The sequence below is a fragment of the Sceloporus occidentalis genome, unplaced genomic scaffold (assembly GCF_023333645.1).
Source record: "Sceloporus occidentalis isolate IW3139 unplaced genomic scaffold, rSceOcc1.0.p SCAF_1, whole genome shotgun sequence".
In the NCBI taxonomy this organism is placed as follows: Eukaryota; Metazoa; Chordata; class Lepidosauria; order Squamata; family Phrynosomatidae; genus Sceloporus; species Sceloporus occidentalis.
Genome location: NW_028316981.1, coordinates 3,286,633 through 3,428,945, shown reverse-complemented (window position 1 = coordinate 3,428,945; position 142,313 = coordinate 3,286,633). Strand labels below are relative to the sequence as shown.

Genomic DNA, 142,313 nt, shown 5'->3' with positions numbered 1-142,313 from the left:
AACTGAAAATAGAATGGATTAAATCACTTTTAGATGGGTTCCCAAGACAGAAAAGAAAGGTCAAAAAATGGATTGAATGCAATGGGTGATTGGAGCAAATACCTCAGACAAAAGGGATTATGCCTCTGGCTCTCAATCTCTTTGTCAGGCTATGTGTTTCTAGTCCTATACCTTAGCCATAATCCCTTCACCCTCTCCAGACATAATAAGTTATGTTGGAAACTTCTAATGATTTCACCAAGGTGGGTGCCCTTTCCCCCACCCCACCCTCACACTAGCTTTGCAAGTCTACTAGGAGTTTTGGCTTCCACAGTGGGGTCCTATCCTGGTCATCCACACCAACTTTATTAATTTTATATCCAATAAGGAGGGGTGAAGAGGGCTACATCTTGGGCTTACAGTTGTCCCACCCCATGCCACACAATCTTTACTTTAAACGATATCATAGAATCATAGAGTTGGAAGACACCACAAGGGCCATCCAGTCCAAACCCTCTGTATAAAACAGCCAAGTCATAATGTAAGCAAGAGCCAACATGGTGAAGTGGTTTGAGCATTGGACTATGACTCTGGAGACCAAGGTTCGAATCCTGGCTCAGTTATATATACCCACTGACTTGAGCAAGTCACACTTCCTCAGCCTCAGAGGATGGCAGTGGCAGGCCTAGACTGAAGAAACATGCCACAAAAATCCCATTATACATTCACCTTGGGATCGTCATAAGTTGGTAACAACTTGAGGGTACATGACAACAAACAACAATACTGTAATGCCGTGACCCTCATGTTGTGGTGCCCCCCAATCAATGGTCTTGGTTCCTAAGACCATCAGAAATAAATTTTCCAGTGGTGTTAGCCGACCCCTGTGAAAGGGACACCCAAAGGGGTCACGACCCACAGGTTGAGAACCGTTGATGTAAGTTGACTAAAACCAGGTGAAAACAAGGCAGTTATAAGGAGTTACAACAGCTGAGTACCATTTAAAAGCAGAAAGCATGTTCAGGATTACTGTGCATTGGAGGAGGTTGGACTAGATGGCACTTGTGGTTTTTTCCATGATTTTATGATTCGGTAAAATTAAGGAGGCCCCACAGGATAAATAACTATAGCAAGTATGAAGGTGTACCCAGAGTTACATTTTTGTGACTGCTTGGACTTCATGATCGACTTCATGATCGATCAGGAAGCATCTGACTGAGATTTCTACCCCCTCCCATGAGCAATTTCTGCTTTAGGGGAAAGCATTTCTGTCTGTTTCAATGCTGATTCCTCATGGGAGGGGATGCAAATGTCAGTCAGATGCTTCCCAGTTGACAGGGGAACATCCTGTTGCTCACAGTGAGTGCTGTCTGGTAAGTGTGGATTGGGGATAGGGGGATGGGCCAGGCATTGCTACTCAGCTTCATAACTAAGGTTGTTACATGACAAAATAAGGGATATACAATCATGAAAATCTGATGATTTTTTTACCCTGGCTCAGATTCCTTAGGATCCCTTCATATCCCTCTGTCAGGGTTTCAATTGCAGCCCCCCTCTTACAACAAGAGGCTGTACTTTGAAAAAGGAACAGCTTTATTGAAGAAAGAGATACATACAACAGAAGTGACTTCTTTGTCAGGAATGAAAGTAAGCATGAACGTATTGTTTTTATAACCCCATAAAACAATCCCACCCCATCAAGCAATAAATCAAAGTAATTGGATAACTCTTTCCTGCGCAATGATGAATCTCTTCTTTGGTGATGTCATGTCCTCCAGTCCGGGATCTTGGCAAAACTCTCAAAACAATTAGGCTCTCACCCAGTGTTATCTCTCTACTGCACCTGTGACCTTGAGGTATAAACCTTAAGCCACAACAGACTAAGTTATATTAAACCTTAACAGCCTATATATAATTAAGCAGAACTAAAAACCCCATCATCCCACAACCCAACATAATATAGCAGCATATTAAAATATTCTAGCAGCATATTAGACTATAATGAACATATCAACATAACATCATATAAGCAATAGGCACTCTATGTTTCCGTTCTCCCTCCCATCACAGAGACCAGTCTCTAGCCCTTTGAAGACAAAGCTCTGTTGGCTGGGAAACTCCCTCCACATTCTACCCTTAACAAGCAAGCATTCCAACCCTAATAAATAAGCACATATTTTAACAGCCAGTCTACCTCTTTCTAGTACATTCTATTAACCCATTATGAAATCTAACATTAAACCAACTACTAGCTTAATCCAATAATATTCTAACAAAACCCTAAACCTATAATCCTGATGACAGAAACCCCTGAATGAATAAATTAATGAAGGGGATTTCTGACACCCCCACCCTTTAAGGACCCTTCTGTTCTCCTGGCTTTTCACCCTAAACTGGGCAGTACCCCTGGGGGTGATGTGATCAAGCTTGGCCCAGTGATAAGATGGTGCTTAGGCTGGTGATTCTTTCTGGGGTGGGAGAAGTCCACCATTTTAAAGGAAAGTTGTAAAATAATTCCTCTGTGTAAATATTATTTCAGATCCATCTTCCTCTTTCCAATATGTCGGATCCTTTTGCAACGAATGTTCTCAGACCTACTGAATTTGCACGAATGTTGCTGATGATGGAGAACTCCCTCCTGCCTCTCAGAAAAGCTGTGTCACCTCTTCTGCCAGTGTTTTTTCCTAGGAGGGAATTTTCTTTAAGACCTGTTCCTGCGATGTCTCCAGGCCTCACTTCTGGGATGCTGCTCAGTTCTGACCAAGGAAGCCTTTTGCAACCTGATTATTTAGCAGGACTGGAAACTCCTCTGATGGGGATGATGCCAGTGGAGCCGGTCATGGCAACAGAAATTGATTTCTGAGCTTTTCTGGTGTGGGCATGAAGCACAAGCAAATCCGGAAAGGGAACATGGGAGTGGAAGAGAAAATGGTACCTGAAGAGAAGTCCATGATTCAGAGAAACAATTGTGGCTCTCCCGATTTGGGACGGTCCTTGGCTCCCCCTCTCTGTCCTTCATGCCCAGTGCTCCAGACTCCCTCCTCTTCTTGTAAATTACACTGCCACTTTTCTTTGCTGTATTCTAGACCCAGAAAGGGGCATGTGCCTGTTTGGAGATGGGATTATTTGGATTGGATTGTGATTTCCATTTCCTCCTGGATGATCTCTCTAATGAGTACTCACAGAGGACTGGCAGGTTGGTGGAAATTGGGGATCAGACCCCCAATAGGGTGAGAAATTGTGCCCCTGGGCAGTCAACCACCTCTCCTCCCTCCCTCCCCCCCCCCCCCCCCAAATGTGCTGCACTACTCCAGGGCTATTCATGTAATGAGTTTTTAGCATCAAAAGCAACATTTGAAAGAAAGCTGATGTGGGGGAGGAGCCGTGCTATTAAACCCACTGAGCATCTGTTTCCCATATGGGGGAACCATGCATATAACATATACCAATTTCTAGACAATGCCATAGTGAGTTATCTTCCTACTGGGACGAAAAGAGTCACAAAACTTCCCTCTCTCTCTTTCTAACTTTCTGTTAGTCTCAAAGGTGCTACAAAATCCCTGTGCATATTGAATTTTGTGTTCGCAGTTGGGGTTGATCTTAACAATGATTTACAATGCTTTCTGAATAAATTAGAATCTAATTGCTCAATTCAGATTTGTGTTTTATGCACTGAGTTAAAATATTAATTTTTTAAAGTTCAGTTTGTTCATCCACAGTATTGTATGTGGTTTACTTTGGGATTCAAAAATTAGAAATTACACTTCTTCATCTGCAAATGTGATATTACTTTTGTTGGGGATGCAGACATTAATCTAACATTTCCTAAGGGTGTGGTGCATAGACAAGGGAACCACTGCTCTAGAAAGTGTTTGCATGGGGCAGGAGCTTCCAAACTGGATGGGGGCACTTGTGAGTCCCAGCCCAGGGGTCCCCTGTGTTGGGATTTGGATGAAATCTCAAATGCAGAGCTGGCTACCTTGCAAGCAGAGAGTGGAGATGAGAGTCCTCAGCAGGGCGACTTCTTTAGGGCATGAATGTAGGGTTGCCATAATTCACTACCACCAAACTGGGACAAAACGTAGAAAAATGTAGGATCTAGACAAAATCTAGGACAAAATTTAGCCTGAAATGTAGGACATTCAAAAAATGGAGGACACAACGAACTAAAAGCAAAGAACATTAATATATTTTTTTAAAAACACATTAATATAAATCCTTATATCATAGAGATCTTGTAGCACCTCTGAGACTAAATGCATCTGAGGAAATAGACTCTTTCAGTTACTAATAATAATAGAATTAAGCGACATTAGGAGGCAGTAGAGAAGGACCAGGGTTCAATCTGTTGCTTGCACATAAAAAAAACCCAATGGGCTAAATCACACTCTCTCAGCCTCAGAGGATGCCAATGGCAACCCCTCTCTGAGGAAACCTTGCAAAACCCTGGGGAAAGTCAGCCTCTCAGCCTCTCAGGGGAAGGTAAAGGCCCCCCCCCCCGAAGAAACTATGCCAAGGGAACTCTCAAACCACAAATCCCAGAATTCTATAGCATTGAGCCATGGCAGTTAAAGTGGTGTCAAACTGCATTATTTCTGCCATGTGTTTTGGACCTTCAACTACCATGGCTCCATCCTACAGCAGCCTTCCTGGAATCTGTAGTTTTGGGAGGCACCAGCACTCTTGGGAAGAGGCCAATGACCTGTGAGAACTACATATCCCTCTACATGGTAGAAATAATAATTATCTTATTTACTTACATTTCACCTTTCTCCCAATATAGGGACACAAGGCAGGGGACAATGAGTTTAAAACAATAAAATTTTAAAACAGTACAATTGGTTGTTGTTGTTTTTAATTTTTTTATTTATACATTTTAGTGCTTTTGTTGTAGTTTTGTGAGGCACTAGCATTCTTGGGCAGAGGAGGCCAATGATATTGTAAAACTATATATCCCTCTACACTGGAAAAAGCATCATCATCATCATCATCATCATCATTTTGAACCAGAATGGCATAGTGGTTTGAGCTCTGGGTTATGACTTTGGAGATGAAGGTTCGAATCCTGACTCAGCCATAGAAACCCACAGGGTGACCTTGGGCAAGTTGCACTCTCTCAGCCTCAGGCGAAGGTAATGAGCCTCCTCTGAAATCTTGCCAAGAAAACACCATGATAAATTTGCCTTGGGTTTGCCATACCTTGGAAAGGAAGCCACATAACAATAAGTAGATGAATGCATCCCTAGACTTTGTATTCTCCCCTTACCTGTCCCAATTAATTTAATAAAAGGAAATTGTTAAATGAGTCTCAGCCTGTTCTCCAGAATGGTCATTAGTTAGAGATGATGGGATTTGTAGTCCAGTCACAGCTGGAAGACAACACTGACCTGGCCTTGTTTTACTTCCTTTGCTTTCAGGATATGTATCCGGGCAGGGTTGCCATAAGTCAGAAAGGAGTAACAACAAAGGAGGAAGACGGGAGGAGGAGAAAAAAGAAGGGGGAAGGAGAAAGAAGAAAAGGAGGAGAAAGAAGAAGAAGAGTAGAAAAAAGATAAAGAGAAGAGGAGGAGGAGAAAAAGAAGAAGAAGAGAAGAAAAGGAGGGGAAGAAAAAGAAGAGGAGGAGAAGGAGAGAAAGAGGAGGAGGGGAAGAAAAAAAGAGGAAGAGGAGAAAAAGAAGAAGAAATGAAAAGAGAGGGGAAGAAAAAGAAGAGGAGGAGGAGAAAGAAAAAGAGGGGAAGAAAAAGAAGAGGAAGAGAAATAAGGAGACCCCAGCTAGCTAGCAAAGCCCTGTCTAGCCCTCGGTCCACGCGGGGACTAAATAGAGAAGCTCCCCCTCTTGAGGCTGGCTGGCCAATGGGGAAGACTGGAGCTGGAACAGCCCCAGCAGCCCCTGCTAGCAGTCACAGGCTCCTGCAGCAGGAGACAGGCTGTCCAGCTATTGGCCAGTCAGCCCGAAGAGGAGGAGCTCCTGCTCAACCCTGCGCACGGCTGCGCAGGGCCAGCGCAAAAAGCGGAAGTGGTGGCGGGTGGCTGCAAAGGCCGCGCCGGCGGCGCCAGCTGTATGAGCAGCTGTGGCAACCGCAGCAGCAGTATCGGAAACAACCGCATTTCCCCCTCAGCAGCAATGGAAGCGGGGGGCGTACCGGAAGCAAGTGGGACAAAATTGCAGCACAGCATCATGGGAAATGTGGGACCTTGGAGGTTTGGGGGGGCTGTACCAGGACGGAAGCAAAGTTGCATTCCACAGCAGACCAATTCAGAGTTAAATCGAAGTGAACTTGAATGCAAATTCTGTGAATTCACTTTTTTCCGAATTCATCAAAATGAGGAGTCACTTTGGATTCACTATGGAAGCACCACAGAAGGAGCACCCATAGAAAGGAATCGCGTGTGATAATACATCACGTTATCACGTGAATTCGCATCGTCGGATCTGAGCTGCAAAAACCTAGAATAGAATCATAGAATCATAGAGTTGGAAGAGACCACAAGGGCCATCCAGTCCAACCCCATTCTGCCATGCAGGAAATCCAAATCAAAGCATCCCCGACAGATGGCCATCCAGCCTCCGTTTGAAGACCTCCAAGGAAGGAGACTCCACTACACTCTGAGGAAGGAGTGCATTCCACTGTCGAACAGCCCTTACTGTCAGGAAGTTCCTCCTAATGTTGAGGTAGAATCTCTTTTCCTGTGCTTGCATCCATTGCTCCGGGTCCTGTTCTCTGGAGCAGCAGAAAACAAGATGATGATGTATCCCACAACATTGTGCTTAAGACGCAAGTGTGACTACAGAAAACATCTCCACAAGCTCTTATCAGGAACCGGAAACAGGCAACATGAAATACAGCCAAAAGGCAAACAGACCTGACACAGGCTGGGGAAGCCTTGCTCTTCACTTGGAAGGCATCTTTTTAGAACAATTTTAGAACAATTGCCCTTGAGTTACAAGCTCTGAATAATTAGGAAAAGCAGAAAGACTAGTAAGATTGTGGCTAGGGTGCAATTGTGATGGTGAGAGGATGTTGCCATGGCAGTTAAAGTGGCACATAATGGGGTGGAGGGTGTTTTAGGCACAGCTGCCCCTCTTCTGGGTAATGTTGTATAAACAACACTTATTTGTCAAGATCCTGAAGAGGCAGGTGGGATTTTTTTAAAACCCTCTATCTCCTAATAGAATGAGATATTTCAAGTCCAGAAAGAAATTCTATGGCTTCCCATTACTTTCTGTTATTTCCCTTCTGCAAAAATTCTGTCCAAAAATCTATCTGCTGGTTACCTATGTCCTGCAAGATACAAAACTATGGCCTGTTACAGACAGGCCAAAATAAAGTTGCTTCGAGTCACTTTGGAGGTATGGTATTTCAATGATGCATGCGTCCTAAGAGTCTAAAAGCCGCACCAAAGCCACGCTCCAGCCCTAAGGACTGGAGTGCAGCTTTGGTGTAGCTTCCAGACTCTTAGGACTCATGGATCATTGAAATACCATATCTCCAAAGTGACTCGAAGCAGCTTTATTTTGGCCTGTCTGTAACAGGCCTAAGATTCCCATCATCCTGAACCACCAAACTGTCTGAGGATGAAGGGAGTTGTAGTTCAACACAATTAGAATTTCTTAGGCAAGGAATACTCAGAAGTGGTTTTGACTATTCCTTCCTCTGAAATAGAGACTCCAGCACCTAGGAATCTTAGACAGTTTCCCATCAAAGTATTAACCAGGGCTGACCCTTTCCAAGAAAGCTCTAGCGGAGGGTCATCATAAGCTGAGTTGAAGGTATTTTATTTAGAATTATATTAAAAAGGTGGGGATGAATCATGAGGTTCTACAGATGCTGATCGGTTGCAACTCATAGAAGCCACAGCCAGCATTGTCTATAGGCCAGGAATACCGGGTGCTGCAGTCCAAAATCTGGAGTGGTGCACTTTTCCCACCTCAAATTTATATATTTACATAGTGAGAATCTTTTGCCCTCTCTCTTTTCGTGACTGAGTCTCCAATAATCCTGTGTGCATGGGTCAGTCAGGAGCTACAGTTCAATATATCTGGAGGTTCACAATTTTTTTTCTGGGAGAAGAAATCCATCCAAAAAATTACTACAATTCCCATCAATGCAACTGATTTCAGATACTCTCTCCACCATTTGGTGGAAAGGGGGGGGGGTCACTGCTCTTCTCTGAGGCTGAGAGAGTGCCTCTGAAATCAACTATTTTGATGGAAATTGTATTCCCGTCTCTCACATCAATGTAATTGATTTCAAAGACACTCTTAAACAGGGAGAGGAAAGGAGGGATAAACTCATGGTTTTTATGGAAATTGCTTTCCTGTTGCTTGATGATGATGATGATGATGATGGGCTTGCTGAGGGGAAGACTGGTTTTGGGTTGTGTGTACAGATCACCTTTCTCTCCTAACAACCAAGCATTGTCCATAGGCCAGGAATGCTGGGAGCTGTTGTCCAAATCTGGAGTGGTGCACTTTGGTCACTGCAATCAAGTACATTGTAGTAGTTTTTTTGCATGGACTTTATCTCCCGGAATCCCCATCCAGCAGAGACAATGAGCCATGTATACAATGTGCTGGTGTCAGGGTGCCAGAGGTATTGGGGGAAACTGTTAAATCTGTCTTGTAACACCTTCCAGTTGGGTTGGACTACAAGTCCCAATATTCCTGAACCTTGAGGGAGTTGTAGTTTAACACAGTTGGAATTTCTTAGGCAAGGAATACTCAGAGTTGTTTTGACAGTTCCTTCCTCTGAAACAGAGCCTCTAGCACCTGGGATTCCTTGGCAGTTTCCCATCCAAGTACTGGGCTGACCTTGTTCCCATATGGGAGACAGATCTAACAGGTTCCACCAAAACCCAATAGCAGCCTGGCCCTGCATCTTAATGGCAGTGGGACGTGGGTGCATCTGCCTGAAACTGCAATGAGAATGACAGAATAGAAGGTGCACTTTGTATGGGCCTCCTTCCTATAAAATTGCATGTGTCTGGTGGGTGGTCTATTAGGAGAAAATAGGCACAAATTAGGAAAGTTAAGGAGGATTGAACCTTCTCCGCTGGTAAATAGGCACAAATTAGGAAAGTTACTTTACTTTCTTTCTACTTCCTTTTTTTGGATGGACTGCATCTTCCAGAATCCTCATCCAAGACAGTCACTGGGCCTTGTTTGGGTCCATTAAGTTCCTCTGGTTCTTCTGGCTGGACCTTTTCAGCTGGATTGTTCCCAGTGCTTCCGAGTTCTGTACAAAGAAGTTGGAGGAGTGAATGTAATTGCTGAACTATTCCGTAAGTGTGTGAATATTTACTTGCCTCAGAATAAGAATAAATAAATAAATAATATTTATTTCCCTCAGAATGTGCACAGATGAGGAATCCGCATCCGCAAAAATGGAGGGACGACTGGAGTTTTAATTAACCAACTGTTTGTTTTTTAAAACTCATTCTAATAATCACCTCTAAATAGCTATGTGAAGTCGAAGGCTTTCATGGCGGGCATCCATAGTTTTTTGGGGGTTTTCAGGGTATGTGGCCGTGTTCTCGAAGAGGTTTATTTCTGCTGGTGAAACATCAGGAATAAACTCTTCTAGAACATGGCCACATAGCCTGAAAAAGCTACAAAAACCCAAATACTGTAGCTATGTTTACAGAAGGGGGGGGGGTTCTATTGTAATGTTTAGTACAGACAGTGACTGAATGCCCCATGGATTTGCGAGGCTCTTTTTAAAGGATGAACAAAAATACAACCAAAAACTGGTGGGGGGAAAGTGGTGAAGGGGACACAGGGTGAAGGTGGTATTCCTCCTTACCTTCCACTCTTTTCTCTCTCTCTGCCTGGCATCTGATGGAGCTTCTTTCCTTTTAGGAAAAGGGCCTAAACCCTCAAAGGGCCTCTCTGGGTCTCCTTGTGAAGAGGAAGAAAACTACACCAAGCAGCCCCAGGAAGAAAAGGCAGCATTTGTGGGGGGAGGTGCCCCTTATCCTGCTAATTGACATGGAAACTGCACCTATTCCTCCTCCATGAGGAGTCCTGGGGCAGAGGGGGAAAGGGAGGGGAGCTTGGCAAACAAAATTAAATGGGGGGGGGGGTGCTCCATTGCCAGGCCCCTGATCTGGGGGGGGGGGGAAGAGGGGCATTTCTTTCTTCCTCTCCCAGGGTTTTGTTCATCTCCCCACAACCCCCCCCCCTTTCAAGTCTCTCTGGGGAGAGCAGGCCTTTTGTCCTTCCACCCTTCTGGGGAGGGGGGCTGACTGGGGGAGTTCTTTCCCTTCCTGAGAACCTTTTCCAGCTCTAGCCATTCCTCGATGAGGATTTGTCCCTTTTGATCCCCCCCCCCAAAAAAAAAACCTCACCGCCTGCTTCTCCCCACAGGCAGAACTCTCCCCCTCTCTTTTGGAGACTCTCTAGGAATCTGAGCCTCTGCTCTCTCTTCCCCTCGGAGGACTCTCTAGGAATCCGAGCCTCTGCTCTCTCTTCCCCTCGGAGGACTCTCTAGGAATCCGAGCCTCTGCTCTCTCTTCCCCTCGGAGGACTTCTAGGAATCTGAGCCTCTGCTCTCTCTCCCCCTCGAAGGACTCTCTAGGAATCTGAGCCTCTGCTCTCTCTTCCCCTCGAAGGACTCTCTAGGAATCTGAGCCTCTGCTCTCTCTTCCCCTCGGAGGACTCTCTAGGAATCCGAGCCTCTGCTCTCTCTTCCCCTCGGAGGACTCTCTAGGAATCCGAGCCTCTGCTCTCTCTTCCCCTCGGAGGACTTCTAGGAATCTGAGCCTCTGCTCTCTCTCCCCCTCGAAGGACTCTCTAGGAATCTGAGCCTCTGCTCTCTCTTCCCCTCGAAGGACTCTCTAGGAATCTGAGCCTCTGCTCTCTCTTCCCCTCGGAGGACTCTCTAGGAATCCGAGCCTCTGCTCTCTCTTCCCCTCGGAGGACTCTCTAGGAATCCGAGCCTCTGCTCTCTCTTCCCCTCGGAGGACTCTCTAGGAATCCGAGCCTCTGCTCTCTCTTCCCCTCGGAGGACTCTCTAGGAATCCGAGCCTCTGCTCTCTCTTCCCCTCGGAGGACTTCTAGGAATCTGAGCCTCTGCTCTCTCTCCCCCTCGAAGGACTCTCTAGGAATCTGAGCCTCTGCTCTCTCTCCCCCTCGAAGGACTCTCTAGGAATCTGAGCCTCTGCTCTCTCTCCCCCTCGAAGGACTCTCTAGGAATCTGAGCCTCTGCTCTCTCTCCCCCTCGAAGGACTCTCTAGGAATCTGAGCCTCTGCTCTCTCTCACCCTCGGAGGACTCTCTAGGAATCTGAGCCTCTGCTCTCTCTCACCCTCGGAGGACTCTCTAGGAATCTGAGCCTCTGCTCTCTCTCCCCCTCGAAGGACTCTCTAGGAATCTGAGCCTCTGCTCTCTCTCCCCCTCGAAGGACTCTCTAGGAATCTGAGCCTCTGCTCTCTCTCCCCCTCGGAGGACTCTCTAGGAATCTGACCCTCTGCTCCCTCGGACACTTGTTGGAGGGGAGGAGGAGGAGGTATTGGGGGGGGGGATCAGGTAGGAAACAAGAACAAACAAAGAGCCAATCACCAGGTTGGCATTCCCTCTTTATGGGAAGCCCCAAGCAAGAAATTTGGGGGCAGAGGAGGGAGGGAAGGCAGGGAGTCCCCTTTCCCTCTCCCACCCCAAAGGTTTTGTGTGAAAGAATATTCATGTACAAATAATATAAAGTTTATAAAGGTGAAAAAGAAGCCAAACTGGATCTGCTTCCTCTCCTTCCCCCTTTCCCCAGTTTTCGTTCTTTCTTTTAAGAATCCCCACAAGAATGATGGGAGGATAATACACACAAACACCCCCCCCCCAATACTCTCCAGCTGTCCTGATTTGGTCAGGACAGTCCTGATAGAATCATAGAGTTGGAAGAGACCGCAAGGGCCATCCAGTCCAACCCCTCTGTTGCCCCACTTTTTCACCTGCTTTAAAACATCCCAGTTTCTCTCCTCCTCCCACTTTCCTCCATTGTCTTCAACTTTCTCCATTTCAGTCAGCCCAAAATGCCAAAGTAGCTCCCACTCAGTTGACTCAGAGGAGAGGAGGGGGCAGAGTCTTTTCCCTCGAGGCTCAGGGGAAAGCAAATGGCTGCAGCTTCGCCTCACTTGTGTCTTCTTTCTCATTGATAACTTTTGCTATCTTGGCCACACCTTGGTGTTGGTTTGTCACATGTATCCTGGGTATGATCTGTGAAATTTTGGAGGCTTTGGCAAACACCAACCAATGCCAATACACTCTACTGCCCATCCTCCCAACAGCTGAAATGCAGAGGGACCCCCAATCTCTGATGCCAGCTAGGAGGCCAGAGAGAATCACCAGGATCGGTAGCCATGGGTAGCCCTGGACCCAACCTCCTTCCCAACTCACAGGCTTCACCAGGCATCTTGGAGAAATTGTCAGTACCAGCCAACTATGAACCTTGACAGACCAGTATCAGAGGCCAGCATCGGGGCAGAGTGAGGGCGTGACATCTGCATGATGCATGCCCCAACTCCGTCCCCATGCCCGCGTGACATCGTGTACCCCACCACACTTCAGGCAACGTCATGGCATTCCTCCAGAAAACGCAGCTCCAAAGGAGTACCAAAAAGCCATGGCGCTGGCAGCTATGGCACCCTTTCCATGGCACAAAAAGGAACCACATTTTATGGCTCCTTTTTGCACCGCGGAAAAGTCATATTGGGGCCTAGCATGTATTTGCCATGGCCCTGATCCAGTGAAGAAAGAGGTGGCTGCAGGTGTGTTCAGCCCCTATCCTCCCAGAATTCAGACAACAAGCTTTGGTGCAAGGAAACAACATACTTTTATTGCAGAACAGAGACGACAGTGACCAGCAAGCGTTTAGGTCAGTATTATCTGTTCCCGCCATCCTGTCATACTGCTCCCCTTCTCTCCTGAACTTTTGCCAAGTGAATATAACACACAGATTTTGATTTCTACCTGTTAACTTCAGTAAAACTCCTCACACGGAGTTAAATTTATACATTTCTCTAACTCAACCCATCATGACAGAACCAAACCCAATTACATTTTGACATCAATATAGGATTTGTTAAATGTAGAATTGAGAATATTTGTCTGTAATCATAGTCATTCATAACTGGGATTCCGGTGGAGAATGGCGGCGCACAGGTCGTAATCCCCAAGTGCTCCGGGAGGTGACCGCTTGCTACAGGATGAGATCCCATTTTCCTGAGATTAACCACAGTCTATCTGTAACCACAATAACTGATAATTGGGAGTCACAAACTAATTTTGTGAGTTCCTACCCATTTTTCTGAGATTAAATCCCAAAGAGCGGTTTTAGGGGCTGTACAGACCGCCCTTTTAGCGCCAGATTGGGGCTGTGGCAACCGCACGCCGTGGCCCCAATCTCACCTTTCCACAGCGCAAAAAGGAGTCGCAAAAAGCAGCTCCTTTCTGTGCCACAGAGGAGGCCTGACAGCCAGAGGGGAAGTCTCCAAGGAGGGCTTTTTTGGGGGAAGGACTTCCACCCAAGTAACTCTCACCCCAAGCTCGCTCCCTCCCTCCTGGAGCTCCTCTCAGCCATGATCCTAAAAGGTAGCATTGCCCTCCTCATCCTCATTGCCAAGGACAGGCAGAAGGAGCGTCCTCCCCCTAATTTCCATCAGAATATAAATGCCTCCTCCTCTTCCTCCCTTTTTAAATTGCCTTCCCTGGCCTTGGAGACCTCTCTGGCCTCCCACCTCCCCTTCCCCCAGGAAAGACCCCCCCAAAACTGGGCCCAGACCCAAAAGCCCCCCCCCAACCACCAGCCAAAATGTTCTTCTTACTCCCTTTCCACCCCCTACAAATACATCTGAGGCCTTCAAAGAAGAAGAGGAGGAGGAGGACTGGCAGCCTGAGAAAAGCCTCCAAGGAGGCCTTTGTAGGGAGGGGGAGGGAGAGAGAAGACAAGGGGGGCTTCCCTCAAAATAAACCCCCTCCCTTCCAGGAGCCCCCCCCCCCAGAAACCTAGGTCTTAAATGGGGGCCTTGGTTTCCTCCTCCTCTTCCCTGGAGCTCTTCCTTCTTTGCCAAAGAAAGGCAGAAAGACTCAATAGTGCCACTCTATTCTGCTTTGGTCAGGCTTCACCTGGAATACAGTGTCCAGGACATTGAGAAACTGGAGCGTGTCCAAAGGAGGGCCCCCAAAATGGTGAAAGGTCTAGAAGCCATGCCTTATGAGGAAAGACTTAGGGAGCTGGGTATGTTTATCCTGGAGAAGAGATGGTTAAGGGATGATATGATGTGACATGAGATCTCCAGTCCATCTGCCATGCTCCAGACCTCAGAGAGAGAGAACCAATACTGGACTTGATTTCCATTCCCCACCACCATTCCCTTCTCCTTTTGTGTCATGTCTTTTTAGCTTGTAAGCCTGAGGGAAGGGAACCATCTGAATAACTATCTGTAAGCTGCTCTGACAGCCTTTAGGGATGGAGAGCGGGGTATAAATACCACAAATAAATACATAAATATGCTAGCTTTATTTAAGTATTTGAAGGGATGTCATATTGAGGAGGGAGTCTCCTTCCTTGGAGGTCTTTAAGCAGAGGCTGGATGGCCATCTCTTAGGGATGCTTTGATTTGGATTTCCTGCATGGCAGAATGGGGTTGGACTGGATGGCCCTTGCAGTCTCTTCCAACTCTGATTTCTAACCACCTTCCTTCCGGAAGTGAGGTCAGGAGGGGCATGACACTTCCCCCTCCCTTCGCTCTCCCCCTCTTTACCTTTTCCCTGCCTCTCTAGGCAGCGGAACTTGCTGCTCTTGGGAAGTCTATCTGCTTCCCTGCCAGACCTTCTTTCTTTGCTCCTGAAAAACAGACCCCAGGTAAAAAAAGGGGGGATATTGTTGTTGGGGGGAATCCAATGGTGGAAGGGGCCCCAAGGCTTCCCTGCCCCTTCCCCTGAAACCTTTCCTTTAGCAGCCCCTAAAAGAAAGAAATGGGGGGACTAATCTTGAGTTTTATTTGCCCCCAAAGCAAAGGGGCGCCTGGGCAGAAAGCGTTTCCCAGCCTCTCAGGCTGTTTTTCCTGGGCTGCATCCTAAAGAAGGAGGGAGGGAGAAGGAGGACCCTCCTTTTATGGAGCAAGCTTGATTTCTGCTGCTGCTGATGCAGAGATTAGAGCACGGAACAATGGACGCAAGTTGCAGGAAAAGAGATTCTAGCTCAAGATTAGGAGGAACTTCCTGACAGCAAGGGCTGTTTGACAGTGGAACTCCCTCCCTCAGTGGAGAGTGGTGGAATCTCCTTCCTTGGAGGTCTTTAAGCAGAGGCTGGATGGCCATCTGTCAAAGCAGATGCTTTGATTGAGAGTTCCTGCATGGCAGAATGGGGCTGGACTGGATGGCCGTTGGGGTCTCTTTCGACTCTATGAGTCTATGGTACTGAGGAGGGGTCTTCAGCATGGGAAGTAGTTGGGATTCTGCCTTTCAGCCTTCAGAGGATGAAGAGAAATGGGGGGAAGAGAGGCAGAGGGGCCTAGTGGGGGGAGCAGTTAGGAAAGGAAGAGGGAAAGGGGGACATTGGGAGGGAGAACAGAGGTGAGGGGGAGGGACCCCCAAATGTGCTTTTTGGAGGAGGGAAGATGGGGAGGGGGAAGAGCCCCTTTTGGGGTCCAGAAAGTGGGGGGGACTGATTCCTCCAATCTTCCTGGGAAAGGAAAAACCCCTCAAGTAATCCAGAGGCCCCTCCAACTTGTAAAACCCTCCTCCTCCATCCCAAGGTCTCCTTTCCCTCCGCATCTGGGAGCTCTGCCATGTTTACATAGGGGCAGAGCCTTGCTGTGGGATGGCAGTGGGAGTGGGAAGAGGGAGAGTTGGAGGAGGAGGAGGAGGAGACACCCTTTAGGGTTCCTGCTACAGAATGTTTTGTAAACTGGAGAAGCCTCTAGATGACATGAGGGGGACCTGCCTTTGACAGGAGGATCGCAGAGCCCCATACCTTCTCAACCCCAAAAAGTGGTCCTTACCCTCTCCCCCCCCCAACTTTACCACCTTCAAAAAGCACACTTGGGGGTCCTTCCAATTTTCCCTCTTACCCTCCTGCCTGCTCCCCTCCCTCCCAGGGTCTCCTTTCCCTCCCCATCTGGGAGCTCTGCCTAGTCTGCATGGAACCAGGCCCTTATATTGTAGAATCATAGAGTTGGAAGAAATGCTGTGAGGTGGCAGTGGGCAGTTCTAGTGGGAAGAGAGGCCCTGCTGTTTGTGGGGTGAGGGGATTACCAGGAAGAAGCGGAGACTCCTGGGAAGAAGCAGCCCAGTCTTCTTGGGGCCACACTGGGGTTAGGAAGGGTGGGCACATGTGGCGAAGCAGCATGGCTTGTTTCTTGGATTTAAACCAAATGACTTTAAAAAAACCCTCCTGTATACACACACAGAGTCTGACAGTTATTACTACTTTACAACCCAAGTTGGAAACCTAACTACTAACCAGGGCTGACCCTGCTTAGCTTCCAAGATCAGTCAGGATCTGGTGCCTTTAGGATACCCGGACCAGGGTAGATAGCCTTACAACTGCAATGTCCATTACTGATGCTCTGTAAATACCTAACAATACCACTAATAACACAATAATGTATTGGTTTTGCAGGGTGTTGCAGCAGATTATCTTAAGGACATCTTTGCTCTGAGACGGACTGAGGAGGAATAACTTTGAGACAACCTGTGCCTCCATTGGAGTAACCAAAAAGCAAACAAACCTATAGATGGATGAACAAGATTCAGCTAAATCCGAAGGAGAAAGAGGTCCTGGTGGCCTCAGCGCTGAGAGCAGTGGAGGATTCTGGGAGAGGACAGTCCAGAGGTCCCTGGGTGAGGGCCTAGCCAGTTCAGACATGCAGCACCAGTGCTTCAGGCAGTTCTGCTATGAGGAGGGCAAGAGCCCCCGAGAAGTTTGCAGTCATCTCCACAGTCTTTGCTGTCAGTGGCTGAAGCCAGATCGACACACAAAAAATGAGATCCTGGACCTGGTGATCTTGGAGCAGTTTCTGACCATCTTGCCCTCGGAGATGAAGAACTGGGTCAGAGAATGTGGGGCAGAGACCTGTTCCCAGGCAGTGGCCTTGGCAGAAGGTTTCCTCCTGAGTCGGGCAGAGGCAGAGAAGAAGCAGAAAGAGCAGCAGGTGAGAGTGCTTCCTCATGGAGCAAAGGTGGGCAGGTTCTGGCTCTGGGCTGACTATTCTGAGCCTTGGGGGGTAGAGGCCTGCTAAAGAGGTCTTGCTGAAATGTGATGCCCCTGTATTGGCTTTGATAAGGAGATGTGTGAGGATGATCTGCCTTGTGATGAAGTGAATCACAGTCACCAAACCTTTGAGAAGGGTGAGTCTGTTTTAAAATTAGGTGGGGGATCCCTTTGTGCCAGGTTTCCCTGCTGGCACTGCCAGTAACCAGTTTTCTCCTGTGGTGACTCTAGTGGCAGAGTCTGGCCTAATGTGTTCAGGAGCACAATGGGTTTCCACCCACTCCAAGAAGTAGCCAATTCTTGCTCTAAGGGGTGAAGCACTTTTACCATTGCTTACTTTTTCTATGTTATTTTTATTACAAAGCCAACATAACAAATTACCAACAATAGTGCTGTGGCCACAGAGTGTACAGGTTATAGAGTAGTGACAGGTTTTGCCTGTTACAGTTCTTGCTTACACACAAAACACATGAATATGTGTTTAAATATATAATGGGTCCATGAGAAGACCTCAATTATAAAAGCATGGTTTTTCAGAAGTTCCTGCTATGAGCTCCATGGAATTGTTTGTGTGTTCCACCACGTACAATAAACACAGCAAGTATTAACACAAGTAATTTCACATGTCACTTTTGAAGTTGAGCTTATGGGCGGCTGACGTTTTCCTGACTTGGTTGGGGTTGGATGTCTCATAGCACAGTAGTCCAAGCCCCTTCCCAAAGCCTTTGCCATTTTCTCATCCTTCTCATTCCATATCTTGAATCCTCACTGCTGTTTCAGGTCACAATTCTCATTGTAGAAGTTCACTCTGAACTTCCTGTGGCTGAGAAGCCTCCATTGGACCCTAGGCAGAGTCCCCAACGGAGGGCGATCCAGCAGGAGTATGATGGAGGACTGCCCTTGCAAGGTAAGGATGAATCTTTGTCCAGAATTGTGAAAGTCTCTTTATTCTTGTTGTGTGCCTTCATGTCATTTACAAATTATGGTGACTTAAGGTGACTACATCATGTGGTTTTCTTGGGAAGATTTGTTCAGACAGGGTTTCTCTTTGTCTTCCTCTGAAGCTTAGAGCAGGTGAATTGCCCAAGGTGACCCTGGAAGCATCCATGGCTGAGCGGGAATTTGAACCCTGCTCTCCAAGCCCCCAAATGCTGTAAGTATTTCAGCACGCCGGCTCTGATTTCCCCAATGGAAGCCATTGGGCATTTGGGTCTGATGTGGAACATCCATATTCTGCTCAACCTTGTGGAAATAGAGTTCTGCAAGCAGGGTTGCTGGGGTTCCAGATGCAAAGCTAGGGGTGCATTTGGCTGTGTAGTACATTCAGTGTATATCTCCATATTCATATCAGAGATTTATGCTTCTATCATTGATGTAGGTGTTCATTTATATGAGGTGCAATTTGAGTTTTCAGTGTGTTAATCCTTTTAAAGGGAAACAAAAATATGCAAGTTAAATTTATTAGAGTTCAGCTTTCATCAGCAGAGCAGCAAAAATGTGGGTCAGACTATTATTTTAAATCTGTCTTCCTAAAGAATAAAGACTTACTCCAAAAAATAACAAAGATACAGTTTGTTGTTTAAAAAACAAATAATGACATTAATAAATAAATACATAACAAACTAAATCCTTTTCTAATTGGAGATGGTTTGACCAAAGAGAAATAAATCTCACCATATTTTAGATAGCTGGAAGATGAGACAAGCTACTGCTACTACAGAGAAGAAACTTACTTCAACTGTGAGTGCTTGAAGCAGCGTAGAATCTTAGGAGAGAGTTGTTAAACTGCCCCAAGTTTGAGTGACAGGAGTCACATCTTTAGATAGAATGAGATATAGGGAGGTCCCTGTGTGTGTAAGGAGGGAAAGGAGAATGTAATACATAATAAAACAAAGCCAGCAAAGAATGCATCTGACAATAAATAAAAGACTCTGTTTTGAGTTTGTGTTACTGGATTATCCAACTAAAAAATCTCCAGCTGGCACAACAATTGTAATAGAGTTTCTTTCCAAAAATCAACATGTGAGGCGGTTACACATTTTTATTTGCATAACTAATAAATCTTTACTGTATTGTATAGAATTTGGAGTAATCTTAGTTGTCTCTAGCAGCCTTTCCTCTTTCTGTTGATTTTTCTGTTAGCATGACATTCCAGAGTTTTGTGCTCTTTTCTATATCTCGCTTTTGCTCCCTGAAGCTCTGGACACTAGAGTTTGAATCTCTGTTCAGCTATTCATTTTAGTGGGTTGTTACTGCCTCCCAGGTCCTCCATGGAAACAGTGGGACATTGATGCCTGGTGTACTTGCAGTACCACTGGGCTTCCCCCTGCCCATTGAGTTGTATATTTGGTTCATAACATTGCCATTCAACCCAAAGGTTACACAGCATGGGTACTGCTCATCTCCTCATCTAGAGATCAACTTTATCCATCCCTGATGTACATGGCACATCTTGTCCCCTGTGTGTTTCTATTCATATCTAGCTTTTGTTCTTGGGGACCTGCATATTCAGTTCATATGTGATAAAAGAGGGGGAAGAGGCCCTCTTTTGGAGTGAATGCTGGGGGGTGGGGTGGCGGCTGGGGGGGGTCTGCCTTAGGGAAGGAGCCATGGGGGTTAAAGCAAGGAAGCCCCACTCCCTGTTCTCCCTCATCCAAGAGGCAAGATGCTTCTGAGCGTCCTTTCCAGCCCGCTTCAAACAAAAAACTATGGTATACAGAGAACCTCCGCCAAATGAAGCGGGCTGCGCAACGACTAGAGCGCTGTTGGCGGAAACATCGTTTATCTGATAAGGCATGCCATAAGAACCTATTAGATTCTTACGGAGTGGCAATCGATGCAGCAAAAAATTCTTTCTGTGCTTCACATATTGCATCAGCGGAGTCTCGTCCAGCAGAGCTGTTCAGGGTGGTTAAAGAGCTAACCCAGGGGTAGGCAACCTTTTTGAGCCGGGGGCCGGGTTGGTGTCCCTCAGGCGACTGGGGGGGCCGAAGCCGGGGGTGGAGCTTCAACCCTCCGGGGCGGGGCCACGTGTGAGGGTGGAGCTTCCACCCTCTGGGGTGGGGCCATGTGCCGGGGGTGGAGCTTCCACCCTCCAGGGCGGGGCTGCGTGCTGGGGGCGGAGCTTCCACCCTCCAGGGGCCACACCTCCCCATCTTTGCTGGCCCCTGACGGGGCCCCAGGCCCCGTCAGAGACCGGCAAAAAAGCTGGTGGGGGCCACCAGCGCTGGAGGGCCCCAGCGACGGCACCGGGCCCCCAGAGGCCCCCTGCCGCCCTTGGAGCCCTCCTGGAGGGCCCCAAGGACGGCTCCAAGGGCGGCAGGGGGCCTCGGGGGCGGTCGTGCGAGACTTCGCCGCCATTTTGCCGACCAAAATGGCGGCGCCCAGAGCGGCGAAAAGCCGTGACGGGTGGTGGCGGCGGCGGCGGCAACAGGAGGCAGGGGCCGGCCGCCAGGCCTCCGCGGGCCGCATTCGGCCCGCGGGCCGGAGGTTGCTGACCCCTGAGCTAACCCAACTGTCTCCCACCCTGAACCTGTTATTAGAACAGTCTATAGCCTACTGTGACGCTTTTAATGACTTCTTTGTGGATAAAATCTCTCAGATAAAGGCTGATCTGGACACGGACATTATAACAGAAACAATAAGAGAGGTGTCCAGTGACTCTGCGGACTGTGGTATACTGGATCATTTTGAGTTTGTAAACACCGATGAAGTGGACAAACTCCTTGGAAGTGTAAAGAGGATGATGTGCTCTCTCGATCCTTGCCCATCGTGGTTGACCATTCAGGGAGGGGATGCAATAAAAACTTTATTGCATCTCGTAATTAATACATCCCTAAAAGAGGGAATATTTCCATCTGAATTGAAACAAGTGATAGTTAAACCGCTTCTTAACAAATCGTCTTTAGATGCTGACGAGAAACAATTATAGACCTGTCTCCCTCTTTCCATTTTTGGGTAAAGTAATTGAGAGGGCAGCCACCCTCCAACTCCAAGCTGTTTTGGATGAAAATCATTATCTGGACCCATTTCAAACCGACTTCAGGATTGGATACAGAGTTGAGACAGCCATTGTCGCCTTAGTCGATTATCTCCGTCTGGGCATCGACAGGGGAAGTGTGGCTTTGTTGGTGCTCTTGGACATCTCAGCGGCTTTCGATATCATTGACCATGGTATCCTTCTGGAACACCTGAGGGAGTTAAGTATTGGAGGCACTGCACTCCAGTGGCTCCATTCCTACCTCTCGGGCAGATTCCAGATGGTGATGCTGGGGGACAGCTGCTCCTCTAAGAGAGAGCTGACATCTGGCATCCCTCAGGGCACCATCCTGTCCCCCATGCTATTTAACATTTACATGAAACTGCTGGGAGAGATCATCTGGAGATATGGGACGCAGTGCTATCAATACGCTGATGACACCCAAATTTATTTCTCTATGTCTCCGACTGATGCAGTGACTAAGGATGGCATCTCTTCTCTGGATGCCTATCTTAAGTCGGTAATGGGCTGGATGAGGGAAAACAAACTCAAGCTGAATCCAGAAAAAACTAAGGTACTTGCGATAGGTTCCCCAAGTCCAGGGATGGAGATTTGTCAACCAGTCCTGGACGGAGTCACACTTCCCCTAAAGGATGAAGTTCGCAGTTTGGTGTTACTTCTGGATCCATCCCTACAATTATCATCTCAAATAGATGCAATGGCCAAAAGTGCCTGGTATCAACTTTGGTTGATACGCCAACTGTGCCTCTGTGCCTCTACCTGGACCAAAAGGACCTTGAAGCAGTGGTACTTACACTGGTAATCTCTCGTCTTGGTGGCGCAGTGGGTAAATGCCTGTATTGCAGCCATTCACTCGAAACCACAAGGTTGCGAGTTCAAGACCAGCAAAAGGGCCCAAGCTCGACTCAGGCTTGCATCCTTCCGAGGTCGCTAAAATGAGTACCCAGACTATTGGGGGCAAATTAGCTTACTTGCTGTTCACTGCTATGATCTTTGGAATAGCGGTATATAAATAAAACAAATTATTATTAATTATTATTTCTGTAATGCACTTTACATGGGGCTACCTCTACATCAAGTTCGGAAGCTTCAATTGGTGCAAAATGCCTCAGCCAAACTGGTCACTGGAACACCTAGATCAGACCACATAACACCTGTGCTAAAATCTCTTCACTGGCTGCCGATTAGCTTCCAGGCACAGTACAAAGTGTTGTCTGTCACCTTTAAAGCCCTATATGGCTTGGGCCCGAGTTACTTGAGGGAACACCCATCCCTATACAATCCGCCCCACACACTCAGAACATCTGGGAAGAATTTACTGGATTATCCAAAAACTAGACTAATATCAACTTCCCATAGAGCATTTACTGCCATGGACCCCAAACTGTGGAATAACTTACTGGAAGAGATCTATCTTATTACCACCTTAGACGCCTTTAAGAAGGCACTTAAGACGGATCTTTTCCGGCGAGCCTCCCCCCCCCCCCCCGATCTTCTATAAACAACTATAAGAAGACATTTATTCTGAGCATGTTTATTTGAAATGAGATGTTGATACAGATATTTTATAGAATTGACATTGTGTTGTGAGTTTATGGATTGTATTTTATAAGAAGTGTAATTTTAAGTAACTCGGGCCCAGGTCATGTAGGGCTTTATAGGTAATAAGCCCAGAAGCTAATCGGCAGCCAATGTAGAGATTTCAACACTGGTGTAATGTGATCTGATCTTGGTGTCCTGGTGATCAGTCTGGCTGCAGCATTCTGAACCAGTTATTATTATTATCGGGGGTATCCTCAGCTGTGAGCCCTCCTTTCCTCTCTTGGGGGGTCAATGTGGAGCTTCTGTGCATGATGAGTCCCACTCACCCAACTGTTTTCCTATTGTGGCAGCCCCATGGATTGTGTCCTCCCGCCACTGCCACCAAATTATGTGATGAGAGCCACCAAAACTGCTTATCTCCCTTTTTTAGAATTCCCTTTTTCATTTGGTGCATATACATTCACAAATACATAATTATCCTCACCTAGTTCTCCCTGTATTATTATATATATTCCTTCATCATCTTTTATTACCTTATTTATTACAAAATTACATTTTTTGCAATTATTATTGCTACTCCTTTGATTTAGAGCTTCCAAATGCTTTCTTGTAATTCTTTGCCCAGTTCAATTTCGGTTCATTTTCCCCCTGTTGCCGTTGCTGTGTCTCTTGAATCAAGATAACATCTGCTGCGTCCCTTCGTAATAAAGCTTCAATCCTTCTTCATTTAATCACTGAACCAAGACCTTTGGTGTTTAACGTTGAAATTTTCAGTTTATCTAACATAGTACCGTTTATTTCTTTCTCCAGTGGCTCCAATTTGTGCAGCCCATATCCCTTCCCTCCTCCCCCTGTTTCTCCTCCCCTCCCTCCCCATGTCCCATTTACCTCTCCACTTCTTGACTTTCATCAAACATTACAGGCTGGACACCAGGGCCAAATGGGACGCAGCCTTTGGGAGGGCAGTGTTGGTCTCAGGTTTACATTGATTACACTGCATTAATGACTTTTGCCAGAATTGGCTTGTTTACAGCGTTCCTGGTTTGCATAGATCTTGCATGACCTAGCGTGTTCTGTTTATGTGCCTTTCACTTGAACAAGTTAAGTACTATTTATTTAAGTACAGACTACAAGTGACACACTTCTTGGGTTCAATGATTTTATTGTGTAATAAACACAGCTTGTTTGAACCTTACTTGTGTCTCATGCCACTCCCTCTGCCGCTGACCGAAGCTTGTCAGTCTCAACCCATTTGTATGATTCGCAGAGACCACGAAGGAGGAGGACAGGTTGCTTACCTGTAACAGTATTTCTTTGAGTGGTCGTCTGTGAATACATACAAATCCCGCCTGTTCTCCCCTCAGTTTCCTGCTCTTGACTGGCTCATTCTCATGTCACTTACGTGGCGTAAATTCTGGAATTGGGGAAAGAGCGGGAACGCAGAGGGCTTATAAGGGATGGGCAGAGCTACTGCCAGAAAGTTGCTAAAAGTTGCAAAGTGTACTTTGCCCAGTGATTCTAGAAGTTTCCGAAGAGCACTGCGCAGGCGCAGTAAAACCCCTTTGTATGTATTCGCAGATGACCACTCGAAGAAATACTGTTACAGGTATGCAACCTATCCTTACTCTCACTTAGGACCCTCTCACTGTCCTCATTTACTGTTATCCTTCTGACCCTATTTCTATTCTAGCCCTCAGGCTAACCCTATCCCTCAGAATATCAGACCAGCCACTCCCTCACTTGGAGTGCTGTATTAGGACCATGTCCCTCACTTCTGAACTTGTTCCCTATCAGACTCTGTCATAGAGCCACTCCCACACTTTAGCTTTCTCAGTCCATAACCTCTGGACTTCCACACAAACAGACCCTCACTGTCTGGAACCAAAACCCTCTCTGACTTCCAACTGTCAGCAACGGAATTCTTCTCCTCTTACCTGGCAACTTTCTATTGGCTGTCTCCAGCTGACTCCTGATTGGCTGTAGCTAGCTTTCTCTTGATTGGCTGTTGCTACCACAACATTCTATTGGCTGTTGTCAGCTGACTCCTGATTGGTTGTTGCTAGCCTAGCATAATTCTGCCTGTTCTCACCAGGGGCTTCCTCAGCTGTGAGGCCTCCCCTCCCCTCCCCTCCCCTCCTGGGAGTCAACGTGGGGCTGTGATCTTTGGGAGCACAAGCCTTCTGTCTTTCATCCCATCTTTGTTATGGGATAATGGGAATATGTGTGCTTGAGCAATGAAAAAGAGTGTGCTCTATCACATGGTTGCTAAAGTTGAATGTGCCAATGTCTTAAATGAACTCTTATGAATGTTCAGATTGTGCTGACTGTTTGCAAAGGATAATGGGACACGCTAGCTTCACAAACTTAGCAAAATTGGGAAAGGTCTGTCCAGAGTTAAAACCCACCTCCCCCTCCTTTCCAGCAATGCCAGTGCAGTGGCAGCGCAAGCAGCGGCAACACCTCACGCGCCAGGGAGCAGTGGTTTAAGACCGCCCCTCCTTTCGCCCTTTGTAGATGATGAGAGCACTAGGACTGACAACGATTATTATTTGTAGCCACTCATTTTTAGTAAATAGAAGCAGGACTGATGAAGAGAGATGGTAATGGAAGGGGAGGGTTTCCCCCAAAAAGTGGTCAATTGGAGGCAGATGTCATCAACCATGGAGCGGCAATAAAAGTAGTGCAGGGTAATGGATGATATGGTGATAACAGGGTGAAACACTGTTACAAGGGAAGGCGAGATTGATATTACCATATATCACCAATTTTAAAATCTCTTCACTCGCTGCCTGTTAGTTTCTGGGCACAGTAGAAGGTGTTGTTAATAACCTTTAAAGCTGTACATGGCTTGGGTCCAGCATACTTGCGGGAATGCCTTCTTCCATATAATCCACCCCACACACTTAGGTCCTCAGCAAAAAACTTACTGCAGCCAATAAAGACCAGGCTGGCTGCGGTTAACCAGGGGGCCTTTTCATCTGCCGCTCCTAAATTATGGAAAGACCTGCTGGAAGTGATCACCAATCTTTTTTTTCCTTTTTAAAAAATTATTATTATTAATGACTTAACATACAAAATGAACAATGACAAACAATGACAAAAGAAGAGTCATACATACAAAACAAATAAACATGCAAAAACATATTTATAATGTTTCTCTAACCTATTAATGTAGTTATACTGATAGAACGAAAAGACAGCATTATCTCTTTGTCATCTTTCGTTATTTTTATATTACTGTGCAGCATATCCATTTTACATTTAGGACTGGTATTGTTTTATTTCCAGCCAAGAAATAAATAAGGGATATATAAAAGAAAAAATATATATATATTCAATCCTCTTTCTGTCCCCTGTCTTCTCCCCTTCCCTTCCCTCCCTTTCCCTTTTCTTCCTTCGCCTTTTGTTTTCATTCCCATAGTTTAGATACTTTTTTCCATTTTCTTTGAAAGTTTTGGTCTGTCTTTTCTTTGATCATCATAGTTATTTTGTCCATTTCCATCAAATCATTTACCTTAATCATCCATTCTTCCTGTAGATCTTGTTTTCCCCCTTTCCAATGTTTAGCAAAGACTAAACGTGCTGCTGTCACTAAATACAATATTACCTCTATTTCCTCTCGACATAGTTTTCCTTTAAAGTCTTCGTAATATTTAATAAATACAGTTGAGGTTTACTATTTCACATTCCATAATATATTGAAGTCTTTTATGAATCTCTTCCCAAAATTTTTCCACGATTTTACAATCCCACCACATGTGAAATAATGTTGCATTGTTTTCTCCACACTTCCAACAATTACTATCATTCATCCCTTTAATTTTTGCCATTTTCTGTGGGGACAAATGCCATCTATATAGCATCTTATAATAGTTTTCAATTAGATTAGTGCTTTTAGTAAATTTCAGATTTTTCTTCCATGTTTTTCCCCAGTTACACAATGGAATTGACTCTCGAATGTCCTGCATCCATTTAGTCATATTTCCTTTGATCAATTCACCTTCTAGTTCAATATCCAGTAATATTTTATACACCTTTGTCACCATATGTTTCTGTCCCTTAAGCATTGTTTTGTCCAAAACATTTAATTCTGTTTCAACACCAGTGTCATTTTTATCTTTGTTATACCTTCCTTTTAATTTGTAGTAAAAAAGCCAGTTTATTTCAATTCCTTCTTTTTTTAGTTGTTCTTTTGTCTTAATTCCTTGTCCTTTTCCTATTTTAATGAGAATATCAGAATACCTAAGCCATTTCTTTTTTTTTGGGTTCCTCCGACTTGTAAAATGCTTCCTGGACCGAAGTCCATCTCGGTATTCCAGTATACCAAAACTTTTTATATTTTTCCCAAATCTTAATTAAAGTTCTTATTATGTGTTTGTTCCATTCTTTAAGGTCTTTCCTTTCATAACATAGGCGGGATACATACCGCCATTTAGTACGTATAGAATACATACTAGGGTTAGGAAGGGGCGGTGCTTCCGCACCCCCCTAACCCTAGTACGTATTCTATACGTACAAGATGGCGGCGCCCCTTCCACATGGGCGCCGCCATCTTTGCGTATCGGACGCTGAGCGTCCGTATGCGTCGCGCCGCTTGTGACGTAGCGAGCGCGCCCCTGGCGCCTCGCTACGTCGCAAACGCGACGGTAAAAGAAGCTCCATTTTGGAGCTTCTTTTTCGGTCCGCGCAGGAGTCGGGCCGTCTGAAGGCTCCGGCTCCCCCGCGGACCTACTGGCGGCGGCGGCAGACCGCCGCAAAGCGGCAGTATGTACCCCGCCATAGGTAAGCATGCCAACCATTTTCTAATTTAATTCCTTCTAACGCCAACAGTTCTTCATCATTTAAGTTTATCCATTCTTTTATCCATGTTAGGGCACATGTGCTGTAATACAATTGTAGGTTAGGTAGCCCTAACACATCACCAATCTTGACGGTTTTAAAAAGGCCGTCAAGACGGATCTCTTCCAACAGGCCTTCCCTGATTGATCGGTCCAGCTCCACTGATATTGACTGCCCCAAGAGGTCTTGCTTCAGTTATGATTATTTTAATTGATTTTAACTGTATTTTTAAAATGTTGTGCATTTTTGAAATGTTTGCTTGTATTGTAATAATGTGGATTTGTTTTATGGAAGGGGGATAATGGGATTTATTTTATTGTGTTATATGTTTTTATGATGTAAGCCACCTCGATCTTATTGAAGAGGCAGGATAGAAATTATTATTATTATTATTATTATTATTATTATTACCACCGTGTGGCAAAAGAGAGCAAGTGCACCACTCAAAGGCCATTTCAAGTAGTACATTCTGACTTGACAGGGCCTTTTGAACAGAGTGAAGGCAGGAACAATTTTATAATGGTAATTGTTGATAGGCACACCAGGTTTGGATATCTGTATTTGCTTAAAGCCAAAAGTGAGGCAGCTGAGAAATTTAATAATAATAATAATAATAATAATAATAATAATAATAATAAATATTTATTTATATCCTGCCTCTTTCGTTTTGGGGATCAAGGCGGGTAACAACAAAGTTTGTACAATACACAACAATAAAAACAACAAAGTTTGTACAATACACAACAATAAAAACAACAATGGGTCAGCTCAGTTGGAAGGGAGTACCCATACAAGGTTGGCACCTTGGTCATGGATAGGGGAGGGGAGTTCCTCTGTCACAACTTACAGAATTGGCTTAAGCAAAAGGGCATATGCCACAATACCACAAATCTTGCTGTTCCGCAGGACGATGGACTAACAGAGAGAAGGGATAGGGCTCATCAGTCAGTTGCAGGACTGCATGCTGCTGGTTGTGAATGCATCTCCCAGCATGTGGGGAGAGGCTACTTTTGCTATCGCTTTGTTGCGCAGTCCATGATGAGGTACCACAGCTACATTTGGTGCCAGGATCACCTCCTTCAGACTCTGTAGGCAGCAGCTTGTGAGATGGAGAAACACATCTCCCCTTCCAGAATAACTGAAGAGAACACTGTAGACAAAGGTCTCTCAGATGAGGCTTTTATTCTTGAAGTTCCAATATGTACAGCAATATCTATTAGACATCTCCACAGTCCACCATCCGTCAAACAGAGAAAGCCACAAAGTCATCTGACTCTAACAGAATCCTTGGCCTTCTGCCAAGACCAACTGCCAAGGCCAACTGTCAAGGGAATGTGCAAATTCCCCCCAGCCAGCGCTTGATTGGGTGATGACCCCTGGCTGGTGAATGGCCGGCCCGTTGCCATCAAATCCCACATTGTACATTTTATTGTGGACTCTACATCCCAACAACTTTGACAATGTGCTATCTCATCACTAGGATGTGGTGCTCTGTTATCCAACAGACCCCATATTTCCTATTGTATGGGTGGACACCCAACCTCAAATACCTGAGGGTATTTGGCCAGTATCCCAATATGTTGGTTCCACTTCAGTTCTGAAGGAAGGGAGAACTTAAATGGAAAAGGCTGAGATTTGGTGGGCTATGAGGGGAACAGTTACAGATTTTCTTTGGGTCATGAAAGGGTGATGTTCTCAAGAAGTGCGAACTTTGATGGGCACTCAGGTTGGAGAAAATCCACTGCAACCATGATGTCTTCATACCGTTGGGTAATGTGACAACAAATACCAGAAATGGAGGGATGGTTTTGCCAGTGGCTACACATGAAGAAAAGCCAAGCACATCACATGACACCACAGCCATGTCACACACACACAAAATATAACAACAGGAAAGTTTGAGTCAAACCAGAAGAAGTCTGTGGTATAGACAGGGACACAGACCAGCAATGACAGTGAGGATGAGACAGGAAGGACTAAAAGTTATTTGAGTGGAAGAGTAAGTATCTTGGCAGAGTAAGGAGGCAACCTGACAGGTTTGTTGTGGAAGAGGTAAGGATCTGCACTGTGACAGCAGAGGAACCTGAAGGTTTTCAGGAGCTGTTATCATATCCTAAGCAGGAACAGGAGAAATGGAATGAGGTAATGGATTCAGAGTTTGAGTCACTCATTGAAAGAGTGTTCAATCTCCAATCGTGTTCAATCTCCAATTGTGTATTTTTCTCCCTCTAGTTCTGTTGAGATTATGGTCAGAATCGGTTTTAGGGAGTACAGACATGTTTTTTATTTAAGGCAATAAGGAGGCAGAAACAAGAAACATATCTATGCAAGAAAAAGAGGTGTATTGAAATGAATGAAATGTATATCCCTCTGATTGACCATATGAGATCCATACATCTTTTAAATCCAAATTATTGTTTAATTTGAAACAACAAAACTCCTCGTTTCCTTTTCTCATGTAGAGAACAAAAGGATTGTCCTAATTTTGTATTTTTAAGTAGATTGAATCTTTATCTTTATCTTTATTTCTTGCAGACAAAGAATATCATAGTGGGGTCCCCCCCCCCAATAATGAAAGGTTTTTTTCTTTTATAAAAGCAATTTATTCCTTTTACATTCCAGGAACACATATACAAAGACTTACTCATAGTTCCAAACACAAAATTAAAAGAAAGAAAAAGAAAACAAACAAATGCACAGAGAACTCACGAAGAGGGAGAGCCGGTAAGACTCTGTTTCCAGTTGTCTATAATTTTCAGTACTTGTGTCTTCTTCTATTATTATCTTCTCTCCCTCAATCTCTCCTTCTTCTTCCTCTGTATCATCTTCCTCTTGCTCAGTCTCACAGTTTCTTTTCCCTCTCTTTCTTGAATAGTGATTTGCCTTTTTTCTTTATCTTGACCTTTTCTTCCTCCTCTTCTCTTGTTTATCTATTTTCTTGTCTTGTTCATTAACTGATCCAAATAATGATTTTTCCCCCCTTTTATAAAAGCAATTTATTCCTTTTACATTCCAGGAACACATATACAAAGATTTACTCATAGTTCTCAATACAAAATTAAAAGAAAGAAAAAGAAAATAAACAAACGCACAGAGAACTCACGAAGAGGGAGAGCTGGTAAGACTCTGTTTCCAATTGTCTATAATTTTCAGTATTTGAGTCTTCTATTGTTATCTTCTCTCCCTCAAACTCTCCTTCTTCTGTCTCTGTATCATCTTCCTCTTGCTCAGTCTCACAGTTTCTTTTCCCTCTCTTTCTTGAACAGTGATCTTGCCTTTTTTCTTTATCCTGACCTTTTCTTTCTCCTCTTTTTCTTCTCCTCTTTTCCATTGTTTGTCTATCTTCTTGTCTTGTTCATTACTGTTTTTATTCCTCTTTTACTTGATTTTCTGATTCTTTTTGCTCACTTCCTTTCTCCCTGTCCCTGTGTAGTTGCTTTATAACGTCTTCTGCTTTAGTTTTGGTGTTAATTCTGTATCTTTTTTGTTTGTAGTTTACTAGTACTCCTTCTATTCAATCCCATGAATACCTGATGTTTTGTTTATTGAATAACTTTGTTAGTTGTTTATAATCTTGCCATATTGTTAATATTGTGGCAGGGGTGTCTTTAAATATTCCTATTGTATTTCCATCAATTTGCAGTTTTTGTTTGTAATGTCTTTAGGATCTCATCTTGAATTTTTGATCTTGCCTATGTCTCTAGGCAAGTTTTTTTCTCTGGCTGTGAGAAAGTTAATTGTAAATAGTCTATTGATCTCAGTCTCTAGATATTCTTCTGTTGTCTCCAGATAGATGGCAAGTGGTGTTATTACTTTTGCATACAGATCTTCATTTGATGTTTCTAAAATTCTTCTTAATGTAAGACATTTCTCTCTCTTAGGGAAGCACAGTTAGGCAAAGGCACATTTCTGCTACTCTGCTAATTTAAAGCCAGACTCTTAACAAGCTTGGCTTTTATTTTTGATATTTAAATATTTTTGTTTCCTTAAAAAGGCTGACGCCTTAGGACACTTAAATTACCCCACATTTTGGGGTTATGGGATCTCAGAGTATATTTTTTCTAAACTCCTTCTCCTGAAGATATTTGCCTGCAACAAAGCTTTTACTACTCTAACAACACCATAATGACCACTGAAATATTATTTGGCAAAAATTATCAAACGTGGTCATGGAAAATGCAAATGTACTTGACTACAATGGGACCGTTTAAAGCCGTGAATGGGCAGAGACCCACAGAAGCAGGAACACAGCAACAACAGTTTGATAAAATTCAGGGAAGGTAGCTGCTTATATTTGGATCTCATAGCTCTGTGATGATGTACCTGTGGCACGCGTGCCACGGGTGACACACAATGCCATTTTGCCAGGCACGGGGCAAGGCAGAAGGTGGAAGAGGCACGCATGTGCCCTTTTCGCTTCCTCCCTGCCATTTTTGGGCCTCTCACCATCTCTCCGAGACAGTGGGAAGCTAGAAAATGGTGCCCAGGAGAAGGAGCCAGAGGTGCACACGTCTGGCTCCTCCTCCCAGCCCTCTCCCAAAAAGTTGGAGGCCAGGAAAAGGGAGAAGGCAGGAGGAGTGACCGGTGTGTGCCAGTAGCTCCTCCCCAGAGAGCTTTTCTGGCCTCCAGCTTTCTCCAGAGAGATAGCTGGAGGCTGAGACAGGTCTGTGAAGGAAGAAGGATGGGCCATGTGCCCAGTCCCCCCCCCCGCCCCGGCTTGCCTTTTCTCCACCTGAAAGAGCCCTGCAGAGCCCTTGGCTAAGTGAAGCATTTGCTGGATTTTCTTTGTCGGTTTGTAAACCATTTGAAGGTTGTGCTTCCTCACCACTTTGCCTATCCTGTCTGTGACTCCTTACATCTAGGTTCTACAAAATAACTAATCAGTAGAGAAAACTATAATTTGGTACAGAGGTCCCTAAAAGCTGAGTCCCATGTGTGAGTAAGAAGAAAAACAAATCTTAGAAGCACAGCCTGGTTTGTGCATCCATGCTGTCTGAAAAACAGAGAAAGAAGAGAGCAAATAAAGGACCATAAAGGTTAATTAACCCCCAGGAAGAGGAGAGGGGGAGGAAGTGACCTCTTCACAGTCACACTGACCAAATGACCATAGAGATAAATCAGTGTTCCTGTGTAGAGGACCACTGCCACTTCTCAAGGAATAACCATAGATCTACAAACAAGCATTGATGCTACTTCAACAGGCCTTCTCCCAAGAGAAGGACCAGGGAGGGGGAGAGGGGTCAAGTGGTCATCCTTTGCCCCACTTTCTCCTGGGAAGGCCACACAGCAGAGGAGTAAGAGGAGCAAACATTCGTCTCTCAAGGCTCCTCCATCATTCGGCCTGCTCCCAAGGAGAAAGCCCGGCTGAGGAAGAGAATGGCAGGCAAGGCTCCTCTGCCACTCAACTTTCTCCTGAGAAGAGGACCTGGCAGAGAAGGATGACAGAATTAATATTGAATAATTCTAATTAATATTACTAAGTAATATTTATTAATATTATAAATTAATTAATATTTAATTAAAACCTATCTGCAGCCCAAAGAAGTTTAGCCTATTTTGATTTTGGACCTCCAAGAGACCATCATATGAACAGGCTCAATCAGATCTTGCAAACTCAGCATTTTGTCTTCCTTCAGTTAATCCACCTGTAGTACTCTCTTTCTCTTTTCCTGTTGCCTTCTCCTTTACTGATCATTGCCATCTTTTTCAATGAGTCATGTCATCTCAGAAGGTGTCCAAAGTATGATAGCCTCAGTTCAGTTATTTTGTCTTCCACTATATGTTCCAGCTGGATTTACCATTTAATTGTCTGTGATGGCTACACTACTTAGCTGCCATCAATAACTAATGGGGTGCACTGTGAAATTTTCACTCAGAACCCCCTAGTTTTTTCTTATTTCACCCCACTGCTTGGCACCAAATTGCGTGGTGAGACGCTTGAACTCTGATCTCTCACTCGAGTTCCTGCCACACTTTCCCTTTCCCAGTGCCATCCTTTAGGGAGACAGAGCACTCGCTATTTTGAATGTTCTCAGCAATAAAGGTATTATTAATTCCTGGTAGATTTTTATTTGTATTTTCTTAAAATACCTCAAGCAACCACACTTTGAACCAAAAAGAGGAAACGTCATTTAAAAGATTCTTGGTTGCAGTATCATTCTTATGGTTGGTATTCAGAATTGATACATTGTTTATTTGCTTAAACAATTACAAAGTTTTACAGTATCTGTTACTATATTCTATAAATCAGTGGTTCCCAACTCCTTTGGGGGTTGAACTACCCTTTCACAGGGGTCGCCTAAGCCCAACGGAAAACACATATTTCCGATGGTCTTAGGAACCGAGACCATTGGTGGGGGGTCACCACAACATGAGCGTCACGGCATTAGGAAGATTGAGAACCACTGCTATAAGTGGTCTCCAGGTTACAGTTTCTCATAAAACTTTTGATTAGACTCTGAGCTTTAAAATTTTTTGTTACTTTGTGACTTTCCTAGCTACACCAATTCAATTTCCACATTTGACCTCTGTTAAGGCCATGCATCATTCAAACAGTTTATGGTAGGTTTCCCAAGCCTTTTCCTGGCTGTAATTCCTCAGGATTTTCTGGACACCTTTTACCAACGACTCTCCTAGTCCTTAACCTGGGTACTCAAACCCCCTATCCAACTGCCCCGCTCAGCAGTATAACTCAACTACATTCACTGTTAAAACCCCTCAGGGTCTAATACTGTGTATACTCATGTTTAAGTCTAGAAATTTAGGTCAAAAATTGACCCCAAAAAAGGAGTCGGCTTAGCCATGGGTACTGTACAGTAGGTACTGTACTTTAACTCTCATTTTTTAAAAAGGGAAACATCCTCTCATCCTCTGTGAAAGGAAAGAGTGTAATTTGTCCTGGAAGCACTATCTCCCTCTATTCTCTCATTCATCTAGCCTTTAAAGTGAGCACAAAGTTATGCCTGCTGGAATTTTGTAGGTTCTTTGGCATTATTTTCTATTGCTACATCATTTAGATCCTTTGTTACATGCCCCTAGGTTTTACCCTCGATTTAGCCACGTGTCCTATAAAAATCCATAATTTTGGCCCCAAAACCTGCCCTCGATTTATACATGAGGTCAACATAGTTGAGTATATACGATAATTCTCAAACTCTACTTCAGAGCTCTGTCCCTATCTAACTACTCAGGCTCCTCTCTTCCTATTTATACTTGTTCCTGGGAGTAGCCTCCACCTTTTCTTGGCTAAGCTCCCATTGGCTGTTGCCAAGCTCACTCTGATTGCCCATGTTTCAAACCGCCTTTTCTCCACATTGTCTTTTGGGGGAATCCATGGAATACTGTTTAACTGAGTTCACATGTAGAATGCCTCCATTTGATCTTTCTGCAGATGTTCATAAGTCCAGGACGAACTCTACAGGAAGGGAGGAGGGAGAACCTACACTGAATTCCTTCTCCGTGGCAGAAACTACACGGAAGATAACCTTGGAACAGGTTAATATTCACCCTCTCCTTCTTTGTGATGGAGCCATTGGGTTTTTTTTTTTCCAGTCTGGGATGTGATATATGGTCAGAGGTCATCCTCTGTTCTGCACTGCCTGAGTTGATCAGTGTTTCCTGCCATCTTGACTTTGCTTCCCCTCCCAGCCAGTCAAGGCCAAGAGTGGTGGGACAGGGCTTGTCGACGATGGTGTTCCTTACAAGGACTTGTTCTATTCCTGCATTAGCATTCAACCCATGGAAAGGGTTGGGTCACCCTTTTGGTGGAGGGAGGCACCTGACTAAGGCAGCTGATTTTGAGCCATCATGAAAGGAAGCAACTCCTAATTATTGAAATAGTGGTTTTCATATTTTTAAGGCTGTCAAGGATGGGAAGAGGTTCTTGTGGTGGTCTTTGTCTTATGTACTGAAAGAACTTAAACATACAGGCTGGAAATAAAAAAAATATTCTGATTGGTTGAGACTGCCTTAGACTTAGGCTAGTTAATAATGCACATTGGGAAGACCTACCTGAAAGAGTTACCATGTGCTAAACAAAATCATCCTTCAAAGGAGTAATCTATAACATCCAGGACCCAGACTGTAGCCTTATCTTTTCCCCCATGCCCTATTCTTGAAGATCCATGGAGTTAAGGAAAGGAGATGGGAGAATATTCAAACGTATCCTGTTCTATCGGTATTCTGCAGTGATCAAATAATATTTAGGATGCAAGATGTGCATTCCTCCACTTTTACTTAGTCACTCTCTGGAGGGATGCTATTTTCTGTTGCAGGTGACCTTTGGGGATGTTGCTGTGCATTTTACAAAAGAGGAATGGGAGCTGCTGGATCGGAACCAGAGATTTTTGTACAACGAAATGATGATGGAAAACTATGAGAATGTGGTCTCCGTGGGTAAGGAACTCAAACCCATTGCCATTCATACAGAGAGGGAGGATCTTTTCATACTATATTATCATAGCAGTATGATTCCACTTTAATTGTTAAAGCAACATCCTGTGGAATCTTGCAGTTTGCCGTTTAGTGAAGCACTAGAGCTCTGTGAACACCAAAATCTGTGGATGCTCAAGTCTGATTAAACACACTGGCATTATAAAATGGTGTCCCTTATATAAAATGGAAACTCAAGGTTTGCTTTTTGGAATAAGCTGTGGATGCTTGAATCTATGGATAAAAATATCCATGGCTAAGAAAGGCTGACTATGGCATGTTATAGACAGCCCCAATTGGGCGCCGTTGTTACGCGTGAGGGGCGGCACTTCCTGACGTGCCTTGCCCCTCGCACGTAACAAGGGCGTCAAAATGGCAGTGCCCTATCCAGATGGGCGCCGCCATTTTGACGTGACGGATGCCTAGGTCTGCACGTCTTGGCGTCCTTCAACGGCGGCGCAAGAAGAAGCCACTTTTTTCAGCTTTTTGCTGCGCAGGGAAGCCAGGCAGTTTGTATGCTGCGGTTCCCTCGCGTAGCAAACAAGGGCGGTGGCAGACTGCCCTTTTGGAAAGTCTGTAAAATGCATATATATTTATTACCCTACCTTTCTCTCCAAATGGGCCTCAAAGTGTATTTCCTGCCTCACCTTCTGTGTATGTGTTTACAAGAGAGATGTTGAGAAAGAGACGCTGTCAAATAGAATGGCAGGGAAGAGATACAAGGATCTGAGCTAGTTCTCACCGGTTAACACTAACCGCTTGGTAAATTTATGACTAATATCTATGAAGGTAGGGAAAGAGGACACAGAGCTCCTTTTTCTCTGATGTTTCTTTTACTACTTGAATTTTCTTAGCTCTATGTTGATTCCAGAGACCCTCCTCTCTTAACGCTGAGATTCAGTCTTGTCTGTCCTTGTCTTTCTTTGTAGAAGAAGCTGTGATTCATCAAAGAATCCACACTGGAGAGAAATCATACAGATGCCAGCAGTGTGGAAAATGTTTTGTTGCTAAATCCCACCTTGAGAGACATAAGAGAGTCCACACAGGAGAGAAACCATTCAAATGTCAGCAGTGTGGAAAATGTTTTGCTCAGAGGTCACACCTTGTGTTTCATCAGAGAATCCACACAGGAAAGAAGCCATATAAATGCCAGCAGTGTGGGAAACGTTTTGCTCGCAAGTCACACCTTAAAGGACACCAGAGAGTCCACACAGGCAAACCATACGTATGCCAGCATTGTGGAAAATGTTTTGCTCACAAATCGCACCTTGAGAGACACCAAAGAGGCCACACAGGAGAGAAACCATTCAAATGCCAGCAGTGTGGAAGAGCTTTTGCTAAAAAGTCCAACTTTTTGATCCATCAGATAATCCACAGAGGAGAGAAACCATACAAATGCCAGGAATGTGGGAAATGTTTTGCTCAGAGGCAATACCTTGTGGTCCATCAGATAATCCACACAGGAGAGAAACCATACAAATGCCAGCAATGTGGAAAAAACTTTAGTCAGAAGTCAGCCCTTGTAACTCATCAGAGATGCCACACAGGTGATAAACCATTCAAATGTCAGCAATGTGGAAAATGTTTTGCTGACAGGTCAGTCTTTTTGAGGCATCAGAGAGTCCACACAGGAGAGAAACCATACAAATGCCAGCGGTGTGGAAAATGTTTTACTCAGAAGTCAGTCCTTTTGAGGCATGAGAGAGTCCATACAGGAGAGAAGCTGTACAAATGCCAGCACTGTGGGAAATGTTTTGCTCAGAATTCACACCTTTTGAAGCATCACAAACTCCACACTATAAAGAAGGTGTAGAAATGTGAATAGTGGAATATTTTTGGAGAGGCAGCCTTCATGCTTCTGGATTTACTTTGTATAGCTCTGTTATAACCTTCTCTTGTGCTATTTCTGCTTCAAAGTTCCATCTGCAGATTTCAGCATCCATGGATGGCAAGCCCCCAGTTGTCTCCAGTGGCGGCATGTGCATGTGGCCACACTGCCATTAGGGACCCCTAAAGAGCCCCTCAGAAGCCAGGAGTGCATTACCTCAGAAAGACCCTCCCCTGCCTCCTTATATCTGTCTCTCTCAGGGCCGCCTTTTCTCCTTGGGGTGGGAAGAGCTGGGCAGGCTGGTCCCTGCTGGGACTGGCCCTTCCTCCTCCTCTGGAGTGGAGGAGGCAGCAGGGCCTGGCTGCCTGGCCACATTTCCACCATGTTCAGCTGCCCTGGGAGTGTGGTGGTAGTGCTGTTTTTAATCAGGCAGTCCAGACCAGGTCTGAATGGAGGCCACCCACCCAGACTCACTGGCCCTGAAAGTGCAACTCCTCCAGGCTTGAGAGAGGAGGGCTGCACAGGCCCAGGCTTACCTGAAGTCCCATACTCTCTGATGTTGGCATGGCCGTTAGGGACAATGGGATTTGAGCAGCTGCAGTTTTGGGTATCCCTGGGGGGATCTGGAACAGATCATACAATCATAGAGTCAGAAGAGACCACAAGGGCCATCCAATCCAACCTCCCACCATGCAGGAACTCTCAATCAAAGCATACCCGACAGATGGCCATTCAGTCTCCAAAGAAGGAGACTCCACTACTCTCTGAGGGAGTGTGTTCCAATGTCGAACAACTCTTACTGTCAGGATGTTCCTCCTAACGTTGAAGTGGAATCTCTTTTGCTGTAACTTCCATCCATTGTTCTGGGTCCTGTTCTCTGGAGCAGCAGAAAACAAGCCTGCTCCCTCCTCAATATGACATTCCTTCAAGTATTTAAACAGGGCAATCATATCACCTCTTAACCTTCTCTTTTCCAGGCTAAACATCCCCAGCTCTCTAAGCCGTTCCTCATAGGACATGTTTTCCAGACCTTTCACCATTTTAGTCGCCCTCCTTTGGACATGCTCCATTTCTCAATATCCTTTTTGAATAGTCCCCAGAACTGGACACAATATTCCAGGTGGGGCCTGACCACGGCAGAATAGAGTGGCACTATTACTTCCATTGATCTAGACACTATTCTTCTATTGATGCTGCCTAAAATTGCATTGGCTTTTTTAACTGCCGAATCGCACTGTTGACTCATGTTAAACTTGTGGTCTACTTTGACTCCTAGATCCCTTTCACATGTAATCTCCTTAAGCCAAATGTCCCCTATCCTCTATCTGTGCATTTCATATTTCGCCCTAAATTCAGTACCTTAAATTTCTCTGTATTGAATTTCATTTTGTTAGCTTTGGCCCAGCTTTCTAGTGTATTTGGGTCATTTTGAATTTTGATCCTGTCCCCTGGGGTATTAGCTATTCACAATAATGTGAAAGCAAAGCTATTTTAAATGTTTTACAAAAAAGACTAAGCTCATTTCTAAGACCCTGTGTATTTGTATTTCCCGCCTCTCCCTGCAGATTGAGGTGAGATTACAGCATGAATAAAAATACAAAACACCATAAAAAGTTACATTAAACCCTCCCTCCCACCATTAGAATAATAAAAATCTAACAATTAAAATACTTACATCAATAGCGTAGTCAAAATGGAATGGACCATTAAGAGGTGGATGGGGGTATCCTTTTTCGGGAGGTCCGTCTGGGAAGGCTCACCGGAAGAGATCTGTCTTGACAGCCTTCTTAAAGGCATCTAAGGTGGCAATAAGATGGATCTCCTCTGGCAGGTCATCCCAAAGATTCGGACCAGCAGAAAAGAAAGTCCTCTGGGAAGTTGTTCAGCTTCTGCCTTGATAATTTGATTACTCTGCCTGAGAGATCCACTGTGATCTCACATTTCTGAATATAAGGAAGAGATAATACAGCTGTTTCCTCAGTTTATCTCTTTTACTCACAAATATCAACTGAGTAAGCTGTTTTGGTAATTTTGAAAGACTGAAACACTGAAGCCACATACTTTCCCTTGAGGGAATAGTAGATTAGATTAATAGCTATTGATCCAACGGCAACAGAAAGCATATAGCTCTACACACCTCAGGAACAGCATGATCTTTCAGAAGTGTTGTTATATGTCTTCAAGTCATTCTAAATTATTGCAAGCCTAAGGCAAACCTAAGTTTTCTGGGGCTGAAAGTGTGTAATAACAACAACAACAACAACAACATTTATTTATATCCTGCCCCATCTGCACTCAAGCAATCGGGATGGCTACAGCATTAAAAATGATACATATCATATCCCCCATCCCCCCTGCTTAGAATAGAATTAAACACTTTACAATTAAAACATGTTAAAAAGATCAGTGACAATTTAGACAGTAAACAACAACAACAGACAGGCAAAGAGTAGAATCATAGAGTTGGAAGAGACCGCAAGGGCCATCCAGTCCAACCCCCTGCCATGCAGGAACTCTCAATCAAAGCATACCTGACAGATGGCCATCCAGCCTCTGCTTAAAGACTTCCAAGGAAGGAGACTCCACTCCACTCCAAGGGAGTGTGTTCCACTGTCGGACAGCCCTTACTGTCAGGAAGTTCTTCCTAATGTTGAGGTGGAATCTCTTTTCGTGTAGCTTGCATCCATTGCTCTGGGTCCTAGTCTCTAGAGCAGCTAAAAACAAGTCAGCTCCCTCCTCAGTATGACATCCCTTCAAGTATTTAAACAGGGCTATCATATCACCTCTTAACCTTCTCTTCTCCAGGCTAAACATCCCCAGCTCCTTAAGTCGTTCCTTATAGTAAATGGGTGTGACTCACCTAAAGTCACCTAGTGAGTTTCCATGGCCCACCTTGGTTTCCAGAGCCATCGTCCAACAGTCAAACCACTATACCACACTGGATCTCTTTTAGGACCATGGCACCTGCCAGCTAATCAGGCCTGGTGGACCAAAAACAACATGCAAAAGAAGCTATCAGCTTGAAGGACTTTTGGACTAGATGCTTACTGCCAGCTCCTAAAGGATGGTTTAACCAACCAGACATTTTACATCCAAATCAGGTAAATTTCTGATCATCAGTAAAGACCCACTGAGGGGTAACACCAACAGCAGCAGCAATTTCCCAGCGCTTTTCATTGTCAGAATAGTGATCTTCCTGGAACATTCTCTCCTGCTCATCCAGCTGCGAAAGTAGAGCACCATCATGGTGGAGAAAGAAGAAATAGAGAATCAGTAAAGAGTCAGCAAGAACAAGTGGAACTCGGAGGAACAAAGAGGAATCTGACCTTCAAAAATATTTGACTTTGAAAATGTTGTATTGTTAACATTTAAAATACATTTAAAAACAACAGAGTACTTTATTGTTCTACATCCTCCCCAAACCTCTTGTTGTTGTATGCCTTCAGGTCTTTTCTGATATATGGTGATCCTAAGGTGAACCTATCATGGGGAGTTCCTTGGCATGGTTTGTCCAGAGGGGTTTTTCCTTTGCTTTCCTCTTCAGACTGAGAGAGTGTGACTTGTCCAAGATCACCCAGTGGGTTTCCATGGCCGAGTTGAGATTCGAACCCTCATCTCCAGAGTCATAGTCCAACTCTCAGACCACTATGCCATGCTGGCTCTCTAGTTCTCAACTGGAGCAGGGGGACCTAGAAGCAGTGGTACATGCGCTGGTAACCTCTTGTCTTGATTTCTGCAATGCACTCTACATGGGGCTACCCTTGTGCCAAGTTCGGAAGCTATAACTAGTCCAAAATATGGCAGCCAGACTGGTCACTGGTAAATCCACGTTTGACCACATTATACCAGTTTTGAATTCTCTTAACTGGCTGCCAATTAGCTTCCAGTAGCAGTACAGGTTTTGGTTATCACCTTTAAAGCCCTACATGGTTTCGGTCCAGATTACTTGCGGGAGCCACTCTTCCTACACAAGCCTCCCTGCACTCTTAGATCCTCTGGAAAAGATTTATTACAGTCACAAAAAAATAGATTAGTGACAAGTTACTTCCCAGAGGACTTCTTCTTCAGTAACTCCAAAATTGTGGAATGACCTGCCGGAAGAGATCCGTCTCATCACCACCTTAGATGCCTTTAAAAAGGCTATCAAGATGGATCTCTTCCGGCGGGCCTTCCCAACCTGACCTCAGAAAGGATACCCACATCCACCTTAATGGTCCTCTCCACTTTGATTATTTTAAATTGTGTTCTTGTTGGAACTTTAATGTGTATTTTTATTGTTTTAAAGCTGGGAGGGATTGGGGGGGTTGATATAAATTCTTATTGTTTCATTGTAATTTTATTTCTGTTGTAATCCCACCTTGATCTGCAGGGAGAGGCGGGAAATATAAATGAATTATTATTAACAGGAGCTTGCCTGCTCAGAATTCCAAAAGAACCTTGCATAAGTAGAGCAATTGGGGGCTTGCAGGAGACACTTCCTCTCTTGCCCACTGTAGTTCACAGTGTTTCAGGGTTATGAAACTGATCACTTTGCTTCTATATAAAGATGGAAAAATAATTTTGCTGGATTCTACATGCTTGATGCAAATATCCACTGTACACCTCTCAAGAATGTTTATAAATTGCCACAGAAATCTGCTTGCGGTATGTTTTAGAAGAATACAGCATACTCGAATGTACATGTACATTTTTTAAAAAATGTAAATTGCTAGCAATGCATACAATTGAAAAATACATCAAATCTCTTTATTTAATGTAAGAAATAAATAAAAATATGCATTGAATAACAATTCAGACGAATATTCACTTTTTAAATGTTAAAAAACGCACAAATTCCTTTACAAAGGCAAATATTATCTCAAAACTTGATACAAACCAAACTGAAGCCTAAGGAATTAATGGGTGAGACTCCCTTGTCAGAAATACTCAAAAGGAGGTTAATTATTATTAACCTTTATTTATGAAGCGCTGTAAATTTACACAGCGCTGTACATGCAATCTTTTTAGTTAGACGGTTCCCTGCCCTCGGGCTTACAATCTAAAAAGACATGACACAGAAGGAGAAGGGAGTGGTGGAGGGAAAGGGTAAGAGGTCCAGCAGTTCCTCTCTACCTCCGAGGCCTAGACTAAGGCAGATGGACTGGAGGGAGGGCTTGGCTTCATAATGGATGGTTAATCATTTTCCAGGGAAAATACATACTCTCAAGTAGGATAATGCATATACAGTACATAGCAATATAGGAAATGGTTTGATAAACAGGCACCAAAAGAACATCAAATAGTAAGTGACAATTATGCAATGCCTGGGAAGGCTTCTCTGAACAGGATGGTTTTCAACTCCGTTTTGAAGCTGGTTAAAGAAGTGATGGCTCTTGCTCGCGGGGGAAGAAGGTTCCAGGAGTGAGGGGCAGCGAGTGAAAAGAGGCAAATCCGGGATGGGGCAGAGGAAATCCTGGGCTGAGACAGGAACCCTTGACTACCAGAACGGAGGGCCCTGGTGGGAAGGTGAGGGGAAATAAGGTCTGATAAGTAAGGAGGGGCCAGTCCATGGAGGGCTTTAAATGTCGACAGCAGGAGCTTATACTGAATGCGGAAAGGGAGGGGGAGCCAGTGAAGGGATGCCAACACAGGAGAGATATGGTCACAGCGGTGGGTGGAAGTGATAATGCGTGCAGCTGAACGCTGAATAGAGATTAAAGGACAGAGGTGAGAAAGAGGAAGCCCAGCCAGGAGGACGTTACAGTAATCAAGTCGTGAGATCTTGATGCATTGGAGTTTTGATCATCAATGTTGAGCATGTTTGACAATGAATGGTTCGACTCAGGCTTGCATCCTTCTGAGGTTGCTAAAGTGAGTAAGTACCCAGCTAGTTGGGGCAATTAGCTTACACCTTGTAAACCACTTAGGGAGTGCTTAAGTGCACTGATAAACGGTATAGAAATGTACTTGCTATTGCTAATGGTGAATAGGAGAGGTCTGCAAAACTTGAGTTTTGCAGATGTAAGAAACAGCCACCAAGTCAGGAGCAGGAGAGAACTGTTGCCATTTATTTCTATCACATCATGTACCACCTCTTCTCCATTTTCAGAATGTATATTTGTAAATTAAAAGATTTCACATACATGCCTTCCCTCTCCTGCTGCTCACAAGAAACAGATGCTACAGTAGTCTTACTACTCAGAGCACTAGATCCCCAAATGTATGAAACAATGCAAAATGATTCTTAATATCCTACTAGGGCTATCAAATGTACGTGTCTTTTTCTGGGCAGGTGGAACTGGTTCTTTTTGGAGTTTCTGCTGAACTTTCCTTTTCTTTTCTTGCACCAGGATTGCCTTTGAATGTGGGAAATGACAAGTTGTTGTCCAACTGCAGATCGGTGTAGTTAAGTGCAGCATATCCGGCTGCAGTTTTAGTGGGTTTTTCGGGCTATGTGGCCATGTTCTAGAAGAGTTTATTCCTGACATTTTTCCAGCCGCTGTGGCTGGCATCTTCAGAGAATGCATTCTTTGAAGATGCCAGCCACAGATGCAGATAAAATGTCAGGAATAAACTCTTCTAGAACATGGCCACACAGTCTGAAAAACCCACAAAAAACTATAGATGCCGGCCATGCAAGCCTTCAACTTCATGTATCTGGCTGGTTTGTATGTTTTTCGATCCAAGCTTAGGTTCTGATTCTGATCCTGGATGCGCTCTGCTCTATGTATGTCCTCAAGAGCACCAACAGTAATAATGCTGTTGCTCTGTTGTTGTTTTTTCAGAAGAAGGCCTCATGACAGAAGGCGGCCTCAGAAAGGGCAGCTGGGTGCAAGGGTTGGAGTGCCGGAGGAGACGCCTCTGCACTCTGGAAATAAGTACAGTATCATCCAGATTCCACAAGGCAGTGATACCTTTCTGGGGCCAACCAAAATGCACACTATACATGTTGCAAGCTTTCAAAGCCCTACTGGCTCCTTTCATCAGGCAAACATGTTAAAAATGATACAAGAGATTTTTTTTTAATGTGTTAATTATAGCCCTGCATTTGGCCAAGATGTTATAGTTTATGCATCCAGTGTATTACAGGGCATAAAAATCCCCATGTCCACAAGAGCACTGGAGAATGTTATGTCCATACTGAGTCAGTCCCCAGAAGTCCAGGCCTCAACTATACCCCCCCACCATGCTTGTAATGCTGGACGTCTCACAACTAGAGGGCTCAATGCACCCTCATTTGGCCCCATTAGGCCAAACTCAAGCTGAGCACACCACTTTGGGCCTTTCTCCTCCATCACAGCAGGCTGTCCCCAACTGTCTGGCAGGGTCTCCACTGCAGTAGGCCAGGCTACGCCATGCTGTGACCCCGAGACCACTCCAATAACTATGTGCAGTGGATTGCACTCCCCAATCCTTGGGTACTGGGAGCTGTATGCTGCCATAGTGTTGTGCCAGGCATCAAGCCCATCAGCAGCCACATAGCTGCCAGCCATTGCAGTGACTACTGTGCCTCCTTCAACACTGTCTCCACTGAGCCAATGCAAGCTCAATCAGACTAGTGTGCTTGTTTTTGTTTTTGTTTTTGTTTTCCAAGTGCGAGATGACAGAGACTGAGTCAAGCACCTCAGACAGTGCTGAACATTGGCACCTCTGTTTGGGCCTAGGTTTTGTTTGTTTTTGGTCGCTGCATGCCTGCAGGACACAGAGAATAGCCAACAATATTTTGGGCAGCTTTTGAGCTTTTGCTGATGACATTTTATGCACTTCCTCACATAACTAAAATCTGCCTCTCAACAAATGGAAAGAATGATTAAGAAATAAGATTATCTCTGTCCCAGAGCTAAAAAGTATCTCAGAAAGTGAGATTCAGCCTCTGGATTATTGTGGATTCAATACTCCAACTCATCCCTTTTCAAAGAAAAAAGAATCATTTAATTTTCCCAGCTAGACAAGGAAGCCAGAATGAATAAAACAATTAATCTTATTAACCAACATGAAACAGATGGATCTATAGGGACAGACTCAATCAGAAAGGGCATGAACTTGAAAGATCTGAGCAAAGAGGCTGAGAGTAGGGGGTCACTACCCAAACATCAAACTCTATCCAACAGGCAGGGATTCGTCATTCCATGAGGTACTTAGAATTCTCTAGCAACTCATGAATGACTGCACTAGAGCTCTCTACCTAGCAGCCAATTCTAAATCAAGCTACAATTCCCAGGATTCTGTTGGATGGAGGCATGGCAGTTCACATGGCATCAAACTGGCACAATTGGGTAGCATGCATACACCTTTGGCCATCAGTTTCTCTAATAGGGTTGTGAAGTCAGGATTGCCCTTGGCCGTGAGGTTTATGGGCCAAAAACCTAGGACCTGGGGAATGGGTCCCTGGAGATATTAAATGTTATACATTAAGTGCCAAGCACAGTCGGTCACAATTTCTCATTCAAATACACCCAACGTATTTTCCGGTATGGAAATTAAGACAGACATATTATCTAAATGGACTGTTCCCAGATCAAAGGGGAATGAGGGGTTATTATTTTGTGCTTACTTGAGGAGACAGGATAAGGAGACTTTAATTTAGCCTCCTTGTTTCTATCCATAAGGTGGATGCAGAGCAGAGTGGTGAGCCCTTGCACCACAGCAACTGAGAGGAAGCAGGAAACTAAGCAAATCCATAAACATCTCCCCCCGCACCCCCCCCCCCAGCAGTCTTGGCCAGTTGCAGCAACAAATACAAACTTGCAAAGCCATGCAAATTTTACCAAGCTGCTGCTCTCCAAGGTGAGCTGGAGATTTGCACACCCTTTTGCCTGGACTTGTGCCCCCCAGAACTGGGGGTCAGGGCCAGACCCTGATGTACGGCAACTCTAATGTTCCATGTACAAAGAGTAAGAAAAAAACACATGTTGCATGAGAAGAACCCCCCTCAAAAAGACATGATGCTTTCTAGCCTGGGTTTGGATCCTGAGGGCAGGAAAAAAATCAGGGTTTGACTCAGGAATCAGTGAATATTGTGTGCCAATGCAAGGCTGAAAAGGAGATAAAAAAGCTGTCAAGACGGATCTCTTCCGACATGCCTTCCCTGATTGATCGATTCAACCCCAGTGATATAGATTGTCCCGACGACTGCCTATGTTGTCCCACCTCTGTTATGACTGTTTTTAAGGTTTTATTGATTTTAACTGTAATGCTGTGATTTGTAAGGATAATGGGATTTATTATGTTTATTATGTTACATGTTTATTTATGTAAGCCGCTTTGATCTTATTGAAGAGGCGGGATAGAAATAATAATAATAATAATAATAATAATAATAATAATAATAATAATAATAATAATACACATTTTCAACATCCATCTTCATAGTCACAACCAGCTGAATTCTGGAAACATCTTATTGAAATAAAGACTGATGCTCCATAATTGATGACATGCTTCACATACTCTGGTTGGGTAAGCAAGAATACAGAATGCTCCAAATAATTCAAATTTTTATTGAATGATACCGTAAAAGCTTTGGAGCAGAAATAGCCAATTGAAGCTGCGGCAGTTATGGCTGCCTCCCTCACCACCAGATCCTTGACCCAGGCTGGCAGCCCTGTGGGGTCAAGGTTCTCCCCACAAGGGTTCCCTTCAGTACTCTCTGAGAAACCCTTCAGTGTGCCTTCCTGGCTTGTGTCTGCACCCCCTGGAACCCTTATGGGTCGGGCAGTGGCACTACGCCAAGATTGTGGTGCAGGGGACCCTTTTCTTGGCAACAACCACTGATTCCTTTCCAATGAGCTGCCACTGCCGCCTTTCGTGGCTGCCAGTCTCGTCCTCGCCATTGGGGGGGATGCAGGTAAGGCATGGAGAGGAACTTTGCTGTCACAGCACCTTCCTGCTCCTTCCTGGGCATTCTAGTTAGAGGGCCAGGGAGTGCTGGGTGTCCGCATCTCCGCACGGTGGCAGAGGAACTAGAAGGTGAGGAGGAGGTGAGGAAAGTAAAAGGAAAGGAAGGGAAGGGAGAGAGGTTTTTTCTTTTAAAAAAGTATTAAGGATGGAAGTAGAGAAGGAAAATAGCCTAGGCTACAAAATTCTTGTCCTTTGGGAACAGTAGGCAGGAAAAGACTGAAGACAAAGACTTTTGTCCCTCACATGACCAAGGGGACATACCGCTTTAAGTCCTGCCTACTGGGAGCGACTGGGGAGGGACAACCCATGATTCAGAATGTTACATCCACATCTTTTGGGCAACATTTCCAACACTGTTGGCATTTGAATGGTCATTCTCCAGTGTGGACTCTCTCATGCCCCGAAAGGTCTGACATTTCAGTAAAACACTGGCATCTGAATGGCTCCTCTCCAGTGTACAATCTCTGACCACTCAAAAGGTATGAATTTAAATAAAAATGTTTACTCACACTGCTGACATTTATATGGCTTCTTACCTATGTGGGTTTAATATTTTTTTAATTCATTTCTTTTATTTTTTCAAGCTCAAACACATTTCCAACTATTCAAACAAAAATATAAAAGATCCACATATATGTACTATTTTCTACAATAGAACAGTCTTATTTCTTAAGCCAATTTCTTATCCTATAATTTCTCATTTTTCATTGGTATTTCATATAATCTACAGTATATCTCAGGGGTTGGTAACCTCCGGCCCACGGGTTGGATCCGGCCCGCGGGCGCCTTTCCGCCGCCCCCGGTCTCTCCTGCCGCCGAAATCGCCGCCAATTTCAGCCACTTCGGCTGCCATTTTGAAGGGCAAAATGGCGGCGCCCATTAAGAGGCCCGCTGCAGCCTCCGGGGCCCTGGAACGGGGCTTCAGGGGCTGCACCGGGCCTCTGGGAGGCCCGCTGCGGCCTCCGGGGCCCTGGAACGGGGGTCCAGGGGCTGCACCGGGCCTCTGGGAGGCCCGCTGCGGCCTCCGGGGCCCTGGAACGGGGGTCCAGGGGCCGCACCGGGCCTCTGGGAGGCCCGTTGCCTTCGCTGGGGTCCTCCAGGAGGGCTCTGGCGGCGGCAGCGGGCCCGTGGGAGGCCAGTTGCTGTCCCTTGGGCCCCCAGGAGGGCTCCGTCGGCGGCAGCGGGCCCCTGGGAGGCCAGTTGCTGTCCCTTGGGCCCTCCAGGAGGGCTCCTGCGACAGCAGTGGGCCTCCCAGAGGCCCGTTGCCTTCGCTGGGGCCTCCAAGAGGGCTCCGGCGGCGGCAGCGGGCCCCTGGGAGGCCAGTTGCCGTCGCTGGGGCCCTCCAGGAGGGCTCCGGCGGCGGCAGCGGGCCCCTGGGAGGCCAGTTGCTGTCCCTTGGGCCCTACAGGAGGGCTCCTGCGACGGCAGCGGGCCTCCCAGAGGCCCGTTGCCTTCGCTGGGGTCCTCCAGAAGGGCTCCAGCGGTGGCAGCGGGCCTCTGGGAGGCCCTTTGCCTTCACTGGGGCCCTCCAGGAGGGCTCCGACAGCGGCAGCGGGCCCCTGGCATCAGGGGCCAGCATAGACGGGGAGGCCTCCAGCGCTGGCGGTCCCTGCCGGCTCTTTCCTGGCCTCTGACAGGGCCTGGGGCCCCGTCAGGGGCCGGCAAAGAGGAGGTGGCCTGGCCCCTGGGGGTGGAAGCCCCGCCCCTGGGGGTAGAAGCTCCACCCCCTGGGGGGTGTAGGCTCCACCCCTGGCATGCAGCCCCGCTCCCGGGGGTGGTAGCTCCACCCCCCCGGCTTCGGCCCCCCAGTTGTCTGAGGGACAGCAACCCAGCCCCCGGCTCAAAAAGGTTGCCTACCCCTGGTATATCTCCATTATTCCTAAACATTCATTACAAATAAAGTATCACTCATACAAGGAAGCCAATGCTGTGATTCTATTTCAACATCTTCATGTTGTTTAGAATACCTCAATAGATGTAGTATTTACACTACTATATTTTAAAATTTATTGCGCAATATATTCCTAACTATATTACTATGCTCAATCTTCTATATTTCCCTCATTTATCTTTGAGGAATAGTATCAATTCTTTCCACTGATCAGAGAATTTTGGTTATGGTATGTGTTGTTCAATTGTCCATGTTCATCATATTGTAGTCACGGAATCATAGAGTTGGAAGAGACCTCAATAGCTAGCCAGTCCAGTGCCATGCAGGAATAATTAGCTTACTTGCTAATTAGCTTACTTGTTGTTCACCGCTATGATCTTTGGAATAGCGGTATATAAATAAAACAAATTATTAATTATTATTATTACACAATCAAAGCACCCCCAACAGAAGGCCACCTGGCCTCAGTTTTAAAGACCTCCAAAGAAGGAAAATCCACCACATTCGGAGGGAGTATGTTCTGTATACTATTGACATTTGAATAGGTTTGGATTCTCTGATATATCAAAAAGTGTGACTTCTGAGCAAAACATTATCCAGACACCTGACATTTGTATGGTTTCTCTCCTGCGTGAAGTCTCTGATGAGTTAGAAAATTTGAAAGAAAAGCAAAATCCTTCCCACACTGCAGGCATTTGTATGGTTTCTCTCCTGTGTGGATTCGCTGATGCTTTGAAAGGTCTGATCTGTATGCAAAATCCTTCCCACACTGTTGGCATTTGTATAGTTTCTCTCCTGTGTGGACTAGCTGGTGTTTTGAAAGGCATGAACTGTAAGCAAAACATTTTCTACACTGCTGGCATTTGTATGGTTTCTCTCCTGTGTGGACTTGCTGATGTTTTGAAAGGTCGGACTTTTTAACAAAACACTTCCCACATTGTTGGCATTTGTATGGTTTTTCTCCTGTGTGGACTCGCTGATGCTTTGAAAGGTCTGACTTGTCAACAAAACATTTCTCGCACTGTTGGCATTTGTATGGTTTCTCTCCTGTGTGGAGTCTCTGGTGTCTCTCAAGATGTGAGTTCTTAGCAAAACATTGTCCACATTCCTGACACTTGTATGGTTTCTCTCCAGTGTGGACTCTTTGATGACTCAGAAGGTTTGATGTCTGAGCAAAACATTTTCCACACTGCAGGCATTTGTATGGTTTTTTTCCTGTGTGGATTCTCTGATGGGTCAGAAGGACTGACTTGTCAGCAAAACATTTCCCACATTCCTGACATTTGTATGGTTTTTCCCCTGTGTGGACTCTATGGTGAACCACAAGGACTGACTTGTTTGCAAAACTTTTTCCACACTGTTGGCATTTGTGTGGTTTCTCTCCTCTGTGGACTCTCTGATGAGTTACAAGCTTTGAAAAAGAAGCAAAATCTTTCTCACACTGCTGGCATTTGTATGGGTTCTCTCTTGTGTGGACTCTCTGATGACTCAGAAGGTTTGATGTCTGAGCAAAACATTTTCCACAGTGCTGGCATTTGTATGGTTTTTCTCCTGTGTGGACTCTCTGATGGGTCAAAAGGGAAGACTTGTCAGCAAAACATTTCCCACACTCTGGACATTTGTATGGTTTTTCTCCTGTGTGGACTCTATGGTGAATCACAAGGACCGACTTGTTCGTAAAACATCTCCCACACTGCTGGCATTTGTATGGTTTCTCTCCTGTATGGACTCTCTGATGAGTTACAAGATTTGAAAGAGAAACAAAATCTTTCTCACACTGCTGGCATTTGTACGGTTTCTCTCCTGTGTGGACTCTCTGATGTTTTGAAAGGTCTGACTTTCCAGCAAAACATTTCCCACACTGCTGGCACTTGTATGGTTTCTCTCCTGTGTGGACTCTCTGGTGAGTTACAAGGTTTGGAAGAGAAGCAAAACATTTCCCACACTGCTGGCATTTGTATGGTTTCTCTCCTGTATGGTCTTTCTGATGCCTATAAAGGTTTGAATGGAAAGTAAAATCTTTCCCACATTGCTGGCATTTGTATGGTTTCTCTCCTGTGTGGACTTTCTGATGCTTGAAAAGGTATGACTTATCACCAAAACATTTCCCACACTGCTGGCATTTGTATGGTTTTTCTCCTGTGTGTACTCTGTGGTGATTCACAAGGTGTGACTTCTTAATAAAACATTTTCCACACTGATGGCATCTGTATGGTTTCTCTCTTCTGTAGACTCTATGATGCCTCAAAAAAGTTGAATCATGAGTAAAAGACTTCATACATACTTTTGTTTTCCACCACTTCTCTCCTATAAAGAAGGTTAAGGACACACAAGACAAAGCCTCAGAGTTTGGAGAGGAAGGTTTTCTGGAGGCAACAACAGAGCTAAGCAAACTCAAGAAGAAAGAAAAACATAACAAAAAAAGTGCTTGGGCATCCCCTTTCCCCCTTCATAGATATTAGTCCGAATTGCTAAATGGATTCCCTTGATATGTCTGAAAAGAAGGATCTGAGTCAGTTTGCAGTAGTTCATCCAAACCAGTTATTAAAATTTGTCAATTTGTCAGATTTACAGCTGCTTGTCAATAGGTGAAGACCCCGGTGTGTGTGTGTGTGTGTGTGTGTGTGTGTGAGAGAGAGAGAGAGAGAGAGAGAGAGAGAGAGAGAGAGAGAGTCTGTAAAACAGGTTGGCAGAGAAGATGAGAATGAGATTTGCAGATGACACCAAACTAGGAGGAATAAAGGACAGGATCAAAATCCAAAATGACCTGAATAGACTAGAACGCTGGGCCAAATCTAACAAAATGAACTTGAACAGGGAGAAATGTAATTTAGGCTGCATCAATAGAAGTATATCAAGGGAAGTAATAATGCCACTCTATTCTGCTCTGGTCAGGCCCCACCTGGAATATTGTATCCAGTTCTGGGCACCACAATTGAAAAAGGATGTGGAGAAATTGAAGCATGTCCAAAGGAGGGCGGTTAAAATGGTGAAGGGTCTGGAAACCCTGCCCTATGAGGAACACCTTAGGGAGCTGTTTAGCCTGGGGAAGAGAAGGTTAAGAGGTGATATGATAGCCCTGTTTAAATATTTGAAAGGATGTCATATTGAGGAGGGAGCAAGCTTGTTTTCTGCTGCTCCAGAGACTAGGATCCGGAACAATGGATGCAAGCTGCAGGAAAAGATTCCACCTCAACATTAGGAGGAACTTCCTGACAGTAAGAGCTGTTCGCCAGTGGAACAAACTCCCTCAGAGAGTAGTGGAGTCTCCTTCCTTAGAAGTCTTTAAACAGGCTGGATGGCCATCTGTCAGGGATGCTTTGATTGAGAGTTCCTGTATGACAGGGGGTTGGGCTGGATGGCCCTTAGAATCATAGAATCGTAGAGTTGGAAGAGACCACTAGGGCCATCCAGTCCAACCCCCTGCCATGCAGGAAATCCAATTCAAAGCATCCATGACAGATGGCCATCCAGCCTCTGTTTAAAGACCTCCAAGGAAGGAGACTCTATCACCCTCTGAGGGAGTGCATTCCACTGTCGAACAGCCCTTACTGTCGGGAAGTTCCTCCTAATGTTCAGGTGGAATCTCTTTTCCTGTAGCTTGCATCCATTGTTCCGGGTCCTGTTCTCTGGAGCAGCAGAAAACAAGCTTGCTCCCTCTTCAATATGACATCCTTTCAAATATTTAAACAGGGCTATCATATCACCTCTTAACCTTCTTTTCTCCAGGCTAAACATCCCCAGCTCCCTAAGTCGTTCCTCATAGGGCATGGTTTCCAGACCCTTCACCATTTTTGTCGCCCTCCTTTGGACACGCTCCAGTTTCTCAATGTCCTTTCTGAATTGTGGTGCCCAGAACTGGACACAATATTCTAGGTGGGGCCTGACAAGAGCAGAATGTGGTCTCTTCCAACTCTATTATTCTATGATTCTATGAGATGGTAATGGTGAAACACTTAAGCAGTGCAGATGGGGAGAAAATTGCAATCTGAGATGTGTACAGAGTCCTTGGAGAGGCGAGAGTCACTATGTGCATCCTGAACTCATGCGCATTTCGGTTGTTGAAAGCAGCCGGAGAGAGACTGGCCAATCAGGTAAGGGGAGTAGTGAATGCCTCACTACAGCAAAGGAGGCTTCCAGTTTGTTTAAAAGAGGCTGTGGTGAAGCCACTACTGAAAAATCCTTTGCTACATCCCTCCAGACTGGAGAACTATCAGCCACTTGGTCCTGCTGGACCTCTCAGGGGTTTTGATACCATCGACCACGGTATCCTCTTGGGTCACCTCTCTGAGATGAGGTACTGACTTACTGTGCTTCTAGTCTTTCTTGGAGGGGTGGAGTGCTCAGGGATGCCTCTTTGACACCCTGGCCACTTGCCTGTTGTGTCCCTTAGGGTTCAGTTCTGTCCCCCATGTTCTTCCCTATGAAACCACTGGAGTTCTGGGTTTCAGTGTCACCTTTATGCAGGTGACACCCAACTCTCCTTTCTGGCTACAGTAATACATGCCTTGATCATATTATATTTGAACTACTGTAAAGTACTCTACATTGGGTTGCTCTTGCAAACTGTTAAGAAACTTCAATGAGCCACAATGAACCCCCATGGGATCTCAGTGGGCATTCCCATAGTAACACCTGAAAAAAAATGGGAAAATGTTTTATAGTTTTTTGTGGCTTTTTCGGGCTATGTGGCCATGTTATAGAAGAGCTTCCAGACGTTTCGCCAGCATCTGTGCCGAACATTCTCTGAAGATGCCATCCACAGATGCTGCTAGAAGAAACTCTTCTAGAACATGGCCACATAGCCCAAAAAAACCACAAAAAACTATGGATGCCGGCCATGGAAGCCTTCGACTTCACATTGAAAAATGTTTTGTTCCTCAGTATCCCCCAATATCCCTTAAGGGAGCGGGGGCAGTTTTGCCACTGTTGGCAAAAGCCACTTTGGGACCAGGGGAGCCTGTCCAGGGCCTAGAAGGGCTTAATGGGTACAAAAACTTGGAAAATTGCTCTGAAATGTGTCAAGGGGTATTTGGGGGCAAATACGTTAACTGCCACGGTTCCTCCACTGCATCACTAAACTACAAATTCCAAGATTCTACAGGATGTTATCATGACAATTAAAGTAGAATCACAGTGCTATGACAATGTAATATGAAATGACCCTCAGTCTCCATAGAAAGGGCAATGGGTTCAAGTTCCTTACCCAGGGAGGACACATTCTCATAGTTTTCAATCATGACCTCCTCATACAAAGACCTTTGGTTCTGATTCAACAGGTTCCATTCGTCCTTTGTGAAAAACACGGCCACATCCCGAAAAGTCATCTGCAAGAGAAAATAGCCCTCATCCACACAGTGTCTTATCAAAAGCAGAGGAAAACAGATGGTGTACTGCCAATATTATTAGATCGCATCAGAATACAGATGGAGTAGGACATGTTTGGCTATTCCTTCATCTTTTTTCTTTAACTCCCTGGATCTTTTAATTTTTTTTATTATGGTATTTATACCCCACCCTTCAGCCCTAAAGGCTATCAGAGCAGCTTACAATTATTATTTTTAATAAGACGGTTCCCTGCCTTCAGGCTTACAACCTAAAGACATGACACAAAAGGAGAAGGGAATGGTGGTGGGGAAGGGGATCACATCCATCAGTTCTTCTCTCCTTCTGAGGACTGGACCAAGGCAGATGGACTGGAGGGAGGGATCTTCTCTTAAGAAAGAATAGTGCATGTGGGGAAAGGCAAGATCACAATCTTGGTCTCTGATAAACTAGATTTCTCATGTGAAGGGAGATATTATTTAGCACTTGGAAGAGCCATCCAGTCCAACCCCCCTGCTATGCAGGAGCACACAAGTGAAGGGTTGTTCACTTCAGGGATATCCTAGGATATACTTCTGCCCTGGGCATCAATCATTTGGAACCCTTTGTTCCCTTCCAATGGTTCCATTGCAAAGAAGAGAGATTGGCTGGGGAGGGGATGGCAGGCAACACTGATCAACTAAACCATTGCAAGATGGAGGATGGTATCTGACCACTTACTGCATACCAGATTGGCACACCAAGGATTCAGTTCACTGGAGGAGAATTGAACAATACTCTGGGAGGGGGAAATCCCTCTGCCCTTGGTTATCAACCACTTGGGAGCCTCTGTTGCAGAACCCTCCCAATGGCTCCATCACAAAAGAGTTCACGGTTAACCTGTTCCAAGGGCTTCTTTCCTGCAGCGTCTTCCATGGAAGAAAAATTCAGTGGAGACTCTCCTCTCTCCATTTGAAGACCAGCCAGGCCAATTCTGGACCTCTGACCACCTGCAGAAGGTACAAAGGAAGCGGTTTCACATGTGCACATGTTCATGCCATCTTCCATGGACCACTAGAAAGACAACCTAATGGTTGAGAGCAAATCAAACCTAAACCTTTTCCTAGAGGACAAAATAACTAAACTGAGGTTGGGGCTGGGAGGGGGAAGCCAGGAAATCCCTCCTTCTCCTCCCTCTCTACAAAAACCGCTCTTCAAGAACCTTCTGTAAAGGAATCTTCTGTAGGGAAGCCTATTATTCTTATTATGAATGTTGGGTTGAGGGTGTGGGGGGAAAGCAAGGAAATCCCCTCTTCTCTTCCCCCCCCCCCAAGTCACCCCCTTGAGGCCCTTCTGTAAAGGGGTTGAGGTAGGAGAGGGGAAGCAAGGAACCCCCCCCCCCCTTATGTCTTCTCTCCTCTGCAAAACCTCCCTTCAAGGCTCTTCTGTAAAGGGGTCTTCTGAAGGGAAAGAGACTATGATGATAAATGTTTGTTTATAGTGGGAGAGGGGAAGCCAGGAGATTCTCTTTCTCTCACCTCCAGAAGGCCCCCTTTGAGGCTCCTCCAGCTGCCAGGCACTCTCATTCTGTGGGGCATAAATATTTGGAAAAGGGGGCTCACAGAGAATATCTTTGCTGGTTGGTTGGATCGGGCTGGGAGGGGTCTTTCCTGGGGGAACTATTATAGAACGCCATGGGGGCCAGCATGGCCATGAAGGGCAGAGAATGAAGCTTAAAGGACAAGGAATAGTAAAAGAGGGGGCTCTGGAGGGAGAAAATTAATTGGACCCTGTGGATGAGACATCTCCAGGAATCCCTATCTTCCACTGCTCAGATCCTGCAAGCCCTTGCCCATAGTCCCCTCTAATCGAGTCTATCCACTTTGTTTGCGTTCTTCCTCTCTTTCTTCTACCCTCTACCTTTCCTAGCATTATTTTTTTTCCTAGTCATCCCTGCCTTCTCTGGCTGTGGCCAAAGTACAATACAGTGAACCCTTGTTATAAGCTGGGATTTGGCTCCAAGATCTCCTGTGGATAACAAAATATGTGGATGCTCAGGTCCCATTAAATATAATGACATAACAAAACGGTGCCCCTTATAAAAATGGAAAATCAAAGTTTGATATTTAAAATCTATGTGGTTTTTTTTTTAACATTTTCAAACCATGGATGCTTGAATCCATGTATAAAAAAATCTGTGTATAACAATGGCTGACTGTAGTCTCAACTGGATCATCTTTGATTCCAAGGAGAGCCCTGGTCTGATCTGTTCAAGAACCCATGTGTTTGTCTCCTTGGCTGTCCATGGGACCCTAAGCATGCATCTCCAGCACCACATTTCAAATGAGTTGGTTTTCTTTCTGTCTGCTTCCTTCACTATGCAGCTCTCACATCCGCACACGGTCATTGGGAATACAACAATGACTTTGGTGCTCAGTTGTATGTCTTCATAGAATCCTAGAGTTGGAAGAGACCGCAAGGTCCATCTAGTCCAGCCCCATTCTGCCGTGCATTAGCTCTCAATTAAAGCATCCCCAACAGATGGCCATCCATCCAACCTCCGACTTTGCTCTTCAGTATCTAATACACTGTATCAGAGTGCCTTAACTTCGACCTGATGGTTCCCCTTTCTCTCTCCTGCCCCATCTCTGTCACAGTTCTGCAGAGGGAACTAGAAGGCTCCTTGAAGCAAGGAAGTATTGGGGGAGGACTTCACATTTCTCCCCCCCTCTTTTCCCTCCACAAGACCCCCCCCCCCAGGTTTGGAGCCTAACTCCCTCCTCCTCCTCCTCCTCCTCCTCCTCCCCCCTCCATCAGCCTCTTCCCTTCTTCTCCCCCAAGAAAACTCAAGGGCTCCCCTCTGTCCCCCTTTTCTAGGAACATGGAGCCCGGGGGTGTCTCCTTATTCTCTCCCCCCACAATCCCCAACCTCTCCCTTCTCCCCTTTGAAGCCGCATTCCCTGCCAGTTCTGGGCATTCTGGTCAGAAGAGCCCCCTTTCAGCCCCAAGAAAGACCCCCTCCCAGCCAGCAAGGAGGCTCTCATTCCCCTTGAACTGGGGCCCCCTGGAGACCCCTGAGAGAGGGGGGAGCCTCCAGGGAGGGGTCTTTTGGGGCGAAAGAGAAGGGAGCCCCCTCCCCTCCATTACCTGCTTCCTCTCCAGCCTCCCTTCCCCCCCCCAACAAATCCAGAAAGGGTCTCTTAGTCTCCCTCCCCCCGCACCGGAAGTGAGATCAGAAGGCGCGCCACTCTTCTCCTCCGCCTCTCTAGGAATTGGAACTCGCTGCTTGGAGGACCCAGAGGAGGAGGAAGGTCCCTCTCCCTGCAAACCTCCCAGGAGGGTCCCAGATACAGAGAGAGTGTGTATATATATATATACACACACACACACACACACATGTATTTATATATATATTGGGGGGGGGGAGCACGGGAGAGTGAGGCATGGCGGGGTTTGGACTGAATGGCCCTTGTGGCCTCTTCCAACTCTATGATTCTATGCTCTTAGTTCCAGGAGCCCAAAAAGAGATCCATGCTCCTGTTGCTCTTCCCAATAGGCACACTAGCCTCTCTCCCATAGCAAGAGTCTCCCCTCTGTGCAACCCCAGGGTGGGGAGGAGGGAAAGGCCTGGCAGGCTGGAGAAGGGAGCGCTGGGATGACTGGTGCTGGTGGGGTTTGTCTTTCTGTTCCAGGGGGTGGCATTAAACCTGTCCTACCCCCCCCCCCATGCAGCTATGATCTCTAAATGGGGCCTCTTTTTCCATTTCTTCCCCCTCCCCAGCAACGCCCATTTGGGGATGGCTTCCCATCACCCAAAATGGGGCCCTCTTGACCCAGGGTGGCCAGTGTCCTCCCCACAAAGGCGGACAAGGAACCACAAAATGGAGGACATGACCCAATAGAAGATCAAAACACCAATGCAAGTGTAAACTGCATGCTTCTTTGTCTTGCTCAAAATGGAGGACATTTTGGAATTCCTCCTGGAAAGAACGCTGAAATGGAGGATGTGTGCTGGAAAAGGAGACTTCTGGTCACCCTTCCTTTACCAGTTTCCCTTTCTCACTCCTAGCTCTAGTGGGAACTCTTCCCCACCACAGGTTTCCCTCTTTCACCTTCCACTTCCCATAGTGGCACGTTGCCTGCCTCCCTGGGAGGTGGAACTCGGTTCCCTTCAACTCTTGGGGGACTTTAATCCTGTAATCCTCCAATCTGCCTCCCTTTCCACCTGTGAGGGGCAGAAAGAAAAGCACCCTTGGAGACATGTTAACCCCCCAGAGTCTTCTCTGCTTCTTCTCCAGGCTGAGAGAACTTGGTGAAATCGAAGGCTTTCACGGCCGGCATTCATAGTTTTTTGCGGGTTTATCAGGCTATGTGGCCATGTTCTAGAAGAGTTTCTTCCTGATGTTTCGCCAGCATCTGTGGCTGGCATCTTCAGAGAATGCTTGCCTGGAAAAAGTGGGTGTATATATACTGTGGGAACCTGGGAATGCAGGAGTGATTTGCATGTGTATTGTTCTGTGCTGATGGCATCCATAGTTTTTTGTGGGTTTTCGGGCAATGTGGCCATGTTCTTCAGAGAATGTCAGCCACAGATGCCAGCCACAGATGCTGGCGAAACATCTGAAAGAAACTCTGCTAGAACATGGCCACATAGCCCGAAAAACCCACAAAAAACTTGGTGAAACCTGTAGGCTTGCTCCCTGCCTTCTCACAGGGAAGTTGGTGCCAAGAGGGAGACACAGCACTTGGGTCAGGCAGGGATGGAGGTGAACCAGCAAGGATACACAAACAATTCTTATCTGCCCATCCAATTTATGGTACTAGGAGAAGAGAGGAAAGGAGTGGAGCTGGGGCATTATTATTATTCCCCTTCTCCACTCTGCTCCTTATCTCTCATAATACCATAAATTGGGTGGGTGGCTGGGTGGGTGAGAATTCTTTGTTTATCCTTGTTGTTGTGTTGCAGATATAGGGTGCAAATAACTGGAAATCAAGGCCCAAGGTTGGAATGGAAAACAGATTTTATTCATCTGAAGACTCACATTTCCAGAGCCTAAGAGCTCCAAACTGATTAATGTTTTTATAACATTAAAACAACAGCAGGCTGGGCTTCACATTCAGCCCCTGCCATACATTCCATATAAGGCACATCTTACCATTCTGTTGCCTATAGCTCTCTCTCTCTTTCTAAGTGACATCTCTATATGGATATAATCACTTGCAAGAGCTTTGCAAAAAAAAAAACAGGAAGTATCGTATATGCTCGATTATAAGTCGACCTCATGTATAAGTCAAGGGCAAATTTGGGGGCTAAAACTATGGATTTTGATATGACCCATGGCTAAGTTGAGGGTAAAACTTAGGGGCATATAGCATAGGATCTAAAAGATGAAGCAAAAGAAAACATTGCCAAAGAACTAACAAGATTCCGGCAGGCATAACCTTTTGTGCTCACACTAAAGGCTGGATGGATGGATGTGTAGGGGTGTTGGTGGTGGGGTACTTCCAGGACAGATTATACTCTTGCCTGTCACCAGGGATCTTTCTTTTTTAAAATAAATCTTAAGATACAGTACTTATGGATAAGTTGACTCAGGTTTTTGGGATATTTATTTTAACTTAAATTTCTAGACTTATACATGAGTATATACAGTAAAACCTAAGTTGCTGATACAAACTAATGCTAATGGTGCAAGCGTTGAAGTCTGGCTAGCCCTGTGGTCAAAAAGAGTCTACAGAAACCAGACAGATGGGAGACATAAAAGCTCAACAAAAGTTCATATCCCTTTCCTTCAGCAAATTCTGGTTAACAGAGCATTTCACGTGTCAACACACTGACGTTTTGGCAAGCAGCTTCTTATTATTATCTAGTTAAGCAGCAAACAAGAAAACATGAACCATTAGCTTTCCTATATTTTTCTAATGCCCTATGAGGAACGGCTCAGGGAGCTGGGGAAGTTTAGCCTGGAGAAGAGAAGATTAAGAGGTGATATGATAGCTCTGTTTGAATATCTGAAGGGATGTCATATTGAGGAGGGAGCAGAAGAGAGTTTTCTTCTGCTCCACAGAACAAGACCCAGAGCAATGGATGCAAGCTACAGAAAAAGAGATTCCACCTTAACATTAGGAGGAACTTCCTGACAGTAGGGGCTGTTTGAAAGTGGAATATACTCCCTCGGAGTGTAGTGGAGTCTCCTTCCTTGGAGGTCTTTAAGCAGAGGCTGGATGGCCATCTGTCGGGGATGCTTTGATTGTGATTTCATGCATGGCAGGGGGTTGGACTGGATGGCCCTTGGGGTCTCTTCCAACTCTATGATTCTATTCATATTTTTTACCCAACTCTCCCCATGAATCGAGGCAGGGGACAACAATTAATAGGCACACCATATCAGTTAAATCACATCAATTAAAATGCAAATCAATTTAAAAGGACAAGGTGTACAGATATTAAAATAATCCACGTTTTAAAACATCACTATTTAAAAATCTGGGTATGCCTGCCAGAAGAGACTGTCTTTGATGCTGTTTTGAATTCAGAGAGCGTATTCAACTGTTGAAACTCTTCCGGCAGAAAAATAAATACACATGGCTAAGTTACCCAAGAAAGCCAGTGTGATGTAGTGGTTTGAGCATTGGACTATGACTCTGGGGACAAGGGTTCGATTCTCCACTCATCCATGAAACCCACTGGGTGACCGTGGGCAAGTCACACTCTCTCAGCCTCAGCAAACCCCCTATGTGAACAAATCTTGCCAAGAAAACCCCATAGCCTTCGGGTCACTGTAAGGCAGACAACTTGAAGGCACACAACACACAAGTTCCCTGAAATCAATACTTTACTTTGATATTTAAATTAGAACACAAACTGTGAGAGTCAGGAAGTTGCTATTAGCAGGTTTGTGTTCTAATGTAATGGCATTAATGTCAACTGTCCCTTCCTGCCTTCTGGAAACCTGGCCACCACCACTCTCCACCTTTTGCTTCATATCCAGCCTGTGGAAGAGTCCTGTGGAGCCCAGAGGCTTGTTCCTTACCTTGTCACAGTTCAGCCAGCCCTGATGTGGGAACTGGGAACTCCTGCCTGGAGCTCCTTTTTCTGCATCTTTTGCTCAGAAGTCTAACTTGAGCCACAAGAAAGTCACCAAGATCAAACTTTTATTGAATGTGCAGATAAGCAGAGAATTTAGAAAGCAAGCCAACCTCAAGCAGAATCTCACCTGGAAAACTTCTCAGACTTCCCCAAAGCCTCTTCAAGCAATCATTGTTGTGTGTCCTCCAGTTGTTTCCAACTTATGGCAATCTTATCACAGAGTTTTCTTGGCAGGATTTGCTCAGAGGTGGTTTGCCATTGCCTTCCCCTGAGGCTGACAGCATGCGACTTGCCTGAGGTCACCCAGTAGGTTTCTGTGGCCAAGCCAGGATTTGAACGTGGGTCTCCAGAGTCATAGCTCTATTGCTTAAAACACTATATTCAAGTGAGCCCTGGGCTGAAGTTTATTTCCAGGTTCCCCTGTGGATACCAAAATCCATGGGTGCTCAAGTCCCATTAAAAACAACTGTGTAGTAAAACGGAGTCCCTTATATTAAATGACAAAATCAAGGTATGCTTTTTGCGGGAAATATTGGGTATGTATTGTTTTCATTTTAACTTTACGCCGCTTTGATTGTCCAGACAAAAAACGGGTATAAATAAAATATATTCTCAAGCCATGGATGTTTGAATCAGTGGATAAAGAACCTGGAAGGTGACTGTACCACTCTCTTCAACCAATCAGTTCTCTGGAATTTGGTGGTCTGGCTGGTGAGGCAATTTCAGACTCAGACCTGGAAACAGACTAGAAAGCCTCAATGGGTGCTGGTTCCCATCCTGTGTGTTGCTCGCTCCTTTGCTGTGGCCTCCTTGAGGCAGAACCTATGACAGCACTTATTGGACTAAGTCTGCAGCCATTAATTTCCATTTAAGTCGAAGGCTTTCATGGCCGGCATCCATGGTTTTTTGTGGGTTTATCGGGCTATGTGGCCATGTTCTAGAAGAGTTTCTTCCTGATGTTTCGCCAGCATCTGTGGCTGGCATCTTCAGAGAATGCTTGCCTGGAAAAAGTGGGTGTATATATACTGTGAGAGCAGGGACGTAGCCAGGATTTTAGGAAGGGGGGTCCAGACTAAGTGCCACCATTATAATGGGGCTTGGGTGCGGCAGTGCAGCAGCACACACCATTCATTTTTCTAACGGAAGGGGGGGGGGTCCGGACCCCAAGAACCCCCCTTGGCTACGTCCCTGGTGAGAGCCTGGGAATGCAGGAATGATTTGCATGTATATTGTTCTGTGCTGATGGCCGGCCTCAGGCTGGGAGGCTAAGGCAAAATAGGATTAATGTCTGCTAATGATCACCAATTAGCTCACACTAATAGTAAACAACCAGAATGGTAAAAATGGGAATCTGAAAACAGTAACAGTGGTAAGAGCACAATTGAGGTGGAGAGATCAGAGAATGGAGATTGGCAAAATAAACCCTTCTCTCTAGACGCCAAAAAGAACCATTTTAAATCTCCCACCCCCCTCCTCCCGATCTTACTCCAGCAAAAGAAATTCAGGACGAAATGCAGGACCTTATCTTTTAATTAGTAAGCTGGGTGACCATCTGTTAGGGGTGTTTTAATTGAGAGTTCCTGCATGGCAAAGGGTTGGACTGGATGGCCCTTGGGGTCTCTTCCAACTCTATGATTTTATTCTATGACTGTAAAGCATAAGGGGGCTGGGTCTCCCCAGTGTCTTCCTGTCTGCAAGCTTTTCAGCTGCCCTCTTTTCTACTCTAAAGAACCAAAGCAAAGACTCTGGACTGGCTAAACAAGGGAACACTACATACATACCCCATTCCCCTCTCCCACAAAATCTTCCATTGCCTGTTCGCTTCTCTCTGGGCGGCTGAAGAGCTCTGTGAAACTTGTAGGCTTGCTTCTTGACTTGCTGCATTTTGCTTGTTCTCCACAAAGGCCCTATGAATGCCTATCTCCCAAGTACACTGAGCCATAAGTCCAGACTGTTGAAGAACTCGGTCGAACATGCAGGCTTTCTCCCTCCCTGGTGAACTTGTTGGGGATCCCCTCTAGGATATCTTCCAGGGAGACTGGGAATTACTCCCAGGGGGTCTGGAATGGGAGCCCAGTTCTGAGGGGGGTGGAACAACAGCAAAGGATTACCATCTCGCCCCCTGAGAACACATTTGTATTTGTATCTGAAATAATTTTTCAAAAGCAACTGTGTGCAGGTTTGCATTTTGAGCTAATATGTATGTATTCACTGTCCGAACCCAAAGGGTGCTCAACAATGGCTCCTTTTCATCTTGCAGAGAAGTGACCCGTGGGGTCCCACACAGTTCTGTCCTGGGCCCAGTGTTATTCAACATCTTTATCAATGACTTGGTGAAAGAACAGAGGGCATAGTTAGCAAATCTGCAGATGACACCAAATTAGGAGTAGCAGCTAATACCCCAGAGGACAGGATCAAAATTCAAAATGACCCGAATAGATTAGAAAGCTGGGCCAAAACTTCACAAAATGAACTTCAGCAGGGAAAAATGGAAGATACTGCACTTAGGTAGAAAAAATGAAAATGCATAGATATAGGACGGGGGACACCTGGCTGAATGAAACTACGAGTGAAAGGGTCCAAGTAGACCACAAGTTGAACATGAGTCAACAGTGTGATGTGGCAGCTAAAATGGCCAATTCAGTTTTAGGTTGCATCAATAAAAGTATTATGTCTAGATCAAGGGAAGTAATAGTGCCACTTTATTTTGCCTTGGTCAGGCCTCACCTGGAATAATGTGTCCACTATTCAAAAAGGATGCTGAGAAACTGGAGTGTGCCCAAAGGAGGGCCACCAAAATGGTGAAGGGCTTGGAAACCATGCTTATGAGGACTTAGACAGCTGGGTATGTTTAATCTGGGAAAAACATGGTTAAGAGGTGACATGATAGCTCTGTTTAAGTATTAAAAGGGGTATCACATTGAGGATGGAGCAAACTTGTTTTTTGCCGCTCCAGGGAGTAGAATACAGAACAATGGATGCAAGGTCCAGGAAAAGACATTCCACATTAGGAGGAAAGTCCTAACAAGTAAGGGCTGTTCGACAGTGGAACACACTCCTTCCTCGGAGAGTGGTGGAGTCTCCTTCTTTGGAGGTCTTTAAACAGAGGCTGGATGGCCATCTGTCAGGGATGCTTTGACTGAGATTTCCTGCATGGCAGGGGGTTGGACTGGATGGCCCTTGGGATCTCTTCTATGATTCAGTACCACTCCTTCTATTTTGCTGCTCAATTTATGTTTATTTTTCTGCCACTGAAGAGACTCTCTTCTGCTATCTAGTCTTATCCCTTTGGATACACTGTCAAATTAACAGGGAACGGGAGGGGGGGCTCATTTCCAAATTTAAAAATATTCTTATGAAGTTTCATGCCTTAATTGGGTAAAGGAATGATTTCAATTGGAGAAGAAAAGCCTATTAAGATTGGAAGGGGCAGGATTATAATTTGTGTTCCATGCCTATTTATTTTATGATTAAGAAAAAGAAATAAGTATTTCAGTACCATATTTTCCGGTGTATAAGACAATCAGGCGTATAAGACGACCCCCAACTTTTTTAAGTTGGGGTAGAGTTTAGCTTATACTCACCGTATAAGGCTACCTCTCCTCCTGAGAAGGTGGCAGCCGGCCGTGCAAGCACAAGCTGGCGCGGAGTTGCAGGCTTCCCAGGCCTCCAGGGGCCTGAGAAGCCGGCAGCCCCAAGAGCACACGCGCCGGCTTCAAGGGGCCTCCAAAGGCCTCTTAGAAGCTGGCACAGGGCTGAAGGCTTCCCAGGCCCCTGGAGGCCTGGGAAGCCTGCAGCCCCGCGCTGGCTTCTAAGGGGCCTTCGGAGGCTCCTTGAAGCCGGCATGGGCACTCTCGGCTTAAAATCAGGTTTAAAATCCTTAGAAGAACTAAGAGAAAGTGGGAATCAGTATAGTTGGTTCCTGTATAGACAGCTAAGAGAAAGATACTTAATGGATATAAAGTTGAGGGATATAGAAACATCTATTTCTGAACTAGAAAAATTGCATACATTTTACTCTAGAACAATGGGAGATAATGTGGAACAGGAGAATGAAGCATACTGTGTGTCAAGACTTAAGAGAGAACTATTATAAAATATATTTTATGTGGTACTTGACATCAGAAAAATTATGTAAGATTTATGGTAACTGTTCAAACAGATGTTGAAAATGTGGGAAAGAGCAGAGAACCCCTTTCCAGATTTGGTGGTCTTGTAATAAAGTTAGAAAATACTGGGAGAAAATACATCATACAATGAACGTAATATTACAAGAGAATTTACAGTTTAAGCCGGAAACCTTTCTGCTGAACATAATAGACCAACAAAGTGAAAGAAAACATGATAGAATTTTATTCTATATCATAGTGCCAGCAATAATGGTATACACAGAGATAATACCTTCACTAAATGATTGGATGTCAAAATTATTAGATGTTATGGAAATGGACAAATTAACAAGATTCATACAAAATCAAAACAATGAAAAATTCATAGAAGACTGGGATAAAGTTGTGATATACTTAAAAAACAGGAATGAGGAAATATAGTGATGTTAGATTAATTGTTTGTTACAGTATATAGTAGTCTAGAAACAGAAGATGACAAATGTTTAGAAATAGAAGATTAAAATGCTTAGAAGTTAAACAGTGTTGAATAATAATACAAATAGTAAAGAGATGGTATATAAACAACATAAACGTACATATTTCCTACGGAAAGAGATGGTATAAGCCTGAAAAGAAATGAGATAAATGCCAAGAAGATGTGGATGAGGAAGTGGTGAAAGTAGCGAATGTATGATAGTTTGGTAACTTAATATGTTATGTAAGTTAGTATAATAGTGTAAGTGTAATACATGTTTAGTACATTGTCATTGTGGACTATTATGGATGCGGGAGATCAAAATGCATATGCTCGAACCCCATTGAATATAATGGGCTCATGCTCGCAGCAGGCCATTCATTCTTTTCACACTGGGCTTCAACATAAACTGAAAAGCGTATATGGCACAGGCGCATGGTACTTGTTCTTTTTATGATATGTTAAATGAATAATAATAAATATGCTTAAAAATAATTTTGTTGTTGATTTAAAGTTAAAAAACAGATTAGAATAGATTATATTCTAATAGGTATATTCATCACACCGCCAATGGATTTGTGGACATCTATTTTTTAGAGTTAATAGGGGAAACAAACAAGCAAACAGAATGAGGCTTGGGGGAAGGTCTTTTTTACATGACAACAGATGGAGCTCAAGGAAGCAAGAGGGATTTAAAGAAAGTCAAGAAGAAAGAGGAGACAGAAATATGCTGGCAGATAGAAGGTGGTATGGTAGTTGGTAATGTAGATGAAAGAAGATGACTGAGAGGGCATATGAAAGTGTAAGAAGGAAAGGGAAGTGTATGAAGAAGTGAGTGAAGGTGTATGAAGAAAAGAGTAAGTGAAGAGGGGATGAGCAGGGAGTAGATGGAGAAGGATGAAATGAAAGAGAGAAGGAATATGTGGAGTAGGAGGAGGAAGGAAGGAAGAATAAGGTAGGGGAATGGAAAAAGGATAGAGATAGATGAGGAAGAAGGTGATCAATAGAAGAAGGGGTTATGAATGAATCTTTCTAAGGTGTATGTTTTTATTGTTAGGGCTATTTGAAATATTCTTTGGAATAAATGAATGTACGTGATCTTAAAATATTGTATTAATTTCTTAGCTGTTAAATTGCAGCCCCTCTTGCAACACAAAAGGCAGTACTTTGAAAAAGGAACAGCTTTTATTGAAGAAGAAGATACATGCAATAGAAGTGACTTTTTTGTCAGGAATGAAAGAAAGTATAAACATATTGTTTTTATAACCCTATGAACTAACCCCACCCCATTAAACAATAAAGCACATTAATTGGACATCTCTTTCCCGCGCAGTGATGGATTCCCGCTTGTGTTGATGTAATGTCCTCCTGTCCAGCCTTCTGGTAAAACTCTCAAAACAAGCTCTCAGACAGCTTTATTTCACCCACTGCACCTGTGACCTTGGTCTCTAGATCTTAGAGCCACAACAGGATTAATTAATATTAAACTTAACAACATATATATTTAAAACTCTCTATGTTCCCCTTCCCATCACAGAGACCAGTCTCTAGCCCTTTGGAGACCAAGCCTCTGCTGGAAGGGTAACTCCCCCACATTCCAACCTTAACAAGCAAGCACATTCTTTAGCAAACACTCTACCTCTTTCTAGTACCTTCTAATAACTAAGTCTTATATTTAAACCAACTATAAATCAAATCCATCTTAACTCTACTATCCTAAACCTATAACCCTTATGGCATGAATCCCTAAATGAATAAATGCATGAATAAAAGGGATTCATGACAGGTATTAGGGATTTTTTTAAAAATGTATATATGTGTTTCCTTTTTGTGTTGTGTTATGGATGTTTTTGTTGGGATGACATAATTTTGATATGTTTAATAAATTCTTTCATAATAATAATAATTAAAAAACCTTGGTGTCCTGGGGTGGTAGTTCAACACTCAAAACCGCTATACCATCCTGACTGCGATGTTAACTTCAGCAATTGTGTTTTCCGCAACTATCCTTGAGAAGGTGTTAACATTCTGTTGCAAAGGCAACAAGGCATCTGTAGTTTTGGAACTAGCATGGTACCGTAGTTTCAGTGATGGGCTATATATAAATAATCTCTATTATTATTATTATTATTAGTAGTAGTAGTAGTAGTAGTAGTAGTATTAGTATTATTATTACTGCAGGACACCAGGTCCAAATCCTCACTCAGCCATGAAGACTACTGGGTGACCTTAGACAAGTCCCACTCTCTCAGCCTTACAGAAAGGCAATAATAATTCTTCTCTGAATAAATCTTGCCAAGAAACACCATGATAGGTACACTATATTAAATTGTAGGCACATAAAAACCAGGTTTTGTAGCATGAAGACTGATATATTGGTAGTTTGGGACTGGAAGCCTGGTTTGTACTTTCAAGCCTTTTAGTTTTTAGTTTATAAGGAGACAATGTGCTTTAGTGGTTTCAGCATTCAACTAGGGCTTGGGAGACCAGAGTTCAAATCTCCACTCAACCAAGGAAACCCACTGGGAAGCCTTGGGCAAGTCATACTTTCTCAGCCTTACAGGAAGGCAAACATCTGATTATTTTAGACAAGAAAATCCTAGGACAGTCACTATAAATCACAGCTGACTGAAGGCATGTAGCAACAAATTATGATTAGTGATCACCCTTAGAGTCCTATAAATGTTAAACAGTGCCTTACCTAGCTCACTGACCCCTACATAGAAACACGTTTTGCCATATGAAAAGGTTTTTCAAAAGTCTTATCTTGCACATTTTACATCAGAAGAGATTCTTGTCTCTTCAGGAGGGGGCTTCCTGTCCCCTCCTGAATACATTCCTCCCCAGCAGAAAGATGCAGCAAAAGCACTATGGGTCCATAACTAGAGGTTAATGAATAGTTGGGGCATTCCAGCATTTGTAAAAAGCATCCACCACTCCCTGCTTTTTTGTTCATTAGAGTCAAGTTTTCACATTCCAAGTCTTGATATGATTTTGAACGTGTGTGAGTTATCTGATGTTTGTTATATGTTCCAATATCACTGAAGCTCTTTCCACATTCTATGTATTTATATGGTTTCTCCTGTGTGGATTCTTTGATGCGTAGTGACACTACTGTTCACACTGAAGCTCTTTTCATATTCCATATATTCAGACGGTTTCTCTCCTGTGAATTCTTTGATGTAAACGTAAACTCTGACTAAGAGAGAAGCTCTTTCCACATTCCATGCATTTATATGGTTTCTCCCCTGTGTGAATTCTTTGATGTTTTCTATATGAGCCACTATCACTGAAGCTCTTTCCACATTCCATGCATTTATATGGTTTCTCACCTGTGTGGGTTCTTCGATGGACATGTAAACTTTGACTATGAGAAAAGCTCTTTCCACATTCCATACATTTATATGGTTTATCTCCTGTGTGGATCCTCTGATGTGAACGTAGATGTTCATTCCGAGTGAAACTCTTTCCACATTCCATGCATTTATATGATTTCTCCCCTGTATGGATTCTTTGATGTAAAAGTAAACTTTGGCTATGAGAGAAGCTCTTTTCACAATCTATGCATTTATATGGTCTCTCCCCTGTGTGAATTCTTTGATGAACAGTCAGATGTCCACTCCCACTAAAGCTCTTTCCACATTCCATGCACTTATATGGTTTCTCACCTGTGTGGGTCCTCCAATGTAAATTGAGATGTTCACTCCGACTGAAGCTCTTTCCACATTCAGAGCACTTATATGGTTTTTCCCCTGTGTGGGTTCTTTGATGAACAGTCAGATGACCACTCTCACTGAAGCTCTTCCCACATTCCATGCATTTATATGGCTTCTCTCCTGTATGAATTCTTTGATGTTTGCTATATGTGCCACTATCACTGAAGCTCATTCCACATTCTATGCATTTATATGGTTTCTCCCCCGTGTGGGTCCTCCGATGTGCACGGAGATGTTCATTCCTACTGAAGCTCTTTCCACAATTCAAGCATTTATATGGTTTCTCTCCTGTATGGGTTCTTTTGTGAGCTGTCAGAGCTCCACTAATACGGAAGCTCTTTCCACATTCCTTGCATTCATATGGTTTCTCCCCCGTGTGGATTCTTCGATGTGTAGTGACACTACTGCTCATACTGAAGCTTTCCCCACATTCTGTACATTTATACGGTTTCTCCCCTGTGTGGGTTCTTTGATGCAAACGCAAATTGTGACTATAAAAGAAGCTCTTTCCACAATCTGTGCATTTATATGGTTTCTCCTCTGCATGAATTTTTTTATGTGACCATAGATTTCTACTCTGATTGAAGCTCTTTCCACATTCCATGCATTTATATGGCTTCTCCCCTGTGTGAATTCTTTGGTGTGAAAGTAAACTGTGATTATGAGAGAAGCTCTTTCCACATTCCATGCATTTATATGGCTTCTCCCCTGTGTGGGTTCTTTGGTGTACTTTCAAGTTTCCACTGACAGTGAAGCTCTTTCCACATTCCATGCATATATATGGCTTCTCACCTGTGTGGGTTCTTTGATGTACTTTCAAGTTTCCACTGATATGAAAGCTCTTTCCACATTCCATGCATCTGTATGATTTGTCCCCCATTTGGACTGTGATGTGGACTCTTAAATGCAATTTATGTTTCAGTATTTTCTCATAGGCTAAACACTTCACTTTTCCTTTCCCTTTGTGATTTTACTATGAGGTCAAGTGTTGAAAAATATCTGCACTAAGAGAAGCAGAAGATTAGTTGTTCTTTATCTTTGACAGGTTTCTCATTGTTTTTGACACTTGTGATTTCCAGACTCCTCTGTCTCCACAAGATGCTTTCTTGTTTCTTATAACACCAAAGGTGACTTCATAAAATTTTCCTTTTCCCGATCCTTTCCTGATTGAAAGAAAAAAAAACTCCAAAAGTTTATCTTTCCTACTCCCCTCCCACTTTCCCTCAGTTGCTGTAAACTCAGTTCAAAGTGCACAAAAAGTTCATACTCAATTAACTCAGCTGTGGGAGAGGTGAGGCAGCCGTGTGACGTAAAAAACCCGTCTGGAGGCTACAGACCAACTGTTTCACAACTGGCATCCCAACAGCAGAGTTCAAAATCACATATCTACAACTGTTCCACTACTACTGAACAGCTCTTACTGTTAAGACGCTCATCCTAATGTTAAAAAAGAATCCATTGCTTCAGGTCGTACTCTCTAGAGTTGCATAAAACATACTTGCTCCATCTTCAGTATGCCATCAATATTTAAACAGGACTATCATATCACCCCTTAACCTCCTCTTCTCCAGGCTAAACATTACCAGCTTTCTACGTCATTCCTAAATGGGCATGGTTTCCATAGCTTTCACCATTTTGGTCCCCTCCTCTGGATATGTGCCAGCTTGTCAACATCTGTTTTGAATTTTGGTGTCGAAAACTGGCCACAGTATTCCAGGTGAGGCCTGGCCAAAGCAGAATACAGTGGTACCATTACCTCTCTTGATCTAGACACTATTATCCTAGAATCCCATTGGCTTTTTAGCTGGCACATCACATCATTGACTCATGTTCAACTTGTGGTCTATTAGGACTCCCAGATCTCTTTCATGTGTACTGTTGTTAAGCCAGATTTCCCTCATCCTGGAACAGCTGCCTCTGCCTGAGGAAGGAGTAGTAGTAGAGCAGGAAAGCTCACTGGATGATGGCTTCTGGAAGGGACCAGCCTGTGCCACTGCTTCTTCTTCCTCTATCTGTCCCAACACTGCCCCAGTTCTTGGGACAAGACACTGCTACAAGCTCAATTACTGTGTCTGCTCAGAGATTTGAAGGCACATTAGAGCCAGCTTCAGAGAGGCCCTGTTTCTCTGCCTGCCAAGCACTATCATAATAATACTGTCTATTATCCCCTCTGGTGTAAGCTGCCCGGATTCCAAGTGATTGGGCGGCATATAAATAAATCCTATTATTATTATTATCATTATCATCATCATCATCATCATCATCATTATGTACACTCAGTTTCTCAGACTCTCATAATGTTTCTCTCGTTCTTTTCCTTTCACACACTTACTCTCACGGGAATTGATTTACACCAATTATCTGACCTGTTAATTCATTTCTCCAAGAGGAATTTCTTTCAATCTCAACACAGGATTCCTTATCTTTTTGTATGTGATACACATAAGTTATTTATTTATTTATTTATATCCCGCTCTTTTCCCAGGACTGGGACTCAGAGCGGCTTCACAGCAATTAAAAAACAAAAAACAAACAAAAAGTACTATTTAAACATTTTAAAAATAAATAGATAAATGACATGCATTAAACAGAATGATTAAATTAGTCCAACATTCCTGCCTGTTCTTATAGTGATTCCTTAAATGCCTGTTTGAACAGGTAGGTCTTCACCTGCCGTCGGAAAGCCATCAAGGAGGGAGCCGTTCTTATATCCCTGGGCAGGGAGTTCCAGAGTCTAGGGGCAGCCACTGAGAAGGCCCTCTCTCGTGTCCCCACCAAACGTGTTTGTGAAGGTGTTGGGATGGAGAGAAGGGCTTCTCCAGAGGATCTCAGAGTCCAGGCAGGTTCATACCAGGAGAAATGGTCTGCCAAATAATGTGGACCTGAGCCATAGAAACATAAGCCTCTCTCTAACTCATATGCATGCACACACACATTCTCAGCTGTTTGCATTTTCTTGCTTGCTTTCTCCCTCACACCTTCTTAGACAGCTAATTCTTACACACATAGTCCCACGTCAGGGTCTCAGACACTCATTCATAGATTGTACTCACATTCGCGCACATGCCAATTCTCACATATGCACACATCAACACTCTTTCACTCACACACACATTCAAATTCAGTAATGCTCTCTTTCTGACTCTTTCCATCAGATATATTAATACTCACAGTCCCACACATAAATTGTCTTTGACATGCACACACAGACACATACACACTTAGTCACATGCTTCATCTCTTTTTTAAAAAAATATTTGCATTATACACTTTCTGCCTTTATAGCACTATTATTTCATTTAAACTAGGGTAGCTGCCTCCTGCGGAATCCTAAGGTTTGTAACTTACTGAAGTCTATGAGGTCTCTGACGGAGAAGTCTAAATGTCCCTCTTTGAACTGCAAATCCCAGGATTACACAGGTGGCAGCTATAGCAGTTAAAGTGGAATAGCAGCACTATAACAGTGCAGTGTGATATTGTTTTGAGACAGTATGTATAAAAAGTTACATGCATTAAGCACTGGATTTATTTAAATAAAACTGTTCTAATTTGAACAAAGTTATTTCCTTATAAAATACCAAAATATGAATACACATGAATGTGTGAATGAAAATATGCACACTAATCAAACAAAATGTCTTTGCTACCAGTTGAGGGGGTGGGGATGTACAAAATCCACTTGTACATGTAAAGGGGGCCACAAGGGTAAAAAGTTTGAGAACCACTGGCATAAGGGGCTAATTAAAGCATAGTGTCTAGATCAAGGTAAATAGTAGTTCCATTCTATTTTACTTTGGTCAGTTCCTCACCTGGAAAACTGTGTCCAGTTCTGGGCACTACAATTCAAAATGGATGTTGACAAGCTGAAACGTGTCCAGAGGAGTGTGACCAAAATGGTGAAAGATCTGGAAACTACCAAGACCTATGAAAACTGGTTTAGGGAACTGGATATGTTTAGCCTGGAGAAGAGAAGAGTAAGAGATGCCATGATATCTATGTTTAAATATTTGAAGGGAAGTTTGAAGCTTGTTTTCTGCTGCTCCAGGGACTAGGACACAGAGCAATGGCTTCAAATTACAGGAAAAAAGACTCCACTTAAACATGATGAAGAACTTCCTGTTTGACAATGGAATACACTGCCTCAGAGTGCTACTGAGTTTCCTTCTTTAGAGGTGGGAATAGGGATTCAGCCTGTGGCGGATGGAGTTACACTCTCACTGAAATCTCAAGTTCACAGCCTGGGTGTGCTCTTGGACTTGAATCAGAGCCTGGATGCCCAGATTTCTATTGTCTCTGAGATCAGATATAGTGATTCCTCTCAAGCCCAGTTTCTGGGGAGAAAAAATGGGGATGGGGTGCAGTTCCCTTCATAGTTCTTGTGGGTCACCCATTTAGGGGATCTAGAAAATCCCCTCATGGCAACAGAGAGCAGGATGAGATCTAGTGTAATTTTGCTGTTTTTCCAGTAACTTATCAGTTAAACATTATTCTGATTAAATCTTAACTCATGGAATATCGGTCTATTTTAGTCTGAGGTTTGGCCCGTGGGTTTTTCCTTCAAGGTTTCATTCCATATCTTGGCCCACACAGCAGAATTGTTGTAAGGAACACTCATGTGTCATGTCTTCTCATTCCTCTCTCTCTAACTCTAGTTAGATCCTAATCGGAGTAGGCGAGATATAAAAAAAGATTATCATCATCATTATTATTATATCATTCTATTTAGTTTTCAGGTTTGGTCTAGCAGGATGCTGTAATGAGGAATGTTCATGTGTCACCAGGGGACTAAATACATGATAGGATCAAAATTCAAAAGAATATAATAAAATAATCTTAATAGATTAGAAAGCTGGGACAAAATTAACAAAATTAATTTCAGAAATTCAGAAGGGAGAAATGTAAGGTACTGCACTTAGGCATTAAAAATGAAATGTAAAGATATAGGATGGGGGACACCTAGCTTAACACGGCTACATGTGAAAGGGATCTCGGAGACCTAGTAGACCACAAGTTAAACATGAGTCAACAGTGTGATGTGGCAGCTAAAAAAGCCAATGAGATTCTAGACTGCATCAATAGAAGTATAGTATCGAGATAAAGGCAAGTAACAGTATCACTCTATTCTGCTTTGGTCAGGCCTCACCTGGTAAACTGTGTCCATTTCAGGGAACCACAATTCAAAGAAGACGTTGACAAGCTGGAGCCTGTCCAGAGGAGGGCAACCCAAATGGTGAAAGATGTGGAAACCATGCACTATGAGGAAAGATGTAGGGAGCTGGGTATGTTTAGCCTGGAGAAGAGAAGGTTAAGAGATGATATGATAGCCCTTTTTAAATATTGGTATGGGTGTCATACTGAGGATACCGCAAGCTTGTTTTCTGCTGCTCCAGATTAATGGATTCAAACTACACGAAAAGCAATAGCAATAGCATGGAGTTAAAGACTTTCATGGCCGGCATCCATTTTTTTTGTGGAGTTTTCGGGGTACGTGGCCATGTTCTAGAAGAGTTTCTTCCTGGCATTTCGCCAGCATCTGTGGCTGGGATCATCAGAGAATGTCAGCCATAGATGCCAGCCACAGATGCTGGCGAAACATCACGAAGAAACTTTTCTAGAACATGGCCACATAGCCCAAAAACCCCACAAAAAACAATAGCAATAGCATTTACATTTCTATACCACTTTATACTAAACTACGTAGTCTCTATCAGTTTACAATTCCACCTCAACATTAGGAGGAACCTCTTGACAGCAAGAGCTGTTTCACAGTGGAACACACTCCCTTGGAGTGTGGTTGAATCTACTTCTTTGTAGGTCTTTAAACAGAGACTGGATGGTCATCTGTTGGGGGTGCTTTGATTATGTCTTCCTAGAATCATAGAGTAGGAAGAGACCAAAAGGGCCATCCAGTCCAACCTCCTGTCTTGCAGGAACTCTCAATCAAAGCATACCTGACAGATGGCCATCCACTAAAGACTTCCAAGGAGGGAGACTCCACCACGCTCTGAGGGAGTGTGTTCTACTATTGAACAGCTCTTACTGTCAGGAAATCCCCCCCCCCCAAAATGTTTAGCTGGAATCTCTTTTCCTGTAGCTTGCATCAATTGTTCCAAATCCTGTTCTCTGGAGCAGCAGAAAACAAGCTTGTTCCATCCTCAATATGACATCCCTTCAAATATTTGAACAGGGCTATCATATCACCTCTTAAACTATTCTTCTCCAGGCTAAACATAGCCAGCTCCCTAAGTTGTTCCTCACAGGGCATGGTTTCCAGACCCTTCACCATTTTAGTTGCCCTCCTTTGGACATGCTCCAGTTTCTCAACATCTTTTTTGAACTGTGGTGCCCAGAACTGGACACAGTATTCCAGGTGGGGCCTGACCAGAGCATAATAGAGTGGCACCAGTACTTCCCTTGATCTAGACACTATACCTCTGTTGATGCAGCCTAAAATCACCATTGGCCTTTTCAGCTGCCGCATCGCACTGTTGACTCATGTTTAACTTGTGGTCAACTTGGACTCCTAGATCCCTTTCACACGTAGTCTGCTTAAGCCAGGTGTCCTCCATCCTATATCTATGCATTGCATTTTTTCATCCCAACAATACTTTACAAGTGTCAGAATTTGGGGTATTCTGTCCTAGATGAGTTTGGTAGTGTTTAAGTTAGACTGAAAATGATGAGATATGTAATAGTAGTAGACATATGGGGTGCTGTTTCAAAGCAGTGTTTGGTGCCTGGCACTGGAATGTGCAGATGTGTGGGGGAGCATTTTCTCTGTCGTGTGTTGGGAAACAGAAAGTAGAGATGGGGACAGAATTGTATTGGGGGCTGGGTGAAACAATGGGATTGGGAGAGGAGGGTTGTATGTTTTAATTAGTTAACTAATATGAAGCCTGTGAAGTTTAGGGCTAGGGAATGTTAATGTTAAGCCTGTGTTGGTAGATGTTGGCACTTTTTCTTCAGATATCTTCCTGTTAATACCTAAGGTTTTTCTTGAATAATGTTTTTACTGTTTGCAATACAGAAGACTTGTTCACTGAACTCCTGGGTGAAATAACAGTTCTTGACAATAAGTGACCTAACTCTGTAGGTTTCATGTCAGCAAGGAAGACACTGAAAAAAGGGTAATCTGCCAAGCAAGTTTGGCATAAGACACATGTCCAGGGGGCAGGGCACATCTGTCTGTTTCTACAAAGTCATGACAACAATAGAGTGACAAATACCAAGGACTGGAATACATCCTTTTCAGGTTAGATTAAAAAATGACAAAAGGATTACTTACCCAGAGAGGCCACCTTCCTATCATTCTCCAACCTGACTTCCATCTAGAGAGTCCTCTGACCCAGATCCAGGAGATCCCACTCCTTTGGGGAAAATTAGACAGCCCCCTCCTCAAAGCAGACCTGGAGCTGAAAGGGGAGAAGCCCAAAACTTCTTTAATGACAAATATTATTGAGGCCTGCCATGAAAAAACAATAATTCAGTTTTTACTCAGTTTTAAGAGTGGACACTGATGTTCCAGTGCAATTCCTTTTAGTGCTTTTGAACATATTTTTTTCCTTTCATATCATTGAATTAAAAGTTTTTAAAAGTCTGTTGGAAGACTTTACCCTCTTTCTTACTGTTTACTCTTTACTCCCCAAATAAATATTTTTAGCTATTGTCTGCCTTCAGGTCATTTCCGACTCAGTTATGTACTACAAATAAAAATGTCAAAGCAGCAGAATCATAGAATCATATAGTTGGAAGAGACCACAAGGGCCATCCAATTCAATCCCCTGCCATGCAGGAAATCACAATCAAAGCATCCCCAACAGATGGCCAGCCAGCCTGTGCTTAATGTTGTGAAAAATTGTATGTGATGGAGCAAATCTGAGGTTAGATTTGGATTTAGAATGCCAAATTCTATAAAATCAATGTCAATTTTAAAAATAGTTTTTATGTGTCAGTTTTACAGGCCTGCATAATCCTTCCTCATGTATGTCCTCTTAGAAGATCATGCTTTTCTTGCTCCAAAATGAGATGTCCTTCTCTCTGCCCCACCACATTCTCAGGATTGTACGGTTGAAAACAAGGAGACAAGGCTGTCTCGGTGACTGCTCCCAGACTTTGGAACTTTCTCATTTGAGAGACTAGGTTGGCTCCTTCTTCTTGTCCTTCTGTCAGCACATTAAGATATTCTTATTCCTTCATGCTTTTAAAAATTCAGTGTGATAGGCTTTCAATGGCATCCTGTGTTGCTTTGTATTTAACTAATTTTAATCACTTTAAAGATTATTGATTTTTTAAAAAATAATTTGTATATTTATGTCCTCATATTGGTTTTAATCTGCACTGTTTATAATAAACAGCAAGCTGCCTTGAACCCCACTGTGGGACTCATAATGGTGCAGCCTGGGGGGATGGGATGGGGACACTCGAGTGGGATTTCTTTAACGTCTTATGAATCACGTCACATCCAGATGAGTCTTGTGAATCCCCTCAGTCCCCCTCCCACTTCTTGGGCAAATTTTGTTAATGTCCCAAACTAGAGATCTCTCTCTCCAGTTTCCCAGGCCTTGCCTCCTGAATCTTGCAGGAGACAGAAGGAACTTCTCCGCTGATTCACCAAAGCATTTCTGCATTTTTGGAAAGTGACAACATTAATTTGAGGTGCTCTTGGGCCAGCCACTCTCTACCTCACTGGGTTGTTGTGCAGATATACCTCCTTCTGACATCTACACTGAGCTTTCCATTTTACCAAGTGGTCTCTCCCCACCACACCAAAAAAATTCACATTTACAAAATTAATGTATGATTCACAACAATCATCAATTGTGATTGCAGATGGGTCTTTTCAATCCTAGATTTAATTTTCTTTTCTCAATCTGCCATCTACAAAACACAAATCCTCTATTTTTCTTAAATCTGGTGAAGCCTTAGGTTGGGAAGGAACCAAGAGATGTGTTAGCAACCAACACCCAAGGGGCGGGGTGTTATCAGTACTCTGATGACACTCAGATATATTTCTCTATGTCTCAGCCTATAGCTTTGGCTTCAGATGGTGTCTCTCTTCTCAGTGATTGTCTTAAAGCAGCAATGGACTGTATGAGGGAAAACAAACTGAAGCTGAATCCAGACAAAATGGAGGTACTCACGGTAATGGTCCCAATCCCAGGCATCAGGATACAACCTCCAGTCCTAGAAGGGGTCACACTCTCCTCCAAGAGCTGTGTTCGCAGTCTGGGGGTGCTCCAGGACTAGTTGCTCCTGATGACGAATGAGGTAAATGCGACAGTTAGGAAGGCCTGCTGTCAGCTTCAGCTGATATGCCAGCTGCACCCTTCCCTGGAAGTTAGGGACCTTGAGACCGTAATACATGCTCTGGTAACCTCCTGTCTGGATTCCTATAATGCATTCTACGTGGAGCTTACCCTTGCACTTGTCCCAGAAACTTCAACTAGTACAGAGTATGGCAGCCAGACTGGTCTCAGGCACATCACCCATCTTAAGATCACTTCACTGGCTGCCCATTAGATTCTGGGCCCAGTACAAGGTGTTGGTTCTTACCAATAAAACCCTAAATGGCTTTGGTCCAGCCTATCTTCAGGACCACCTCCTCCCATATAATCCACCCGGTGCACTCAGGTCCTCTGGGAGGAATCTGTTACAGCCTTTAAGAATGAGATTGTCTATGACCACCCAGAGGACCTTTTCGGCTATCGCTCCCAGACTATGGAAGGGCTGCCAGATGAGATCTGTCACATCACCACCTTTAACAGCTTCAAGAAAGCCGCTAAGATGGATCTCTTCCGGCAGGCCTTTCTTGAATAAATTCCTGGCCACCAAAAGAAAGGAAATCCAGCTTCTGACCCGACTTCGCTATAGCTACTATTTATCATTGTGAATTTTAATTGCGCTTTAATTTTAATTTGTTTAATTCTATTTTAAGGGTGGGTGGGAATTATGGTCAGGGAATGTTTATTTTTAATGTTGTAAGTTGCCCCAATTGCGTTTCGTAGAGGGGCAGGATAGGAATAAATTGTATTATTATTATTATTATTATTATTAGGATAGTCAAGATGGCCGATGTTATCAGTGAAGAAGAATATTGGAAGATGGAGAAGCTACAGACATTTGCTTTGCCTGAGCCTTGGGAGAAAGGAAGAGGCCCTGCTCCTTCCTCTCCTGAGCCTGATCTACTTTGGACTCATTCTGGACTCAGTTTGGAGCAACAAAAGCAAGCAGCGCCCAAAGGGGCAAGTGGCAGCAGGAGGAGGAGGAGGAGGAGGAGGGAGACTGGGCCATTGGAAAAGCAGGTGGAAAAGTGGGGCAACAGAGGATTAAAAGCAGGAGTCTCCCTCCCAACTGGGGCTGTTGTAGAGAACGGGGGGGGGGGGGTTACTGCCTTTTTATCTTCCTTGTGGGGCTTTCTATGGGGGGAGGGTAATAAAAGCTAGGGGCAGATTCAGTTTGGCTCCTCCTTCTGGTGGCTCCCTTCTTGGCTTTGCCTCCTTGGGCTCTTTGCTCCCTCCGCAACCCCCCCCCGATCCACCCCTCCTCCCTCCTTTCCGAGACTCCAGGCAAAAGGCCGCCTCCCTCCCTCCCTCCCTCCCTCCCTCCCCTGAAGGCTGCTTTTCCATTAGAGTTCATTCATTTGAAAACTGTGGGCTCCCCTTTCTCTAAGTCCGGCTGTGTCTCTCTGGAAATGATTAGGGAGAGCCTCCGCCTTCCTGGGGGGCAACCTGGGAGGGAGATCAGGGTCAGAAGAGACCCAAGGGCCCGTCCAGCCCTGCCCCATTCTGCCATGCAGGAACTCTCCATCAAAGCATCCTTTGTTGGCTCCTACCTACTGCCAGTTGCGCAGGTTTGCCTTGTTCTCTCTGACCCCCCCAGACGCCCCCAGAGGGGGAGGGGGAGGGGGAGGGGGAGGGCTGGCCTCGAAGGGGCTTCTCCTCCGGCCCAGAGTCTGCTGGGGAATTTGGGGCCCCTCCATTAACTTACCTTCCTCCTCCCCGACAAAGAGGCTGAGAAAGACCCCCTTCTACCCCCCCCACCGGAAATGAGGTCAGAGGGGGTCCCTCCCTCATGTTCTTCTCCCCCCATTACTAGCATTCCTGCCTCTCTAGGAATCTGCTCTCGCTGCTCCTTGGAAGAGGAGGAGGGAGAGGGGCTTCCTTCTTCCTTTCTTTCCTGCAAAGGAACCTGGGAGGAGGAGGGTCCCAGGGGAAGGGATTGGGGGCAGTTGTTGTGGTTGTTGTTGTTGTGTTGCCTTCAGGTCCTTTCCGATTCATGGAGGCCCACAGGGGACCCTCTCCTGGGGTTTTCTTGGCGTGGTTTGTCTTAGAGGCGGCTTGCCCTTGCCTTGCCCTGAGGCTGAGAGAGTGTGACTTCTTGCCCAAGGACACTCTCCCCCAAGTGAGACTCCAGGGCCAAGCCAGGACTTGAACCCAGGACCCCAGAGTTGGAACCCAAATTGCAACCCTGGGCCAGGCTGGCTCCCAAAGATGTTTTTTTTTTTGGGGGGGGGAGGAGACAAAAGGAAGAGGCTCCCCTGGAAATAAAGGAATAAAGAGGCAGCATAAATTCCCCTTGAAAGAAAGGAAGGTAAGAAAGAGGGAAGGAAGGAAGAAGGGAAAGGAAACGAGGGAAGGAAGGAAAGAAAAGATGGAAGGAGGGAGGGAAGGAGGAAAACGACTGGCCAGGAAGGAAGGAGTCCCTGGGCTTCCTGGACTCCTTCCCTGAGACACTTTTTCTTTAGCTTCTTCTATGAAAAAGGGGGAGGGAAAGGGGGCTAGTCTGAGTTTTATTTCACCCCTTCCAAGCCTCTGGGGGGAAAAAGCCTCACTAGTGACTTTCAAACTTCTTTATCCCCAGTTAGAATCATAGAGCTGGAAGAGACTGCAAGGACCATCCAGTCCATGCAGGAACTCTCCATCAAAGCATCCCCTGTGACAGATGGCCATCCAGCGTCTGCTTAAAGACTTCCAAGGAAGGAGACTCCACTACACTCCGAGGAAGGAGTTTGTTCCACTGTCGGACAGCCCTTACTCAGGAAGTTCTTCCTAATGTTGAGCTGGAATGTCCTTTCCTGGAGCTTGCACCCATTGCTCCTGGTCCTAGTCTCTGGAGCAGCAGAAAACAAGCGTGCTCCCTCCTCTAGAAGAAATTAATGTAACTTTTGTGAAATGGGAACATTCTGACAGTCTTTTCTTCAAGGTTCCTTATAGCCGGCAAGGGAGTGAGCCAGCCATCGGGTGGGAGGGGAGCAAAAGGGAAAGCCAGTGAGCAGGAGGAAGAGAGAACGCAGCCCTGATGAGTGAAAGGAGTCCAGATGAGCACAGGAGGGGAAAGAGCCATCCAGGCTTTCATTTCTTCTGTGGCAACTGCCCAGAAGCAACCTGCCAACACAGAATGGCTGAATAGGTGAGAAGGGAGACTTAGAAAGTAGCCACAAGGCACCTGACACACACACACACTTCACTCAACCTAATGACCCATAGTTACGTACCTGACGAAGTGGCGGAGTGATTTAGGTCTGGCAGATAAGAAGCTCTTGGACTTTTGGTTAAGAGATGATATGATAGCCCTGTTTAAATATCATGGGGGTGCTTTGATTTGGATTTCCTGCATGGCAGGGGGTTGGACTGGATGGCCCTTGTGGTCTCTTCCAACTCTATAATTCTGTGTGTTTACTGCTGCTGTTGTGGCAGCAAGTGTGTGTGCATTTTGATAGCCTTAAATATTTAAGGCTTCGATTAAAAAAAACCCTGCATTTAATTAATCCAACGGTCTCGTTTAATCCAAATGAAATATTCATTCTTTGGAATGTAGATGTAGGTTCCTTTTTTCCCTGTGTAGTACATATGTTTCATTGAATAAATATTTGAAATTTGGAGGCTTAATCACATTAATTTAGATCACATTACTTTTGAATAGTTTGAATCCTAGGCACATTTGAATTCTGCATTGGCAGAGACAGCTGCCTGCCTCATGCTTCACGTAATGGAGAACATTCCATTACATTAGAGAAATAGAAAATGATTGAATACTACACAACAAAGCAAAACTCTCCCTTGTAGCTTTAAGAAAATAAAAGTATAGTTTAAAACAACTTAGATATTTCCTGTTGGTCATCTTATTTATGTGGCTGTTCATTAAGAAAAGTCCTCAGGGTTTAGAAAAACAATAAATAACAATAATTGATGCAACAGCCAGGAGTGCCTGTTATCAGCTTCGGCTGATACGCCAGTTGCGCCCCTACCTGGAGCAGCGGGACCTAGAAACTGTTGTACATGCTCTAGTAACCTCTTGCCTTGATTTCTGCAATGCACTCTACATGGGGCAACCTTTGTGCCACATCCGGAAGCTCCAATTGACACAAAACATGGCAGCCATACTGGTTGCTGGAAAATCCAAGTTCGACCATATTACACCTATTTTAAAATCACTACATTGGCTGTCTGTTAGCTTCCGGTATATATATATATACCCAACTCCTTTCCAATCTTTATCTGGGATTCTCATTCAGGGGCAAATTAGAGGTTTGCAAAAAAAGAAAAAGTAGTGGGGCAACTTCTTGCTAAGTTAAACAGGAAGAAGGATGAGAGTGATGCACCCAGGGCTCATTTCCAGAAGGGTGGATTTTCTTCACGGGGAAGAGAGGGTGTTTGGAAAGAAGCAATTGGAGTCATGCCTTCTCAAGATGTGGCCAAAGTATGACAGCCTCATTTCCAAGCAGACAGGGTCTTAGCCTCCTGTATTCTGGGTTTAGCTCCTCCTATTTGCTCCTGTAGGCAGGGACAATAAACAAAATACCGGCCCCTATATAGGGAGGAGCTAGCCCCCCTGAGCCCCAGTCTTGTTCCTGCCTATGCTCCTAGCAGGATGTGTCTCTTCGAGCCAGCAAGGTTTTTCCTTTCTCCGAAAGCGGTTTGAGAGTTTCTTGGCCTTCTCTTCTTCTCCTCTCTCCTGCCTTTCCCCCCTTCCTTGGTGGTGGCTATGGCAGAGGACCCCAAGAGCACTGGCTAAGGGTCATCCTTAGCTCAGGCTTCCCTAGCTCAGGGTCTGCCAGCGCAACAGAGGGAGCTGGCTTCAGAGAGACCTATTGGGATGTGTTTGCTGTTGCTCTGCAGCTTCTTTACTACAGCCACTCCAGTCCTTTTCTTCTCTTCGTTTCTCTTGCTTCCTTGGAAGCATGAAGAAAGAATTAATATGGCAAGGGCTCCCAGGATTGGAGAAAGGTCTTGGCTTTGCCAATGATTCTCCCTCTCCTCCAAAGCTACCCCCTTTCATGGTGGGAGCACAGGAGATTTCTGCAAACAGCATTGCAGCACATGGGAGCCGTGGGAACAGATGGTGAGGGGTATCCCCTCCATGTCTCTGTTTCTCCACATCACCTCTGCCCAGCCTGTTTAAGGCCAGGGATCAGTGAGGAAACTGGCCAGAAGTCTTGGAAACTTCCCTCCTCGGCATCTCTGCCCAGCCAGAGTTCAGAGGACAGGCCAGCCAAAGCCATGGCAAAGGATTTCTCTGCATCACCTCTGCCCAGCCTGAAACGGCCAAGGTCAGAGAGGCAAGCCAGCCAGAAGACACAGGAGAAGGGTGAGTACCAGGGAACCTCTCTCTCTAGCCACCAAAGAACCTTTGCCAGATCTAATGCCCTCGCTCAGGGCAGGCATTGCCATGAGGCCTCTGCCATGGCCATTGCAGGCACTATGCCTAGCATAAGGTTTGGGACTCTGCCAGGAGGGCAGATGGGAGCATAAACCCTTGGTCTCCCCCTTCCTTCCCATCTCTGGCCCCAATGGCACCCAGGACCCCAACAGGTTTGGGGGATCCTTTTGCAGACTGGGAAACACATGGTGGTGTTGCCAGGGCTCCTGCACTTTCATTTTGAATTCTTATAATGAGATGGTCTATAAGGAGGCAGAGGACTCCTCCTCTATGTTGTACAGCCGCATGGCTGTAAAGAAAGCTGGACTTGGCCCAGCAGGAGCTGAAGCTTCCAACTCTAATATGGTCTTTTTGGCTGCCACAGAGCATCCCACAACAAAACACAAAGTGGCTTCATGTCCTCCCCAGAGAGAGCATGGCCTCTGCCACCCACTTCTAAACAGAGGCTGGAGGGCCATCTATCGGGAATGCTTTGATTGAGAGTTCCTGCACGGCAGAATGGGGTTGGACTGGATGGCCCTTGGGGTCTCTTCCAACCCAAGGATACTATGAGAGAGCACATGGATACAAATCCTCCTGTGTTCCCTCCTCAAAAAGTACAACAACAAAAAAGGGGAAAACCACTTGTGGATATCATGGGTGGAGAGTTCCCTTCACCCCCAATTGTGTTTGGCTGCCCCAAACTGTGGCACTCTTGAGAGAGCAGCTTGAGCGCTTGGCCTCTCCTTTCCATCAGAGATTATCCTTTCTCAGGATACAGACATACCTCAGGTAAATGTGGAGCCATGTCCCACAGCAGCCCCTCTGCCCTTCCCAGCTACCTATGCAAGTGGGAAGGGAGTTGAGGACCAAGCCAGCTTCTATAATACAGCCAGGTTACTATAAAGCCTGCCTGAGATTAAAAGGGCTAAGCTTGTAAACCCCAGCTTGAAGTTGGGGCTGTTTCTAACATAAAGAAAACAAAACACCCTGTGAATATCAGGGCTACACTACAGGCCATATGCAGCTATCTACCCATGATTAGCAATGGTCTTCAGTCACTGCTAACTTAAGAGCAGCTTCCTCAGTGCTTGGAAGAAGCTACTGCCCAGGCAGCCTCCCTTGATGGGACAAATAAAGGAGGGGAGAGCCCCCACATCAACAGGTCTGGGGGCTCAGATTTAAAGAGATACTGGTTAACCTTTTCTGGTGTTCATTTTATTACTTTTAGCCTATGAGGTTTGAGTTGTGCTGTTTCTGCTCACACCCCTCTCCTTTTTCCAGGCCAGAGAAGATGCCTGGAAACTAATTCAACAAGGGAAGGGGCTAGTCATAAGCCAACATAATGATTTTTCTTCCTTCCTCATGGGCCTCCATCTCTGTCTCCCTTGGGGCCAGAGCCTTTTTGTCTTAGCTGGAACAACCAAAGACATAGGATGAGCACATGGTTCTACCTCCTTTGTGCAAACTGTTATCAGCCATAGTACTTCTCATTAAGAACATAAGCTTTAACAGTACAGATTCATTTAAATGCTAATAAACAAGATGACTCAAGCAAGGAGAAGGCCTCTGGTCACTCATCAGACCTCTGATGCTTACATGCATTGAGGATCTTTGGGAAAAACATCTCATATGAGGTGATAGATATATTGGATTAAGGTGACCAACCAAACTCCATTTTAGTGGCAAAAGGGTTATGTTCCTGTTATAAAACACAGTGAACCTCAGTCAGCTAGCCTCAGAAGAAGTGGCTCCCCTTGCCTTCCCTTCTTTCTTGGAGAGATGTCTGTTAAAGGGAAGAAACTAAAAAATACAGTTTCTTCCATGGGATGGTTTTCACTAATACTGTTGCCGCTGTTGCCGGAGCGGCTGCCTGGGAGAGCATTCCACCTGCGCAGCTGTGCACCCACCCAGGACTTGCCGCCAACGGACTCACAGCAGCGCTGCCAGGACCGAGGGAGACCAGGAACACCTGAGGGGGAGCCGGGGAGGGGCGTGTCGGTGGCAGGGACACGCCATAAAACCCAGCTCGCTGGGGAACCTCCCCGTCCTGCCCCCTCTAAGGCCCCGAAGGACTGTGTTTGTTGCCGCTGTTGCTGGAGCGGCTGCCTGGGAGAGCATTCCACCTGCGCAGCTGCGCACCCACCCAGGACTTGCCGCCGACGGACTCACAGCTGCAGCTGCGCAACTATGCACGGCCGCAGGGGACGGGGGGGCAGGGACCCAATAGCTGCGTCTGCTACAGAGGATTGACTTGGGAAGTAGTCTTACTCTGTTGCAGCTTTTTTACATTGTCTGTGTATGGGGTTTATATGCTCATGGATTGTGTTTTCCCCATGAGCACCAATGTCATTCTAGCCCCTTTGATGATGTATATTGCCATCCAGCTATAGTATGGTTTTTAGAGTTTTATTTCCTTGAATTATGTATTACTGTGGATGTTTTATTTTGGACTATTGCTGTATGGTTGTATGGATTATTATTGTATGGAGGGAGGGGTGGGTTTACACTGTTTTGTATTTTGCTGTATTTATTTTGTATAACTTTGCATTTTGTTGTAATTGTATTATTGTATATTATGTAACTTTGCACTTGTTGTGATTGTATTGTTCTATATTGTTGTAAACTGCCCTGATGTTCCGAAGGGCGGTATATAAATAAATCTTTTATTTATTATTATTATTTACAGGGGCTTAAGAAAAATTCTTATCAAAAACAGACAAACCGCCTCCTCTCCATGGGGACGAGAAAAAAACCCTTCCTCCATGAATATTTTAAAACAATATAATCGGGTTTCTCTACTAAGGGGTTGCTTCAAATCCCATTCAGACATCCTACATAGCCCTGAGGGGTCTGCCACAAAAATCACAATTACCTCTTACCTTGTCTAGATAGTTACATTTTAAGTAAGAATGCCTGCTGGTGGGCTTGCCATTCAACTGCTGCCTGGCTTGGAAAGCCTATTGTAACAGGATCTATCATGCATATGATGAATTGGGCTCAAGACCATGAAGGTTCATGCTGCTAATCTCCTTTCTTTAGTGGTCTCAGGGTGCTACAAGATTCCTTTGCATACTGTTGGGCATGCTTTGATTGTGATTTCCTGCATGGCAGGGGGTTGGACTTGATGGCCCTTGTGGTCTCATCCAACTCCATGATTCTATGATTTTATTGTTATAATGTTAGCAGCTGTGTGGGTGAGTCTTATCCCTGATTGGGTTTTCATGGCATGGTCTGCTCCAAACAACACAATTGTCTACCTTTTGAGGCTGGAAAAACGGACTTCCTAGTGCCTATGCCTTGTTTTCTGCTAGCACAAATGCTCAGATTTAATATACCATACAGCTCCATATAGAGATTTACACCAGCCACTTATATGCCCTCAGCTTCTATATATATATATATATATATATATATATATATATTCCAAAAACAAACAAAACAAAAATACAACACAGCAAACTGTGATTTTACTATTTTATATAGGAGACTCCATTTTACTACGTGATTATATTTTATGTGACTTGAGCTTCCATGGATTTGGTATCCATGCAAAGTCCTGAATCCAACTCCAGTACATATCGAGGGCTCACTATACTATTTAAAATTTAGGTTTGTTTTCCTTTGACAGATCCTTTTTGTGGAGAAGATTCTCCCCTCGAAATTCGATACCAGAGGGCTATCCTTGCCAAGCCTTCTGTTCCCATTTCATTACTCCTTAATCAGCAGTTCATTCAGCCGGGAGACCCCTCAGCCTTCATACAGGTTGATGATAGTCTGCTACATGGAGTTGGGGTGATTTTTGAAGCCTCTAGACAAGTTCATCCTCAGATGAAATCAGATTTAATTCTGACCACAGGCCCTGTTAACACAGAGTGCATCCACGTTTCTGCATGGACTCACCAATGTCTGCGAGGTAAAGGTTAATTCAGTGTCTCCCTTGCCTAACCATGGAATTAGTCTTATTTTACACAGGTACACAGATGTTCCAGTAAAGAACTGCACATCGTTTTGAAATATTAGTTGGAGGTCAGACATTAACATTCCTCTTTCTGAGCGGTAAGTCTTAATTGCTACAAGTGAAATCACCTTAATATCACCTTCATTGCTATAACCAGTTGACAAGGTGATCAGTGATAGGCTGGAAGCTGCCATAGGTCCTGTGATGACTGGTCCTTCAGTCATCTGGGAACTTCTTCTGAACCATAAGGGGTTAATCTGGGAGGAGGAACATGCTAATGAGAGATGACATCACATGCTAATGAGCTGTAGCATCATAGCTGATGTAAGGTCTACCTGACCAATCAGAACGTAGGACCGCGAGATTCAAGAACTTTCTATGGGGAATCTTTAAAAGGCCCTTTGATGCCATGCGCTCTTTTGTCTCTCCCTGGATCCTCTCCTGAGGGGGAACCAGATGATGTCTCTTTGAGTCTGGGAGACACAGACTCAGGGATGCAGGTAGAGTTGGCAAGGAGCCAGCTCCCTGCATCCAGGAACTCAAAAGGACTACAAATCCCATCTTCCGTGAGTAGTTAGGAATGTGTTAGCTAGTGCGTTTAGGCCTTTTGTTATTTTCAACAATGGCTTGTCTGGAATGAACTCTGTAACTATGTTCTTTTGACCTGCAAGGCAAGGAGGCTTTGCAAGAGTGATATAAATTCTTTCTATCCTATTCTATCCCTTTTTAAAAATAAACTTCTTTCTTAAAAAGCATCTGCTGTCTCTCTGCTCCTGTACACGCGCCTTGACTCGGCTACTGGTTGTTCTGGGGTTGGCAAGGAAGGAAACTAGGTCTCTCTCTCTCTCTATCCCTCACAAGTCCCAGTGTATGTGGGGGGAGGAATTCATTCACTGGGTGGTGGCAGCGAAAAAGTTCTTTTTGTACAGTGATCCCCTGAGAGTAATAGTCACGCACAGGGCTTTGCCCCCAGGAATCATCACATGGTTGGCAGCGGTGGTTTTCGGACTGTTGGAAACATTGCTTGCGGGGGCAAGAGTGTATTCCGCTTTTGGAGATGAGATGGCTTTCAGTTTGATGCTCTGAAGAAGTTCTCTTCTCTCTTTCTCTCTATCTCTCCCCACACTATCTCACTTGTGCTCTACTGCCGAAGGGCTAAGGAAATAGTGCTGGCTCTTTCACTTGACGTTCCTCTGTTCTTTGCTCTGGGATGAGGGAGCCTTTTCAAACTCAACAGAGGCTTGAGTTTTGTTTTCTTTCCTGCTCTCTTTCCTTGGTGAGAGGAGGGGGTAGGGTCGGGTGGCTCCTGTTGCCTGTGTGTGTGTTTGAGCTGGTTGCGGAAAGGGGGGTGGCTCTGCCCACAGCATCCCTTTAAACCTACCAGGCAGAGATCAAGCTTGCTAAAAAAGCTATGAGCTGATCACTTTGCTAAAGGTGCGCTGGAGACAAAGACATTGCGAAGTCGCCAGTGATTTTTTTTTCTCTCTCTTCCTTTTCTCTTTCTTTTCTCTCTCTCCAAGGAAGGGGAGGAGGGGATCAAGGAGGGGTTGCTAGGGGCAACACAGAGATCCCTTTGATCCTCTTGCCTGGCTGGCAAAGGGCAATAAAAGGTGCCATTAACTGCTTGGCCTCTTTGCAGGACCAAAAGGGAAATTTCCTGTTGCTGTGGTCTTTCTCTTTCTTTCTGACTAAGGAAAGGGGAGGGGGGCTCTAGCTCACTCAAGGAGGGGCTGTTTCTTTTCTCTAGCTAGGGGAAGGAAGGAGGGGTCAGTGGGCTTCAAACGGACCAGTTTTTTCCTGTGGCTACTGTTGCCAGGGAACAGCATCTAGTGGCAGAGTCGGAGAACTGCAGGGCGGAAGCTAGCCTGAACTGCTTGTGTTCTTTTCCCTCTTCTCTCTCTGACTCACAGCAGACCAGTTGTTCTGCATGCTCAATCCCTGCAAGCCATTGTGTTTGTTGTTTTTATTAGTGGCCTTTCGCGTTATACTTCATAGTTAGTTGTTTAGTCTATGCACCTACGCTCTGGCAAGGTCACTACCATGGCTGATGAAACCCAACACACCTCAAGGGAGGACGAGACAGCTGCTTCTCCGTCTCCGGGCCCACCATCCCCAACCCACGTGGATGGGTGGACTCACATGATGAAAATGTTCACGGACATGCAGCAGAAAATGTTCGCAGAGATGCGGCGCGACGTCGCTGAACAGCGCCGCCAGGACGCTGAACAGCGCCGCCAGGAGGTGGCTGAGCAACAGCGTCAAATGGCTGAACAAAATAAGCAGTTGGCTGAACGTAACGAGGCTCAACAACGCCAAATGGCTGAGCAAAATCGGCAGTTGGCTGAACGTAACGAGGCTCTACAGCGCCAAATGGTCGACCTCCTTGCTAATCGCAGCCAGGACCCACCTACACCTGCCCCAGCATCAGTGCGGCTTGAACCGCCTCGCCGGTTTCCCCTTTACAGGAACGGCGATGATTTTGAAAGCTTCCTGGAAAGTTTTCAGCGGACGTGTGAACTCCACGGGGTCGCGGAGGATCAGTATATGAACGAACTTCGGCCCCAGATCTCCGGGGTTCTCCGAGATGTGGAAACCAGTATGCCGCGGGGGGAGATGCAGAACTTTCAGCTCTTCGTACGGAAGGCGCGCCAACGCCTTGGTATCACCCCGGAAGCAGCCAGAAGACGCTTCAGGGACACACACAAGAAGCCAGACACTTCCGCCGTCGACCTGGCTTATGCGATACAACGCAACAGAGAACTTTGGGTGCAGGTAGCTAAGATAACTTCGCTGGAAGAGGTCTTCTTTCGCATGGATCTGGAGCAATTCTTGACTTCTTTTCCTCCTGACGTGGTCCATCATGTGTTGGACAAGGACCCCAAGACACTGCAAGAAGCGGCAGAGGTGACAGATGCATACCTGGACCTCAAGCGAGCCCAACCTCCAGTGCCCGGTGCTGGATATCTCAAAAAGGGGCAGCCTGGACATCTCTTTCAACGCAAGGACATCTCTCAGCCTCAACATTCCAAGGCTGCTACACCGAATCCTTCCCAAACCCCCCGCCAGTCGCAGCCTTCTCAGCCACAAACCCGTCAGTCTCCAGCGTCTCAGCCACAAGCATCGCAACAACCTTCATCGTCCTCACAAGGCAAACCTAAGGCCAAAGAGGCGCCTAAATGCTATTCTTGTGGACAATTAGGCCATATTAGGGCCCAATGCCCACAGAACCCTACAACAATAAATGTTATGGCTCAGGCCGAAGCTCACGTGGCTGAGTCTGGTGCAACAGTAGATCCTGATCCCTCCATGATTCCTGTTCACCTCAGACACACCCTGTGGGTGGGTGACAAGGAGGTGGTAGCATACAGGGATTCAGGCGCACAGATCTCAGCCCTGCATCGATCCTTTGTGGACCCTGACCTCATCGACAACGACACCAAGGTTCTATTAAAAGGCTTCAGGGCACCACCGAGTCTGCTGCCTACGGCGAGAGTCCCAATTAAATACAGGGGATGGACGGGACTCTGGACGTTTGCAATATACAGCGACTATGAATGCCCTGCCTTTGTGGGGGAGGACCTACACCGCCATGTCCAGGAGGCGCAGCGCAGTTCCACGCGCCGTCCCAGACCACGGCGAAGCCACAGCGAACCCAGGCAGCCCAGTCATGCCAGTGCAACACAGGAGGCGCCTCGGGCAGATGTGGTCCCAGCAGCCGTGGCCGCTGCGCAGCAACCACAGCCACTGGATGTCCCTGAACCACACCAGGATATGTCGCCACCAGCGGACGTTGTGGCGCCGACTCCTGTCCCAAATGGGGACAACACTTCACCTACAACTGGAGAACTCCCAGCTCTGCCCTCTGTGGAGGAGCAGCCAGCTCCGGTCTCAAGGGAACAGTTCCAGAAGGAACAACAATTGGATTCAACTTTGCAGGCAGCGTGGTCCCTGGCGAGGGGTGAGTCACATACCACTTCTTCAAAGGACCGCAGTAAGTTTGTGGTGGTAGATGGCCTGCTCTACCGTGAATTTTGGCCTAAGGACTTTAAGGACGACTGGGCACCGCTAAGACAACTATTGGTCCCAGCTACATACAGGGCCAAACTACTCAGCCTGGCACATGACCACCCTAGTGGCCATGCGGGAGTTACACGGACGAAGGACAGGCTTAAGAAGGCTTTCTTTTGGGACGGGATGAACAAGGATGTGGCCATCTTTGTCCGATCCTGCCTGGTCTGCCAACGAGTGGGAACCTCCAAAGATCCAACAAAGGCTCCTCTACAACCACTACCAATCATAGAGGTACCTTTTCAGAGAGTGGCAGTGGACATTTTAGGGCCTCTTCCCCGGAAAACTGCCAGGGGCAAACAATATATCCTCACGTTGGTGGACTTTTGCACACGGTGGCCAGAAGCTGTCCCACTGGGTGCGATCTCAGCCAAGGCTGTAGCCCAAGCATTGACGGACATCTTTGCTAGAGTGGGTTGGCCTTTGGAGATTCTGACAGATGCCGGCACTAACTTTATGTCCAAGGCCATGGATCGTCTCTGGGAGACACATGGAGTGAAACACCTCACTTCGGTCCCGTATCACCACCAGACAAATGGCCTCGTGGAACGTTTTCACTCTACCTTAGGGACCATGATACGAAAGTTTGTGGATGAACACTCCAATGATTGGGACTTGGCTCTTCAGCAATTCCTTTTTGCCTACAGATCCGTCCCACATCCTAGCTTGGGCTATTCACCTTTTGAGCTAGTCTATGGTCACGAGGTGAAAGGGCCACTGCAGCTGGTGCGCAGACAGTGGGAGGGCGACCAACCTTCACAACAAACTGATGTGGTAGACTTTGTCACAAAGCTGCAAAACACGCTTAGGACAACGTGGCAAGACGCTCACGACAATCTCAGACAGGCACAACAAGATCAAAAGGCTTGGTACGACCAGTTTGCCAGAGAGCGGTGCTTCCAGCCTGGTGACCAGGTCATGGTCCTAAAGGCCTCACGGACTAACAAACTGGAAACTTCCTGGATGGGCCCAGCCACAGTGCTTGAGCGCATGGGCACTGTGAACTACCTTATACAGCTCCCTGACACCGGTCTCAAGCCAAAGGTCTATCATGTCAATTCTCTTAAACCCTTTCATGAGAGGCCGCATTACCTTCTTGCCCTCGAGGATCCAGAGGCGGAGGACGAAGAGTGGCCGGAAGGAGCGTTCTACGATAAAAGGGAAGGCGGCAACCTGGAGGACATTCAACTTCCCACACGACTCGACGCAACTCAACGCGCCGAGTTCACCCAGCTAACATCCAGGTTTGCTTCCCTGTTTTCTCCAGTACCTGGCTTGACCATGGATCCTCAACATGTAGTAGCGGCGGATGACACCCGACCTTCGGCCGAACAGCCTCGACGAGTGTCTCCAGTGGCAAAGCAAGCAATTGAAAAAGAGATCAACGAAATGCTCGAGATGGGGATCATCCGACCCTCCCGGAGCAATTGGGCATCACCTGTTGTATTGGTGCCTAAGAAAGGAGGTAAAGAGATCCGGTTCTGTGTGGACTACAGGAAACTCAACTCTGTGACACGTCCTGAGCAGTACCCTATGCCTAGGGTGGACGAACTCTTAGAAAAGCTGGGACGTGCCAAGTATCTGTCTTCTCTAGACTTGACCAAAGGCTACTGGCAGGTTGCTCTAGCTGAAGAATCCAAACACCGCACTGCGTTCGTCACCCATATGGGCTTGTTCGAGTTCAATGTGCTTCCATTTGGACTTCGCAACGCTCCAGCGACTTTCCAGAGGCTAGTCGACTCCCTGTTGAGGGGCTATGGAGACTTTGCTGTGGCCTACCTAGATGACATTGCGATCTTCTCTGACTCCTGGGAAGACCATCTGAAACATTTAGAGACTGTCTTTCAGCGCATTCAGGAGGCTGGCCTTACAATCAAGACCAAGAAGTGCCAGTTTGTGCTGGAGAGGGTGACCTACCTCGGTCATGAGGTAGGCCAAGGGACTATCACACCTTTGCAAGCGAAGGTCGAGGTGATTCAGGACTGGCCAAGACCAAAGTCCCGAAAACAAGTCCAATCCTTCCTTGGCTTGTCGGGATACTACAGGAGGTTTGTACCACACTACAGCCAGATTGCAGCTCCTCTGACAGACCTCACGGGTTCAAAGAAACCCAAGATAGTAAAATGGACTGAAGGGTGCCAGGAGGCTTTCGACACCCTGAAGAGAGCTCTGACATCTGATCCAGTTCTGATGGCGCCAGATTTTGATAAACCCTTTACAATAGCCACTGATGCTTCAGACAGGGGCATTGGAGCTGTCCTGATGCAAGAGGGCCCAGATGGCTTCTTACATCCTGTGCTGTTCCTCAGCAAGAAGCTGTCTGTCAGAGAATCCAACTGGTCCATACCGGAGAAGGAGTGCTACGCCATTGTCTATGCCCTGGACAAGCTGAAGCCTTACGTATGGGGCCGCCAATTCACTCTCCAGACCGACCATGCGGCATTGCGATGGCTCCACTCAGTGCAGGGAGCAAATAAGAAACTGCTCCGCTGGAGTGTATCCCTGCAAGACTTTGACTTTGAAATTCAACATGTGGCTGGAGCCTCTAATGTTGTGGCTGACTGTCTCTCCCGCAGAGGGCTAGTGGGCCACTGAGGCCAATGTAACCGCACATCTTTGGACTACCTGAACTTGCTATATTGTTGAACTACCTCTCATTTGAGTTGTTATACTGTGCATTATGTGTCTGTTTACATTTCTTTCTCAGGTATCAAGATGACAGCCTAGCCAGGGTGGCTCTGATCCAGTGTTCCAGGCCAAGTGGACCTTGGGGGGCGTGTCACATTTATGCTTATGTGCTTTCTCTTTGACAGGTTGAAATCTCAGCCAGTTTGGTCTCAACTTGCAGTTTCTTCCAAACCGGCCGAGATTTGGGGGGCGTGTGATGACTGGTCCTTCAGTCATCTGGGAACTTCTTCTGAACCATAAGGGGTTAATCTGGGAGGAGGAACATGCTAATGAGAGATGACATCACATGCTAATGAGCTGTAGCATCATAGCTGATGTAAGGTCTACCTGACCAATCAGAACGTAGGACCGCGAGATTCAAGAACTTTCTATGGGGAATCTTTAAAAGGCCCTTTGATGCCATGCGCTCTTTTGTCTCTCCCTGGATCCTCTCCTGAGGGGGAACCAGATGATGTCTCTTTGAGTCTGGGAGACACAGACTCAGGGATGCAGGTAGAGTTGGCAAGGAGCCAGCTCCCTGCATCCAGGAACTCAAAAGGACTACAAATCCCATCTTCCGTGAGTAGTTAGGAATGTGTTAGCTAGTGCGTTTAGGCCTTTTGTTATTTTCAACAATGGCTTGTCTGGAATGAACTCTGTAACTATGTTCTTTTGACCTGCAAGGCAAGGAGGCTTTGCAAGAGTGATATAAATTCTTTCTATCCTATTCTATCCCTTTTTAAAAATAAACTTCTTTCTTAAAAAGCATCTGCTGTCTCTCTGCTCCTGTACACGCGCCTTGACTCGGCTACTGGTTGTTCTGGGGTTGGCAAGGAAGGAAACTAGGTCTCTCTCTCTCTCTATCCCTCACAAGTCCCAGTGTATGTGGGGGGAGGAATTCATTCACTGGGTGGTGGCAGCGAAAAAGTTCTTTTTGTACAGTGATCCCCTGAGAGTAATAGTCACGCACAGGGCTTTGCCCCCAGGAATCATCACAGGTCCAGATTAGATCAGGTTCTATTCTGATTGATCACATAATCCACCTTTTAGACAAGTTCTCACCGACTGCTTCAGGTTTTCCATACAAGATGGCATCAAAAAGGGTCTTAGACCCAACATGGTTATAAGGCAGGTGTCTGCCATCACGTCGTTTCTGCTCCATACGAGAGCAGCTAGAATGGCAGCCATCCTCACATTAAGAGGCTGTGGAGGGGAGTTTTCCAACAGGGCCTGCCCACCAGACATCGTTTTCCATCTTGGGATGTGAACACGGTCTTAAAGGCTCTGACGGTTGGGCCGATCAAGTCCCTTTGGGAGGCCTTCCTCAAACACCTCTCCCTCAAGGTCATCTTCCTCAGGGCCATTCCCTCCGCCAGATGGGTGTCAGAGCTGGGGCCCTGTCGGTACGTAAAGACTTGTGTATTTTTAGGCCTGTCTCAGTGTGCCTTCGTCCAGACCCTACCTTTGTGCCTAGGGTCAACTCAGCCTTTCAGGTGTCACAGGACATTCTCCTGCCTTCATTCTGCCCCAATCCTAAGAAGGACTTGGGAAAGACCTGGCACACATTGGATGTGTGCAGAGCCCTCAAAATCTACATCAAGAGGACTTCAACCTTAAGGTTATCTGAGATGTTCTTTTCCTTTCGCCTGGGCTCTTTGGGGTGCAAGGTACCAGTCACGACTCTGAGTAGGTGAATCAGGTCTTCTATTCAAAAGAGCTACTGAACTCTTGATCTCACTCCACCCGAGGGGTTGATGGTGCACTCAACCAGGAATGCATCTACCTCTGCGGCCTTGACCACTAGCGCCTCCCTGTCAGATATTTACAGAGTGGCCACATGGAAGTTGCCTTCGACCTTCATAAGACATTACAAACTGGACGTGTCTCAGTCCTCAGAGGCGTCATTTGAAAGGAGGGTCCTCCAACAGATTGTGTCGGGGGCCACAGTCTCCTAGCAGCACCTCCCTCCCAGTTCGAGAGGGCTTTTGTAAATCCCAGATTACAGGAGGACAGGACCCTCTCTGCTGGGAAAAGGAACGTTGGGTACTTACCGTGACACGTTCATTTCCTGCAGAGAAGGATCCTGGCATCCTGCCCACCCGGGTGCTGCCTGCGGCCTCCGACCCTGCCTGCCTGTTGGTGGACCTGCCTTGTTCTTCTTCTTGTTGCTGGATTGGTTTTTCTGAGTTCTTGTTTGTTCTTGGACTAGTTTTTTCTAAGGTGTTCTAGTTAACCCTTAGCTGATGTTACTAAAGTTCAGTTCCTTGAGTACCTTACTAGTCGCTTGGCTTGTTATTGACTAAGGCTCAGGGGGGCTAGCTCCTCCCTATATAGGGGGCGGTCTTTTGTTTATTGTCCCTGCCTACAGGAGCAAATAGGAGGAGCTAAACCCAGATTACAGGATGCCAGGACCCTTCTCTGCAGGAAATGAACGTGTCACGGTAAGTACCCAACGTTCCTTTTTGGAACAGAAAAATCATTTTTGGGAGCACCGACATTTTTATACTGTCTTTGCAAACAAAAAATATTTTATTCACCCACTTTCTCACTAGTGTGAACATTCCAATGCCTCAAAATGGTTGACTTCCAAGCAAAACAGTTATAAGACACATGATGTGACCTCTGAGTAAAACATTTTCCACACTTCTGGCATTTGTATGGTTTGTCTCCTGTGTAGACTCTGTGATGAGTCACAATCGTTGACTTGTGAGCAAAACACTACTGGCATTCATAAGGTTTCTCTATGTGGACTCTCTGGTGTCTCTTATGTCACACGGGGATTGAGGGTGAATGTGATTTTCAGTATCTGTGCCAGATCTTGAGATATCCTTTGCAAATCAAGAAGCGTACCAGACAGGTATTAATGGTGAAGGTATTTATTTTCAGGTGATAAGCAGATGCTATTTACAGAAGCAGGAACAGAACAGAGTTTCAGCATGGAAGAATACACTCTCTTACTCCTAAGTAGCTCACAGCCACACAGAGCTAAACTAGAACTCTCACAGTACTCACAGACCAACTGCAACTGCACTCTCCACGACTCCCTAACTATAATCCACTCTTCACAATAATGTTGACATTGCTCTTAGCCTTATATACATTTGGCTGCTGCAACTCCCCAGTACATGGCATAATGCCTTACATTATTCATGCTCAGTGATACATCTACAGGTGCAGTGTTCAATACACAAGCCACCTCAATGACATTTATCACCAGATATCCTGGCCTTGTCACACAACCATGCATACATCACGACTGCAGTTCTGCAGATCTATTTTCATATCATAAAATGGTGACATCTTAAACTATGTCAGCAGAACATTTTCCACATTACTGGCATTTGTAGTTTCTCTCCTGTGTGGACTCTCTGATGAATGACAAGGTGTGACTTGTCAGCAAAACATTTTTCACACTCCTGGCATTTGTATGGTTTCTTTCCTGTGTGGACTCTCAAGTGCAGCCCCAGGTGTGATCTTTGAGCAAAACACTTTCCACACTGCTGACATCCATAAGGTTTCTCTCCTGTGTGGATTCTCTGGTGTCTCTTACGCTGTGATATAACCTTTTTAAGAGAAACAGGCCAAAAAAGAAAGGCGGAGGAACAGCCCTATATGTCAGGGACATTTACACCAGTGAGGAGATCCAGGACATCAATCCCAGAAGCCAGGTGGAGAGCATCTGGATAAAAATTAAAGGGGAGGGAAACAACAAGGACGTTATGGTGGGAGTCTACTACAGACCCCCAAGTCAGACTGAGAATGGAGAGATGTAGTAGTGATGGGTGACTTCAACTACCCTGATATTTGTTGGAAGTCAAACTCAGCCAAATCCTCAAGGTCTAGTAAATTCCTCACTTGCCTCGAAGACAATTTCATTGTCCAAAAGGTGGAAGAGGCAACAAGGGGGTCAGCTATTTTAGATCTGATCCTAACCAACAAGGATGATTTGGTTAATGGGGTGAAAGTGGTGGGATCCTTAGGTGGAAGTGACCATGTTCTCCTGGAGTTTGTTATACAGTGGAAAGGAGAGCCAGACATAGTCAGACACGCATCCTAGACTTTAGGAGAGCAGATTTTGGTAAACTTAGAGAAATACTGGGGGCGATCCCATGATCAGGAATACTAAAAGAGAAGCTAGTTCAAGATGGATGGGAGTTTCTCAAAAGGGAGATACTGAAGGCACAAATTAAAACAGTTCCAGTGAGAAAGAAAAATGGGAGGTGTCGCAAGAATCCAGGATGGATGACCAAGGAACTTTCAGCTCAGCTAAATTTTAAACGGAACATGTATAAGAAATGGAAAAATGGGGAAATCACCAAAGAGGAATTCAAACAAATAGCAAGCACATGTAGGGGTAAAGTCAGAAAAGCTAAAGCACAGAATTAACTCAGGCTTGCTAGAGAGGTTAGGAACAATAAAAAGGGCTTTTTTGGTATGTCCACAGCAAAAGGAAGAAGAAGGAAACGGTAGGGCCACTGCGTGCAGAAGATGGCAAAATGCTAACAGAAGACAGAGAAAAGGCAGAATTACTCAACACTTTCTTTGCCTCAGTCTTCTGTATTCTGCTCTGGTCAGGCCCCACCTGGAATATTGTGTCCAGTTCTGGGCGCCACAATTCAGAAAGGACATTGAGAAACTGGAGCGTGTCCAAAGGAGGGCGACAAAAATGGTGAAGGGTCTGGAAACCATGCCCTGTGAGGAACGACTCAGAGAGCTGGGGATGTTTAGCCTGGAGAAAAGAAGGTTAAGAGGTGATATGATAGGCCTGTTTAAATATTTGAAAGGATGTCATATTGAGGAGGGAGCAAGCTTGTTTTCTGCTGCTCCAGAGAACAGGACCCGGAACAATGGATGCAAACTACAGGAAAAGAGATTCCACCTGAACATTAGGAGGAACTTCCTGACAGTAAGGGCTGTTCGACAGTGGAACAAACTCCCCCAGAGTGGAGTCTCCTTCCTTGGAGGTCTTTAAGCAGAGGCTGGATGGCCATCTGTCAGGGATGCTTTGACGGAGAGTTCCTGCATGGCAGAATGGGGTTGGACTGGATGGCCGTTCTTGGGGTCTCTTCTAACTCTATGATTCTGTGATCAGACACACACACTCCCGTATTCTATGCCCACTTACACCAATTCTCTCCCAGGACAGCAGCAGTCAAGGGAGGGGCAACACAGGGCTTTAAAGATAATAATACAGAACCTGTGTGGAATTCAGCCAGTTGGAAAAATAGCATTGAAAGCAGTTTCCTCCCAGGTTCAGCCTCATGCCCTGCCCCTCCCCCAGCCCCTGCTAAAGGGCTCCGGAAACCCCGCAGCCACCCCTCCCTTGGTTTCAGAGGGAACCGGCCTCATTCATTTACTTCTTCTTCATTTCAGGCTGGCCCCTCTCTTTCTTTGGCCTGGCTGTTTGGGGGCTGCTGGAGTCCCACTCTGGGGCCTGGGTTCGAATCCCGACTCAGCCATGGAAACCCACTGGGTGGCCTTGGGCACAGGGTCACACTGTCTCAGCCTCAAGGGGAGGGCAAGGCACCTCTTAACGCAAGTGCAGATGCCTAGAGAGGCCGAAAATGCTAATATGGGGGAAGAGAAGATGGCTGCCGCCTCTGACGTCATTTCCGGTGAAGGGGAGGCTGGTCCTGTGTTCCTAGGAGCAGCAAGTGCAGATTCCTAGAGAAGCCGAAAATGCTGATGTAGGAGAAGGAGAAGATGGCCGCCGCTTCTGACCTCATTTCCGGTGGAGGGGGAGAAGGAGCGTGCTTTCTTCCTCCTCTTACGAGGAGCAGCAAGTTCAGATTCCTAGAGGGGCCGAAAATGTTAATATGGGGAAGAGGAAGATGGCCGCCGCCTCTGACGTCATTTCCGGTGTTTGGGGAGAAAGAGGGTGGCTTCTCTCTCTGAATCCCTTTGTTGGGAAGGAACTTAGAAGAAGACTGTGTGTGTTTGGGGATCTGCTGTGGGAAACCCTCCTTCCCCTCCTCTTCTGCCCTTCAAGGCGGGAATCCCTCTGGGGCCCAGACCTCCGGGGGAATAAGAGCCTCCTTGCTGGCCCTGCTGGGGAGGGTATGTGGGGGCCCTTTGGCTCCGGACCCTCCTTGTGTTTTGTGGGTCTTGGCTGGGACAATTGTGGAGTGGATGCCAGGAGACCAGGGCGGCCACCAAAGGCAGCAAAGGAGGGCCCTTTGAAGGAGGAGGAGGAGGAGGAGGAAGGAGGCATTGGGGCTGCTGGAGGGAGAAAGGAGGAGAGAGACAGACTTTTGAGGGGGAGGATGTGAGGGAAGTTGGTGTGAGGTTCCTGAGGGACGACTGAAGAGTGGAGCAATGGGGGGAGCTGTTAGGTACAGGCAAAGCCCCCCCCCCCCCCAGTATATATAACCTCATACACACGCACATACCTAGTCGTCCCTTGTTTGAGGGTCCTGGTGCCCCTTCCCCTTGCAGAGCTCATTCGTGGTGGGGCTGGGAGAGAGAGGGGGGTCCATCCTTTCTAAGCACTGTAATTCTGGGGAGGGGGAAGGGGGTCGATCCCTGTCCGGGAGCTTTGCTAGGACTGTGATGGGCTGCAAGGGGACCAGCATGGCCACCAAGGGCAGGGAAGGGAGGTTTGAGGGAGGAGGAAGAGGGGGCAGAGAGTTTTCCTTTGGAGATGCTGGGGATTTATTTTGGCTGGGAGGCAGGGGAGGGGGCAAAAGCCTTCCTGGAAATGGCAGGCAGAAGGGTTTCTTGAGGGGAAGAGGAGGAGGAGGAAGCCAGGCCCCAAGCCTTTGGGGGAGGAATTTTTGGGTCAGGGCTCAGGGGAGATACCTGGGGCAGGGATGACTGAGGGGGGAATGGGTGAGGAATGGGCAATGCCTCACCTCCCCATGGCTTGCTTTGAGGGTCCCTCTGGGACCCCTTCCCCCTGCGGAGCTCATTCCTGGTTGGGGTGAGACAGAGGAAAGAGCCTTCCTTTCTAAGTAATTCTGGGGAGGAAGAAGAGGGGGGGGGGGCTCTGATTTGAGAGTAGACCCATTTCAGCACATTGAGCCCTGGCTGATTTAAATTCCATTGTTCTTGGCAGGTTTGAGTCAATATCCAGCATTAAGGCTGAAGTCTTAAAACAAAATTTCCTGACATCCTTGGTGAATGAAAAACAATTCCTCCCTCAAAACCAGGTAGGGATTTGGCTTTTCTGCTCTTCCTTCTGCTTTGGTCTCTCTTTGGAGGCAATGTGTCAAACAGGCTCATCATAATCAATCTCCTGGTTTTCCCTGGAAATGATTAAACCTAGAGACAGCCCTTAGGCCACAGTTCCTTGAGGATACCAGGTACAGATGCAGGTGAAATGTCAGGAATAAAGTCTTCCAGAACAAGGCCACATAGCCCCAAAAACCCACAAAAAGATCTGGATGCCAGTCGTGAAAGCCTTCAACTTCACAGTTCTTCTATCTGTTTTCCTGAGAGTAAATCCCAAAGAGTGCTCTCAGTCATTAAGATGTCACAAGGATCTTTCAGGATTTGGGGATCATGGCCAAATTCACTTACTTATGTGAAACAGACAAAATTGAAAGGAAAATAAAATGGGGAAGTGAAAAGAAATGCTTTATGTCAGGCTGGACAATTGTGACCATTCATTTTGCCCCCAGGACTCTCCAGCAAACCAGATGGACTTCCTGAAAAGGAAGACAGAGAAACTTTAAAAGACCAGTGTAGTCAGAACTCCATTTTTGGCTTTGTGAAAATGGATCCGGAGGGGCCTGTAACCTCTTTGAAAGGGGAATAGCTACTTCTGAAGGCTCCCAGGAGAGGGAATACCTCCCCTTTTGTTTGTCTGAAACAGACCCTGAGAATCTGGGAGTCCATACCTCAGAATTATAGTTAATAATTATAGTCGGAGGGTCCCCTCTCCAGCCCAGTGGCAAGGGTGAAAGGGCAGTCTCTCTATGCGTTTTGTTGTTGTTTTCTATTAAATTAGGCAAAGAGGAGGCTGGGCAGTTTCATTAACATCCACCCCCCACAAAACACACACACAACAAACAAACACACTGTCAGCCTCAGCCAAAAAAGCTTTCTCTGTTCCAGGAGCCCCAAGAAGGCCAGGTGGGGGGGGGGGGGAGGGATGAGAAGGCCCTCCTTCTCCTCCTAAGCTGCCCTGATTGCATTTTGTAGAGAGGCGGGATATAAATATTATTATTATTATTATTATCCCACAATCCCCCAATGCCTGGGCCTCTCCACCTCCCTCCAAATCCAAAAGAGGTCACCGCTGCCCTTCTAACCAGGCTGCCCTCTTCATTCCCTCCCTCCCTCCCTCCCTCCTTCTCTTCCTCCCCAAGCGGGGCAAAGAGGAAGGCCTCCCCTCTCCTCCCTCTAAGGCAGGCCTGCACAATTTGGCAGTAGGTAGGGGCCACAATTAAAATAGACTAAATGTCTTTGGGCCTCCAGGGCCTGTCCATTTTCTCCACCTGGATGCTTCCTCAGGAGAAAGCTGGGCAGCCAAGAAGCCTTGCAGGGCAAGCATTTGCCTGTCCTCTTCCTCTGCCACCTTGGGAGAAAGCCAGGAAGCAGAGGCGCCTTGAGGGGGGTAAATGTTTGCCTTTCCTCCTCCTCATGGCCCTCTGCTCAGCCTTGAAGTCATTCCACATCTCTGAAGGTGGCAGCCACACATCCTGGGGGGAAAATAGTCAGGAACAAAGTCTTCTAGAACATGAACACATAGCCTGAAAATGCACAAAAACTATGGATGCCGGCCATGAAAGCCTTCGACTTCCACATCCTTGCAGGACATCCAAAATCCCTTGGCGGGCCACATGTGGGCCCCTGGACCATATGTTGTGCAGGCCTGCTCTAAGGGGAGGGGGCAGGAGAAGAGGCAAAGCCCTCACAGAAAGCTCTTTAGGGTCCCTTTGCTATCTCCCCTCTTCCTTCCCTGTCTGCTCCTCCCACTGGGCCTCTTTCTCTCTCTCTGTATGTATGTCTCTCTCCCTCCCTCCTTCCCTTCAGGGCAAGGGCTGCCCTCCAGGGAGGCCCCTCTTTGCCCAGTGGAAATGGTCCTCCAAGGAAGGGAGGGGCCCCAACCCTCAGTCCTCCCAGGGATGTGTGTGTGTGTGTGTGAGAGAGAGAGAGAGAGAGAGAGGAGTGCTCAGCTTCCTAGAGAGGCAGGAAGTTCTTTCCTTTAGACCAGGGGTAAAGCCCTAACAGTCCTCCAGAGGATACTACAGTTCCCATCATGCTTCAGCATCAGCCGAGCTGAAGGAGCCTTCAGCCAGGCTCAGGAGGGCTTGGTCGCAGCTCTCCCCCCCCCCCCCCCCCGCCTTAAGGAGACGCTACAGGAGCCTGTCTTTATCTGGGTTGGTGCTGAGGCATGATGGGAATGGTAGTTCCTCAGAACCTGGAGGCCCCTTGCTTTTGAGGGAGGCAGGCAGGCAGGCCCAGTGCGTGGAGCAGGCGGAGGAGGTGAGAGGGGGGAAACGTTGGGGAGGGGGCAGAAGGAAAATTAGGCTTGGGGGGAGCCCCCCAGGTGTTCCTTCTGCCTTTTGGGGGAGGGGACCCCCTTCTTTCTTCCCCTGACCCTCCCTCAGCCAACAAACCTCCCTCCTTCCCCCCCACAAGCAGCTCCCCCCATGAATGGGGGGTTAGAGGGGGAAGCAGGGGTGGGGTTTTTAAAAGAGGAAGGGCTCTTCAAAGAATAGATGGAGCTGGCAAAAGTTCCCAGGGAGGGAGGGAGAGAGCCTCCTCTTGCCCCCTCCCAGTCAGTCCTCCAAGAGAGAGGATGGAAATGGAGGGGAATTGGGGGGAGGAAAAGTTGAAGGGGTGCTATTTGTTTTCACATGGGCCTCTGGGGAGGGGGGAAATTATTGCCCGCCCCCCCCCACCAAGGGAGGCCAAGTGCATGGCAATGGAAGTGCCCCCCCCCCATCTGTTTGCCCAGCTCACCCCCCTTTCCTTTCCTCCCCATCTGCCCCCTCTTTCCTCTCCTCTCATGGGAGAGGAGTGCAGCCCAAGTGCAGCCTTTTCTTCCTGGAGGGAGAGGGATGGGTGCAGGTACCCTGAGGGGGGCACAATGGGGGGCGGTTGGAAGGGTTAAAATGCAGCTTAATATGTGCATTTCATGTAATGGTTGTGTTTTAACTAAGTTGTAGCCCACCTTGAGCTGTGAGGAGAGGCAGGTAAGAAATAATAATAACGCAAAAGAGCCTCCTTGTCAAGAGGAAGAAAAGTACACCAAGCAGGCCCTGAAGAAAAAGGCAGAGCATAGGCTTTAAAGCCCCCACCACCACCAATGCACTGCCTTTTCCTTCAGGACCTGCTTGGTATACTTTTCTTCCTCTTGACAAGGAGAGCCAGAAGAGGCTCTTTGGCATTTTCCTAAATGGAAAAGAAGCCCATGAGATGCCAGGCAGAAAGAAAGAAAGATGGGAGAAAAGGAAATAAGGAAGGCAGGCACCTCCTGTCCTCCCTCAGCACTTCTCCTCACAGACATATTTTTTCTCCTTCTGCTTTGTTGTTGTTGTTGTTGTTATTATTATTATTATTATTATTATTATTATTATTATTATTTTAGAGTAATAAAAAGACCCCAAGAAATTAATGGGACAATTCAGTCTCTGTCTGCGCCAAACGATCCAGTAGGATAGAAAACCTTTCTGTAACTGTGGCTAGAGATAAGGGTATAGTTTCATGAAAACAAACACACAAGAAAAAGAAATTTGATAGATTTATTAAAAAAAAGTCTTGCATTGGAAATATAGGAAGGAGTTCGAAAAGGCAGATGTGTCTCTCATCCCTTTCCCTCTACACAGCAAGGCAGGCACAAGAGAGGCCAACTGGCCCATAAACTCCACAAGCTAATATGACTAAAAAGCAGAAATACCTCTGTCAAGCAATATGCGAGTCTCTTGGATCTGGCCTCTAGAATTCTGTTCTTTGCTGAAGGTCTGACATTTTGCCAGATGTCAGTATTCCAAGCATTTTGGTGACAAATGTATTATCAAAGAAACACTAGGAAATAATTTCTACCTATAACATGGGAAAGAATTCCCCATCTTTCCATACTCCTTTTTCATTTTTCTTCTCTATGCTTACAAGAGCTGCCTTGGGAATGTCTAAGTCCAGATCCAACCCTTAGGCTGCCATCCTGCACCCATTTTCCTGGGAGTAAAGGCCCCACCTATTCTATTACCCCAGAAGACTCCCTGTGAGGAAACAAACAGCTCTGCCTCTGAAAATGGAAGCAAACAGCTGTGTAAGAAAAATAAAATCAGCAATTTAGAAAGCCATTTAGCTTTGTATTGTATTTGCTAGTCTCCTAATGCAGGTGGCAGGATATCTAGTTAGCATTACGGCAGGAAACCCAAACAAGGAAAAGCAAATTCTTTCCTATCCTCTGTCTCTTCTTCCACAAAGGATGTGCCAGGCCACCATTTCTTGACTTAGGTTCCTCTCCACTTGCAGAATATACAGTAATTTCTTTGTCTCCCCATCTCCAGGCACTGCTGTGGCACCAGCAGACTAATCCACATCCCCTCTTCTTTGGGCTGAACAGAAAAGAGCTGCTAGACCTCTACTTGAATTCCTGAACTTCAAGGCTGCAAGTAGATGTCAAGGAGACCAAGTAAGAGCACTGCAAACTCCCTATTTTCTCTTGGAGGAAATTGTGAATTTTGTTTCTAATTTTTATAAAATTAAACAGCACACCCACCTACCTTTTAGTTCCTTTCTCAGTCTGAGAGCCATGGTGGGTGCAGTGAGACATGCATTCTCTGTGTAGGGAAATTGTGACGATTGTTCGTTGCAAGTTCCTCATCCAGAATTTCTCCCTGGGCTCCTGTCACCTACCCACCCTTGGCTTTCAGCCCCACTTTGGGTGCACTATATTATGGGCCGGACCAGTACATGTGGATTTTGTCAGTTCAGGTTTCTGTGCCCACGATTGAGATTCTCACTATTCCTGTCAACTTGTGACTTAGATGGAGGTTAAACAACAACAACGTTTCTGGAACAGGAGGCTTCTTTGTAAATTCAAACAGTAATACTGACTCATTATTTCTATTAATGTTAAAAATATATTGAACTCACCGCCTCACTTTGGTCATCTGTCTAATATAAATTCAGGCTGGATGGCCATCTGTCAGGGATGCTATGATTGTGATTTCCTGCATGGCAGGGGTTGGACTGGATGGCCCTTGTGGTCTCTTCCTACTCTATGATTCTATAATAAAACATAACTTATGGAGGTCTGATGCATTCAGAGCCTCTTTTACTACTCTTACCTTCTGTCTTTCCATCATAAGCTCCCCCCACCAGGCTCAAAGAAAGCCTCCGACACAAAATCAGTCCTCCAGACAACCAAGCTTCCCTCTGAATTCTGCAAGGATGTAGGTATCTAAAATGGGCTACAGGTGTCCCACTCCTGGCATAATGCTTAACTTAGTTCATTGCAGATACATAGCTGACTAAAGGTTAAAGCTGGAAAGGTGGGGGTCCTAGTCTCCCAAAAAGTAGGTTCCCCACGGTCTACCCATATCAGCTGTACACACAGAATGAGTTATTGTAGAATCAGAGGAGAAGCTCCATTGAGAGTGGTATGGTTATGGGAAAAAGAATTAGAGAATAGTTCTTAAGAGTCCCCAAGTGGGTGCTGATGTTGATAAACCATCACATGAAATCAATTTTGGCCGGCTAACTGGAAAATTCAGTGAAAGTTTTGCACAACTGACTCTTAGCACCTATCAGATTGGCCTGTTGCTGATTCTTGTTCTCCCGAGTGTTTATTTTGGGATGCATTTGCACCTTATTTTCTTGGCCAATAATGTAAGTGCCAGGAATAACAGGTAAATTATTGGTTGATAAGTAATTTACCCCTCACCCACAGAAGTGGTGACCTGCTGAATTCTCCCCTTAGAGCCTGCTCTGCTCTAGGAAACTCAACAGGTGTCTCCTCCACTCCCAGCCTACAAATTCTATGACCCCTAGAAGTAGGTGCACTCCCCAAAAGCATCATTTGAGGTCCTCTCTTCCCCCCATGCTCCCCTTTCTCCCTCCTTCCCATATTCTTGCCCCCATTAGGTGCCCTACATTCATCTCTTCCATTGCAAAACTGGATCTGCCAGTTCATCTCCATGCACAAAGACCAGTTTCCTATGCCTTTGTGCACTAATGATCATCGTTAAAACTGGACCTGAAACTTCATTTCCATACACAAAATGGCACCCCCCACCCATTCTGCTTGCAAAGCTCTCCCCTTTAGTCCCCAGGCAGAACAAGAGGAGCTTGGGTGTGAAATATGCTTTGGCAGGCTTATTTTATTTCAGTGAAGGATTTAGCAAGTGAAAATCAGCATTAAATGTTAAAAAAGCAGTTTAAATTCAGGTACACCTTTCCAATGTGGGTGGGGGGAGAATCAACCTAACTCCCCCCCCTCCTTTCTAGGCTACTAAAGAAAAAGACCCCAGGGCAGGTCCAGAGGAGGTGGCTTGCAAAATTCAGGTAACAATTTATTTTGTTTATTTCCCTGAGCATCTCTTTCTCTACTCTCTCCCTTGGTGGTCCTCTCCCTGGGTTTCTCTTTCTGGAGAGGCTGGCAGTCTTATGTGTCTTATTGAAAGTCCTATACAGTCGCCCTTCCATTTTCACAGATTGGAAATCTACGCCCCTCACATATCGGGGGGGGGGGGGCAAACAGAGGGGGACTAAGTGGGGCGTGTGTCCGTGACGTGTGCCCACATGCACTCATGGACATACACTACCATTCAAGCCAATAGGGCTTGAATATCAACATGTTTCCATTTTCACGGGGGGTCTGCAACCGATCCCCTGCAAAAATGGAGGGCTGACTGTAGTCTGACTCTGTATTTATTCACTTCTCTGGATTGAAAGAATAACGCGTAGATTAAAGAACAATACGTAGAAGAGAAAACTTCCTTCTGCCCCACAGTCCTCCAAGCATAGAACTCTGCTTCCTAGAGAAGCAGGAAGGGAGTAATGAGGGGGAAGGAGGAGAGGGTGGCACCCCCTAGTCTTATTTCTGGACTGGATATTTTTGGCAGGAACAGGAAGGAGTTTGGGAAAGGAAGACAGTAATAATCATAATAAGGGGCTGGAGAGACCCCAAATTTAAATGTGGATTATTTTAATGTGTGTACATCTTAACTTCCCTTTTAGATTGATGAGTGTTTTGACTGATGCTGTTTGTTGTTGTTCCCTGCCTCGATCCAGGTAAGAAATAATAATAATAATAATAATAATAATAATAATAATAATAATAATATACGATAATAACAATTATTATTAATACCGTATATACTCGATTATAAGTCAACCTCATATATAAATTGAACACAGATCTTGAGGGGGGTGGAATTATGGATTTTGATATGACCTGTGGATAAGTTGAGGGTAAAACCTAGGGGCATGTAATGAAGAATGTAAAAGGATGAAGGAAAAGAAAACAATGCCAAAGAACTTACAAAATAACAGCAGGCATAACTGTTTGTACTCATACTAAAGGCTGGATGGATGAGAGAGTAAAAGGGGGGCAGTGCTCCCTGGACAGAATAAGCACTTGCCTTTCACCAGGGGATGGGGATATGAGTTAAAGTACAGTACTTATATTGATCCATGGATAATTCGACTCAGGTTTTTGGATTCAATTTTTAACCTAAATTTCTAGACTTGTACATGAGTATATACAGTAATAATAATATAATTATTTGGGGAGAGGGGAGAGGGAGGAGGCCACTTTTTGAGGGTCAATTGGCGCCCCCCTTTCTCCCCTCCTCCCCAGGCACCCAGGCTCTTGGGACCCAAAAAGAGGGAGCCTTGTTGTTGTTGGTGGATTATTTCAGAGAAAGGAAGGAGAGCTCTACTTTGCTCAGGAGATAATAATGATGATGATCATCATCATCATCATCATCATCATCATCATTTATAGACCGCTATTCCGCTTTGATCATAGCGGTGTACAAGTAAAAAATTGCAATGACAGATACAAAATACAATCAAAATATTTTAAAAATAAATAATTGATATTAATTAAAAAAGAATGTTGTCTTCCAGGCGAGGCCTGTTGTTGCTGGCCTGCCTCTCTCCCCCTCAAGATGGTGGTCGGGAGGAGGGCTCTTTGTCTTCAGGCCAGGCCTCTCTCCCCCTCAAGATGGTGGTCAGGAGGAGGGCTCTTAGTCTTTCAGGCCAGGCCTCTCTCCCCCTCAAGATGGTGGTCAGGAGGAGGGCTCTTTGTCTTCAGGCCAGGCCTCTCTCCCCCTCAAGATGGTGGTCAGGAGGAGGGCTCTTAGTCTTTCAGGCCAGGCCTCTCTCCGCCTCAAGATGGTGGTCGGGAGGAGGGCTCTTTGTCTTCAGGCCAGGCCTCTCTCCGCCTCAAGATGGTGGTCAGGAGGAGGGCTCTTTGTCTTCAGGCCAGGCCTCTCTCCCCCTCAAGATGGTGGTCGGGAGGAGGGCTCTTTGTCTTCAGGCCAGGCCTCTCTCCCCCTCAAGATGGTGGTCAGGAGGAGGGCTCTTAGTCTTTCAGGCCAGGCCTCTCTCCCCCTCAAGATGGTGGTCAGGAGGAGGGCTCTTAGTCTTCAGGCCAGGCCTCTCTCCCCCTCAAGATGGTGGTCAGGAGGAGGGCTCTTTGTCTTCAGGCCAGGCCTCTCTCCGCCTCAAGATGGTGGTCGGGAGGAGGGCTCTTTGTCTTCAGGCCAGGCCTCTCTCCCCCTCAAGATGGTGGTCAGGAGGAGGGCTCTTAGTCTTTCAGGCCAGGCCTCTCTCCCCCTCAAGATGGTGGTCAGGAGGAGGGCTCTTAGTCTTCAGGCCAGGCCTCTCTCCCCCTCAAGATGGTGGTCGGGAGGAGGGCTCTTTGTCTTCAGGCCAGGCCTCTCTCCGCCTCAAGATGGTGGTCAGGAGGAGGGCTCTTTGTCTTCAGGCCAGGCCTCTCTCCCCCTCAAGATGGTGGTCGGAAGGAGGGCTCTTTGTCTTCAGGCCAGGCCTCTCTCCCCCTCAAGATGGTGGTCAGGAGGAGGGCTCTTAGTCTTTCAGGCCAGGCCTCTCTCCCCCTCAAGATGGTGGTCAGGAGGAGGGCTCTTAGTCTTCAGGCCAGGCCTCTCTCCCCCTCAAGATGGTGGTCAGGAGGAGGGCTCTTTGTCTTCAGGCCAGGCCTCTCTCCGCCTCAAGATGGTGGTCGGGAGGAGGGCTCTTTGTCTTCAGGCCAGGCCTCTCTCCGCCTCAAGATGGTGGTCAGGAGGAGGGCTCTTTGTCTTCAGGCCAGGCCTCTCTCCCCCTCAAGATGGTGGTCAGGAGGAGGGCTCTTAGTCTTTCAGGCCAGGCCTCTCTCCCCCTCAAGATGGTGGTCAGGAGGAGGGCTCTTAGTCTTCAGGCCAGGCCTCTCTCCCCCTCAAGATGGTGGTCGGGAGGAGGGCTCTTTGTCTTCAGGCCAGGCCTCTCTCCGCCTCAAGATGGTGGTCAGGAGGAGGGCTCTTTGTCTTCAGGCCAGGCCTCTCTCCCCCTCAAGATGGTGGTCGGGAGGAGGGCTCTTTGTCTTCAGGCCAGGCCTCTCTCCCCCTCAAGATGGTGGTCGGGAGGAGGGCTCTTTGTCTTCAGGCCAGGCCTCTCTCCCCCTCAAGATGGTGGTCAGGAGGAGGGCTCTTAGTCTTCAGGCCAGGCCTCTCTCCCCCTCAAGATGGTGGTCGGGAGGAGGGCTCTTTGTCTTCAGGCCAGGCCTCTCTCCCCCTCAAGATGGTGGTCGGGAGGAGTGCTCTTAGTCTTCAGGCCAGGCCTCTCTCCCCCTCAAGATGGTGGTCAGGAGGAGGGCTCTTAGTCTTCAGGCCAGGCCTCTCTCCGCCTCAAGATGGTGGTCGGGAGGAGGGCTCTTTGTCTTCAGGCCAGGCCTCTCTCCGCCTCAAGATGGTGGTCAGGAGGAGGGCTCTTTGTCTTCAGGCCAGGCCTCTCTCCCCCTCAAGATGGTGGTCGGGAGGAGGGCTCTTTGTCTTCAGGCCAGGCCTCTCTCCCCCTCAAGATGGTGGTCGGGAGGAGGGCTCTTTGTCTTCAGGCCAGGCCTCTCTCCCCCTCAAGATGGTGGTCGGAAGGAGGGCTCTTTGTCTTCAGGCCAGGCCTCTCTCCCCCTCAAGATGGTGGTCAGGAGGAGGGCTCTTTGTCTTCAGGCCAGGCCTCTCTCCCCCTCAAGATGGTGGTCGGAAGGAGGGCTCTTAGTCTTCAGGCCAGGCCTCTCTCCCCCTCAAGATGGTGGTCAGGAGGAGGGCTCTTTGTCTTCAGGCCAGGCCTCTCTCCCCCTCAAGATGGTGGTCAGGAGGAGGGCTCTTTGTCTTCAGGCCAGGCCTCTCTCCCCCTCAAGATGGTGGTCGGAAGGAGGGCTCTTTGTCTTCAGGCCAGGCCTCTCTCCCCCTCAAGATGGTGGTCAGGAGGAAGGCTCTTTGTCTTCAGGCCAGGCCTCTCTCCCCCTCAAGATGGTGGTCGGGAGGAGGGCTCTTTGTCTTCAGGCCAGGCCTCTCTCCCCCTCAAGATGGTGGTCAGGAGGAGGGATCTTTGTCTTCAGGCCAGGCCTCTCTCCCCCTCAAGATGGTGGTCGGAAGGAGGGCTCTTTGTCTTCAGGCCAGGCCTCTCTCCCCCTCAAGATGGTGGTCGGGAGGAGGGCTCTTTGTCTTTCCAGGCCAGGCCTCTCTCCCCCTCAAGATGGTGCTCGGGAGGAGGGCTAATGACTGAGGGGTGCCATTGCTGACTCCCAGCAGCTGTGGCCTGAAACAGGTCTCCCTGTAGGTCTTCTCAGAGCCAGGAGGATGCGGAAGTGGAAAATTAAGACAGCAGGAGGAGCAGCATTAACAGCTGTGACCATAAGGCCTTTGGAAAGCACTGAAACATCAAAGGGGAGGGAAAGAGGAATGAAGAAGTTGGCCTGGATGCAGAACAAAAATTGCAACCAGGAACTGGTGGCTGCTGAGGGGCATCAAAGTGGGAAACTAGGATTCTGGCCCTGTTCCTCCAAGGAGGCTCTTTTAGCTCTGGCAGTGAGAAAAGCCATCTGCTGAGGCAGGGTTCCTGATAAAATGAGACGGGTGATATTTCAGTTAATATAAAATGCAGGATAATATGATAAATATGAAAATAAATGTTTTACAATTACATAAGCGTATACAAAAATTGAATGTAAAAGATATAATAGCATACTGTACTGTTCTTGGTTTCAATAGATCTGATTTTAAATCTCTTTCCAGTCTTTTGATACTGGTTCTCAGGTGAAAGGACTTCTCAGACTGCCTCTCCTTCAGGGAAGAGACCTGCTTGCGATTGGAAGCCTTCACAAATTTCTCCTTCCCTGTGTGTATGTGGTGTGTGCCTTCAAGTTGCCTGTCAATTTATGGTGACCACATGAATTTCATAGGGTTTTATTAGCCATGGAATCCTCAAATATGGCTTTGTATCTTCCTCTGAAATATAGCCTACATCGTGGTATTTGTTGGCAGTCTCTCGGCCAAGTACTAACTAGGCCTAATCCTGCTAAACTTCCAAGATCAGTCAGGATCTGGTGCCTCTAGGGTACCTGTACAGCATAACAATTATTAACATAACAACATACATTGATGGTGCTCTAAATACCTGATAATATCAGTAATAACACAACAATATTGGTTTTACAGGGCATTGCAGCACAGCATCTTAGGGACATCTTTGCCCTGAGACTGATGGAATTCGGTCTTCTTTTCAGTTTATTTTTATTCCAAAGTTATCTTGTTATTCCAACATATCAAATTACCAACAACAGTGCTGTGAGCACAGGCTGTACAGTTAGGTATAACTAACAGTAGTAGTAGGTTTTCATTTTTATTTCTCCATGTGTCTGTTACAGTTCTTCTTTTAAAATACGCACACAAACATACATCTAGATCCATGAGAAGACTTCCATTATAGGTCAAAGCAAGCTGTTCTAGGACTTCAGATGTTCTTTTCTGTGGGCTCCATGGAATTACCTGTGCTCCAGCATATGCAATAATGTTGTATGACATATATATAATGATGCAGTGACTAAGGATGGCATCTCTCCTCTGAATGCCTGCCTGGAGTCGGTAATGGGCTGGATGAGGGAAAACAAACTCAGTTTGAATCCAGAGAAAACGGAATACTGGTGATAGGTTCCCCAGGCCCGGGGAAGGAAATTTGTCCACCTGTCCTGAATGGGGTCACACTTCCCCTGAAGGATGAAGTTCGCAGTTTAGGAGTACTTCTGGACTCGTCCCTGCAATTGACATCTCAAGTGGATGCGATGGTCAGAAGTGCTTGCTATCAACTTCGGTTGATAACTGCGACCCTACCTGGACCAAAGGGACCTTGAAAGGGTGGTACATGCTCTGATAACCTCTCGCTTGGATTTCTGTAATGCACTCTATATGGAGCAACCCTTGTACCAAGCCCAGAAGCTTCAGTTAGTACAAAATATGCCGGCCCAATTGGTCACCGGTGCTTCCAGGTTTGACCATATAACACCTGTTCTGAAAGATCTGCACTGGCTGCCTATTTGCTTCCGAGCGCAATATAAGGTGTTGGTTATTACCTATAAACCCCTACATGGCTTGGGCCCGAGTTACTTGAGGGACCGCATCTCCCCATATAATCCGCCCTGCACACTCAGAACAACAGGGAAGAACTTGCTAGAAATTCCATCATCTAAATATGCTACTACATCCCAGAGGGCCTTCTCAGTAGTGGCCCCACAAATCTGGAATAGTCTTCCTGACGAGCTCCGTCTTATCACCCACCTGGAAACATTTAAAAAGAGGCTTAAAACCTTCCTCTTCTGTCAAGCCTACCCCCCTGGAAAATGAAGTCGTGTACTCTGATCCCATTGACTCTCTACCTTACCCTATTGATTGATTGAAGATTGTTTTTAGATTTGTATATTGTATTTAGTGCTCTTGGTTTTATCTATTTTATGATGTGATTTGTAATAAAATTATTATTATTATTATTATTATTATACCAGGAAGTAGCACAAGTGTCATAGTATATTCTACCTTTTTGAACTCTTATTTCGTATGTCACCTTTTCAAGTAGGGCTTATGAGCTGCTGAGGTTTTCCTGAGATGTTTCTGGGTAGATGTCTTATAGCCCCCAAGTCTAAACCCCTTCCTCAAAGACCTGTGCCATGTTCTCTTCCTCCTCCAAATTCTGTGTCTTGAAACCTTACTGCTGTTTCAGGTCAAGAATCTCTTGGTAGAAGTTCATTCTGAATTCCCTGTGTCTGAGAAGTATCCATTGGAACCCAAGCAAAGTCCCCAATGGAGGGCGATCCAGAAGAAATGGAGCAAGGTAAGGATGAACACTCACTGTCTAGAATCCTGTCTTTGCTGGTGTGTGCTTTCAGGTCATTTCCAACATAAGGCAGCCCTATCACAGGGTTTTCTTGGCAAGATTTGTTCAGATGAGGTTTGCCCTTGCCTTTCTCTGAGGCTGAGAGCATGCCACTAGCCCAAGGTCACCCAGGGAGTTTCCATGGCCAAGTTGAAATTTGAATCCTGCGTTTTATAGTCCAACACTGAAACAGCACACTGGAACGAAATTCCCCAATGGATGCTGTTGGACTTTTTGGTCTAATGTGGAACATCCATGTTCAGAGGGAGGGAGGAAGCCTGGAAATCTAAAAATTGGGCTCAGCCACAAAGTTAAACATTAAAGTTCAGCCCCAAGATGGAGGCTTAGTGTGCCGGGATGGGTAGGCAGAGATAATCTGATTCCTCTCAACTGTTGTGATGAAGGGGATATGGTGGCTCTCCAGGATGCAAACCTGCCCACCACCACCACCATCATAAGATATGGATGATTTAAAGTAGGCTCCTGGAAGGGGGTCACATTACTCTTCCCAATGCCTGCAGGTTGCTCTCCCCATCTTTGGCCACATGCACAAAGGGCTGTAGCATGGGAGAAGGCCCTCGGTTCACAAAACAGGTTTAAAATTAAAAAGAAGGAATATCAATATCTAATAATATGTTGTTATTATATATTTATAATATTATCATTAGTGTATAAAAATGTATTATACCTTTTATTTCTCCCTGTTGAACCTCATTGTGTTAGTTTTCGCTTAGCTTTCCAATTTATTAACCAATTTATTAAGGTCTTTTTGAATTTTGATCCTTTCTGGGATATTAGCTATTACTCCTAATCTGGTGTCATTGCAGATTTGATAAGCATAGTCTCTAAGCCTCAATTTGATCATCTTGGCTTCCAGGGAGAGTTCAGTTTTAATCTGTTCAAGGACCCATTTATTTGTCTTTTTGGCTGTCTGCTTCCTCAGCCTTTCCTATTGATTTATTGGTATATTTATTATTTTATCTTTCTCACCAAATGGTCCTCAAAGGGTCTCCTTCCTGCATCACACTTTCTGTGTGTTGTGAGAGTTAGTGAGTGTGTGAGAGAGAATGTGTAAAATAGAGTGGCAGGGAAGAAATGCTGAAGGTGAAATGCTTAAACAGTGCAGATGGGCTTGAGAGCAGGTTGGAAAGTGGGGGGAGAAACGGCATATGGGAGTGAGGAGGAGAGAGCAGGAGCAAAACTTGCCTAGCTTCATTGTTGGTTGCAGAGGCCCTTCCTCTCTTAATGCTGAAATTAAGTCTTGTCTATCCTTGTTCTTCTTTATAGAGGAATTTGTGATTCATCAGGGAATCCTCACAGGAGAGAAGCCGTACCATTGTGAACTGTGTGGGACATGTTTTTCTCGCAAGTCACACGTTAAAACACACCAGAGAGTTCACACCGGAGAGAAACCATACCAATGCCAGGAATGTTGGAAACGTTTTGGTGACACATCACAGCTAGTGAGGCATCAGAGAGTTCACACAGGAGAAAAACCGTACAAATGCCAGCAGTGTGGAAGGTGTTTTGCTTGGAAGTCAGACCTTGTGATCCATCAGAAAGTTCACACAGAAGAGAAACCATACAAATGCCTACAATGTGGGAAATGCTTTGCTCATAAGTCAGCCCTTGTGAGTCATCATAGAGTTCACACAGGAGAGAAGCCATACAAATGCCAGCAGTGTGGAAAATGTTTTACTCAGAAGTCTCACCTTGTGAAGCATGAGAGAATCCACACTGGAGAGAAACCATACAAATGCCAGCAATGTGGGAAATGCTTTGCTGACACGCCACAGCTTGTGACTCATGAGAGAGTCCACACTGGAGAGAAACCATACAAATGCCAGCAGTGTGGAAAATGTTTTACTCAGAGGTCTCACCTTGTGAGTCATGAGAGAGTCCACACTGGAGAGAAACCATTTAAATGCCAGCCGTGTGGAAAACGTTTTGCTCACACGTCACTGCTTCATATACATGAGAGAGTCCACGCAGGAGAGAACCTGTACAAATGCCAGCAACGTGGGAAATGTTTTGCTCAGAAATATTTTGGTATGAGGGAATCCACACAGGAGAGAAATCATTCAAATGCCAACAGTATGGCAAGTGGTTCTTCAGGTAACAGTCTTACACACCACAATAGCATCCATACTGGAGAGAAGCCATATGAATGCTAGTACTGCTGGGAATATTTTGATTAAAATTCATACCTTTTGAGACATCCTAAAGTATACTGAATTCAAAGTGTAGAAATGAGAGCGCTGGAAAATGTTTTTCTTTTGGAGAGGCAGCCTTCATATATCTAGACTGTGTATTGTAAAGCTTTGTTGTAATCTTTTAAACATGCTATTTCTGCCAAAATGATTATGGTTTTAAAGTATCTTGCCCTTACTGGATCATTTAATAAACCTTTGACTTATTTGCAGCATTATGTATTCTTCATTGCATTAACATTCATAATTTCATTGAAGGCTTTTAATTTCTCAGAGTGAGTTTGTTGTTGAGTGGAATCATATTCTTAGGGTTTTACAGAAAAGAGTCTTCTTAAAGAAATACTGGGGGTGATCCCATGTTCAGGAATACTAAAAGAGAAGGGAATTCAGGATGGATGGGAGTTTCTGAAAAGGGAGATACTGGAGGCACAATTTCAAACAGTTCCAATGAGGAAGAAAAATGGGAGATGTTTCAAGAAACCAGGATGGATGACTAAGGAACTTTCAACTGAGCTAAGTTTTAAGCGCAACATGTATATGAAATGGAAAAAGGGGGAAATCATCAAAGAGGAATTCAAACAAATAGCAAGCACATGTAGGGGTAAAGTCAGAAAAGCTAAAGCACAGAATGAACTCAGGCTTGCTAGAGAGGTTAGGAACAATAAAAAGGGCTTTTTTGGTATGTCCACAGCAAAAGGAAGAAGAAGGAAACGGTAGGGCCACTGCATGCAGAAGATGGCAAAATGCTAACAGAAGACAGAAAAGGCAGAATTACTCAACACTTTCTTTGCCTCAGTCTTCTCAGAAAAGGAAAAAGGTGCTCAACCTGAGGATAATGGAGCAGAGGACAGAATAGGGGAATTTCAGCACAGAATAACGAGATAGTACAGGAATACCTGGTTAATCTAAATGAATTAGAGGTGGGTTACACACCGCCAAAAAATACGTATTCCATACGTATTAGGGTTAGGAAGGGGAGGTGCTTCCGCACCCCCCTAACCCTAGTACATATGGAATACGTACAATATGGCAGCACCCCTTCCACATGGGGGCCGCCATATTGACGTAACGAACGCTCTGCGTCCGCACGTGGCACACCGGAAGTGACGCCGCGAGTGCACCCTTCTCTGCAGCGTCCGGGAGTCGCGCCGTTTAAAGGCTGCATCTCCCAGACGCTGCAAGTGGCGGCGGAGCCAGACCGCCGCTTTTCGGCAGTCTATAACCCGCCTATGTCTCCAGGACCAGATGAACTCCATCCAAGGGTATTAAAAGAACTGGCAAAAGTAATATTGGAGCCATTGGCAATGATCTTTGAGAACTCCTGGAGAACAGGAGAAGTCCCAGCAGACTGGAGGAGGGCAAATGTCCCCATCTTCAAAAAGGGGAAGAAAGAGGATCCCAGCAATTATCGCCCAGTTAGTCTGACATCAATCCCAGGAAAGATTCTGGAGCAGATCATTAAACAGAGAGTCTGTGAACATCTAGAAGGCAATGCCATAATCACAAAAAGTCAACATGGGTTTCAGAGAAACAAGTCATGCCAGACAAATCTAATCTCTTTCTTTGATAAAATTACCAGCTTGGTAGATGAAGGGAATGCTGTGGATATAGTATATCTTGATTTCAGTAAGGCCTTTGACAAGGTTTCCCATGACATTCTTGCAAACAAGCTTGTAAAATGTGGGCTAGACAAAGGAACTGTTACATGGATCTGTAATTGGTTGACCGGCCGAACCCAAAGGGTGCTCAACAATGGCTCCTTTTCACCCTGGTGAGAAGTGACCAGTGGGGTCCCACAGGGCTCTGTCCTGGAGCCAAGGACCCTCCCAACTCTATGATTCTTGATTGTATAATTATATTATTCTAATTTAGGGGGCATTTATTCCTTTATTTCCCTGGGCACTTCTCTCCCCCCCAGTTATACCGGAGCATGAAAACCCTTGGGCAAATCACACTCTCTCAGCCTCAGAGTGGCCATGGCAACCCCTACCCCCATAAAAAACCCCAAAAGCACACCAAGGAAACCCTGTGACCAGTCCCCCCCCCCCCAGAGTCAGCAAGATTCAAAAATGACTGGCAGGGTCCACAACAACAACAAAGACCACCACCACATTTCCCGTTTGAAGACAATGAAAATCAGACTAGGGCTACTAAAGAAAAGGGTTGGGGGAAGCGGGGAGGCAGGGAGGGAGGTCGCTTGTAAAGTGTATTCCTTCCATTGGGCGTTTTATTCATTTAGGTGTTTATTTCTGTACCCCCCCCCCCCCAATAATCCATTCCTTTCCCTGGACCCTCCCTCTTTCTTTCTTTCTTTCTGGTCAAAGGAGAGCTTTGGAGGCAGGAAAGCAAGAAAGAGGCACCCCTCCCTCCCCCCCAAAGTCCTCCAACCACCGAGTTCTGCTTCCTAGAGAGGCAGGAAGTGCTAATGAGGGGAAGGAGGAAGAGTGAGAGGCACACTCTGATCTCATCATTTCCGGTGCGGGGGATCTTGAGTTCCTTTGGCGGGAAAAGGGAGGCGTTTAGGGGAAGAGGAGGAAGGGAAGGGGTTTGGAGGGACGCCATCTTGTCTTCTTGGGAAGGAAGGAGCCTCTGGGGCCTCAGCGGAAGAATGAGTAGAGAGGACAGAGCCCCTGATTTTGAGAGATTGCTGAGGTTACTGGAAGTCAGCCAGTTCTTGAAGTTTGTGTTGCCTCAGTAGCTTGTTTTGGGGTCTTTGTGAACCTTTATATCATTGGTTCCCTACTGGATATTTACACAAAGAAGCAAACTTTAGGTCAAAGGATGGCGCTGAAGTCCCAATCCTGCTGCATTGTTGGCATCACCAGAGCCCAGCTGATCCCTGAAGACCCCCTTTCCTTGACTTCCCGCCCCTGGGTCCTTTATGACATCACAGTGCAAAGGCCTTAGAGGACTTGCTTGCCTGGCTGGGCTTCAGAGCAGTTCAGGCCATTTGGAGGACTGGAGGCACAGTCAGAGCCTGGCCATTTGAAGATCAGCTTTTCCCAGCCTCTGGGTAAGCAAAAGAGACTTCAGTGGGGCTCTTTACAGATCAACCTCCATTCCTTCCTCTCCCCCCCCCCCCCCCCAAAGATGGATTTCTTCCTTCTTTGGCAGCCCAGACTAACATAAAGCAATGCTGCTCTTCCCTGAGTAGCCTCTGCCCGCTCCTTAGCCTGTAAGGGTTTCTTCTCTGCACTTTCCAAAAGAATACGAGATCTTTTTTAAAAAATTAAAATAAATAAAAGCATTTTGGGGGGAGAGGGGACTATGCTGGCATATAAACTCTCCCCCATACCTGCATGCACCAGACCACCTTCCCATCTCTCACTGTCCAAATGCTGCCCTTTCATCTCTTCTTTCTCCTGTCTCCTCTCTGCACCAGCCTCCTCATTCTCCCCCTTGAGGATCCAAAAAACACTAGCCTTAGATTTCTGGTACACTGCCCTTTCTTCCTCCTCAACTGGGTCTTCTGGGTGGGTGGGTGGGTGAGGGAGTGAGTTATGACATCTACCTGCTCTTCGTCAGATTCATCCAGCAGATGACTTATGACAGGGTCAGGATAAGGATCCTTCAGTTTAGCCTACTTGGTTTTAGCTGGATGGCAGAAGCAGAGCAGAATGGAGGGTGAACCCTAGTATCACAGCTACTGGGGGGGAGGAGGAAGCTAAGTAAATTCATAGACCCTGCAGAGACCCAGTGTGGCGTAGTGGTTTGAATGTAGTACTACAGCTCTGGAAATCAGAGTTCAATTCCCAGCTAAGCTATGAAACTCACTGGATGACCTTGGACAAGTCACATGCTCTCAGCCTCAGAGGAAGGCAATGGCAAACCACCTCTGAACAAATCTTGCCAAGAACACCCCATGATAGGGCTGCCCTAAATTGGGAATGACTTGAAGGCACACAACAACAACAACAACAACAGAGTAGCAACAAACAGATTAGGTCTTGCAAACTGTATCAATCTGCTGCTCTCCCAGCTGAGCTGGGAACTTGAACCCCTTTCCTCTTGCCTGGAAATGAGCCACCCCAAAACTGGAGAACAGGCATCCTTGTCTCCTGCCTGGAGGTGACCCATGGATCTGGGAAACACAAGGCCAGGCCCTGACATCTGGCAACCCCTCCCTCTAGACATCAGTCAGGGTGGGCCTCCAATTGCAGACAGCCTTGAGACTACTTCCAGGGTCATACAGGAACCCTTTCCTCACTTGGAGGACCTTCCTAGCACTGATGCTCCAATGGCAAGGAGCCCTGCAGAGAACAATGGCATCTCCTGGCAACAAGGAGGCAGCAGGGGAAGGACTTGGGAGGAATTAAGTTTTGTATGCACTTACCATATATACTCAACGATAAATTGAGAAATGTATGCCCCAAAAATTGACCCTAAAATTTGGGGTACACCAGTAGTGCTTGGAAAGGTCCTGAAGCAAGCAAGCCTGATGCCCCCAATCTCCATTTAACACCAATTCCTTCCTCCAATCTGTTTTGCAAAACCTTGCTTCCTATGGGAAAAGCTCCCCATCTAAAAACACTTGCTTCTCTCTCTGGTCCGTTTTGCAAGACCTTGCTTCCTATGGGGAAAAACCGCTCCATTTCAATCCACTTGCTTCCTTTCTCAATCCGATGTAAAACTCCAGCACCTGGAAATTGGTTGGGAGAGGTCCAGAAGGAGAAGGAGGGATGGAAGTGGTATTTCCCCCTTATAGCCCTCTAAGTTTTACCCTCAACTTATTCACAAGTTATATCAACATCCAGGATTTTGACCCTGAACCTTTCCCCAACTTATACATGAGGTCAACTTGTACATTAGTATACAGTGGGCCCTTGGTATACGCGGAGAATGCGTTCCAGACCTCCCCCCCACGCATACCAAAATCCACGTATGCTCAAGTCCCATTTGTTCCCAATGGCAGTGCACATGCACGCGCACCACCATTGGGAACAAAAGTCACTGGCCTCCCCTCCTCTCCTCGCTTTCCTCCCTCGCTTCCCTCCTCCCTGCAACCCTCCCTCCCATTCCCTATCTCTTACTTACCTTTCGGGCCGAGTGCTGGTGCTGGAGGCCTGGGAGGCCTCTGGTGCAGCTGCTTGGCTTCCTAGCCGCCGCAGCCGCTGTGGGAAAAGCCAGCTGGTGGCAGCAGCGGCAGAGGTCAAACCTTGGCCTCCTTGCTGCCGCTGTGGAAGGGCCCGATGGCAGTGTTGGAGGCCTCTTGGCCCCAACAGCACCATCATCGGGCCTTTCCCACGGCGGTGGCGAGGAGGCAGAGCCACCACACACCGGAGGTCTCTAAGGCCTCCTGTGCTGGCACCTGGCCTCCTGGAGCCTCCGCTGCCAAAGAAGGGCTGGATACCGGTGTTGGGACCAAGAGGCCCCCCAGCACTGACACCCGGCCCTTCCGTGGCAGCGGGCGAGGAAGCCGAGTGGCAGTGCGGGAGGCCTTGAAGGCCTCTGGCGCTGCTGCGCTCTGCCTCCTCACCACTGCCGCAGGAAAGACCTGGCGGCGGCGGCAGCAGTCCAGAGCGCAGCAGCGCCAGAGGCCTTCAAGGCCTCCCACACCGTCCCCAAGTGTCCTCGCCACCGCAACTGCAGAAGGCCCGGGTGTTGGTGCTGGGGGCCTCTTGGCTGCCAACACCAGTATCTGCCCCTTCCGCAGAGGCGTTGAGGAGGCCGGGTTCCGGCACTGGAGGCCTTAAAGGCCTCCTGCACTACCACTCGGCCTCCTCACCACGTCCATGGAAGGGCTGGGTGTCGGTGCTGGGGGCCTCTTGGCCTCCAGTACTGCCACCCGGCTTTTCCAGCGTTGGCGGCAAGGAGGTCAAGCGGCCATGCCAGAGGCCTCCAGGCCCAAAAGGTAAATAAGAGGGAGGGAAGGGAGGGAGGGAGGGAAGCGAGGAGAGGAGGGGAGAAGGAAATTGTCCCCAATGGCGCATTAGGGACAACTTCCCGGTTTGCCATCTGCGGATGCTCAAATCTGCATATAAGAAGGGCCAACTGTATAGGGTAAGTTGAAGAGAAGACACAAACAAAGAGGCCTGTGTGATTAGTGTTATTTTAAAAACCATGGCTGAACTGTGGGTCTTTTCATTCCTGCATGCCAATGAAGAAGATCCTAAAATCACACAGATGCTGCTAAGATAGAAAAAAGGATTAGGCCATGATCTGCTTCTCATGGTCCTTAGACAGGATAGACACACTATCATCACTTATTTATGTTGTGCCATCAGTATACATAGTACCTTACAAGTAAAAGAACAACAAAAACTAGCCAGAACTGCTAAAGGCATATAATCATATATATTTATACAGACAGAGAGAGAGGAAGGAAGAAGCACCAACAAATATAAAACTATGCAGTACAATAGTTAAAAATAAATTACTGTATATAGATAGAACTACAAAAAGGCTCAGATCCCTATAGAGTCGGCAAGGGAGGAGAGAGCAGATGCTCAGATTCCTAGAGAGTGTTCCTCTAAGGGAGGATAGAGCAGAAGGCTCAGATTCCTAGATAGTCCTACTCCAAGGGGAGAGAGAGCAGAGGCTCAGATTTCTAGAGAGTCCTCCTCCAAGGGGAGAGAGAGCAGAAGCTCAGATTCCTAGAGAGTCCTCCTCCAAGGGGAGAGAGAGCAGAAGCTCAGATTCCTAGAGAGTGTTCCTAGTCTAAAGGCTATAGCAAAAGGCTCAGATTCCTAGAGAGTCTTCCTCAAAGGGAGGATAGAGCAGAGGGCTCAGATTCCTAGAGAGTCCTCCTCCAAGGGGAGAGAGAGCAGAGGCTCAGATTCCTAGAGAGTCCTCCTCCAAGGGGAGAGAGAGCAGAAGCTCAGATTCCTAGAGAGTGTTCCTAGTCTAAAGGCTATAGCAAAAGGCTCAGATTCCTAGAGAGTCTTCCTCAAAGGGAGGATAGAGCAGAGGGCTCAGATTCCTAGAGAGTCTTCCTTCAAGGGGAGAGAGAGCGGAGGGATCAGATTTCTAGAGAGGCAAGGAATGTTTGGAAAGATCAGGAGCTGGGAAAGGGAGGAGAGGAAGAGGTCCAGTGGGAGAAGGAGGTGGTAAGGGGCGGGGGCACATTTGGGGGGGGGTGCCCTAAATATGACTTTGTGGGGGGGGGGGAGACCTTTCTGGTCTCCCAGCTGGGGAGAAGAGCGATCCCAGTTCCTATCTTCCCCTTAGGAAGGGAGACCCTACTTCCCTCCTTTCTCTTGGTAAAGCCCTCTTCCCTACCCTGAAAACAGGTCTTCCCATGATGGAAGGAGAGGGAAGTTGGCTAAGAGGGAGAAGTTGAAGGAGACCCTTGTGTGTGTGGGGGGGGGGGGGAGGAGGCAGTGGAGTTTTCTTGGTAGGAGCATCTTCAAGGAATGGAAGGAGCTGGAAAAGGTTCTCTGGGAGGGAGGGAGAGAAACAGCACCCCCCTTCAAGGGGTCTAAAGGACAAAAGCTCTGCTCCCTAGAGAGGCTGGAAGGGGGGGGACTGCATTTCAGGGTAAGACGGCCCCCCTCTGCTTTTTCTTCCTGGGACTGCATGATGGGTTTTTCTTCCTTCCTATTCACAAGGAGATCCAGAGAAGCTCTTTTGGGTTTCCCTACATGAGTGATGGGAGCCCCACACCTGAGCTCTGGGGAGAAGAGAAAGAATTACCTCCTTCTTTCCTCCCTCTTGACCCCTCTTTCCCCCCAGGGATGGCCAGGTGCCATGCAATGAAAGGCACACCCCTTAATCTTCTTGCCAAGCTCTCTTTTCCTCTTTTTCCTTAAGTGGCCTCAAAACTATTGGCTCTGTTCCTTCAAGGAGGCTCTTAGCTCTGGGAGTCAGAAACTGAGGTGCGTTACAGATTGCTGAGAAGCAGCGGTCTGCTGCCGCCACCGGTTGCAGCGTCTGGGAACCGCTGCAGCCAAACGGCGAGGTTCCCGGATGCTGCCAAGAAGGAGTGTGAAAATCGTGCTCCTTCTTGCGGCCCGGAAGAGACACCACAAGGCACTAGTCGTGCACTTCCGCCATGCAATGTCAAAATGGCGGTGGCCATGTGGAACGGCTGCCACCATTTGTTACAGACTCTGTCCGTAATAGGAGTAGGGGCGTCTAGAAGAGACGCCCCTTTTTCAAACTGGGACGTCCTGAGGATGTCCGAAATGGCAGTCCGTAACCCGCCTGAGCCTCCTTCTATTGAGGCAGGGCACCTGATGAAATGAGTGGGAGCTTCAATGAGATTTCAGTGAATATAGAATGTAGGATAATAGGATAAATATGATGGAATTATATATTATATACTTTTGTCTGCCTTCAAGTCCTATCTGACTTATGTTGACACTGACTTATAATGATCACCCGGTGGGTTTCCATGGCTGAGCAAGAAATCAAAGCCCTATTTCCAGAGTTGTAGTCCAACACTCAAACCACTACTCCATACTGGTTCTAGATATTATACGCGGTATAAAATATAATATTGAATGTTAAGCGTGATAATAGCATACTGTACTGTTTTTGTTTTCATTAGATATGATTTTAAATGGCTATTCACAGTATTGATGCTTTTCATGCTATTGATGCTGGCTCTCCAGTGAAAAAACTCAACCTGCCTTTCCTTCAGGGAAGAGACCTGTTTGCTATTGGAAGCCTCACAAATTTCTTCTTCCCTATGTGTATGTGTGTGCCTTCAAGTTACTTGTCAACTTGTGGTGACCCCATGAACTTCATAGGGTTTTATTAGCCAAAGTACTCTCAGAGATGGTTTTGCCAATTCCTTCCTCTGAAATAGAGCCTATAGCACTTGGTATTTGTTGGTGATCTCCCATCCAAGTACTAACCAGGGCTGACCCTGCTTAACCTCCAAGATCAGAGGGGACTAGGGTACTTGGACTGGGGTAATAATTCTTAACACAACAAGATACATTGATGGTGTTCTGTACATTGATGGTGCTACCTGATCTTATCTATACTAACAACAATGTATTGGCTTTACAGGTGTTTCAGCAGAGCATCTTAGGGACATCTTTGCCCTGAGATGGACTGAGGAGGAATAATTTTGATCCTGTTTGTAGTTTTATTGGTGTAATACAACATAAATGGATAAATCAGATGCAGCTGGCCCTAATGGAGAAAGAGGCTCTGATGACCTCAGTGCTGAGAGCAGCGAGGAATTCTGGGAGAGGACAGTCCAAAGGTCCCTGGGAGAGAAGCTTGCCAGCTCTGAGATGCAGTGCCAACACTTCAGACACTTGTCCTATGAGGAGGGCGAGGGCCCCCGAGAAGTTTGCAGCCAACTCCACCATCTCTGCCGTCAGTGGCTAAAGCCAGAGCGATGCACAAAAAATGAGATCCTGGACCTGGTGATCTTGGAGCAGTTCCTGACCATCCTGCCCCCAGAGATGAAGAACTGGGTCAGAGAATGTGGGGCAGAGACCTGTTCCCAGGCAGTGGCCTTGGCAGAAGGTTTCCTCCTGAGTCAGGCAGAGGCAGAGAAGAAGCAGAAAGAGCCACAGGTGAGAGCTTTTCCTTCTGGGTCCAAGGTGAGAAGAATCTGGCTCTAGGCTGCCTTTTTTGAGTCTCTGATGACTTCAGGAATAAAGGCTGAAATATGGTGTTGCCAGATTTAGCTTTGATCAGGAGGAGTGTGGGGAGTATCTGCTTTCTGATAAAGTGGAATCTCAGTCCCTGAAGCATCTCAAAAGAGTGATTATGTTTTAAAACCCTGGCTCCCCGTGTGCCAGGTTTTAAAGAAAGTGTCAGGTTTCCCTGCTGGCATTGCCAGACATCCTTACTTTCACCCGTGGTGACTCAAATGTCAGAGTCTGGCCCTGATGTGTTCAGAGTCAGAATGGACTTTCACCCACTCCAGCAAGTAGCCAGTTTTTGCTCTAAAGGGTGAAACACTTAGCATTGCTGACATTTTTCATGTTAATTTTATTCCAAAGTCAAGATAACAAATTATTAGCAATAGCATTGTGCCCACAGAGTATACAGGTAGGTATATCTATACAGTAGCAGTTGGTTTTCATGTTTGTTTCAACATTTGTCTGTTTCATTTCTTCCTTATACATCCATACACATACACACACATGTTCTTGAATTCCATTATAAATCAAAGCAGAGTTTTCCAGAATTTAAGATGTTCTTGCTATGGGCTCCATGGAATTGTTTATGTTTCGGCACATAAAATAAATGTATACCAAGTATTAACACAAGTGTCATTCTGTATCCACCTTTTTGAACTCTTATTTTATATGTCACTTTTTCAAGTTGGTCTTATGTGCTGCTGGCTTTTTACTAGCTTAAATTGTGGGTGGAAATCTCATACCACACAAGCCCAAACCCCTTCCCCAAAGACCTTTGCTATTTTCTCATTCTCTAAATTCCATGTCTTTTGAATCCTGACTGCTGTTACAGAACCTCTTGTCGGAAGTCCACTCTGAATTCCTTGTGGCGGAGAAGCTTCCATTGGATCCCAGGCAGAGTCCCCAACGGAGAGTGATCAAGCAGGAATGTGATGGAGCGGGCCTCTTGCAAGGTAAGGATGCCTCTTTGTTTGTTGTTGTTTCTTCAAGTCATTTCCAGCTTATGGCAAACTAAAGCTTTACAGGATTTTTTTTGGCCAGATTTGTTTAGAGGAGGTTTTCCCTTGCCTTCCTCTGAGGCTCAGAGACTGTGGCTTGCCCAAGGTCACCCAGGAAGTTTCCATGGCAGAGAGGGAATTCGAACCTTGGTCCCTAGAATTGTAGCCTAGCACTGAAACTACTGTAGCATGCTGGCTCTAATTTCCCCAATGAAAGATGTTGGCTGTCTTGGTCTGATGCAGGACATCTATATTCAGCTCATGACTGTGGAAGTAGAATTATGCATGCTAGATGCATCTGTAGATGTGCATTTTATTGTAAAAAGATTGCCATTCCACACCAGGGATGTGTAGTATGTTTGTTCAGTGCGTATCTCCACAAGCAGAGAGTTATCCTCTCCACCTTGGATGTAGAATTTTAGTACATTTTTGTTCATTCTCATTTCATAAGCACACACACTTGTACACACACACTAGTACACACACACTTGTACACACACACACACACACACACACATATACATATGATTTTACAGAAACAAACAAAACCAGCAAAGAAGGAGGTGCTTTGAATTTGTTACTTAACTATCCAGCTAAATAATCTCCAGCTGAAACAATGGGGCGGCCTTTGGGGCGGCCTGTTCCCGCCCCTTTCCCCGCCAGATCGGGGCTTCAGCTGCCACAGTGGCAGCCTCTGAGGCCCCGATCCACTGCTTTCCAGGCCGCGGGGAAGCGACAAAAGGCCGCTTCCCCGCGGCCTGGAAAGGGGTGTCCTTGGGGCTTCATGCCCCAAGGACACCCAATGGTGGCAGGGACAAACAGAAAGGGGCCGCTTGGCCCCTTTCTGCTTTGCGTTGCTGGCGCAGCCATCTAAAGACTGAGCCCAGCGACGCAAAGTTGGAAGGAGCTCCTTCCAGCGACGCAGAAAGGGCACCCCAGGCGCCCTCGAGCAGCGCGAAGACGTCACTTCTGCACCGCTCCGTTTGGAAGCGGCGTGGGCGTGGGCGTCCCTAGTATGTAGCTGGTACGTACTTTGCGCGCGTCTGTAACACACCAAGAACAACTATAATATCTTTTGAAAAAGAAACATGTGAGGAAGTTATGTATTTTCATTTGCATAACTAATAAACTCTCATGGGGTTGCATTCAATTTGGAGTGATCTTGGTTGTCTCTAGCAACCCTTCCTCTTTCAGTTAATTTTTCTGTGAGTGTGATGTTCCATAGCTTTGTGTTCTTATCCATATCTGGACTTTGCTCCTGTCAACTCAAGGCCATTTCATCCTCACAACAACCACCCTGCAAGGTAGGTCAGTGTATGTAGAAATAACAAATACATTTCTATGCTGCTTATTGATGTACTCAGCAGTTTACAAAGTGTAAGCTAATTGCCCCCAACAAGCTGGATACTCATTTTAGCGACCTATGGAAGGATAAATAAATAAAAATAAAACTTTAATTTATATCCCACTTTTTGTTTCCACAATCAAAGCAGCATACAATCTTAAAAAAATACAATATATACAATTCCCCCCCTTAAAAAAGGATTAAACAATTCCATCCATTATAATTACAGACAATAAAAATCTAAAAACAACACTACAATAATAAAATAACGGTGGGCAGAGTCTTTGCTTGTATATGACTGTGGGGGGGGGGGGGGCGTTACATGGCTGGGATCTATTCCGGGGAGGATGCTAGGCTGAGTTGATCTGGAGCCCCTGGCTGGTATTGAACTTACAGCCTTGTAGAGTAGGTGGTTAATGTCGGTTTTGCGGCTCAGTGGGAACTGGGACTGGATTTTCCCAATCTGATGTCCTAACCCCTGCATCACTATTTGTTTTGGTAGCTGTTTTGTGCCTTCAAATCGTTTCTGACTTATAGCAACTGCAAGGCAGCATGGTTTGAGTGTTAGACTGTGACAGTGGAGACCAGGGTTCGAATCCCTGCTCGTGTATACATTTTATTGGCTTATTACTGCCTTTCAGGGATTTCTGTGGAAACAGTGGGACATAGTTGCCTGATGTGCTTGCAGAACCACATACTGTCCATTCAGTTGTATGTTTGGTGCAAACAATGTCTTCTCTTTTAAAATTCATTTATAATGATGGCATTCTAAAATGTGGTGGTAGTATTGCATGCTTCATGACATTATTGCTCCAGACACAGTGCTGCAACTAGACACTGAAAATGTGTACATTTTCTCCAGCCCTTTTTCACCACCCTTTCAATGAATATGCTGCTAAAATAATTTCAGCTGTGCAGAGGACAAAAAGGAAATGGGGGCCGGGTGGGCATAACATGACTTTGTAAAATGGACTGTCTTTTCAGACGCTTTGTTAACGGAGGTAGACCTGTACGTCCTTTGTTTAAGACTAGAATAGTAATCTCTGACGCAAGGTGATGTGACCAGCTTTTCCCCATGTTGGTCTCTCCTACAGAATCTGGAATGATCCTACCAACAAGGACTCAGTTGCCTATTCCTCTTTGTGGTGGACCAGAACTAGATCAGGTAAGGAAAAGGAATCCTGGAACAAGAGGACTGGAGCAGTCTGGGTTCCCAGATCACATGCCTTTCAGTTCTATGTGAGAATTTGCACTTTGTTTTGGGTTTAATTGTAATTTTTTTTATCTTTCCAATAGATAGGTTTAATTGTAAAAATTTACCGATTTCTTCTGTTCCTAATGGAGAGAAGTTGAGATATGAAAAACAATGATAGAGAAATCCAGACCTTTTTATCTATATTGGTCCAGAAGTTTGGGGGCTTACCTCTGAAATGTCTAGGTTTGAATGCCTGTGTCTTCAGCCTTATTATTGTTGAATTAGAGTTGTGCTCCTTTTTCTCTCAGCTTTTTCTTAGGCCTGTTACAGACTGCCAAAATAAAGCTGCTTCGGGTCTCTTTGGAGGTATGCTATTTAAATGATGCATGCATCCTAAGAATCCGGAAGCTGCACCAAAGCTGCACTCCAGTGCTTAGGAATGGAGTGTGGCTTTGGCGCGACCTCCAGACTCTTAGGACCCATGCATCATTTAAATAGCATACCTCCAAAGAGACCCGAAGCAGCTTTATTTTGGCAGTCTATAACAGACCTTAGACATACAACACACTCCCTCAGAGAGTGGTGGAGTCTCCTTCTTTGGAGGTGTTTAAATAAAAGCTGGATAGCCATCTGCCAGGGGTGTTTTGACTGTGTATTTTGGCATGGCAGGGGTTGGATTGGGTGGCCCTTCAGCTCTCTTAATCTAAATACCCCCAACTTGTCAACATCCTTTTTGATCTGAAGTTGAGAAGAAAGGGGGAAATGGGAGGAGAAGAAAGAAACTGGGACATTTTAAAATCCACTTGAAAAGTGAGACAAAAGAGGATTAATTGGCATGGTCCTTACCAAATTGGCAAAGTTGGAGGATATGCCATAAAACTCCACAACCCTACCCCAAAACTGAAAAAAAAAAATAACAAACAAAAACACCAGCTGGAAATTGGCTAACATGGCAGTTTAAAGTAACCCAGTATCATCTGCTCTGGCATGCTGAAATGCACATTTTTGGCCTGCCCACCCCATCTGCAGTTGCCTACCCCTGGATAAAATTCTGCAGTGTAAGACCTTTAACATTTTGTTCCTCAGTTGTGGTGTAATGTTTCTTTGAGGCCTTTTACTGAAGCTGTAGACTATGTCATGGGCTGAGGCTCCTGCATTTGTCAGACCTCGTACATGATAATAATAATAAAATAAATTGTTTATTTATAGCCCGCCTTTCCTTGAGATCAAGGCGGGTTACAACATCTTGGGAACAGCAAATGCTCTTGCTATGTTGTGTTTGTGGAGGAATCAGTCTCACCTTGGCTGCCTTTGGAGCTGTATCAGCCTGTGAATTCACTTTATTCTAATTGCCACAACTGGCAGCCATCTTGATGTCCAGAGTGAGCAAGAACCTTTGTCTTCTGTCTCTAGGGTCTGGTGACTTTTGAGGCTGTGGCTGTGTCTTTCTCCCCAGAGGAGTGGGTCCTGCTGGATGCTGACCAGAGAGCCCTGCACAGGCAGATCACAACAGAGATTCATGGGATCATGGCCTCTTTTGGTAAGGCTCTCTCTTTCCCTAGATGATTATGTCTTCTCTTTTAACATTCATTTATAATGATGGCATTAACAGTGCAAATACGTTGAAGCGGGTCCTGATTCAGCCCAAATGGGAAAGGGATGAGCCCTGTATATGCGGATCATGAAGAAAACCTGTGAGATTATGGGCTGACTTGGTAAGACTCTCTTGTTTGCTTGTTGATTAACATTTCCATTCTAAAGTGTGGTGGTGGGATTGGGTGCTTCTGTGAAGCAAGAAACTATGCTGACAGTAGCACAACTGATAGTAGGGTCTCCTAAGACAGACAGACTTTTGCTGAAGAAGCAGACAAAATGTGCCAAGAACTAGTGGGCAGCAGCAATAATGTGTATGGATAGGTGACACCGATGGAGGCTCTCTCCAAGACTGAAGAGAGAGGACAAGTATGAGTAGTACTGTGTCTAATGATGCAACTGGACTCAAGATTAAAGGACATTCAGCTGTTGGCCTGCACAGAGATGAAAGAAAAGTCCCAAGCTGCACAATATCAGTAGGAAAAGAGGGAGGCCACAATTACAGGTGGACTGATTCAATCCAGGAAGCCACAGCCCTGAGTTTGCAAGATCCTGCAGGGCAGTTGATGGCTTGAGATTTTGAGATCTGAGCCCTTCACCATTTTGGTTGATTTCCTCTGGACATGGTCCAGCTCCTCAACATCCTTTTTGAATTGTGGTACCCAGAACTGGACAGAGTATTCTAGGTGAGACCTGACCAAGACAGAATAGAGTGGCACTATTATTTTCCTTGATCTAGACACTATACTCCTATTGATGCAGCCTAGATTCACATTGGCCTTTTTAGCTGTCACATCACACTTTTGACTTATGCTCAACTTTTGATTTACTAGGACTCCTAGATCCTTTTCAATGTAATTATTATTATTATTATTCTTTATTTATAGCCCACCAATCAGAAGGAATCCAGCGGATTACAGCAATAAAAATACAGAGAATACAATACAATAAAATAGAATAAAATAAGATAAAAGAGAGCAATTTAAGTCACAGAATTCACAGCTAGACCTGATGGAATTGGGCCTGTCTTTTTCACTCCCTCCCAGGTCTGATGACAGTTGGCACAAAGGGAGGGCTCTTCTTCTTGAGGCAGTATTGTTAAGACAAGTGCTACCCATCCTATGTCTATATGTCCTCTGGAGGATGTAGGGGACATTTATGCCCCTTTTGGGGGGGGGATCCTTCTGGGTCATTTTTTGCCCAGAAGAAGCTTTCTTTTCTTTTTTTAAAAGGAATTTAAAACAGGAAATTAAAAAAGAAAGAAAAAAACTTCTCCTTAGTTCCTCCTTGACATCAAATGCCCCAAGGGGGCCTGAAAGTATTGTGTAAGTGCTTCCCATACTGCCTTATAGAGCATTTCGGACAATTTTTTTATAGTGTGTTGGTGCTTCACCTCTCTGAGATCTCCTGGAAAGATGAATATAGATCCTTAGGCTCCCACTGTAACTCATCCTTGCTTTGTAGATTATGCATGTTTTTTTAATACACTGTAGTAAAAGAACCAGGTGGGGAGAGAAGGAAAGCCAGAAATTGGGGAGAAAAGGTTTCTAGCATGGTTGTTTTAAAAATCAAATCAGTTCCTTGTCGCAAAAAAAGCAAATATTTGGATATTCACACACACACACAGAGGGGCTGTCAGGTATCCAGTATTGTAAGAGAAGTCCCATGTTTAAAGCTTAGAAAGCTTGTCCCTTATAGGGCTGACAAGTGACTCTTATTATAAGGAGTGTTCCCTGCTTGGCAGCCTAAAATCGTTTCCTTTTTGGTGCTAGAATTTGCAAAATAGCAGGAAGGGACAGAGAGTAAATTAATGACATCCAGGATTAAGTGCTCTACCTAAATACCAAATTAAATTATTGATTTTAGTTAACTTAGGTAGTCATTTCTCTATACAAATTAAAGCATTGTCATAGATTACATGAGGCACATCAATAGCATGATATAGTGGTGAGAGGAAAGCAACCTCCAATTCTTGTATTTTGTTGTGTGAGCCCTTGATAAAGACAGAAATGTGTGCCTCATGTAATCTATGACAATGCTTTAATTTGTATAGAGAAATGACTACCTAAGTTAACTAAAATCAATAATTTAATTTGGTATTTAGGTAGAGCACTTAATCCTGGATGTCATGAATTTACTCTCTGTCCCTTCCTGCTATTTTGCAAATTCTAGCACCAAAACCAGGCCAGGCAGCCATGTGTGGCTTACAGAACACCTGTTTTCCACTCCTGCCCTAGATGCCCTGCATAGTCCAACAGGATCCATCTTTACTGAGCATGAAGCTCCACTGGACTTGGTTCAATCCCAACTCAGACAGGAAGCTCCCCTCATTCAGACTTTTCTCACAAATCCTACATTCTCAGCAGCCCTGCTGTGTGTGTCTGAGAGCAGATGCCCCTTGGAAGGCCTCAAACAAGAGAGGAAAGCAACAATCCAGGCGGCCAGATGTTTGCCCCCAGGTCATCATCTTCACATATTGAGCAGTTCCCTTGGCCTGTCATGACAGATACCATTATATTTTTTGTTGTAGCTCAAATAAAATTGGCATAGCAGGTGAAACAAAACTAAAATCAATAGCATGATATAGTGGTGTCAGGATGTAAAAACCCTAAGCATCTCATAATATGAAAAAATGAAAAGGCATTCACTCAGAGCATAAAAGAGCAGTGAGGGGAAATATAATGTTTGTTTGATTTATAAAGTGTGATCTCTGATATTTCTGTTGGAAGTTGACCATAGACTAATGGTGGAAGACCTCAAGAGGTGAACCCTCTAGGCATCTAGAGGTTCTCCAGCACAACTCTATGATTATCATCTCCCGAAGGGTGGTGGGACTGAGAAAGCCTTCCCTTGAAGATTGTAAGACTCAAGCAGGCCCTTATGAGAGATACAGGCATAAGATATGGGACCTAAAGGCGTAAGAAGAAGCATAGCATCTCTCCTTTTGTTCTGATAATTAATTTGTCTTTAAGATTGTTTGGCTTTAATCCATTTCCCATACTCTGAAATTCCTTTTCATACAAATTTGCAAATTATTATTTTTTGGTTTTCTTCTTCACAGCAGAAAACTGGAGGAAAAGATATGTATGTGTTAAGTATGGGAAGCGTTCTAAGCAAAACCCTGAAGTTAATAAGCAAGCTCAACATTCAGAAGAAGAAAATAATATCAGAAAGAAACCCTACAACCACAATATATCTGGGAAATGTTTTCCTCAAAATACGGCACTTGTGCCTTGCAAGAGGCTCCATGCTGTAAAAAAGCACTTTAGTTATGAAAATTCTGTGAAAGATTTTGATTATAAATTGTACAGCATGAACAACCATGAAGCCCACACAATAAGGAAACCACACAAATGCCGGAAGTGTGGGAAATGCTTTACATACCGTTTACTACTTATGGCACATTTGAAAGTGCACAGAGACCTAGTGAGCCACCAGATAAACCACACAGGAGAAAACCCCTATAAATGTCAGGAGTATGGCAAACGTTTTACTCAAAAGGCGTGGCTTATGGTACATCGGAGGGTGCATACAGGCAAGAAACCTTACAGATGTCAGGAGAATGGGAAAGGCTTTGGTCAAAAAGCAGGCCTTGTGAAGCAACACCACACAAGCAAGAAAACATATAAATGTGGGGAGTGTGGGAGAGGTTTTGCTTACAAGTCACAACTTGAAAGACACCAAAAAGTCCACACAGGAGACAAACCATACAAATGCCAGCAGTGTGGGAAAGGTTTTGCTCACAAGTCATGTCTTGAGAGACATCAGAAAGTCCACACAAGAGAGAAACCATATAAATGCCAGCAATGTGGGAAAGATTTTGCTTGCAAGTCATATCTTTTGGGACATCAGAGAGTCCACACAGGAGAGAAACCATACACATGCCAGTTGTGTGGGAAATGTTTTGCTCACAAGTCATCCCTTGTGACTCATCAGAGAATCCACACAGGAGAGAAACCATACAACTGCCAGCAGTGTGGGAAATGTTTTGCTCAGAAGTCATATCTTGACTATCACCTAAGAGTCCACACAGGAGAGAAACCGTACAAATGTGATCAGTGTGGGAAATGCTTTTTTCAGAAGTCGCACCTTCAGTATCACCTAAGAGTCCACACAGGAGAGAAACCATACAAATGCCAGCAATGTGGGAAATGTTTTGCTTGTCGGTCAATCCTTGTAACTCATCAAAAAGTCCACACGGGAGAAAAACCATACAAATGCTACCAGTGTGGGAATGGTTTTGCTCAGAAGTCACATCTTCTGGATCATCAGAGGGTCCACACAGGAGAGAAACCATACAGATGCCACCGGTGTGGAAAATGTTTTGCTCAGAGGTCATACCTAGAGTATCACCTAAGCGTTCACACAGGAGAGAAACCACACACATGCCAGCAGTGTGGGAAAGGTTTCGCTCACAAGTCATACCTTGAGAGACATCAGAGAGGCCATACAGGAGAGAAACCATACACATGCCAGGAATGTGGAAAAGCTTTTGCTCAAAAAGCAAACGTTGTGGATCACCAGAAACTCCATACAGGAGAGAAACCATACAAATGCCAGCAGTGTAGAAAATGTTTTGCTCGCAAGTCAAACCTTGAGAATCATCAGAGAATCCACATAGGAGAGAAACCACTCACATGCCTGCAGTGAGGAAAAGTTTTGCTTAGAATCACCCCTTGTGGCTTATCGGAAAGACCATACAGAAGAGAAATCACATTTTTCTCAGAATTCATACTTTTTGAGATATTAGGAATTCCATCCAGGAGACAAACTATACAGAGACCACAACACTGTGGGAAATGTTTTGCTCAACATTCCCTCCTTTTTAGGCATGAAGAAGTCCACATTAAAGAGAAACCATAGAAATACCAGCAGTGTGGAAAAGTTTTGCTTGAAGAGAGCCTTTATATATCATGATTGTTTCTTGTAATGCCTTATTAAAATCTCATTTGATTCTACAGTCCGTCCTCGCCTTACGCGGGGGATCCGTTCTGGATCCCTCCGCGTAAGGCGAATTCCGCCTATGCTCGAGCCCCATTGGAAACAATGGGGCTTGTGCGCGGTGGTGCGGGCGTGCGCAGGCGCAACAGACGCACGCACCCATTCAATTGAATGGGACGCGCCGCCCCGTGCGCGCCCCGCGGCTTGAGCGCGTATGCTCAAGGCCACGTAAGGCATGCCCGCATATGGTGTGGCTGCGCTGTATTTCTGCTTCAGAACTCTGTTGGAGGATAGGCAGACAGGGCACATTTATGGACTCCTGAGATGTTTACCTGATGAGATGTTCCTCTGTTATTTTTCTGTAGAAAACACATTTTTTGTTCCAGGTGGGAAGTTTGCACAGGTATATCACATACAGTCTGTTCTTCAACCTTCAAGGTGTAGCTGTGTTGGCCATATAGCAAATCCAATCAAAAAATCCACCAAACATTGATAACTTTATTGGCCAACCAAAATGCACAATATACATGTTGCAAGCTTTCGAAGCTCCACTGGCTTCATTATCAGGCAAGGTGTTAAAACCCACAAGAGGGAAAAATTGAAGATGTTAGTCATAGGCTTGCACTTTGCCGTTTTCTGTTCTCAGTTCAGATGGCATTGAGGAGTATTACTTGCAGGCTTGCACTTCTGCCTTCTGGCCATGTGGCTCCTGGGAGATTATCAATTTTTTTGCAAGTTCCAAGTCGGGTGACAATCTTTTATAGAAAAGCTCAGTCTCATTTTAACAGGAAATCCTGGGTGTTAAATCTAATCCAACACTACATCCAGGAGCAAAGCGGAAAGTTCCCTGTATCTACGATTATGTACTGGTGGCATCTGAGTCCTCGTATTGTTAAGGCAGAAATTATTTGATCTTGAGATGAAAAATATATCCTTGCGATTATGTCAATGGGCATTTTCTGAATGTACCAGAACCTTATTTCCATCACATCTAAAACCTCACAAATACCAGAATATAGGGGTGTCCACTGACACTTGGCTTTAAAGTTGGATTCTCAAGTGATGAAATGGGTCAGGTAGTCCTGTGTCTGCTTCTCCAGCATGGTTACTGTAAAGAAGCAATAAAAGCAACATCTGTGCTATAGACATCCTGCATCAGTGTGGAGATGCACAGACGAGCGGTGGTTGGTGGGTATCCTAAAGGCATGTTCCAAGGGTGATTAACTACTGAAATGGGGCAGTTGCTCAGAAAGCAAAGTGCTCTGTGAAGGGCTCCTGAGCCCGTACAAAGTGTGAAAACCAAAACCTACACAGGATCCCAGAACAAAAATAAATCTGAAAGATCCACAATTGGCAAACTGGGCCTCTGTATGTCCAAGACAGGGGCTTCCTGTAGTTCTCCTATGGGTCTTCCCTTCAAATCCTTAAGTTGAGAGACATGGAAATACCTAAGCTTTTCACCTTTTTTACTAGAGATCTGCACTTGGTAACCAGTTCGGATAATTTCTTCTGGTAATGGCCACCAGACCTAACAATTTGACGGTGAGGGTACAGAACCATAGAGTTGAAAGAGACCTCAAGGGCCATCAAGTCCAACTCTCTCTTTGGGGAGGAAGGGTGGGTGACTGTAGTGGATAATGGACACAACTTACAGTTCTTATAAGCCCACCTCCCATCCACTCCCCTCTGTATGGGCAACCTCTGGAAGACATATTGTATCTTGAAGAGGTGTAGTGGCCCGTCTGTTCTCCTCCATGCTACCAAAATGAAGCGTCTTTTCGCTTCTTTAAGCGAAACATGCTTTGGGTCTGCTAAATCATGTCTCTTATACAGTTGGCCCTTGGTATACGTGGGGGATCCGTTCTGGACCCACCCACGTAGGGTTGCCATAAGCCAGGACCTCCAAACTGGTAGAAATGTAGGGCACAGTTTTAATAAATGGAGGACATGCGACAAAATTGATGATTTTTTTAAAATGTTAATATAAATGCATGTTTCTTAGCCATGATCAAAATGGAGGACTTTTTGAAATTTGACAGAAGAGGACATGTCGTGGAAAAGGAGGAGGATGTCTGGTCACCTTGTCTCTGGTCCAAAACACACTGCAGAAATAAAACATAGCTGGACCTAAATGCCCAGAGTTCCTCACCAAAGCTGTATCCACACTGAGGAAATAATCCAGTTCGAGAGTGACTTAACTGTCCTGGGGAATGCTGGGAATTGTAGTACACTGTGGCCCCAGAGCTATCTCTGACAGGGAGTCCCATAACCCTCCAAACGTAGTTGAACTGCCGTGCCCAGAATTCCTCACCAGGTGCATCCACACTGAGGAAATGGTCCAGTTTGAGACTGCTCAGTGCTGGGGAATCCTGGGAATTGTAGTCTATTGTCGCCTCAGAGCCTCTGACAGAGAAATTATTATTATTATTATTATTATTATTTTATTAAAATAAAGTGCTGTAATTATACACAGCGCTGTACAAAGTCGGTAAACTTAAAGAGTATATAAAAGCCTGCCCAAGGCGTACACTCTAAGATAATAACAATTAAAAAGAGGAATAGATAAAATTACCATATAGAAAAGAAAAAACAAATTAAAAACATCAAATATAAAAGCAAATCACATCACATCAAATATTATCAGACAGCCAGAGTCTCAATGTCTCCCAAACACTAGCATTCCCAGGATTCCCTAGCATTGAGTTAAAGCAGTCTCAAAGTGGGTTATTACTCCTGCAGTGTGTGAGAGAGATAGAAAGGCTAGGGACTGGATTCATTCATTAACTCACAAAAGGAGGATATCTGTGTCCAAAACACACTGCTTTGACGGCCAGGGATCAGTGCTATGGAATCCTGGGAATTGTAGTTTATTGTGGCACCAGAGCTCTCTGACAGAGAAGGCCAAATGCCTCACAGACACCAGAATTCCAGAGCATTGAGCAATCAAAGTTGGAAAACATACACAGGGGCAAAATAAATATTGAAAATGGCCACACACCTCCTCCTCCTCATCATCATCATCCTCTCCTCGGTGCCAAAGGAAATAGCCCTCTCCCCCCTGCTGCCTTGGGGACCAAACAGAGGAGGAGCTCTGGCTCTTCCTGAGTCTGGCAACCTCCTGTTGCCAACATGCCTCCAAGATAATTCCCTAAACGTTTGGCCAAAACTCACTAAATCCCCCCATATCTCACCAAATATTCAGTCAAAATCCCTGAAAAGTCCCTGTAATGTTAATATGGCAATAAAATGTAGCCCTAATTAAATAAAAATAATTGGAACTTATTTCAACTCTCAAAATTACCATTAAAACCAACCACCAAAATCACACCAAAGGCTCTGAAAAGGACCCATTTTGGTGTGAAAGTCACCAGATTGGCAAAACCCAGGACAAACCCGAGTCAAGGAGGAAACAGGGATGCCCCCATTGGTGAAAAACTGGGAATGTCCCGCCGGCAGGAGGGTTATGGCAAACCTACCCCCACGCATACCAAAATCCATGTATGCTCAAGTCCCATTGTGGACAAAAGTCCCTCTCCTCCCCTCCTCTTCCCCCCTTCTTCCTTCCTTAATTTCCTCCCCTCCCTCGTTCCTTCCCTCTGTACTTCCCTCCTCCTCGCCGCCGCCATGCAACCTCCTCTGTGCTGCTGGCTCAGCCTCCTCGCTGCCACGGCCAGGGGAAAGGCCAGGTGGGGTGTTGGAGGCCAAGAAGCCTCCAGCCCGCCACCCGGCCCTTCCGTGGTGATGGCAGTGGTGGAGAGAGGTGGAGCAGCAGCGCCAGAGGCTTCCACATTGCCGCCCAACCCTTCTGCGGCGGCGGTGAGGAGGCAGAGGAGGCTTCTGACACTGCTGTCCGCCTCCTCTCCACCGCCAAAGCCACTCTGCAGAAGGGCCAGGTTGCCCAGAGGCCTCTTGGCCTCCAGGAGCAGCACCCGGCCTTTCTCCTGGCCGTGGCGGCGAGGAGGCCGAGGCAGTGGAACAGTAGCACCAGAGGCCTCCTCACTGCCTTTTCCTCCTTGCTTGGCTGAGTGAAGCATTTGCAGGATTTTCTTCATCGGTCTGTAAACCATTTGAAGGTTGTGCTTCCTCACCACTTTGCCTATTCTGTCTGTGACTCCTTTGATGTATGGTAAAAATACCTTCCCTTTGTGTGGCTGCTTGTCTTCACTCCTCTGGGTTTTCCTGGGCCTGGCGGCCCTTCTGATGTCTGAGCTGGAATAACCATTGGCCTGTAGAGCCCGGTCCAGGTGCTTCAGTTCATCTTCCAATAAGTGGGGTTTGCAGATGTGTTTTGCCTGGTCTACCAGTGTTTTGATTGTGCTTCTTTTTTGACCTGGGTGATGGTTGGAGTTCTTGTGCAGGTATCGGTCTGTATGTGTGGATTTTCTGTATACTGTGTGACCCAAACGTTGGTTCGGTTTGAGGATGACTTGGACTTCCAAAAATGGCAGTGTTCCTTCCTTTTCTTTTTCCATAGTGAATTGGATGTTGGGGTGGATGTTGTTCAGATGGTTCAGGAATACAGCCAGGTCTTCTTCTCCA

The 142,313-nt window shown here is 45.7% G+C and overlaps 5 protein-coding genes across 12 annotated transcripts; 3 read left to right on the top strand and 2 right to left on the bottom strand.

The window, feature by feature from the left end:
- Positions 1–14,739: 14,739 nt before the first annotated feature.
- Positions 14,740–42,541, top strand: LOC149320399 (uncharacterized). The gene is made up of 8 exons (XM_089501136.1): positions 14,740–14,834; positions 16,596–17,127; positions 17,967–18,093; positions 30,190–30,291; positions 30,584–30,685; positions 34,958–35,061; positions 35,841–35,961; positions 36,927–42,541. The coding sequence occupies exons 2-8, from the start codon at positions 16,711–16,713 to the stop codon at positions 37,808–37,810; spliced, it is 1,857 nt and encodes a 618-aa protein (XP_089357262.1). The 5' UTR covers positions 14,740–14,834; positions 16,596–16,710; the 3' UTR covers positions 37,811–42,541.
- Positions 42,542–49,561: 7,020 nt separating this feature from the next.
- Positions 49,562–51,884, bottom strand: LOC149320398 (uncharacterized). The gene has a single exon (XM_089501318.1). It carries the CDS (start codon positions 51,871–51,873, stop codon positions 50,188–50,190), a length of 1,686 nt encoding a protein of 561 aa, XP_089357444.1. The 5' UTR covers positions 51,874–51,884; the 3' UTR covers positions 49,562–50,187.
- A 17,741-nt stretch (positions 51,885–69,625) lies between these two features.
- LOC149320397 (uncharacterized) lies at positions 69,626–79,537 on the bottom strand. The gene is made up of 3 exons (XM_089501538.1): positions 79,430–79,537; positions 77,575–77,701; positions 69,626–71,452 (listed from the first exon to the last, which is right to left on the bottom strand). Exon 3 carries the CDS (start codon positions 71,167–71,169, stop codon positions 69,724–69,726), a length of 1,446 nt encoding a protein of 481 aa, XP_089357664.1. The 5' UTR covers positions 71,170–71,452; positions 77,575–77,701; positions 79,430–79,537; the 3' UTR covers positions 69,626–69,723.
- A 22,058-nt stretch (positions 79,538–101,595) lies between these two features.
- LOC149320396 (uncharacterized) lies at positions 101,596–118,369 on the top strand. 6 transcript variants are annotated; one of them, XM_089502178.1, is made up of 7 exons: positions 101,596–101,679; positions 102,677–102,770; positions 107,085–107,209; positions 109,027–109,083; positions 109,759–109,812; positions 115,795–115,905; positions 117,235–118,369. In XM_089502178.1, exons 6-7 carry the CDS (start codon positions 115,875–115,877, stop codon positions 118,119–118,121), a joined length of 918 nt encoding a protein of 305 aa, XP_089358304.1. In that variant the 5' UTR covers positions 101,596–101,679; positions 102,677–102,770; positions 107,085–107,209; positions 109,027–109,083; positions 109,759–109,812; positions 115,795–115,874; the 3' UTR covers positions 118,122–118,369. The 6 variants fall into 6 exon arrangements, with proteins under 6 accessions (XP_089358304.1, XP_089358298.1, XP_089358320.1 ...); XM_089502172.1 differs by lacking the exon at positions 107,085–107,209; XM_089502194.1 differs by lacking the exon at positions 109,027–109,083.
- Positions 118,370–125,140: 6,771 nt separating this feature from the next.
- LOC149320395 (uncharacterized) lies at positions 125,141–137,728 on the top strand. Of its 3 annotated transcripts, none has more exons than XM_089500855.1 (6): positions 125,141–125,203; positions 127,113–127,630; positions 128,535–128,655; positions 131,140–131,210; positions 132,654–132,780; positions 135,895–137,728. In XM_089500855.1, exons 2-6 carry the CDS (start codon positions 127,214–127,216, stop codon positions 137,481–137,483), a joined length of 2,325 nt encoding a protein of 774 aa, XP_089356981.1. In that variant the 5' UTR covers positions 125,141–125,203; positions 127,113–127,213; the 3' UTR covers positions 137,484–137,728. The 3 variants fall into 3 exon arrangements, with proteins under 3 accessions (XP_089356981.1, XP_089356982.1, XP_089356980.1); XM_089500856.1 differs by lacking the exon at positions 125,141–125,203 and adding an exon at positions 125,294–125,633 and having other exon boundaries at positions 135,898–137,728; XM_089500854.1 differs by lacking the exon at positions 125,141–125,203 and adding an exon at positions 125,294–125,633.
- The last annotated feature ends 4,585 nt before the right edge of the window (positions 137,729–142,313 follow it).

Excerpts from the sequence above, each read along its gene's own strand:
- LOC149320395 (XM_089500855.1), top strand. The coding sequence starts at position 127,214 with ATGGATAAATCAGATGCAGCTGGCCCTAATGGAGAAAGAGGCTCTGAT. Across the intron at positions 127,631-128,534 it reads AGAAGCAGAAAGAGCCACAG|AACCTCTTGTCGGAAGTCCA; the intron begins GTGAGAGCTTTT and ends CTGCTGTTACAG. Across the intron at positions 132,781-135,894 it reads TGGGATCATGGCCTCTTTTG|CAGAAAACTGGAGGAAAAGA; the intron begins GTAAGGCTCTCT and ends TCTTCTTCACAG.
- LOC149320397 (XM_089501538.1), bottom strand. The coding sequence starts at position 71,169 with ATGGGGGACAAATCATACAGATGCATGGAATGTGGAAAGAGCTTTCAT.
- LOC149320399 (XM_089501136.1), top strand. The coding sequence starts at position 16,711 with ATGGATGAACAAGATTCAGCTAAATCCGAAGGAGAAAGAGGTCCTGGT. Across the intron at positions 17,128-17,966 it reads AGAAGCAGAAAGAGCAGCAG|GTCACAATTCTCATTGTAGA; the intron begins GTGAGAGTGCTT and ends CTGCTGTTTCAG. Across the intron at positions 35,062-35,840 it reads GGAAGATAACCTTGGAACAG|GTGACCTTTGGGGATGTTGC; the intron begins GTTAATATTCAC and ends TTTCTGTTGCAG.
- LOC149320396 (XM_089502195.1), top strand. The coding sequence starts at position 115,875 with ATGGAGGGCGATCCAGAAGAAATGGAGCAAG. Across the intron at positions 115,906-117,234 it reads TCCAGAAGAAATGGAGCAAG|AGGAATTTGTGATTCATCAG; the intron begins GTAAGGATGAAC and ends TCTTCTTTATAG.
- LOC149320398 (XM_089501318.1), bottom strand. The coding sequence starts at position 51,873 with ATGAAGTCTTTTACTCATGATTCAACTTTTTTGAGGCATCATAGAGTC.